Raw genomic sequence first — 141,771 nt, 5'->3', positions numbered from 1 at the left:
GGTGTCCTGGTGAAAAGCGATGGGTGTGTGCTGGCAGATGATTCTATTCAACCCGGTGGAAATGTTAGGAATTTCCTTTGGATGGTCTGTTCCTGGGTGGTGCCTGGGTGGTCTCAGTTCAGGGTCTATCTTGGAACCAGGTATTGCCTTAGGGTAGACTACTGAGACTCAGGCCTATATTGAGCTGGGTCTTACATTGCACACATTTAATCTCAACACTCAGGAGGTAGAGGCAGGTGGATCTCCGTGAGTTCGAGACCAGCATGATCTACAAAGGAAGTTGCAGGACAGTCAGAACTGCACAGAGAAACCCTGTCTTGAAAAACAAAAAACAAAAGAAGAGTACCACGCCAGGTTTTCTTTTTCTTTTCATCTTTTGCTTTGTTTTGTTTTGTTTTTCTATACAGGATTTCTCTGCGCAGCCCTAGCTGTCCTAGAACTTGCTTTGTAAACCAGGCTGGCCTTGAACTCACAGAGATCTGCCTGCCTCTGCTCCCACCTCCCCACAGTTTGCCGCCCCCCTCTCGTCTCACTACGTAGATCTGGCTGTCCTGGAACTAACTTGATATGTAGACCAGGCTGGTCTTTAACTCTTATGCCTCTGCCTCCTGAGATTAAAGCTGTCCCTCCGCTCACTCAGTGGTGGCACACACCTTTAATCCCAGCACTTGGGAAGCAAAGGCAGGCGGATCTCTTGTGAGTTTGAGGCTAGCCTGGTCTACAGAGTGAGTTCCAGGACAGGCTCCAAAGCTACACAGAGAAACCCTGTCTCTGAAAAAAAACAAACAACAACAGAAAAGATGTGCCCCACCCCAACAATCTTGAATTTTTGATCCTCCTGTCTCAACTTCTCACGTGCTGGGATTCCAGCTAGACACCGCCATACCCAGATTCCACAGCCGCTTCTTTAAAGACCACTATCAGGTGCTGATCACGCCACCTGTCGGTAGCCAGGGCTCTAAGCCTCTCAGGCCAGCCGTCCCATATTGACTTCCAGTGCTCACTTACTTAGAGGCTTCCGCTGTGTTGGATGAACTAAACGCTCTTTCCTCCCGGTGAAGCCCAGGCATAAAATTCACCGGTCCAGAAGCCAAGATCCTATTGCTTGATGCGTCCCTCTTCCGTTTGGCTTTGGCAAACTCTGCCCTTCCCCCCTGGCTCCTGGCTGGCTTCCCGCTTCTTTCATCTTCTCTTTTTGCATAGAATCTGGGTTCCTTTTCATTTGGCATCCCCAGCAGTATTCTATGACAGTCGTTTATTCCCCTCCATTATGAACAGTAACATAAGCTCTGGCAAAAAGAAGTGGAAAATTCAGCCAAGTGGGAAGATGAATGAGAAAAACAGCTCAGAGCCCCGTTACCTGAACTCCAGGGTGGCTAACTTTTCAGTGTCCGAGGAGACCATTCTAATGAGTCTTCAATACCGTTCTGTGCTTTCTTATTCTAAACAAAACAAAACAAAAAAGCCCCAAGCCCACAAAAAAAAAAAAAGGAAAAACAAAAACAACAAAAAAACCCCTCTTTAAATCTGAGCTGCAATCACCAGCATCTTGTGTGTTTTTCCACAAAACAGTTCTATTACAGAAACACTGTGTGTGTGCACAAACGCTAAGTCCACCAATGGTAAATCCACCTGTAGTTTCAGAACCAGCGTGAACAGGTGCAGGGATGCGGATGTTTCTAGAAGCAGCTTGTATAACACAGGAAGGTTCCCTTTTAGAGGCTTTGGAAAGAACGAGCTACAAGGACCCATTCACTAAAGCCCTTGCTGGCCTGAAACCCACTATGTAAACTAGACTGGCCTCCAGCTCAAAGAGGACCACCCAGCCATCCTTGGCTCTCTTAGGATTAAAGGCCCATACCACCACACTGACCTTTTAGACACTTCTAGAAACCAGGACAAACAAGGAATTTTGTAGATTGTTAACTTAATTTTTTCATTTCTGGTGTTTCCAAAGTTCCCTACTCCGGCCACTCTTTCTCTTCTTTAAAATATTTATTCATTCTTTCTTTCTTTCATTGCGTATTTGTCCATTCATGTGTTTGTGTGTATGATGTGGATGGGTGGGCACACGTGCCACGGTGTGCATGTAGGGAGGTCAGAGGGCAGTTGTAGAGCCAGGGTTTTTTTCCCCTTAATGCCACAAGTGTCCAAAGAATCAAATTCAGGGGTCCAGGCTTGTGAGGAAACACCTTTACTGGCTGAGCACCTCACTGGCCCTGGTGATCCTTGTTTGTTTGGTTTTGGGTTTGTTTGTTTGGTTGGTTATTTTGAGGCATGGCTTCTCTGTGTACCCCTGGCTGTCCTAGAACTCATTCTGGCATCAGATCTCATTATAGATGGTTGTGAGCCACCATTCGGTTGCTGGAAATTGAACGTGGGACCTCTGGGAGAACAGCCAGCACTCTTAACAGCTGAGCTGTCTCTACAGTCCCAATAAATAAATCTTTAAAAGAAAGAAAGAAGGGAGGAAGGAAGCAAAGAAAGAAAGAAGGAAAGAAAGAAAGAAAGAAAGAGAGGAAGAGAGAAAGAAAGGGAAAGGGAAAAAGAAAAAGAAATTCTTTATTAGACAGCCAGCAGCTATACTGGATGCTTGGGATCCCAGTGTAGACCCAAGCCTTTCTCGGGGTGAGCTTTTAAGCACAGAAACCATGTCCTGGGTTGTCATATTTCAGTTAACAAGAACAGTTAGTCAGAAGCAGAACCACAGGAGCCAAAAAGCAAGGTTAATACTTTTGAGATTTTACCAGAACTATGAAGTTGGATGGGTTAGGCCTTTGTTTCAGTTTTGGCAGGTGTTGGTGTCTATGTGCTGAGTTTTATGGCCTGAATGGTACTTCCACCATGGAGTCAGTTGTGCTTACTAAGGTCTGGGTCCTGTTACAGAGTGGTGTTCACTCTTCCTGTGTTCTTGTAAATGTTTCCTCAGAATCGGAGCTTATCAGAGAACAGCAAGAGAGTGAAACCACGTGCTCAACACAGATAAGGTAGTCCAGGAGTGGAGGAAAACAAAACTGTGAACATGTATCAATATGAGGGATTTCTTATTTTTATTTCTGTGTGGTGCTAAGACTGTAACTCGCAGCATCATTTAGGCAGATAAGTTCTCATTAGGTTACATATCCCAGCCAAGTCCGCCCCGCCTCAACACCTCCTTTCTGTTGACAGACTCACTCAGTAGCTGGCAATGAGATCACTGTGTACACTATGTAGCCCAGGCTGGCCTTGATCTCAGGGTGATTCTCCTGCCTCAGCCTCTCAAGTGCTGGAATTATAGGAGTATACCACCATGCCCAGCTGTGTCACAGTTCTAAGTGGCCAGGTTCAGGGAATGTTGTATACAATGAAAGTTTGTAAGACTTGGGAAGATATGGCTCACCGCCACGGTCAGCTCAGTGGAGAATTAAAGGTTATTGACTATATATATATATATATATATATATATATATATATATATATATATATCTACTGGATTCTTGGAGAAAAATAAATTGTAAGCCTGTTAATTAGAGTGCTAGCTTTTGTTTGTTTTACAAGACCGATTTTTCTGTGTAGCCCTGGCTGTCCTAGAACTTGCTCTGTAGACCAGACTGTACTTGACCTCAGAGATCCTCCTGCCTCTTCCTCCCCAGCGGTCACTGAAAACACTTGGTAAAGCGGTTCACCTCACACTTTTCATGTTATGTAGCATCAGAGTCACCTGAACAACAGGATGCTTTCTCTCTGGGCTTCCCTGTCTCCTCTGGGAAGCACACACCAATGACCAGCAACATTTTTACTTAGTTACTAAGTCCCGGGAGCTGAGATTTGGAATGGTGACCGCACTGCCCAAACAAGGGAGGCTGAGCACACAGGTTCAGATGCTAACTTGATTATTTTTCCTTCTGGTGACATTTAAGCCATATATTTTACAGTTTTTATTATGCTATTATTTTATGTGAATGAGTGTTTTGGCTGCATGTATGTTTCTGTACCACATGCATTCCTGGTGTCTGTGGAGGCCAAAAGAGGGCATGGGAACCCCTGGAACTGGAGTTAAAGATGGTTGTGAGCCACCATGTGGGTTCTGGGAATCAAACCTGGGTCTTTTGGAAAAGCAGTCAGTGTCCTTAACCACTGGGTCATCTCTTCAACCCCAAACATCTTTTGGGGGGTTGTTTCTAGACAGGATTTCTCTGGGCAATGGCTCTGGCAGTCCTGGAACTTGGTTTGTAAACCAGGTTGGCCTCAAACTCACAGAGATCCACCTGTCTCTGCCTCCTCCTGAGTGTGTATCACCACGACTGGCTGTCTCAAACTTTTATAGTGTGATGTTCTTAGTATAAATTTGAATAACAAAGCATAGCTCTGCGGAAGAAATGAGTATCTCTGAACGGTTCAGACTGCATTATCCATTGGGGTAACCCGTGCTTGTTAAACTCTTGACACGTGGCTCCTCCAAGCTGAGGTATGCTATGCACATTCAATCAATTTTGATTTTGGAGACTTAATACAAAATAATTTATATAAAGGGGATAGAAGAGATGGCTCAGCATGGATTGCTCTTGCAGAGGACCTGAGTTCGGTTCCCCACACCACATCAGGTGACTCACAACCGCCTGTAACTACAGTTCCCAGAGATCCTGTCTATGCCTCTGTCCTATGAGGGTACCTGCGTGCTCACACACACTACACATAGAGACAAGAAGGCTACTCTTGCAGAGGAAACAAGCTTGATCCCAGCCATCACAGAGCAGCAGCTCATAGCCATTCCTGACTCCAGTTCAGGGCATCCATGCCCTCTTCTGGTCTCATTGGGCACTGCATGCACATGGTACACAGACATGCATGTCGGCAAAACACCCATACACAGTTAGTAAAAAAAATTAAATCTCAAAAAACTAAAAAAAAAAAAAAAAACAACCTATAAACTTCCTCTAATTCCTTAGTGATAACATGGTACAAAAATTATATTCTAGATTTTTGTGAATTTATTTATTTGTGTGTATAGTTGTGTAGATAGTGCCTGTGTGTGTGTGTGTGTGTGTGTGTGCCTGCCACACACATGTACTGCCCAAGGAGGTCAGAAGACAGCACTGGATCTGCTGGAGCTGGAATGACAGGCAGTTAGAAGCTTCCAGACAAGAGTGGTAGGAACTGAACTCGGGTTCCCTGGGAAGAAGAGCAAGCAAGTGCTCTTAGCAACTGACCCATCCATCTCTCCTGCCCTGTGTATTTGAGTTGAATAGAATGTCTTGCTGGGTGTGGTGGTGCACACCTTTGATTCTAGCACTTGGGAGGCAAAGGCAGGTAGGTGGATTTTTGTGAGTTCCGGGCCAATCTGGTCTACAATAGTGAGTTCCGGGTCATCTAGGGCTACATAGTGAGACCATCTCTCTCTCTCTCTCTCTCTCTCTCTCTCTCTCTCTCTCTCTCTCTCTCTCACACACACACACACACACACACACACACACACACACACACCACACTATTTTAGTAACAATTAGTGTTAATTGTGAATTTGCCTTTGCTCTTTCAGTGTGTTACCGGTTCTCACAGAACTCAAACTGGCCTCTAACTTGCTGTGTAGTGAAAGATGACCTGGAATCCCCATCCTCCTGCCTCTACCTCCCAGATGCTGGGATTACAGGTGTGTGCTGCCAAGCCCAGCCTTTTTGTCCAGGTCTGTGTCCTTGTCCTTGTTTTGACGTAGGTGCTCAGTGAGTAGCCAAGGCTAGCCTACTGTGTGTCTTCTTACCTCATTCTGTCACTTGCTGGGACAGCAGACGTGTCTCGTCCCATACTGCCCTGATATAGGTAACTTAAAATCACAGGTGAGCCCTGCATGCATGCCGTTTCTCGGTCAGCAGCGCTGGAACAACATCCGGCATGTCGCAAACAGGTATACGTGTCCGTTCTTGTCACCTCACCGTTCCTGCCTAGGCCGGTGAAGACTTATCAGGTGGCAGTTTTCACCGGGCACACTTCTCACTCACCTTCGTCTCTAGCCTCTGATTTGGAGATGCCCCCCCCCGCCCCCGCATCTGTTTCCCCTTTAGCCTGGGTTTGGTCCTTCCTTTTAACTTCCTGTCCTCCCCTAGACTGCTCCAGAGGCACCCTCCGACCCCTCACTCCCCAACACCTACCCCCTCTCCCCTCCCCCGCTCCTCCCCCGTCCTCCCCATCCCCACCCCCCCCGCCGCCTCCAAAGCTCAGAATTTCCACAAAGGTGGGACTTTCTTGCTGTCTCACCACCTCACCCCAGCTGGCTCTGTCTGGTCCCAGGGGCTCTGAGCCACAAGCATTTTTTTTTCCGTTCAGACTGATCCCCTCCCCCCTCACCTGGACTTCATGATCAATTCAAAGACCCAATGTCTCTCCGTTTCCCCGCAGCCCTGCCCTTTTGAGGTCTGGCTTACGACAGAGAGGTGGAACGGTGTTGCAGGGGCTGTTGGCAGGCTGCCCTGCGGCTGCCCCCCAATGCCTTTCCCCTGACCGGCCCCCACCCCTGAGGCTGTGGGTCTACTCTCTGCCTGGCAGCTGGCAGAGAGGCGATCAGAGTCTCAGCTGTGACTGCCCCCTCATCGGTTTCTCGCGAGACCCATGTAGACACCAGATGGCAAGTTTGCAGTGCATTTAGCAGGGTGAGAACAGGTTTTGTTTGGGAAAATATCTCGATCAGCCAGTTGAGCTGAGAAGGGGAGGGTGCCAAGGACATGGCTGAGGAGAGCACGCGGGGAAGGAAGTAACTGTGCAAAGAACAGATTGCAAGACAGTGGTGAGAGACCCCAACAACAGGACAGGAGGAAAGCTAGAGAAAGGGGGAGATGCAGAACAAGAGAACAGAGAGCTCTGCGGGTGACTTGATTGGACGATTTTTACATTGATTTAATTTTGTCTGTATGTATGTTTGCATGCATGCATGTGTGTGTACATGAATGCTTGTGGAGTGTGGTGGTCAGAGGAAGTCAACTCTCTCCTAACGCAGGTTCTGTGGATGGAACTCGGGATGTTTGGCTTCCGTCCTCCTGGCTTCCTCCTTTTGTTAGGGGGTTGGGTCCTGGCCTCAAAGTTTCAGACTTCAAACTTGTTAGCTTCTTGCCATAGCCTCTTAACCCCTAGGATTACAACAGTGTACCACTGGACCGGGTCCTAACTTTTTTTTATTTATTTATTAATATTACTTTCTTTTTAGACGAGGTCTCACTTTGTAGTCTTGGCTGGCCTGAAACTTACTATGTAGCCCAGGCTGGCCTTGAATTCATAGAGTTTCACCTACCTCTACTTCCCAAGTAACGAGTTAAAAGTAAATGTCACTGTGCCCACTTTTTTTTTTTGAGATTTATTTTTATTTGACATCTATGGTTTTTTTTGAGATTTATTTTTATTTGACATGTCTGGGTGTTCCTGCCTGCACGTATGTCTATGCAGCATGTATGTGCAGTGCCTGAAGAGTCCAGAAGAGGGGAACTGATGTTACAGGCACTGGTGAGCCACCATGCTGATGTTGGGAACTGAACTTTGGTCCCTTGCTAGAACAAGTGCTTTTAACCACGGAGCTATGGCTCCAGCTCCCTGATCATTTTTTTTGTTGTATTACTGTGCTAAAACACATATAACAGGAAGGTATGGTGGCACTGCCTTTAATCCCTGAACTCCAGAGGCAGAGGCAGGTGGATCACTAGGAGTTCAAGGACAGCCTGGTCTACGTGGTGAATTCCACGTCAGCCAGAATTTATTTTGAGACCCTATCTCAAAATAAAATAAAATAACCCAGGCTTGGTTTCACATGCTTTCAATCCCATCACTCCAGAGACAGAAGGAGGTAGATCTCCGAGTTCAAGGCCAGCCTGGTCTACAGAGTGAGTTCCAGGACATCCAGGACTATGCAGAGAAACCCTGTCTTGAAAAATAAAATAAATACGGATGGAGAGACGGCTCAGTGTTCTAGTCCCAGCATCCACATGGTAGATCACAACCACCTGTCACTCCAGTTCCAGGGGATCTGATGCCCTCTTCTGACCTTCCCGGGCATCAAGCCCTTATGTGCACACACATGCCTGCATATGAAACATACATAAAATAAATTTAAAAAATTTAAATAGCCCTGTTGGGGTGGGTAGGGTAGGGTGCGTGGGTGATGGTGACTGCCTTTAATCCCAGCACTTGGAAAGCAAAGGCAGGTGGATCTCTGTGAGTTCAGCCTGGACTACAGAGAAAGTTCCAGAACAACCAGGGCTACACAGAGAAACCCAGTCTCAGAGAAACAAAAACAAAAACAAAACGAAACATACAATATACACTTTGCTATCTGAACCGTGACATTTTCGTACATACATATCCTTGCCCTCCGCTCATATTCTTCTCCCTCCTCCCATTGGTCCCCTTCCTCCCCACACTATTACCCTCTGCTTACATGTTATGTGCACACAGAGTTAACTCAAGACTCCACATAGGAGAGAAACATCTGTATTTGTTTATCTCTCCCCACCATATTGTATATTCCCTTTATATTCTCCCTTATATAGTACTCCTTCTACTTTCATCACACACGCACACGCACGCACACACAGTGCACATGAGAGATGAGAGAGAAAAAACAAAAAAATAAAAATAAAAGAGAGATGAGAGAAAAGATATTCCTTTAGGTTGGGTTTTTGTTTTTCTTTTTTTGTTTGTTGCTTTGGGGGGGGGTGGTAGGGTCTTACATATTCCAAGTTGGCCTTGAACTCAATATATAAGCAAGGCTGACTCTGAGCTTCTGAACCTCCTTCTGATTCCCAAGTGCTAGGATTGCAGGTGAGAACCATAGATGGTTGTTGTCTGTTTTCCCCTTAACATAGTGATATTCAGTTTTATCCATTTTCCTGCAAATGGCATAATTTCATTCGTTACAGCTGAATAAAACTCACACACATTGGGGTTACTTTGCTTCTGTGGCCTAAGCTTTCAGCCAAAGCGGTGTCTTGTCTAAAGAGAGGAAGTGACTGAGTTTAGGATGAGCTGGGAGCAGGGGAAGGCACTGAGAAACAGGTGGATGCTGGGAGGTCAGCCAGGATTCAGGCCAGGAGACAGGAAACCAGCTTCTCCACAGCCTGGAGACAGGACTCTGGGTCCCCATTACTCATGGGAGGAGATTCTTGCGGGATCATAAAACCCAGCCTGCAATCACACCGCCTGGGTCAGCACTTTGTCCCAACAGGCAGACCAATGTGAGGCCCGGGGCTAGGGGCAGGAATTGGTTGGCAGGCTGGGATTTTTGCAAGGACTTCTGTGTGGCAGCGGACAGCGGGCACACTGCCCCTCCCTGGGTAGACACTGCCACCTTCTGGCTCTTTGTCAACTCACAGCCCTCAACACTGGTTTTCCTACTGACCAGGATGCAAAAGACTTGCTAGCTGTGCTGGGAATTCCCAGCCTGCCCCCTCCTCTGTCCTCTTTCTTAGGCGGGTCCGTTGGGTTAGTTGTCGCTCGTTCTTTGGTTTAGAAGGGTGTTCCTCTCCCTCCGCTTCTACGGTTTATTTGCTCTCTCGCTTTCCTCCTCCAGCTGTGGGCAGATGTTTTGCTGCAGCCTAGCCCCCTAAGAACCCCTCTGGCCTGGCCACCCTATTTTGTCTTGCTTCCTCAACTCTGACTTGATAAAACACTGCCAGGGCCCTCCAGCAGGCGCCAGGGGAAGACCTAGCTTCACCTTCCTGTTGAAGAACAGGTGTTTACTTTGTGAAGATGTGTCTCTGCCTAAGGCGCCTTCTGATTGGTTTAACAAAGAGCTAAAGGGCCAATAGGTAGGCAGGAGACAATAGGGGTGGGAGAGAGAGAGAGAGAGAGAGAGAGAGAGAGAGAGAGAGAGAGAGAGAGAAACTGGGAGGAGGAATCTAGGTGAGCAATTTCACCATCAGACTGCAAGTTAGATGTGCTGTACTAAGGAGAGGTAACCGAGTCACGTGGCAGATCATAGATTAATAGAAACAGTTAATTAAGTTATAAGAGCCAGCTGGGGAAAAGCCAAGCTCTCATAGTTAATAATAACTCTCCGGGTCATTATTTGTGGGCTAAGTCCAAAGATAGTCCTATAAGAAAGCTTGCTATTCCTTCCTAGTCCCCAAAGCCAAACTGAGGAGGGTGCTTAAGTCATGTGGTGTCTTGCCTTCAACTCCAGGCTGGGTGCTGTGGCGAATACCCTGCCATTTCCGTGAAAGGGCTAAATGAGGCATAGGAAATTCCGTGTTTACATTGTTGAACAGGGGTTTACATTGTTGAGCCATTGGTGCAAGCGTGAGCTGGTTGGCTGGACCATGGATGAAGAACTCTTTTTATTAGAGTGTGCACTTCTATTGGGGAGGGGGAGGGGACACACATTCCTAGTGGGCAGGCAGGGGAAGGTCTAATTTGATGACACATTCCCCCAGGGTGGGCGCTAGTATGATATATGGTCCAGCTATAGGGTATGGGGGCAGGGGTACAGAGAGCATTTCTTTACCTCCTCTGGTCCTTGTGCGGCCTGCTAGAGTCTGAGCGTGTGTGAGTGTGGGGCACTGTCACACTTGTCTTGAGTTTGGGTTTGCTCGCCTTCACCCCTCTGAGTCCTGCCTGGGAGCTTACTCTTCCCACCCGGGACCCATCTCCTCTAGGAGAGAGTTGCTCAGATTATTCAGGCTGTGAGCTCTGGCCTTAAAGGGGCAGGCCTATAAATTTACAAAGAAATTTGTAGAGATACCATCTGGCCAAAATGTCTCCCAAGGGTAACATTTGTTACAGATCAAAACATGCGATCCAGGTTTCATGCTGTTCTCAAAATTCACACTTTGCTTACCAACTGCTCCGCTTTTAAATTATCCCCTCCCACAAGGGGGTGAGGTTGAGCTCTGACCCGCCAATCAGAGAGAGGAAAAAGACCTGTTTGCCTCAAGAATAAAAACCCAAGGGGATCCCAGTGGGTGCGCTTGCTTTGGTTGATTTGCAGCCATGCATCTGTCTCAGAGGTAAAGTGTCTTGCTTTGGATTGTGTGGTCATTTTCCTGCAATCCCAGGCCCATCTCTTCACAATATGATGGCTTCTGTCTGTGATCCCAACACTCTGGGTGATGGGGCAAGAGGACTGGAGTTAGTTCCAGACCAGCCTGGGCCACAAAGAGAGCTCCGGTCTCAGAAAACCCAACCCAATCCAACCCAACAACCAATCAACCAACCAACTAACACCAAGAAAAACCCAAGAAAGAGTGAGCTTGTCCAGGGAGGCTCTGCACTCCCATGAGGGTGGAGGGTTTGCTGGGGTGAGGCCGTGGCTTCCTGGGTACACAGGGCAGAATATGCCGTTCATCCTCCACCATCTTCCCTGACTTCCAGCTCTGCTGATCACTCCATGTTTTTTTTTTCTAGAAAGTTCCTTCCTCCCTCTACAGAATGGATTTATTAATTAGGCACCTCCGACAAGCCAGCTCCTCCTTTGTTTTTGTTCCTCATGCCACCTGCTGCTCCCTGTGGAGGTGGAAGATGCCATAGATGGGCTTTAAGAAGTTTGCGCTTGGAGAAGCTGAAAAGGGAGCCAGACACCCACTTACCGGGCATCAGTGTTGCTCACAGGGCTTTTCCTTAACTGGCACAGTGGTGTTGGTGAGGCCCCAAGACCAAGGCAACTCGTACAAAGAAAGCATTTAATTTGGGCCTTGCTTACAGTTCCAGAGGGTGAGTCTAAGATCGCTTGGCGGGAGGCAGACAGGCACGGGGCTGAAGCGGTAGCTGAGAATTTTACGTTCTGATCCACAGGCAGCAAGCAGAAAGACTGGCCCTGGGTGAACTTTTGAAACCTTGAAGCCCGCTCCCAGGGACAGACCTCCTCCAACAAGGGCACACCCACTCCACAAAGACCCACCCTCCTAATTCTTCTCAAATAGTTCCACTCCCTGGATTCAAATATATGTTTATGAGGGCCATTCTCGTTCAAACTAGCACCCACATGGTGACTCACAAACACCCATAACTTCTCTTGTCTCAGTCTCCTAAGTGCTGAGATTTGGGGGGGTGGGGAGGTGGGCAGTTTTCGAGTCAGGGTTTCTCTGTGTAGCACTGGCTGTCCTGGAACTCAATTTGTAGACCAGACTGGCACCAAACTCACAGAGGTCTGCCTGCCTCTCCCTCCCAAGTACTGGGATTAAAAGGATTAAAAGCATGTGCCATCACTGCCCAGCATATGCGCTTCTGATCTTGGACTTTCAAAGCTCTCTAGATCCAAGAAGTCCATCAGATAGAATCTGGCTTCAGTGTCCCCAGGTCTTTAGAGGGATGGCCAAGTGGAGTGTCATCAGAGCTCTCCTCTGCCCAATGACTGTCCTCGTGCCCAGTAGACTTAGAAGTACCCTTTGGGCTCACCCACCTTCTCCCACTCTCCTGCCCCATTTTATTCTCTTTCAGAATTCTGTATAAGCCAAGTACCATCCCAAACGCTCTTAAAACTGACAACCGTTTCTATTTGTGTGTGTGTGTGTCACATGAAGGATCCGCTGAAAAAAATTACAGGCAGGTTGTGAGGACCATGTGTGTGCTAGGGACCAAACTTGGGTCCTCTGCAAAAGCAGTAAGAACTTTTTTTTTTTTTCATGAGACAGGGTCTCTTCGTGTAACAGTCCTGGCACTACTTGGTAGACCAGGCTGACCTCAAACTCACTGAGATCCACCTGCCTCAGCCTTCCGAGTGCTGGGATTAAAAGCCTGCACCACCACTGCTAGGCTTGCAGTAAGTACTCTTAATGGCTGAACCGTCTCTCCAGCTTCATGGTTTCTGACTTTCAAATCTCCTGCCCACACTTCCTAATACTAAGATTACAGGAATGTGCTATACCTAGTTTTTTCTTTTTTTCTCTCTCTCTTTCTTTCTTTCTTTCTTTTTCTTCTTTTCCCTCCCTCCCTCCCTCCCTCCCTCCCTCCCTCCCTTCCTTCCTTCCTTCCTTTCTGAGACAGAGTTTCTTTGTGTAGCCCTTGCTGTCCGAGAACTAACTCTGTAGACCAGGCTGGCCTCAAACTCACAGAGATCCATCTGCCCCTGCCTCTACCTCCTGAGTGCTGGGATTAAAGGCATGCACCACCAATGCCCAGCACTTGGGCCACTACCACCTGGCCACTATACCCAACTTTAAGAGGCTTTAGGGATTGAACCCAGGGCCTCTTGCATACTAAGCCAGCATTCAACCAAGCAAGGCCTATCTCCAGTCCAAGTGTTCATAGTGACACCTTCCCTTCCCTGCTGTATCTCCACTTAGGGCATCTGTGCCTGAGCCAGACTCCCAGCTGCTCCAGAGGCTCCTATAGAAGAATCTACAGTTCAAGGCCAATCTGAGCCAAACTGAAAACCTGAAATGACATCTATTTATGACACAGCAGGTGTGTGGGGGCGAGAGGAGTACAGGAGTAGCTCTCTCCTTCGACCATGTGGGTCCTGGGGGTTTTACTCAGACGACCGTGCTTGGCACTCAGATGACTGTGCTGTTTCCTGCTGAGGCATCATTCCAACCCCAGCTGACATCTAGGGGAAGTTCCTTCCCCATGTGCAACCCATTCTCTAGGCTTCCACGATCTTAGAAACACCCCCTCCCCCCAGGTCAGCCATGGAAGCTTCAGGCCCCACAGAGTCCGTTTGCACTGGAGTGGGGAGCTTGCTGAGCTGAGTACATCCTGTGCCTGCCTCTGGCAAGAACAAACTCAGCATTCCTCCTGCCAGGGCATTTTCAAGCCTTGTCCCACCCCACCCCCATCCGCATGGGTCTGCATGCCAAGAGGCCTTGCCTGGGAGTCCTGGCACCTGTCCCGCTAGCTGGGCCTGGATTTTGGAGAGAGATGTTTAAACGCGATCAGCTGCTGTTCGCCGTTCTCTGGCTCTGCCTGACTAATATAGACATGACCCCACCTCCTTTGGAGGAGCTGGAGATAGAACCCAGCGCATCACGCGTGCTAGGCAAGCCGTCTGCCACTGAGCTATACACCCAACCTAAATACTGTGTTCTTAGTTACATTAAATTACACAGCAAAGAGTGAAAACCACTAAATCGTCTATAGAATCTGTATCCTTCCCAATCTGAGAGGCTAATAATCATTTCAGTCATCTATACCTTGTCTTTTAGGAGTCTGGGCAAATAACACAAAACTACCCCATTGCCTTGGCCTTGACAGACCTGACTAGTGGATCACAGAGCTCTTTCCCCATGGACACTCTTGCAGGCACTACTGCTAGGTCAGAGATGAAACCTATTTGCTTCCTAATAAAACTCAGATCGGAATTATTGTAGAGGAAAATCTGGGCCGGGCGGTGGTGGCGCACACCTTTAATCCCAGCACTCGGGAGGCAGAGGCAGGCGGATCTCTGTGAGTTCGAGACCAGCCTGGTCTACAAGAGCTAGTTCCAGGACAGGCTCCAAAGCCACAGAGAAACCCTGTCTCGAAAAACCAAAAAAAAAAAAAAAAAAAATCTGGCTTCAAGGCAAGGCTGGTGAGGTGGCTCAGCTGGTGAAGGTGTCTCTGGCCAAGCCTGAAGAAGAGTTTTGTTTCTGAGACGCACTTGGTGAAAGGAGAAAAACCAACTCCCAGATATTGCCCTCTGGATTTCACATGTGTGTTAACACATGTACACATGCACACATACAAATAACAAAGAGCTAATATCCTGGTGCTGGAGAGGTGGTTCAACCACTAAGAGCACTGGCTGCTCTTCCAGAGGACTCGGGTTTGATTCCCAGCACACATATGACGACAGCTCACAACTGTCTGTAACTTCAGTTCTAGGGGATCTGATGCCCTCTTCTGGTCTCCATGGGCACCAGGCAGGCACATGGTACACAGACACACATGCAGGTAAAACACCCATAAACATAAAAAAATAAAATATTCTGCACTCACTCACACACACACATACACATACACACCAAATAAACACAAACAAAAAAAAACTTTTAAAAATTTAAGAAAAGCTAGGCAGTGGTGGCGCACACCTTTAATCCCAGCACTCAGGAGGCAGAGGCAGGCGGTTGTCTGTGAGTTCGAAGCCAGCCTGGTCTAGAGAGCTAGTTCCAGGACAGCTAGGATTGTTACACAGAAAAGCCCTGTCTTGAAAAACCAAAACCAAAACCAAAAACAAAACAAAAAAATTTAAGAAAAAACTGGGTGGCACATGACTTTAATCCCAGCACTCAGGGGGCAGAAGCAGGTAGATCTCTGAGTTTGAGGCCAGCCTAACCTGGCATACAGAGGGAGTTCCAGGTCAGCCAGGACGACACAGAGAACCCTTCCTTGGGGGAAGGGGGATAAAAAAGAAATATAATAAAAAATTTAAGCCAGGCATAGTGTACACACCTTTGATCCCAGAGCTTCGGAGGCAGAGGAAGGGGGACCTCTGAGCATTCAAAACCAGTCTGGTCTACACAGTGAGCTCCAGGACAATCAGGGTTACATAGGGAGGCCCCATCTCTAGAACAAGAGCAACAACAACAAAAGTCAACAAAACAAACAAACAAAAAGGCAAATAGCTGTGTTGACTATAGGAGGCCAACTCCAAGGATTTCCCCACAATGAAGGACACACACACACACCCCAAACAAAAACCCCCAAAACAACAACAACAACAACAACAACACCACCATTGACCAGGATCAGGAAATCTTGAACTTTTTGTTGCCCAATAGCCAGCTTCCTCATTCTGCAAGTGAGGCCACTGAGCGCTGAAAGACTGCTGATGAGTGGGCTCTAGCGCTGCCAGCCAGTAGGGAAGAATGACCAGCAGAGAAACCTCCATGCTATTGCTGGGGCCCTGGGGAGCCGTCCCTAGAACCAGAAAAGGGAAAACGTCGCCCCCTGGTGGTCAAGACGGCAAGATCGCGAGAAAAACCTGCCTTTAAGATTGTAGGCATGAAGGCACTCAAGGAACCTGAAGAGGTGGAGGTGGGCTCTGATGCCTGGGGGAGTTGCCTCACTTCTCCTATGCCACGCCTTTCTCTGGGTATGAGCTGGTTGGTTAACATCTTGTCACAAGCTAGGGTCATCTGGGAAGAAGGAACATCAGGTGAGAAAATGCTTCCGTTTGATTGGCCTGTAGTCAAGTCTTCTGGGGGCATTTTTTTGATTACTGATTGGATGTGGGAGAGCCCAACGTATAGTGAGCCATGCTACACCTGTGCAGATGGCCCTGTTTGGTTTTTTTGTTTTGTTTTTTGTTTGGTTTGTTTGTTTGTTTTTCAAGACAGGGTTTCCCCGTGTATTTTTGGCTGTCCTGGAACTCACTCTGTAGAGCAGGCTGGCCTCGAACTCACAAAGATCTGCCTGCTTCTGCTTCCCTACTGTTGGGATTAAAGGTGTGCGCTGCCATTGCTGGGCTTGGCCCTGAGCTTTATAGCAAGCCGAGAGAGCCATGGAGAGCAAGCCAGTACGCAGTGTTTCTCCGTGGCCTCTGCTTTAGATCACACCTCCAGGTTCCTGCTCTGGCTTCCCTTCATGATGGACTATGGGCTGTAAGATGAAGTCAACCTTCCCCTTCTGGGTTGCAAAGGTTATGGTATTTGTCCTGTCTTCTGCTACTGGAGCCTTGCTGAGTGTTTAGTGGTAAACAGCCCATCAGGAGAGCCCACAGTCCTGTGGAAGCTGAGGCTGTCGGGAGGAGGAGACAGGAAAGAAACAAGATTACTGCGGCCGAGGGACACATTTTAGTTCCACAGAACATGAGTTAAAGTCTGGGGCATCATCTGGTGGTGGGCAAGGTAGCCCCGTCCTCCAGCTCACGTTTCTCAACTGGCTGGAATAAGAATAGTCTGCTCCAGAAGGTTTGTGTGAGGTCTGAGTAAGATCATTCTAGAACAAAGCCCTGGTTATTTGGTTTTTTTTAAATATTTACTTATTTATTATGTATACAATATTCTGTCTGTGTGTATGTCTGCAGGCCATAAGAGGCCACCAGACCTCATTACAGATGGTTGTGAGCCACCATATGGTTGCTGGGAATTGAACTCAGAACCTTTGGAAGAGCAGGCAACGCTCTTAACCACTGAGCCATCTCTCCAGCCCCAAGCCCTGGTTATTTGTACCTTTGCGGAGCCACAGTGAGATCAAGGGCTGGTTTGCAGCCAGGATCATCGGAAACTCACCAGGGAGGGTTGATGGGTGTTTCCTCACCAAGAATGCAGAGGTCCTGAGGCTGACGGAGAGCTGGAGCGGCCTTCTCCCAGCTGCTGCTCTCCTTGCCTTCTTGACGACCTTGGGAACACCTGACGAGGGGCCAAGTCTTCCGCGAGGCGACTCTGCCTCGCGCAGAGATCGCTGTTCTACGGTAGGGGGAGGTGCCTACAATGAGAATGCTAAATCCCTCTGGAGCCAGGAAAGAAAAAAAGGTCACCTTTCCTGCTGGGGGCGGGGGGGGGGGGGAGAGCAGCCACCCCCACCTGGGCCGAAGCGCGTGCAACCTGCCACTGGTGCTCTCCAGTTGTCATGGAGCTGACACTCCACACAATCACTGGCTCCTGAGAAGAGCCTCTGTAGTGGGAGCTGTGCCTGGAGGCTACTTGTGCGGGCACAGGACAGCCCGTCCGTCCAATCTCAAGAAGTCTGACTGTCCCCTGAGTAGTGGCTGCACATCTTTGATGCCAGCACCGGGGACGGAGAGGCCAGCCTGGTGTATAGTGAGTTCCAGGACAGCCAGGGATACATAATGCCATCCTGTCTCGTCTCAAAGCAAACAACAAAGAATTCTGGCTGCCCATCTTGAAGCACCTGTGCTGTGGCTGATGCTGGGTGACTGATTTTGACTTTCACGCTCACTGAGAGGTGTTGAGAGGGGATCAGAAGGGATCTTTGAAGGGTGAATGGGCCAAGCAGCATGTGCTTGTAATCTCACTCAGGAAGGTTTACCCAGGGAGACGTGAATTTGAAGACAGCCTGGACTACAAAAATGAGACCTTGTCTCGGAAGAAGCCAGGGAAGTGGAGAGTGGGGCTTGGAGGAGGATGGAGGGAGGGAGATGGACTAAGGAGGGTGGAGAGGAGGGCAAAGGACAGAAGAAGGGGGAGGAGTGAGAGGGAGGAGACAAACCTCCCTCATTTTCACAACTTTCTGTATTCTCCATCTGCCCCAGGTAGACCGGCCTTCAGGTCTTCCCACTCCAGTGTCCAAGTGAGCTGCCTCAAATGTTCAAATCCTACTGAGTTAGCTCTCATATATTTACCATGTGGTTGGGGTAATCTATTACCGTACCTGTTTTTTTTTTTAATAAATTTTTGTTTATGCTTGGCAGTGATGGCACACATCTTTATTTTTTTATAGTTTTGTTTTTACTATTTTTAAAAAATTTATTATGTATACAATGTTCTGTCTGTGTGTATGCCTACAAACCTAAAGAGAGCACCAGACCTCATTACAGATGGTTGTGAGCCACCATGTGGTTGCTGGGAATTGAACTCAGGACCCTTGGAAGAGTAGGCAATGCTCTTAATGGCTGAGCCATCTCTCCAGACCTACTGTACCTGTTTTATAGATGATAAAATGAGCGGCAGAGAAGGTAAGCAACTCTCTGCAGGATAATCATGTGGAGAGAGGCTGGACTCTTCTCTTAGCCATTAGTTTGTCGATGGAGAAGCATGTCCTAATCTGATTCTGACCCCAGGAAGCAGCTCTGCCGCTCTCCTTCCTGAAGTCAGTCCTGGCTTCAGCTTTCATCCAACACAGGGTGTTGATCTCAGCTGCATGCAATAAAATTATTGTAGTTTTTTACTGCATATCAGAAGAGGGCACCAGATCTCATTACAGATGGTTGTGAGTCACCATGTGGTTGCTGGGAACTAAACTCTGGAAGAGCAGTCAGTGCTTTTAACTGACAATTATCACATATACTCACTCATAGGTGGTTTTTAAACATAAAGCAAAGAAAGCCAGCCTACAAACCACAATCCCAGAGAACTTAGACAACAATGTGGACACTAAGAGAAATTTACATAGATATAATCTACATGGGAAGTAGAAAGTATAAAAAGACAAAATCTCCTGAGTAAATTGGGAGCATGGGGACCTTGGGGGAAGTTTGAGGGGGGAGGGGAGAGGCAGGGAGGAGAGCAGAGAAAAATGTAGAGCTCAATAAATATCAATTAAAAAAGGAATAAAAAAGAGCTAGTTCCAGGACAGGCTCCAAAGCTACAGTGAAACCCTGTCTCAAATAAATAAACAAAACAAAACCAATTAAATAAACAAAAAAGAGGGGAAAAAAAAAAGAAATCAGAAGAGGGCATCAGAGTCCCTGGAACTGGAATTATGTGTGTTGTGAGCCACCAGATGACTGCTGGGAATTGAATGTGGATCCTTTGCTAGAGCGAGAAGTGCTCTGAACCACTGAGCCATCTCTCCAGCCAGTAGGCTAGCCTTTGCTTTTTTCCGTTCTATTTATATTATTTAAAATTTTGTGTATATATGTGTGGGTTTGTTTCTTTTTTTTTTTTTTTTTTTTTTTGGTTTTTCGAGACAGGGTTTCTCTGTGGCTTTGGAGCCTGTCCTGGAACTAGCTCTGTAGACCAGGCTGGTCTCGAACTCACAGAGTATGTGTGGGTTTGTACATGCGACTGCAGGCACCCTTAGAGGCCAGGGAGACATTGCATCTCTTGGAGGAGCTGGAGTTACAGGTGTTTGTGAGGCTCCTGACAGAGGTGCTGGGAGCGGAACTCCTCCATAGGATCAGCAAGCGCTCTTAAACACTGAGCCCTTCCTCCAGTCCTAAGTACTCTCTTTTTTCCTTTAGTAACAAAGTATACGAGTGATAGCTTTTCTGGTTGCCTTGTGGAGTTTGAAACAGTATCCATGAGGATTTTTTTTCTTTTTCCTTTGCTGGGGATTGACCCCAATCGGGGCTTCATCCAGGCTAGAAAGCGCTACCATATGGAGGCTTCAAACTTGTTCTCTGTGTACATGTGCGACGGTGTACATGTGTATACATGCTCGTGTGTGTGTGTTTGTGGACATGCTGGAGTGCCTGTGTGTGTGTGTGTTTAACCTGATTCTGCTAGACTAACTGGCCAGCAGGACCCAGGGATCCCTTTCTTATTGCTTTCTCATCGGCACTGGGGTTAGAAGGAAACACTTCCAATTCCAGATTTTTTTACTCTTTTTGCTTTTTTTCTTTTCCTCTTTCTTTTCCTCTTTCTTTCTTCCTTCCTTCCTTCCTTCCTTCCTTTCTTTTTTCTTTCTTTGAGACAGGGTCTCTCTACATAGCCCTGTCCTCCTGGAACTCACTCTGTAGAACATGCTGGCCTCAAACTCATAGTGATCAGGCTGGAGAGATGGCTCAGCAGTTAAGAGCACTGCCTACTTTTCTAAAGGTCCTGAGTTCAATTCCTGACAAAACCATCTGTAATGAGACCTGGTGCTCCCTTTTGACCTGTAGGCATGCTATGTAAACAGTAAATAAATAAATCTTAAAAAAAAAAAACAAAAACCTCATAGTGCTCTGCATGCCTCTGCCTTCTGAATGCTGGGATTAAATGGGTATTCCACCGTGACTGGCTCGCTTCCTGGTTTTTTGTTTGTTTGTTTGTTTTTGTTTTTCGAGACAGGGTTTCTCTGTGGCTTTGGAGCCTGTCCTGGAACTAGCTCTGTAGACCAGGCTGGTCTCGAACTCACAGAGATCCGCCTGCCTCTGCCTCCCGAGTGCTGGGATTAAAGGCGTGAGCCACCATCGCCCAGCTTCTCTTTGACTCTTGCTAGCTGGATTTAGGAATGTTTAGGATTAATTTAAGCCACAGGACATTCATGAAATTCAATAGTATCTCCCAGAACTGTGTGGAAGCAGGAAGATCAGAAATTTGAGGCCTTAGCTCTAAAAAACACCCAAACAGCTATTTCACCCCATTATTGTCCATTTTACAAAGTTAGAACCAGACACTGGGAGTATAGCTCAGTTGACAGAGTGCTTGCCAAGCATGCTCGAGGTTCTGGGTTTGATTCCCCAGAGCTACATAAAGGAGCATGGTGATACACTAACATCCCAGCAGTGGAAGCAGGAAGATCAGTTCAAGGTCATCTTCAGTTACAAAGCCAGCCTGAGGATAGGCCAGCCTGGGATACCAGCAACTATCTTAAAACAGCAGTAATAATAATTGGCCTAACAGTTAAGAGTACTTGCTGCTCTTGCAGAGGATGGGGCTTTGGTTCCCAGAACCCACACATGGCAGCTCATAACCATCTGCAACTCTAGTTCTAGGGGATTTGATGATTGCTCCAGCCTACTCAGGTAGTGCACCTACACAGGGAAAGCACACACACACACACACGCAAACGCACGCATATACACATGCACACACTGAAAAATAAATCTTTTAATACATGGCAAAAGATCCAGGTGCTAGTGTATTTGCTCCCTGGTGAGGTCGTCTTCAATCTATGACCTTATACTAGAGAGGTCAACTGCCTCATGAGACTTCTTACGAGCTCACTAATCCCATTCATGACAAGTGGTCCTCATGATGTAATTATGTCCCAAAGACATCACCACCAGACGCCATCACCATGGGAATAATTGTGCAGCATCTGAATTGTGGGGACACGAGGATACAGGCCAAAGCATCCACCGAGCAGAAGTTGCATTGGGCTGCGGGAGGGGAAAGCAGCTCTTTGACTTGGTAAGAGTCAGCACGGACACAGACCACAGAGCTATCCAGCTGTTGTACCAGTTCATGGGAGAGCTTCTGCAGGAACCTGAGCTGCGGACTGACTGCTGGAGCTAGGCTTCAGGGAGAAGGTGCTGGAAACAGGCACAGGACAGACTGGGGAGATCACCATAAATAGCTCGCTTAGCCATCAACATTCGCCTTCTGTTTTCCACTTTCTAATAATGGCACTGCCATTCCTCAGCCTTCTAGGGGGAGGTCTGACTCACTACGACTCCTCTGCTGCCAGGCCTGTGTTCAGGCAGCTGCTGCACTAACCCGTACCATCCTGTCCTTTTTGGAAGTCTTCCAGGACCCATGTCAGGCTTCTTCCCAGGTGTGAGCCCCTGCTCTCAGCATATCTTTATCTCTGTTTTGGGAGCCTAGACTCTGCTTACAAGCATACCACGAAACACATGCTTGCAGTGGAGGCCGGATGAAGCGTGAGACACCCCCTCTGTCAGCCTGTGGTCTGGATGCCTCACATTCTTGGTGGCTATTCCAGCCACATACATGCTCCTCAGGGAAGCTCCTCCAGCAAAGGGGACTTTCTTCTTGCTGGCTGTCTCATTGTGCCATCAAAACTCCTCTTGGAAGTAGAATCTCCTGCCTCAGTGGAGGCGGGAGAATCAGGAGTTCAAGGTCATTTCCCAGTACAGAGAAAGTTTGAGATCAGCCTGGGCTACAGAGGACCTTATTTAAAAGTAACAACAAATAACAATAATAAAATGAAAGAAAGAAGGAAGTTTCTCTTGGGATTCTCCTCTTGTCCCTGGATCTGTGATAACTGCATCTATACACAGGAGCCTCTGAGATTCCTGTCTTCTATGTAGGGGAAGCAGGAAGCCCCTGGTGAGGATGGAGAGTAATGCCACCCTTCTGGCAGTGGCAGTGTGGGTGTTGACCTCCATAACTGCATCTGATTGGTCTGTTCTCCAACCTTGGAGGTGTGGATCCTGAGGTCCAGGGACCTGATATTACCAGGACGGCCTGGAAGCCAAAGTCAGCAACCTCCATAGTCTTTATCAGAATTTTAGGCCAGAGAATCGGGAACCCAGTAAAAAGGCTTTCAGGTAGGCTGGTGGCGGTGGTGCCTGCCTTTAATCCCATCAATTGGGAGGCAGAGGCAGGCAGATCTCTGTGAGTTCGAGGCCAGCCTGGTCTACAGAGCTAGTTCCAGGACAGGCTCCAAAACTATACAGAGAAACTCTGGAACAAGCTGTCCCAAACCAGGCCTTCCTTTGACCGAGGCCTCACGCTTTGGAACGACCTAAAGCAGCCTCTCCTTGGATATACTCTCTGTGTTGGATCCTAGAGCTGAGGCTGCCAGACTGAGACTCCAGGAGGGAAGCTTTGAAGTTAGCAGTTCAAGGTCAGTTTCCTGGCCCAGCTCCACCTGGCAATGCTGGTGAGATTTGGGAGCACAGGGCAGAAAGGCTGCTCTATTTGGTGTGATTAGGAAAGCTGGGGTGCGTCTGTTAGATTTTGAGATACAAAGCCCAGCCTTCAGTGAGCCTCAAGAAAATGAGTGGTGATGGATTTAGGTTGTTTCTGCCAGATTTCTTGTTTGTTTTTTCCATGCAAACAGGCAAATGGGAGCTGTTGGGTCAGGTGGTGGCTGGGCCTTTGTTTAGGCTATAGGAGATAGGGGCTCTCTTTTTCAGGACTGCCTAACTACTGGCATAGAACGTAATTAACTTGGGAAGGGGTTGTGCCATGAAGGGTGCCTGAACCTCAAACCTTTTACACACATAATGCCACACAAGTCTCCTGGCAGCTCTCTTAGGCCCGGGAAAACAGATTCTGGCCACGCTAATGGACTTCTGGGCTAGAAGTCTGGTCTAGTAAGGAACAAAAGCCGGATTTCAACCCTTTGCCCTTTGCTTTGTTTTTGTGACAGGGTCTCAGGTTAGCCCAAGCTGGCCTTGAACTCGTGAACAGAACTAAGGATCCTCTTGCCTCCACCGCACTCGGAATTTTAACTCTCGATCCAGGTTAGTCCACCCAACTGAACGATACCAGGAGGAGATCCTAGATGCCGTGATCTTGGCTCAAGAACGCCACACTTGTCAATCGGCTAGATGAAGGATCCTCGGTCGGGTTAATCAGCCAAACACGAAGGACGCAGGGGACTAAGGCGATCTGACCGCCACTGACATCCTGTTGGAAGCCGGGCGTCATGCAGCCCTGAGCCTCCACAACCCGAATGGGTCTCACTGGCTCCTACTGCTTCGGAGAGGGACTGAGGTGCCCAGAAAGCGCGGGCTCAGCGCTGGGGCGGCCCGGGCCCTGGAACAGGCCCAAGGGTGGCAGGCAGGCTCCTGCCCCGGCCCTGGACCCGCCTTCTCCCGGGTGAGACCCAATGGGGCGGCGGGCTCCGCAGCTCCGCCCCGGTTGGGTCCTGGCCACCCGGGCCAGCAGAGTCCCCGCCGCACAACCTGGTGCAGCGGCGCGCTCGGACCTCGCTTGTTCGGGATGGGCAGCTACCTGCGAACCGTGCACTCGCTCTGCAGAGCCCCAAGCTCGGCGCGGGCCTGGGCACCGGCCGCCCTGACTGTCCCCAACTGGCCGGAGCAGACACGGCGCCACTGTGAGTGCCGCAACAGGGGGGGCGGGTGCTCTTGCAGCGCTGCGACGTGGCGACGTCCCGGGAGGGGGACCCCGGAGCGCTACTAGCGACACGCCGGCCGCCGGGGAAAGGCGGTGTGCGGGTAGCGAAGGGCTGGGCGGTGGCCTCGTCCCAGGCTCCATCGCCTGGCGCGCCCAGGCTGTTGCAGGGGTTGGGGCGTAGGGAACAGTGGCAGCTGGTGGCCTGGGGCATGATCACTGGGCCCCTTCGGGGTTGGGGCTAACAAGGTATTCCGGGGGAGCGTTTCTGGGGGTGCCTGGACCCGGAATGGGGTATCCTGACTGCCCTGCGCCCTTGGAGGGGGACGAGCGACCCAGAGGGGCGGGAGCCGCCTGCTGTTGCTCTAGGCAGGGGAGGGTCACCTCGCGGTCCCGACTCAGACAAAGGCGAGGAGGAGAGGCCTCCATTTCCCCTTCGCTCCAATCCCCGCGCACTCTGGTTCCTCCTCCCCAGCAGGCCCACGTCAGCTATTTTTGGAACCTTTACTCGACAGCTGGAGGAATGTCCTTCTATTTTTCCCGCTTTTGTTTTCTGCCACTCCCCCACCCTTCGCTGCCCGAGGCTCAGTCTGGGCCCTCTCCTGGCCTTTTCTTGCTGTGCTAGCCTTGTGCTGCTTGTGAGTCGGTCCTGCTTGGTGTACAAGCTGTGGAGAGCAGGCCGTGCACGCACATTGTCATTTTCTGCGGTCAGTCGTTCCCACGAGGTCGGCATTGCTTGCCTTCAACTTCCTTCTTAAACGTGAAGGTGCACATCGAGGCAAAATAAGCAGGATTTAGCTAGAGTCTCCATTACCAACAGACTGCCCCGCCTGGCTTGTGGGCATCCTTTACACCCTAGCTACACAGCGCCCTGCTACAAGACACAGGGAACAATGTAGAGTGCTCGGTGGCCTTTTTTTGATGCCTGTTGCCACGGAAATTCTATCCTGACCTGGCCCAAAGCTGCTTGGGGTTGGCCAAGAGAATGAGGAAGAGGGGGGTGGGTCTGGCTATGGGGCTTGTCCTGGCTAAAGTGGTAATCTTTAACTGAGTGTGGGAGCAGCTGACCAGAGCTGGGGGCCAGGAGGAGGGAGAGGGTGGAGCCCCTGACCCTCCCCCTTTGCCAAGGAGAAAGGGACATTTCTGCTTTTGTGCTTCTAGAATCTCTGAGTCCTGAAACCCGGTCAAGTGTCTCAGGCCTCTAAGACGCCCGTATGGCAGCCCTGCAGCAAAATACCGTAGAAGTTAAAGGCATTCAGTGTTCTTTTTTCTTTTTCATCTTTTCCCTTTTTTTATGAGGTCTGCATTAATGGCAAAACAAACAAGCAAAAACTACCCTGAGAAACCACACTAACAAGAAAATAAGGTTCCTTTGGGATTCCAAATGTGGATTTACGTTTTAAAAAGCCATCAGTGGAAGGTACTTCCCAAAAGTCTCCAAGTGGGGTGGTGCTTAAATACAAAACAAAACAAAAAAATCATCCTGTGTTTTTGCTACCCCATAGTCCCACATGCATTTTTTTTCTATCTTGTATCCTCCAGCAGCTACTTGCTGGCAGCTCTGATAAGTTAGAACTTGGGAAGGCCCAGGAATCAGTCTTTCCATGGGACAAACACTCAGACGCCCTTTATTCTACTCCCAGCTAGAAACTATGTCATTTCACCTGAACCTTTAGGGTGAAGAAACTTCATCAATTCGTCACCTTAAATATGTGTGTGTATACACACACACACACACACACACATATATACATATACACACACATACACACACTGACCTGCCAGCCCTGCACACTTGGAGGGAACAAGCAATTCCAAGTGTCTAAGAACCCAGAATAAATTATTTAATAGCTAATCATCAATTTTTTTTAAAAAATTGTTATTTTTTTATATGTGTGTGAGAGACAGATTGTGTGTGTGTATGCGTGCATGCATGCATGCTACAGTACATGTATAGAGGTCAGAGGGTAACCCTGTGGAGCTGGCCTCTTCTGTCCACCTTCACCCACCATCTCACAGGCCTTTCAAGTTTTGCAGACCCAGGAGTCAGTTCCTATCTGTTTCACCCTGAGCCTTGTTTCAGGCACGTCAGACAAGTCCCCAGCTGCCCATCCCCAGCACAGCTTCCCCCAGAGTGGGTTTGGGTGTTTGTGTTTGACCCAGTAGGTTTTGAGGGGAAATGTTCTAGAACAGTGATCTAGAACAAGCCTAGAACTGTGGGCCGCTTTAGACCAGTGGTCTAGAACGAGTCTCAACCTGCGAGTCGCAGCCCTTTGGGGTCATATTACGATTTATTAACAGTAGCAAAATTACAGTTATGAAGTAGCAACAAAATAATTTTATGGTTGGGGGTCAGCACAGCATGAGGAACCGTATTGAAGGGTCGCAACATTAGGAAGGTTGAGAACTACTGGTCTAGAAAGACTTGGCTGCCCCCAAGTTTTCCAACTTTAGCTGGGCCCTCTTGGGCTTACTCTACCCTTCTACATTGGCAGGCTCCGGGGACAGCTGCTTGTGTGAAGCCAGGATCTCTGGCTTGCTTTAGAGTTTAGATTGTGGAAAATGTTTCAGGGCCCCACATATGGCTTGCAGCCTCCAGCTCTTCCTAAACTTTATTTTGAGCTAGTCTCACCAAATCATTCTGGCTGCCTTTAAAACTTGCGAACCTCCTGCCTCTACCTTCTGAGTAGGTAGGGTTATAAGCCTGTACCTTGACACTTGGGTGCAAGCCCTCCCCCAAGAGCTGAAGCCCCAACCCAGGGAGTCACAACCGCCAAACGAGCCTTCCATCACCGAGTCGCACCTCCAGCCCAGATTACTAGTACTCCTCTACTCTTTGAGCTGTGCTGGACAGGGTGCCTGTCACATGAGAGTGTTCCCTGCTCATGTGTGGCAATGGCCCTGGGCAGTGGGAAGGCAGGGGGACACATTCCTGAAAGCAGAAAGTGAACCCAGGCAGCCCTGATGTATGCGCGTCCTTCATTTATGCCTTTATCGTAATTCCTTTTGTGGGCCAGAAACCAAGCAAGATGGAAAGAATCAAGCTGGAAGTGGGAGTGGGGAAGAGTTCTGCCTTTGGACTTTAATTCTAACATGGAGGGGACAAGCACTTACGATAGTTAACTAGTAGGATGCATAGTAACGAGCTAAGGAGAAGGGTCCGAAAGATGCACAGGGGACAGAGGCACTGGCTGCCAGGCTGGTGACCTGAGTTTGATCCCCAGGACCCACGTGGGGGAAGGAGAGAATGACTCCCACGAGCTGCCTGGTTGTCCTCTGCCCTCCAAAGGTACACGGCAGAGCTGTGAGCGACTAGAGTAAACAGACATAATAGTGAAAGCTCAGTTAAGAAGGTGTGCGGTGTATGGGAAGGTTTGAATGGGGCAGACAGAAAAGACCCAATTAGGGGAAGCCTGAGCAGCGGAGGAAGCTGATAGATAGCGGAGAGGGAGGGAAGGACCTGAGGTGCCAAGGCTGCTTGCACTGTGTGATGAACAGGAGATGAAATGTGTGGCAGTGGAAAGCTATTTATTTGTTTGTTTGTTTATTTATTTATTTGTGGTCTTTTGAGACAGGGTTCTCAGTAGCTTTGGAGCCAATCCTGGAACTAGCTCTGTCGACCAGGCTGGCCTCAGGTGTGTGCCACCCCAACTCAGCTAAAAATAAATCTTAAAAAACAAAAAACAAGCCGGGCGGTGGTGGCGCACGTCTTTAATCCCAGCACTCGGGAGACAGAGGCAGGCAGGTCTCTGTGAGTTTGAGGCCAGCCTGGTCTACAAGAGCTAGTTCCAGGACAGGCACCAAAAACTACAGAGAAACCTTGTCTCGAAAATCCAAACAAACAAACAAACAAACAAAAAAAAGAAACAAAACACCCGATTGCAGTACACATTGTGAAATCCTGCAGAGCTTTCTCACTCAAAATAAAAACTCAAAATCCTCAAAAATGGCCTATGGGTGGAGACTGTGGCCCAGGTGGCAAGCACACATCTTCCAGTGCAAGATACTTATTTGATTGACAGCACCAAAAGAAGAGAGGAAGCTGGGGAGTGTGACTCAGGAGAGGACCTGTCTAGCACATCTGTAATCCCAGCGTTTAGGAGGGTGGAGGCAGAGGGGACCAGAAGTTCAAGATCATCCTCAGCGGCATAGAGGGTGCATAGCCCGGGAAACATGAGACCATATGCGTAAGACTCAAAACTGCCCTCTACCACGGTGCTGAGATAGGATTTCTAAAAGATGGGAACTATTAAAAGGTGACATTAGTGGTGGGGGAAATGATGGTGCAAGATGGAGTCTCAAGGCCATTTGTCCATGCTCCTATCCTACCAAGAACTGAAGACACAGTGGTCCCCACTTCTCCACAAGGGATCTATTCCAATGCCCACAATGGGTACCTGGAACTGCGGATAGTTCCAAACTCCACTTGCAATGTACTTTCCCCTGTACGTCCATACTATGATAAAGTTTACCTACAAATCAGGCAGAGTTAATGATTAAGAATAACTAATAAAATAGAGCAATCATAGTAATACACTCTAAGTTACATGAATGTGTTCCCTTAAAAAAAAAAAAAGAATCTTGTCGGGCAGGTGGATCTCTGTGAGTTTGAGGCCAGCCTGGTCTACAAAGCAAGTTCCAGGACTGGCTCCATAGCTACTAAGAAACCCTGTCTCAAAAAAAAAAAAATAATTTTTTGTAATTTAAGATTATTTGTGGGAGCCCACAGATGTGGATTCGTCTCACCTTAACCAAAGGTCAGAGAGCAGTCCTCTATTTTTTTTGGTTTTTCAAGACAGGGTTTCTCTGTGTAACAGTCCTAGCTGTCCTGGCACTAGCTCTTGTACACCAGGCTGGCCTCATGAATTTACTGAGATCCGCCTGCCTCTGCCTCCCGAGTGCTGGGATTAAAGGCGTGCGCCACTGCTAGGCCTATTCTCGCTCCTTTAAGGTTACGACAGGAGGTTTGACCCAAGGTGTGCCTGCTAACAGGATGTTTTGACCTAGGGTGTGGTTGGTGTGGTTACTTGATGCTTTGGGTATGGAGGTGATTACTTTGTTCCTTGTATCAGGTAGAGAAGCCTTCCCCTCCTTTTTGGATTGCGGTATACAAAGCCTGTGAGAAATAAACACAGGGCAAATCTCAGGACTCACTGGATGCCCTCCCGACTCTATCCTGTCTTTTCTTTTATATCTGTTTTTTTTTCCCTACCTGACATTCTTTTTTTTTTTTTTTTTTTTTTTCAAGACAGGGTTCCACTATAGCTTTGGAGCCTGTCTTGTCACTTGCTCTGTAGCCCAGTTTGGCCTCGAACTCACAGAGATCCACCTGCCTCTGCCTCCCAAGTTCTGGGATTAAAGGCACCCGACTTCTACATGCCATTTCTTAATCCTCACGCTTCTCTCCAAGAACGGACAAGTAACTGATGTTGTTGCCTGGATGCGGGATACGGCAATTATGTTTATTTGATGCTTACAAATGTTTGCCTGTATTTACACCATGTGCTTTATACATGTCTGGTGTCCATGGATGCCAAATGAGGAGTCAGATTCCCTGAAACTGGAGTTACAGATGGTCATGAGCACCATGTGGGTGCTGGGAATCAAACCTGGGTCCTCTGCAAGAGCACCAAGCGCTCTTAACTGTTGAGTCATCTCTCCAACCCCTAAATAATTTTATATATGTGTGTGTCTGTGTGTGTGGGGGGGGGCATGTATGTGCTGGTGCCTCTGAGGCCAGAAGAGGGCGTTGGTTCCCTGGAGCTCCATGTGAGCTAACAGGTATGGGTGCTGGAAATCAAGCTCAGATCCTAGCAGTACAGTGAGTGCTCTTAACTACAGCCCCATGGTTTGTTTGTTTATCTTTTGCAATGCTCACTGTGGAACCTAGGTCCTTGGGAGATTCAAGCCCCCTCACTTTGGAAGTTTTTGGAAAGCCTTGGGTATGGCTCCCTGTGTTTTAATGACACATCCCTTCCTCTCCCTCTTGACACGGGCATTTACGAGCTACGGTGTACATTGTGGAGGTCAGAGGTCAACCTTGGGTGTTGGCCCTCCGCTTTCACTTTTTGAGACAGCATCTCTTACAGTTCCCCACTGTGTGACAGGCACCTACTGAGTCCAGCTCTTTTATGTTGCTTATGGCATTTTGAACTTGGATTCTTAATCTCGTGTGGTAGGCACCCCCCCTGCCCCAGCCCATTTCTAGTGGTTTAGATGGTTTATTACCCTTGTCTCTTTGAGATGGACAGAGCATGGTTTGCTACAGAAAAAGTCTCAAATCCCCACCATCTGGGTGCAGGTCAGCCTGGAACAGGGAGGCCTCCCTCAGCCCGGCTCTTCTTGCTCCTAGTGAATGTCACTGGGTCACTGGGTCAGGGGTAACTCATTTCTTCAAGACAGGCTGTGATCTAAGACTGTGTGTATATGTAGGGGGGTATGGGCTTGAATTCTTACTATTTTTTTTTTTTTTTTTTTTTTGGTTTTTCGAGACAGGGTTTCTCTGTGGTTTTGGAGCCTGTCCTGGAACTAGCTCTTGTAGACCAGGCTGGTCTCGAACTCACAGAGATCCGCCTGCCTCTGCCTCCCGAGTGCTGGGATTAAAGGCGTGCACCACCACCGCCCGGCAATTCTTACTATTTTTATTTTGGTTAAAATATTAACCATGACAACTTTCCTTTTTAGAATCTTTTTTTACATTGATTGTGTGTGTGTGTGTGTGTGTGTGTGTGTGTGTGTGTGTGTGTGTACATGTCTGCCACAGCACCGGTATGTCAGAGGACAACTTGCAGGCATCCTTTCTGTCTACCAGGTAAAATTCAGGGATTGAACTTCGTGGTTAGGCAGGGCTATCTCTGACCCTCGAATATCTTTTATTTATTCTTTGGCAATTTTTTTTTTGTTTTTGTTTTTCAAGACAGGGTTTCTCTGCAGCTTTGGAGCGTGTCCTGGAACTCCCTTTTTAGATCAGGCTGGCCTCGAACTCACAGAGATCCTCCTGCTTCTGCCTCCCGAGTGCTGGGATTAAAGGCGTGCGCTACCACTGCCCGGCTCTTTGGCAATTTTTAAATATTATTTTAACAGTATATTAAAACTTATTCCTTGACAACTTCACACGTCTATACACTGTATCAGGACCATTTTTACCCCACATCCCCTCCCACCACCCACTCACTTCAGTAGTGGTCAGGGTTGTTACTATGTAGCCATTAGTCGCAAACATCTGCGGAACCTTTTCATCTTGCAAAACTGAAACACTGTATCTACGAAACAGTAACTTCCAATTTCCTTTTCCCTTGGCTACTGCCAACTATCCAGCTGCCTCTTCTCTATGCTTTAATGGTTCTCAACCTATGGGTCTCCACCCCTTTGACAAGCCTCTATCTCCAAAAATTTTTACATTATGATTCATAACAATAGCAAATTTACAGTTATGAAGTAGCAACGCAAACAATTTTATGACTGGGGGTCACCACAACACAAGGAACTGTATTAAAGTATTATAGCATTAGGAAGGTTGAGAACCACTGTCCTAGGCACCTGTGTAAGTAGAAACCTAAATATTTGTCTTTGTTTTTTGTCTTGTTTTGTTTGTTTTCTATTTTTCTTTTGAGGCAGGGTTTCTCTGTGTAACTGTCCTGGCTGTCCTGGAATGTTTTGTAGACCAGGCTGGCATCAGACACACAGAGATTCGCCTGCCTCTGGCTCCTGAGTGCTGGAACTAAAGGTGTGTGCCACCACTCTGGGCATAACTGTCCGTTTGTGTATATAGTGTCCTTAGGGCTTACCCATGTTGTGGCGTGTGATAGGATTTTTTTTCTTCTTTCTAAGTCTGACTACTATTTGTTGGATGTACAGATCATATTTTATTTGTTCACTCATTGCTTAGACACTACCATTTGGTTATTGTGAGTGGCACTGCAATGAACACGGGTGTGCAAACATCTTTTTCTGAACATAGGTGTGCAAGCATCTTTTTCCGAACATGGATGTGCCAATAAATATCTTTTTCTGAACATAGGTGTGCGAGCATCTTTTTCCGAACATGGGTGTGCAAGCAAAGACCCTGCTTTGAATTTGACCCTGACTTCTGTTCTCTTGGCTTGTTTGCTTGTTTATTTATTTATTTTGGCAGTACTGGTGATGGGACCTAGGGCTTTGGCAGGCTGTGCAGATACTGTCTTATTGAGCTGTATTCCTGAGCTCATCTCCAACTCCAGGCCATCCTCTTACCTCAGTCTCCTGAGGGCTGAGATCTCAGGATGACAGCATCACACCCGGTTCGGTCACCTGATCTTAACTAAAAGGCTAAGATGTCATCTCTCCTGGGTGGCTTGTTGGTTGAGATGTGGTCACTTGGAGCTCAGGCTGGCCTTGAATTCTATTTGTAGTCATGGATGACCTTGAATTTCTGATCCCGTAAGCCCCATTTATGCAGTCCTAAAGACTGAACTCTGTGAATACTAGGCAAGCACTCTACCAGCTGAGTCACGTTCCCAACCCTACTCGCATGACTTTTTCTAATGGTTTATTTTATTTTGAATGACGTGTATGTGTAAGAGTATTGAGCACATACTAATCCTTGTAGGAGGTTATGAGCTGCCTGACATGCGTACTGGGAACTAACCCCCATTCTCTGATTCTCTGGAAGAAAAGTCTGAGCCATCTCTCCAGTGCCTTCTGAATTAAACAAGAAAAATTTTATGTGTATGAGTGTTTTACCTGTGTGTATGTGTATGAGTGTTTTACCTGCGTGTATGTGTATGAGTGTTTTACCTGCGTGTATGTGTGCCATGTGTGTATCTGGTGCTCAGGGAGAGAGTTGTAAGCCACCACGTTGGTGACAATCAAACCTGGGGCCTTTTTAACAGCAGCCCAGCCATCTCTCTAGCCCCTCTCCTGATTTTTAAAAGCATTCGTCACCAATGGATAGTTTAGAAATACCACTACCTGAACCAGCCATGGTGGTATCAATGCCTGTAATCCCAATAAGCAGGAGAGAGAGGCAGCAAGATTTTGCATTTGAAGCCATCTTGGGATACAGAAAGAGTTAAAGATCCTGCTCCTGCTGGGCAGTGGTGGCGCACACCTTTAATTCCAGCACTTGGGAGGCAGAGGAGGCAGGAAGCAGATCTCAGTGAGTTCGGGGCCAGCCTAGTCTACAAAGCAAATTCCAGGGCAGGCAGGACTGTTACACAGAGAAACCCTGTCTCGACCGCCCCCCCCCCTCAGGAAAAAAAAGATCCTGCTCTCCCCAGATCAAAACCCAAACCAAACAACAACAAAAATTCACTAACTGGATGGGGCCTACTTAACAACGTGTGGGGGGCCTTGAGTTCAGTCCTTGGCACCACCAAATAAGAGGGGGAAAAGGAGCCAGGCGACAGTGGCACACACCTTTTTTGTTTATTTTATTTTGTTTTTTGAGACAGGCTTTCTCTGTAGCTTTGGGGCCTGTCCTGGAACTCGCTCTATAGAGATGGCTCAGTGGTTAAGAGCACTGATTGCTCTTCCAGAGGATCCTGGTTCAATTCCCAGTACCCACATGGCAGCTCCCTGCTGTCTAGAACTCCAGTTCTGGAAACTCAATACTCTCACATAGACATTCATGCAGGCAATGCACATAAAGTAAAAATAAATCTGGGCTGGAGAAATGGCTCAGCAGTTAGTTGGTGGCACGCACCTTTAATTGCATCACGTGGAAAGCAAAGGCAGGAGGATCTCTGAGTTCGAGGGCAGCCAGGGCTACAGGGAAACCCTGTCTTGAAAAACAAACAAACAATTCTAGAACGCTTTAAAAAAAAAAAGCCAAGAGGGGCTTGCTTACAGTTCCAGTGGCTTTGTCCATTATCATCGTGGCAGGGAGCATGCATGCATGCAGGCAGGCAGGCAGGTAGGCAAGGTGCAGAAGAGCTAACAGCTACATCCTGACAGTAGGCTGGGAAAGACAGATTGGGCCTGACATGGGCTTTTGAAACCTCAAAGCCCAACCTCAGTAGCTCATTTCCTTTAATAAGACCACACCTCCAAATCCTTTTCAAATAGTGCCAGTTCCTGATGACTAAGCATCCAAATATATGAGCCTATGGGCACCATTCTTAGTCAAACCACCCCAGGGGTGTAGTTCTGTGGACGAGTGTTTGGGGTAAATATGCAAGGCTCTGGGTTGTCTTTGGGATGGGGTGGGGTGGGATGGGGTGAACAAGACATCAGTTTCTAGGGCAAAGCAAAGGGGCCTACTTAGCTGGCTTGGAACAGGTCCCTACCCCTAGCTCCTCTGGGAAGCCTCAGCAACCTGGCGTCTGACAACAGTGCTGCTTGTTCTGTTACCTGTCCCCTCCCCCTCCCTCCCTGTGTGGCTTCACAGCTTAATATCGCAGTGTCTACGATGCTCACTCAGCACCGCGTTGCTATGTGAATAAGTAGGCCCTGTGTTCTCTAATTCCACAAACACGCCTATGTACACCAGGGTGTGATCCTGACTTTGACATGCCCCCCCCCCCCGCGCTGAGGGGCGTGGCACCTGCATTGACGCTGGCAAAAGGCTCTGTCCTCTGATGCTGAGGTTGAGATCCTATGGCTTATGACATAGTTTTGGATGTTTAAAAGTAATCTGACAATCTGTCTTTAAATGAACGCTCAGAAGAGGCTTCTAGAAGCTAAGTAAGTTGTGCCCAGCAGCCTGTCTCGGGCCCTTCTCACTTCAGCTTCAGACCAAAGTGAAAGAATTCTGTAGTTGTGGTTGTTATTTCCAAGGAGAGGGCCAATTCAAGTCTGTTCTTTTGGCTTCTTGGCATCTGACGCGCAAGGGCAGACTCCACTGAGCCAGAGACCTGGTTTCTATCTTGCCTGACAGCAACCACACTCCCTAGATCTCCTTTTTCTCCCTAAACAATCTCTAAGGTTTTCTCTCTCTTTATTCCTAGTACGTCTCTGGAAAGTGAACCACTTTGCTTTGCTCACTTTGTATGAGGTTTACATTCGAGGGTGTCATGAGTCATGGCTGGGGGGTGTTTGTAGGGCAGTGATATGGTTAAAGTAGGTTAGGCTTTTCTTTAGTTCCTTCTTTTTAGGCAATCTTTCAGGTATTCCAGGCTGGCCTCGAACTTACTATGCTGCTAAGGATGATGTTGAACTCACCCCTTCTGAGTGCTGGGATTACTGGCACTTGCTACCACATCCAATTTATGGGATGTTGGGGATTGAGCCCAAGACTTCTTCATACATGCTAGGCGAGCATTCTATCAGCTGAACTGCAGTCCCAGGCCAACTTTAAAAAATCTTTTTAAGGAGCTGAAGAGATGGGTCAGCAGTGTGGAGCACTTTCTGTTCATACAGAGGGCTCTGGTTTGGTTCTCAGAACCCACATGGCAACACACAGCCATCTGTAACTCCTGTTCTGTGCAATCTAATGCTCTTTTCTGACTTTCTCAGACACTGCATGCATGTGGTACACATACATACATACATGCAGGAAAAATACCCATACACATAAACAAGTAAATGTTTAAAAAATTAACATTTGTTTGTGTGTGCGTACGTGTGTAGGTCAGAGAGCAACAACTTGAATGTTTGGGTGCCAGATGAAGGTGTAAGTCACAAACAATCCCACACCAGTTTGGAATTATGATTAATAGAATGGCTATTTATTTAAAGGGAAAAAACTTACAGCTCACCGTCCCAGACAACAGCCCTCTGCTTGATCAGGAAAGGAGTCCAGTAGCAGGAAGGGAGCGGGGAAGCTAGAGAGCGAGCGCACGGCTACTGCTGCTTTTTAAAGCAAATGAGACCACGCCCAAGAGGGCTGGTATCTTAAAGTCTATTGGCTGAAGGAGCCGAAGGAGCTCCCGCAGCATTTAAGGTCATCTTTGGCTTACAGAGAGTTCAAGAGCCTGGCTCCCCTTGACCCTGTCTGCAAAACACCAACCAACCAACTGAACAAGATGGCTCTAGGGATATTAACCTTGACGTTGCATTGAAGGCTTGGACTGCTGTCAGGCACATACTGGGCTCTCTCTCTCTCTTTGTTTGCTTGTTTTCTCAAGACAGGGTTTCTCTGTGTAACCTTGTCTGTCCTGGAACTCACTCTGTAGACTAGGCTGGCCTCGAACACAAAATAAGATCTGCCTGCCTCTGCCTTCGGAGTGTCAAGCATGCACCATCACCGCCTGGCTTCATGCTGGGTTCTCACTGTGGTCTGTGTATGTCTGTGTAGGCTTCAGGCTTTTGAGAGTTCCCAGCTTGCAGATAGCAGTTTAGCCTAGTGCCTTCGAGAGCATCATATTTGAAGGACACACAGGGGACAGTGAAGAGCCGAGACTTGGAGAAGCGGAGAGTCTGTACAGCCTGAGGATTTGTGGGCAGGAACCCCAACTTGGTCTGGACCAGGTAGTCCCAGCTGCCTGTGGTTCTCTGTTGGTCTCTTCAGCTTCCAAGGGAAGAGGATCTGGCTGGCCAGGCTGGCCGGGCTGGCCCCAGCCCCTTAAGCTGGGTGTGATGGGTTTGCTCTATATGACCATCCTCCATGTGGGAATGCAGATCTTGAAAGCAGGAGAGGGAGCGGTTGTTGGACCATTGATGTCTTCAGAGGTGATGTGCTCTGTGCCCGTTTCTAGATGCTGACAAGAGGATCAAGGTGGAGAAGCCCGTGGTGGAGATGGACGGCGACGAGATGACCCGCATCATCTGGCAGTTCATCAAGGAGAAGGTACCACCCCTCCCTCGGTGGGTGGTGAGTAGGTGGTCAGTGCCCCAGGGTATCCCACGGTTCCCTGGTATATAACAGGCCTCTGTTTCCACTTTCTGCCCCGCCCTCCTCATGCTAACAATATTAGAAGCTGTTAGTTCTTGGTTGTCAGCCAGTGCCTGTCCTGATCACTCTGGGCCCCTCTCTGGTACTGAAATGTGTGAGCTTTTCAAATCCTGTTCCTCTTTCTTTCGAAAGCGTTTTATTACACTTGTTTGTTGGCGTGCATGAGGGTGCCATGGCGCTCACGTGGAGGCCAGAAACTTGTCAATCCCCTCCCACTGTGTGAGCCCCAGGGATCAGAGCGAACCCCAGGGATCAGACCCGAATTGTCAGGCTTGGCAGTAAGTGCCTTTACCCATGGAGTCTCTTGTCAGTCCCAAATCTGTTCTTATTTAAAAGAAAAAGGACTTAATTGGTGGCTGGCAAGGTGGTCCAGTATGTAGTGGGTAAAGGTGCTTGCTGACAAGCCTGATGATGTTTGGGTTTTTGCTTGCTTGTGTGTCAAAACAGGGCCTAACAGCCCTGGCTGTCCTGGAACTCGCTCTGTAGACCAGGCTGGTCTTGAACTCACAGAGATCCGCCTGCCTCTGCCTTCGTGAGTACTGGGTGAAGGCGTGCACCACCACCCGGTCCAAGCCTGATGATGGAAGGCTTAATCCCTGAGACCCACATGGAGAAAGAAAAGGACAAATTATTACAAGTTGTCTTTTGCTCTTTACACACTCACCATGGCACACTCGCGCCTCCACACATACCCACACAATAAATCAGTAAATATAATAAAAATTAATTTGCGTGTGTGCACAGAGGTCAGAAAGGGGTTTGGTGTCCGGTCACTCTCCACTTGTTCGCTGAGGCAGTCTCTCCCTGAACTAGGAGCTTGTGTTTTCTCTGCTAAGCCAGAAGCCAGCAAGCCCAGTGGTCCCCCCATCTCGCTCCCAGATCTGGGTTTACAAGCATGAACAAGACGCCCTTGGGTGCTGGAGTCCAAATTGTTCCTCATGATTTTGCAGCAAGTGCTCCTAACTACTAAGCCATCGCTCCAGCTTTTTTTTTGTAATTAATAAAGTTATTTTAGATTGGTTTATTTTATGTGTTTAGATGTTTTGTCTTCATGTATGTGTATGTACCACATGTGTACTTGATGCCCTCAAAGGTCAGAAGGTGTCAGACTCCCTGGAACTGGAGTTATGGGTGGTTTTGAGTTGTCATGTGGGTGATGGGAGCTAAACCCAGGTCTTTTCCAAGAGAAACAAGTGCTTTTAACCCCTGAGCCATCTCTCCAGCTCCCCTACCTCCTTTAATTTAATTTAATTTTTAATTAATCTCACTCTATATCCAATGCTGACCTCAGACTCACAGTGACCCTCTGCTTCAGACCCTTGAATTCAGGAATTACAAAGTCATGTGCTATCATACCTGGCTGTGAGTCTTTTTTTTTTTTTTAATATTTATCAGGGCTGGGGAGAGATAACATAGCTGTTGAGAGAAATTGTTGTTCTTGCAGAAGGCCCAGGTTCAATTCCCTGCCCCGACAGGCAGCTCACAATTGTCCATGACCATAACTCCAGTTCCAAGGGGTCCAATACCTTCTTTTGATCTTCATAGACACCAGGCATGCATATGGACAGGCATATATGCAAGAAAAACAGTTGTTCATGCACTGAACATGGTTGTGCAAGCTTTTAATCCCAGCACTCAGGAGGCAGAGGCAGGAAGATCTCTGTAAGTTCCTGGCCAGCCAGGACTATATAGCGAAACTCTGTCACAAAAACCAAACCAAACCAAACCAAATCAAACAAACAAACAAACAAACTTGTTTTTAATGATATGTAAGTGTGTGTGGGTATGCACAAATGAGTGCCAGTTCCCACGGTGGCCAGAGGTGGCAGATTCCCTGGAGCTGGGGTTACAGGTGGTTCCCTAATGTGGGTACTGGGAATTGAACTTGGGCCCTCTGCAGGAACAGGACACACTCTTTAACTGCTGAGCCATTCCTCCAGTCAGAGACAATGTTTTAACTGTGTAGCCCAGGCTGTCCCCAAATTCTCGATCTTTTCTCAGCCTCCCAGTGCTGGGATTTCAGGTATATGTCACAATGTCTGGCTGAAGCTGTCCCTTCCATGATCAGATCACTTGGAGGAGAAGGGGGACCCCACTGAATAGACTTGGGATTTCCCTGACTTGATGGGTCTCTAGAATAGCAGTAGACACTCACTCCTGGCTCCCTTCTGTGGAGCCCAGTGTGGCTTACCCCTCAGAGTCTTAGCCCCCTGCCATCTCCAGCTCTGCTGATGAATGGCTGACCCTAGCTCCCTCCTGCACCCTCTCTACCAGATTTCCCTCATCCTTCACTTGACCAGGTGACTTCTCTTGCCTTGGCACCCTGCCCAAGTTGGTCTTCTAGCCTGACACTTTGCTTGGGCTCTCTTTCCTAGCTTATCCTGCCTCATGTGGATGTCCAGCTCAAGTATTTTGACCTTGGGCTGCCAAACCGTGACCAGACCAATGACCAGGTCACCATTGACTCTGCGCTGGCCACCCAGAAGTACAGTGTGGCTGTCAAGTGTGCCACAATCACCCCTGATGAGGCTCGTGTGGAAGGTATGAGGTGTGGTGGGGGGTCACAGAGACTGGTAGGCTGGCAGGTTCCAGGATATCACACACAGATGGAAGCAGCTGCCTATGTCATTTCTTAGGGGATTGGGAGACGGAGCTTCCCTAGGGCTGATTTCATCACTTGGGGTCTGAGTTGGGGTGATGGGGGGCTGAGAGGTCAGTCCAGTCTTGCTGGGAGGGCCTGCCGGGCCTTTGAGGTCACTATGGTGCAGTTGGGGGAGGGTATCATGATGCTGCAGGGCTGGCTAGGGGCTAAAATTGCTTTCCTGGGGACTCTCAGCCTTTTCGTTCTTCTAAGTCTCCCCTCTCTTTCGCCATGTGGCTGCTTATCACCCCCACTTCTCGCAGCGTGACCTTTTCTCTTCCTTTCTCTACTTCCTTTCTTCTGGCAGCTGCTGAGATCCACAGCTTGCCTGTCTTGTTATTTTCCTCTTAAACGCCAAGAAAATTGTCCTTAAGCTTCAAAAACAACAACAGAAGAATATGGTTTAGGACTTTTCCTCCCTCATTTCTGCAGCATGAGGAAGCTGGGAACAAGCATTCCAGATGGTCTTCAGAGCTGGGAGTGTAGCTCAGGGATGGAGAAATTCCCTGGCATGCATAAGGCCCTGAGTTCGATTCCCAGCACTGCAAAACAATAATAAAGGGGAACTCAAGAGACATCAGCAGTCTGTAGACCACCTGCTTATTACACATATCACACATGGGAGTGAGTTTTAGTCCTCAGCTTTTCCTTGATGCTCCTGAATCCTGGAATTAAATACACACACACACACACACACGAGGCTGGGCAGTGGTGGCACACAACTTTAATCCCAGCACTTGGGAGACAGAAGCAGGCGGATCTCTGTGAGTTCAAGGCCAGCCTGGTCTACAAGAGCTAGTTCCAGGACAGCCCCAAAGCTACAGAGAAGCCCTGTCTTGAAAAACCAAAATAAATAAATAAATGACTAAATAAATAAAATAATTTTTTTAAAAAAATGAGTAAAGCACAGAGGCCCTTTTGCACGCTAGGCAGGCACTGCACCTCCAGCCTAGTGCTGGGGTTTACCACTCATTCTTTAAAGGACAAGGTCTTAGTGTCTCGGGCAGGATGGGGTGGAGGGAAGCTGCCCTTTCTCTTCGATGAGTAACCTCTGTGTGGACCTGGTAAAATGGCAGCCAGGTGCTTTACAGACAGTTTATTTAATGACAAGCCAGCGTGCTTGGTATTTTATCAGGGACCCCATTTCACAGCTCAGGCTAAGGCGGCGTTACCACCCTCCCAGTCAAAGCTGGTAGACTCCCAAGGCCATGTTTATACTCTAGACCACTGGTTCTCAACCTTCCCAATGCTGCGACCCTTTACTACAGTTCCTCATGTTGTGGTGACCCCCAGCCAGAGAATTATTTTCATTGCTACTGTTAGGAATCATAATGTAAATATCTGTGTTTTCTATGGTCTTAGGTGACCCCACAGGGGTCGAGACTCACAGGTTGAGAAGCCCTGCTCTAGACTCTTCTACCTTCTCCAGGATGACACCTGGACCCCCTGTCTGGCTGTGTTTTGGCTTGGGGTACATTCTGATGGCTCTGTGGTGGGTCTATCTTATCCCTATCCTTACAGAGTTCAAGCTGAAGAAAATGTGGAAAAGTCCTAATGGAACCATCAGGAACATCCTTGGGGGAACCGTCTTCAGAGAGCCGATCATCTGCAAAAACATCCCCCGCCTCGTCCCTGGCTGGACCAAGCCCATCACCATAGGCAGGCACGCCCATGGCGACCAGGTAGGCCGGGCTTGGAGACAAAGTCTGTTGACTCACGCGCCCCAAAGGAAGCCCTGGCTTGAACTACCTGTCCTCTGCAGTACAAGGCCACAGACTTTGTGGTCGATCGAGCTGGCACGTTCAAGATGGTCTTCACCCCAAAGGACGGCAGCGCGCCCAAGGAGTGGGAGGTGTACAACTTCCCCGCCGGCGGCGTGGGCATGGGCATGTACAACACCGACGAGGTAAGGCTGGCCAGGGCCTCCTCGCCCGCTCCTCTCTACCTCTGCCTATTTTGTAGCTTTCTTTACTTCTGTTGGTCAGGAAGAGATGGAAGAGAACACTTGTTCAGAAAAGAGCGCCTCCTTGCGCAGGCCAGGATTGGGTCACATGACCACCTTTGAGCCAATCACTAAAGAGCAGGGAGGAAGGGCTCTAATTGGCTAAACTGGAGACACTAGTCAAATCTAGTGGTCGGTCTAGGCAGCGTTACCGGGCCTGCCCCCACCCAGGCCTGCAGCGACGTTAAGGTCTAAGAAGAATGTGATAACTGTACGAAGCGAAGGTGGTGGGATCTGCTCCCAAAAGTCTGGAGGGAGAAGATGGGCCAGTCAAAACAACAGGGTCTCGCTCCATGGTGGCAAGGGTTGAGGAATCTTACGGAGGTGATGCTGGTCCTGGGACCATGGCAAGCCTGGCAGTCTCAGGCTGGGGGCCATGCTCTGCCCACTCTCCCCACAGTCCATTTCGGGCTTTGCGCACAGCTGCTTCCAGTACGCTCTCCAGAAGAAGTGGCCGCTCTATTTGAGCACCAAGAACACCATCCTGAAGGCCTATGACGGGCGTTTCAAGGACATCTTCCAGGAGATCTTTGACAAGTAACAGCCTCTGCCGCTTTCTGAGGGCACCGCAGCCTCCCAGCTCCCCTGCGCCATCCCTACTCCACCTGGGGAGGTTGCGCTCCCGGCGCGCTTGGTTCAGCTTTAGCTTTGAGGTGCAGGGAGGGGTCCTTAAGCTGCCGACCTCCTGTCCTCTCCCCGAAACAAGCCCTTTTGCCCCCAGGCACTATAAGACTGACTTTGACAAGAATAAGATATGGTACGAGCATCGGCTCATCGATGACATGGTGGCCCAGGTGCTCAAGTCTTCAGGTGGCTTTGTGTGGGCCTGCAAGAACTATGATGGCGATGTACAGTCTGACATCTTGGCTCAAGGTATGCTGGGACGGCTTACCCCCAAAGCGGGCAGCTATTGGTATTCCATGACTGGAATGATTTGTTTCCTTTAATTAAAAGATTTCAATATGATTGTAAGCACAGGGTTAAGTGAAAGAGTGGGGAGAAAGTAAGATTCACCCAAGAGGATGGGTGTGGACTCCTTAGAGTCATCTGGAGGTGTGTGTGTGTGTGCGCGCGCGCACTCGCGAGTGCACGCGTGTGTGTTCCCATGTGGAGCCAGAAGTTGATATTAGCTGTCTTTTATTGGCTTCCCCCTTATTATTATTTTTTTTATCTATCTGTCTGTCTGTCTATATTTGGTTTTTTTAAGACAGGGTTTCTCTGTAGCTTTGGAGCTTGTCCTGGAACTTGCTCTGTAGACCAGGCTGGCCTTGAACTCACAGAGATCTGCCTGTCTCTGCCTCCTGAGTGCTGGGATTAAGATGTACGCCACCACTGCCGCCTGACTGATATGTATATATATATTTTTTCAAAGATTTATTATTCATGTATTTTATGTCATGTATTTAATGTTTATGAGTACTCTGTCTTTATACATACCAGAAGAAGGAATCTGATCCCATTACAGATGGCTGTGAACCACCATATAGTTGCTGGGAATTGAACTCAGGACCTCTGGAGGAGCAGTCAAGTATTCTTAACTGTTGAGCCATCTCGCCAGTCTCAATATATATTTTTTTTAATTACATTTCTGAGATCAGGCATGGTGGCATGATAAACAGAGGCAATTGGATCTCTGTGAGTTCGAGGACATAGTGAGTTTTAGGATAGTCAGAGCTACGTAACAGACCCTGTCTTGAAGTCTCTATGTACCATTGTCTGTCTGTCTGTATGGCAGTACTGTGAACGACAGCCCCAGGCCTCTACACGTGCATGTGCACACGCTGCAGCGTACGTGTAGGGGTCAGAGGACACCTTGCAGGAGTTGGTTCTGTCCTTCCACCATGTGGGTCCCACCGAGCCTGACCCCGGGCTTGACCTCACGTTGACCTCAGGCTTGGTGGCAAGAACCTTTACCAGTCGAGCTGTCTGGCCTTCCCTCTACCTTATTGTGTGAGACGGGTTTTTCCAGTGAGCCTGAATCTAGACAAGGCAGTCTGTGCGTCTAGGGGTTCTGCCTGTCTCTGTCCCTGCGACTGGTGTGTCACAAGGCTGCTCTGATAGAAAGGGGAGTGCAGGAGGCTGAGTACAGGGCTCCACACTTGTTGTGTTTTGTTTGCTTGTTTTGGTTTTTCAAGACAGGGTTTCCGTGTGTAACAGTCCTAGCTGTCCTGGAACTAGGTTTTGTAGACCACACAGAGATCTGCCTGCCTCTGCCTGCCTCTGCCTCCCTAGTGCTGGGATTAAAGGCATGCGCCACCACCACCCGGTTGGTGGTCCACACTTTTAGTCACAGCACTGACGTGGGCAGATTGCTGAGAACCTGAGCCCAACTTGGGTTCCACAGTAAATTCCAGGCTAAACCAATATCAAAATAAAATAAGACAGAAAAGGGGCTCTTGCGATGGCTCACTGGGTAAAAGCGCTTGTCACCAAGCTTAACAACTTGAGTTTGATCCCTGGAATTGAACGGTGGAGAAGGCAGACTCCTGTAGGTTGCCCTCTGACCTCTAGACTGGCACACGTGTGCTGTCCCCTACACAAAATAAAACCAAATAAACCTAAAGACAAAATCTGAGCAGAACCTTTGGTGTATGGAAGTTGCGTACTTTTTCTCCCTGGAGCCCTCCCATTCCCTGTGGGTCTGGGGGGAGTTTTTTGATTGCCCAGAGTCCTCGACAACAGAGGCATTCCAGCTGGAATCTGGATCTGGGGACATTTTGGAACTACGTTGCAAAGTTTGAAAGTGGCCAAACAGCAGCAGAAACCGTGATGGTTGCAAAACAGCTGCTGGCTGCTCGTTTCTGCTGGAAGTGGCCTTCTGTGAGAGTGACAGCCCCAGGCTGTGGGGTCTGGGAAGGGCGCACACAGACCTATGTTAGCCCATTGGTGAGAGCTGCCTGTGAGCTCTCACTGTCAGCTACAGTGGGCTGGAGTCAGAAGATGAGCAGGCTCCATCTAAGATGAAGGGTTCTGAGCTGACGCACGTCTTGAGGAGACATCTGCCCACCCCTAGGCTTTGGCTCCCTCGGCCTGATGACGTCTGTGCTCGTCTGCCCTGATGGGAAGACAATTGAGGCTGAGGCTGCTCATGGGACGGTCACTCGCCATTACCGAGAGCACCAGAAGGTAAGAGTGTGCATCTCAAGGTCCGATGCCCACTGGCCCTGGTGGCTGGGACGATGAGCCTAATCTGTCAGTCTAAAGGTGGATAGCTGTATCTATCTGGGACTCAGCTGTTGACCCCGTGGCCTGTCCCCAGGGCCGACCCACCAGTACCAACCCTATCGCCAGCATCTTTGCCTGGACAAGGGGTCTAGAGCATCGAGGGAAGCTGGATGGGAACCCGGATCTCATCAGGTGAGCACGCGGGGAGAACCTGAGTTGGTCCAGCCCCACGGTTTGGCCCCGCCTGTCTGGGGCCTCACCGCCACATCCCCTGCAGGTTCGCGCAGACGCTGGAGAAGGTGTGTGTGGAGACTGTAGAGAGTGGAGCCATGACCAAGGACCTGGCTGGCTGCATCCATGGCCTCAGCAAGTGTGTGCTTTGGGATACAGGGTCTGAGACCTCAGAGCAGGTGGGAGGAACCCAGGGGACCCCACTTAGAATCCCTCTCGTGAGTCAGTTTAGTGCCTCGGGTCTGGGGCAGGATAAGCCTCCCTAGACCAGGCCTGAGTTGGTTCCCATCGGCAGTTGCTCAGTTTCTTTGATCTCTCAAACTGTCCCTCAGCTTCTCTTGTAAGAAAGACCCTGTCAGTGGCTTGCCACTCTTTGGGCCTGGGCCTGGTGGCAGGATAGCCATTCTGATACCTGAGGTCTGAAGTGCCTTGGAAGGGCTTGACTGATGGCCTTCAGGAGGCCTGAGTCGCCCCTGATGTTCTCTTGGCAGTGTGAAGCTGAATGAACACTTCCTGAACACCACGGACTTCCTGGACACCATTAAGGGCAACCTGGACCGAGCTCTGGGCAAGCAGTAGGGGCAGCTACTGCACAGCTGCAGTGGGCACTCCATACATGGTAGAGGGTGAGCCTCACAACCTCTCTCTCTGGTGGTCTTTCTAGGGGACATTTTCTTTTTCTATGATGGAGATGTTTTTTAAAGTATGTGAGCGTTTTTCTCCCTCACAGCGGACACGAGGCAGGAACGGTGTGCCTTACCTCAGCCAGTCAGTGTGTTTTGCATACTGTAATTTATATTGCGCTGAATCACATGGTGCCATATTTAGCTACTAAAAAGCTCTTCGCCAAATTGTCTTGCTGTGTTTGTCCCTGAGTGGGAGGAAGCAGCTGGCAGGATGCCCCAGGGACAGGGTTGGGGTGCCTCCAGCTGTTAATAGGTCAGCTAGGAGGCCGCCTTTCAGAAGAGGCAGCCTGTGGGCCTCATGCATTCTACAGAAACCGCCTGAGTTACTAGACTTTTGGGGTAAGGTCCTGGGTGCTTCACAAAACTGTCCGTGGTGTCTCAGTCTCCTCTCTAAGCAGGAGGCAGCTGGGGCTGGGGCCTAGGGGCAAAGGCTCACACAGAATTGCCAAGCAGGATCCCTTCTAGCTAGCTCTCTCCATCTAGGGATTATCACTTGATATTCTGAATATTTATTATTAACATAGGCACCTCTTATACGTGTAGACCAAGCAAGCATCCCCCCCACCGCATCCCCAGACCTAATCTTCTATTTGAGACAGGGTCTCACTGTGTAGCTCTGGCTTGTTTGGAACTCACTATATAGATCAGGCTGGTCTTGAACTCCCAACAGTCTACCTGCCTCTGCTTCCTGAGGGCTGGGATTAAAGGCTTAGTTTTTTTTTTCTGTTACACTCTTAAAAACAGATCCTCCCAGGCCCTTCTTTGTATGGCTGCCCAGGCTTTCCGAGGTCTTCCCGAGGTTTGTGTATATGGGGTCCCCTGATCTCAGCCTCAGGTTCATCCGCACCACTTTGGCACAACTATAAAAGGGGGAAAAGCTGCTCCAAAGCCATATGCACACTCAGTGGCAAGTATGTCCTCATGCAGTGATTTCTTTCTCTCTTTTTTTCTCTCTTTCTTTCTTTCTTTCGATAATATAGTTAGTTCTCTGTGTCCAGAGTTTTTTTTTTTTTTTTTTTTAAGCAGTGCTGGGAATTGAGTTTGGCCAGGCCAGCATTTTATTACTAAGATCACTAAGCTGAGCCAGGTGGTGGTGGTGTACCCCTCACCCCTTTAATCCCAGCACTCGGGATACAGAGGCAGGTAGATCTCTATGAGTTCGAGACCACCCTGGTCTACAAGAGCTAGTTCCAGGACAGGCCCCAAAGCTACAGTGAAACCCTGTCTGGAAAAACAAAAACAAAACAAAAAAGACCACTAAGTTGTATTCTCAGCTGCCTCTTTTTTTTTTTTTAATTGGTCTTATGCATCCTAGACTAGCCTCAAATTTCTTACATGACCTTGAACTTCTTAGCCTCCACCTCTTGAATGCTGGGTCATGCCACAAAACTCTGCTGTGCTGGGAATCCAGGGCCAGCAGAAGCTCTACCAGCCAAGCCTCCTTCACAGCTCTAGCCACGGGCTTTAAAACCCTTTTATTATTTTATGTATATGGACATTTTTCCCTGCACGTTTGTCTGTGTGCCATGTGCACGCAGGACACTGGATCCCCTGGAACTGGAGTTAGAGACACTTGTGAGCTGCCATGTGGGTGCTGGGAATTGAACCTGGATCCTCTGGAAGAGCAGCAAGTACTCTTAACTGATTACCCATTTCTCCAGCCCCTAGCCACAAGTTTTATGTTTGCAGATGCAACCAACCCCAGAGTGGGGATATTTGGGGGGAATAAACCCCCCAAAACCAGCTATGTCAGTGCATGCCTGCAATCCCAGAACTTGTTGAAAGATCACCATGAATTTGAAGAGCCTGTCTCAGAAATCAAAAGCAAAACAAAAACTCTGAACAGGTCAGGTGCGCACACATACTTATAATCTTGGTTTGGGAAACTGAGGCAGGAAGACAGTTGCATTTTTAGGCCAGCCAGGGATAGACAGTGAGACCCTGTCTCAAAGCCTCTCAATACTGTAACAACAGCAATGGAAAAGAAGCCAGGTGTGGGGGTACACATCTGTAATCACAGCTCTCCATGGGTAGATTTGGGGTACAGAGACCTTGTCTCAAACAAAACCCTCAATAACCCCATCCTTGGGGCTTGGAGCGTGTCCCAAGTGCATGGCAGGTCAGGTGGCTGGGACAGTCCTGCACTTCCAGAGAGGGAGCTGTCTGGTATGTGCCTGGGGAGCCTTGCTGGGACCTTTGTGGGGAGTAGGGCCACCAAGAGCAGCGGGAAGGCTGGGCGGTGGTGCTGCACGCCTTTGATCCCAGCACTTGGGAGGCAGAGGCAGGCGGATCTCTGTGAGTTCGAGGCCAGCCTGGTCTAGAAGAGCTAGTGCCAGGACAGGAACCAAAAGCTACAGAGAAACCCTGTCTCGAAAATTAAAAAAAAAAAAAAAAAAAAGAGCAGTGGGAAGAAGCACGTACAGTCGCCTCGCTAAAGAATATCCATTTATTTATAATTATTGCTAAGTAAACTTCTCTTTTAAACAGGAACATAAACACAGTAGGGTTCTGCACAAGTGTTGTCTAAACAGTTGGTTTGTGTACACGTCAATAAGTCAGAGTGGAATCCGACCAGGGCTTGAGCTACCCTTTCCAGAAGGCCGGGAGAGGTGAGGCCGGAGCCTTGCCAGGACCGCCCCCAGCTCCAACTGTGCACTGTGTAGTACCTTCCTCTCTGCATGGCCCAGGCACAAGGCGTAGGGCCGGGGGTTTTCTGAGCATGGTACCCCTCAGAGGGTTGTGCCAATGGCGGGCTGGGAGGCAATGAGAGACCCCACCCAGGCCAGACTTCTCCCTTCCGTTTCCAAGACCAAGGCCACCGCACTGGCAGGAGGAGGAGGTACAGGGTGCTTTTTGGTACCAGGGGAGAAAGTCATTGTGGGAAGAGGTAGTTTGCAGGGGTGATGCCTTCTGCTCAGCAGGAGAAATGTCTTGTACAGTGATGCCGAATCACTGACACCTGAGGGTCATCATGGCGGGCACCTGGGAGGCTGGGGAGCCTTGGGAAACTACACGTGGGCCAGTGTGTCCACCTTGCCCCCGGTTTGGAACAGTTACCCTGAGGCCTGGCTTGGTGTCTCACTTAGGGACATAGGCTTGGGGGCAGTCGCACTTGAGATCAGCACCTTCCACCCCAGCTGGGTCCCCCTCTTGGTTTTTCAGCCAAAGCTGGTGGCTTCATCTGTGCCTTTTCGGGGTTGGCCTTGCCTGCTCCTCCCCTGAGGGGCCTTGGGATTTATGGGCAGGGTTAGGGTGCTCTGGAGTTTCTGAATGTGTTTGTCACTACCTGGAAGGTAGAGGGGAGGAGAGTGGGCAGGTGAGAGGGGGCAGCTGGCCGCATGGAGTCAGAGACCTTGGTTCCCTGGATGGCTGGAGAGGGCCTGGTAGGCTCTCTGACTCCTTCCCTCCTGCTTTAGCCATCTGAGGCCACCACAGCTAGTGACACACCTCCTAGGGCCGGGGCATGGGTCACACAGATCATGGGTCCCTCCTGGGCCCAAGTACACCATGCCTGGCTGCTTTAGGGAAGCTGGGAGTGCACAGCACACAGGAAAGCTTCGGCTTGCCTCTCCATTGCTCCATCAAAGATGACAGACAAGAGAGTTGGAAAATTACCTTTAAAATATCCTCACTTGCCCAAAACTGAATCCTCCCCTCCCCCTGTCTATGGTTTTCAATTTCCTTTTTAGATATGCCCTTCCCTAGGAGCCTGCTGAGCCTCAACTCACCCACTCCTTACAATACCTGCTCGCTCATAAAAACAAAAACAAAAACCGTTCTAGTCCTCCTCTTGGTCCCAGGGATGTCACCCTGCCCTTCCCCTTGGCTCAGCCTGTCCTTGTTAATGTATGCCAGACACAAGACGCATCCTGATTTTGTTTGGTGAGGACAGAACTGGATGAAGTTCACCGAAATGCACACTGGGGATGTTCTTCCCAACAACAGGGCTGAGGATGAGGACACTCTGCCGGCTGGCTGGGAGGGGGCTCTGGAGGCTGGGCTCCCCGGCTCTCCTACAGGCAGGGCCAGGGCTAGGGCCGCATGCATGTCTGGATGGAGCAAGGGGAGGCCCAGGAGGTAGAAGGCAGAGTGCCCTGCCTGGCTGTTGAGTGACAGGGGAAGGGAAGAGGTTCTTGGGTCTGAGCAGGATTGGGGTGGGCAGTGCTGACCAATGGAGGAGCTCAGATGTCCTTAAAGGCCAGAGTCGGTGTAGAAGAGAGAGGAGACCTGGCTCAAGCATTCTCTTCCTCAGGCACCCCCATGGGCCTGAGGCAGCTTGGAGAAGACACCTAAGTCTGCGCCCCATGCATGTAAGAGACCTAGACCTCACTAGCATTTCCCCTACCCACCCACAGCAGCAGGCCAAGGAGAACCACAGCTGGGCCTCCTGGTTACCTTTCCCTCACCGGGATGCCTAGGTCTGCACCCAGCTCCCTGCAAGGACAGTAGTACAGTCTCCATTTGGTCTAAAGGTCCCTAGTGGTGCAAATGACTGGGGGTGGGGGTGGGGGGGCGGGCGGCGGGCAGTAGCTTGGTTCTGGGCTGCAGAGGTGCAGGCCTCAGTCCGTGGGTCTCACCCTGTGCCCTCCCCACCCACTCAGCGGGCCTGCTATAGCACATTGTAGTAGGCCATTTCTTTCATGGCCTGCTCAGTGAGGGCGCTGGCCTCCGTGCCGTTGTCCACATTGCTGTAGGTGTAGGCGTTTTCCTCGAAGTCCTCCATCTCCTGGTGGCTGTCAAGTTCAGAGGGGTCGGGGCCTGCCAGCTCCATCATGGGGTCTACAAGAGAGGGGCACAGTTAGGCCTAAACACTGGCCATCCCCAGTGTCCTTCGGGAAGGGGGGGGACCTTAAAGTCCAGCCATGTTTTCTCAGTCTTCTCATTCAGATGCATGTATGGACCCTACCACTGGGTGTGAGGGCCTCAGGCAGAACAGATCCTTGGTTTGGCCTTGACTTCTGGCTTATATTCCCTCACCCCTGCTGGGTCACTAAGCCTTCCTGGGTCATTCTCCAGGATGTCTGTCACTGGTCCCCTTCCTATGTGACTCATTTAGTGCTCACTGCCTAGTGCTTCCCAGATTTCATTTCATAGTGTCAGCCTGCAGCCTCGGTTTGTAGGTCAAAAGGTTGATCAGCATCCCAAGGTCATCCTGTGACCTTGCAAAGCTCTACTTCAGGGTGCCGTTTCTCCACGGTTAGTGTACCAAGCCTGCCCCACGCTGGGCCTGGGTTCTCAGCCAAGGTAGGTTGTCAAAGCACCTCTGGAGACAGAAGACTGCCTGAGAGGTCCCTTGTAATTCTGTCAAATTGAAATAATCTTACTATAAAGCTTGCTGTGGCAGCAAAGCCAGAGCTCCTCCTGAGGGGATATGGATTGGTATGAACTGGTAGCCCTGAGAGACGGCTGGCAGGGACTGAGGCTCATGGGCTAAGTGCATTCTGCCCGGACACAGACCCAGCCCAAGGTTTAACCTGATAGGTCCAAGATGGGCTTCCTAACCTTGACATTACTTCCATCCGGGATCCTTCGCCACCTGTCCCATAGGATGTCATAGTACCCTATATTCTATCTATCAGATGCCAGGCGCATTTTGCCAGTTATGACAGCCAAATGTCACTCGGGGGAATCAAACTCACCCCACATCTGCCAGTGAGTGGCTCGGAACTGGCATGTAACCTAAATATGACCACTGGGTCAGAAGGAAATGGCGTATGGGCAAGTCATTGGCTGTAGGAAAGGGAAACCGCTTTCATTCTTTTCCTGGATGTGCCGGGAAGCTCAGTGTTCTGGTGGCTTCTGGGGGTCATCTTGAGTCCAGGAGAAAATGTTGGGGCTGTGGGGTCTCACAGAGGTAGCCTAACCCTGATGTCATTGTCGAGGGGTTGATCTACCCACTTTTAAAGATGTCCTCTCTGCCCTTTTATATAAAGCCCTGGCTATCCTGGAATGTACTACGTGACCAGGTTGGCCTTAATTCAAATGACTGCCTATTTCTGCCTCCCTGATGCTTGGGATTAAAGATGTTCTCCACCATGTACAGCTTTCTTTCTTTCTTTTGACTAAATCTCATGGAGCCCAGACAGTCCTCAAACTCATTATATGGTCAAGGGTGATCTTGAACTTCTGGTTCTCCAGAATGCTGAGACCAGAATGGTACACCTGGCAAATGGGTTGCTGGGATCAAACCCAGGGCCTTGTGCCTGCTAAGCAAGCACTCTACCAGCTGAGCTACCTCCAACTCCTTCAAACTGTGGAGTTGCTGCGTGGAACACACAGAACCCTCCTGACCTTGTAAACGAGGTTAAGTGTCCCAGCAAGCCGAGCCTAGGTGGTTTTCCCTCCAAAGCCTACAACCATATATCATCATATTCTGCCACTGGCTATTGAACAAGCCAAGCGTCCATGACCCCGCTTTATCGCCATTATGTCCAGCCGGTCTTGAACTCAGTATACAGTTGAGAATTGTGCTGAACTCCCAGTCTGTGTCCCTGTGCTGGGATTACTGGTGTATGCCAGCCTCATCAGGGCATGCGCACTGGCCCTCCTCCCTAAATCACAACCAAGTCTGTGAGGCGGTTCACTTAGAAAGAAGCTAACTATTCCAGCTTCAGAGCAGAGCTGTGTGGGTATCCAGCCGACGGCCAGGACCCATGGCCACTTCACTCATCTGTACAGTCAGGGAGGGACCAATGCTAAGCATTCCTGGAAGTGAGGAACGAGATTTGACGGCTCCGGTCATTTGCAAAAGGCAAGGTTGGTTTGGTCTCTGCTGGGGAGTAGCCACAAGGGAAGTCCACTGTAGTAGAGCTCTCAAAATAATGCACAGGGAACAATCCAAAGTGCTTCAAAATCCAGACCCCAGCTGGGCACCTCTGGAGTCCAGACTCAGCCATCTTCCAATGTGCTCAATGTTTATTTTAACGCTATTCTCCCAGAGGCCCCAAGTTTGACTGCCAGCACCCACACGGTGGCTCACAGCTGTTAACTCCAGTTCCATCAGATCTGACGGCCTCTAGGCAAGCACGTGGTACACAGACACACATGGAATCAGAACACCCAGACACATAAAATTAAACGTTAAAGGAAATCCTCAAGTCGCTCCCATGGGCAGCCAACGAGACACCATCCTGTAAGGGCTGTATCAAAGGCATTCAAAGGGGGTCTATTGGAGATGCAATCCCCTCGCCCCATCCAAGACACTGCTGGAAGCCCAGCCATTTAAGCCAGTTTTGGGGAGATTCTGAGGAGGTATATTAAACAAGGAACAGAGCCTTTGGTAATGGAGAGTCTGGGGCAGGGTGAAGCTGGCATGTCCACTCCAGACCATGAGTATCACGGACTATAGTCAGCATCCAGTGCAGGCTATAGGGTTCCTCACCTACCAACACAGCCTTGGAGAAACTACCGGAAAACTACCTTCAACAAGCCAGTGTCGCCTGCTTTGTCAGGAACTCCAGGCCATTTACGGGCCAGATGCTCCAAACCAAAGTCACTAGTCATTCGTAATGAATTGGGAATGGGGCTGGAGAGATGGCTCAGAGGTTAGGAGCACTGCCTGTTCTTCCGAAGGTCCTGAGTTCAATTCCCAGCAACCACATGGTGGCTCACACCATCTGTAATAAGATCTGGTGCAGAATACAGTATATATAATAAATAAATAAATCTTTTAAAAAAATGAATTGGGAATGGCTAGTCAACTCCTCTGGCATTGGCAAGACACTGCCTGGAGAGACCTCCTTGGGAGGAGCCTCTGGGATGCACCTTCAGCTGCCTCCTCCCCACAATGGAGCTGGAGACCAACGGTCAGCTCTGCTGTGACTGGACAGAAGTGGGGGTGTCTCCTAACGCCTTGAGATCTCTACCAGTTGCCAAGATACAGGATTCTCTGGAAACTGATTTTCCTTTTGGTTTTCAGTTTCTTTTTGAGAGACCAAGGTCTTATATTATGTGATCTGGCTTGACCTCAAACTGGTAATCCTCCTGCCTCAGTCAGTATCCCAAGTGCTTACACTACAGGTATGTGCAACTGCACCTAGCCTCTCTGGAAATCCTTTCAATTATTACTGTTATTAAGTGATGCAGGGGCTCACTGTGTAGCCCCATGCTGGCCTTGAACGACAGTCTTCCTGCCTCAGTTTCCTGAGTGCTAGAATTGTGTGTACCACACCACACCCAGCCCTCTTAGACCTTGGCTTCTATTTTAATTCTTTTTCTTACATTACTTATTTCTTTTATGTTTCCCTCTGGTAAAGGTCAACGGCAGGGCTACCTGTCCCTCTCCTGAGTATGTGGCTCTCACTCTTTCCAGCAGGCACCGTGGCTGGTTGATTGCTCTAACCTCTCTGAATGTCTGAATTCCCATGTGCACTGGGAGGTGTGACCTCAGTTTCCCCCTTTGTCCCTTCCCCATCCGTTTATTTGGAATCATCATAGTGTCTCGTGATAGCAATGGGAGAGACAGCTCACCCATGGCTCTTGTGGGTTGTCATCGAGTTGCCTGCTCTCTGCCCTGCGGTTTCTGTTAGAGGAGTGATAGATAGCAGAGCCAGCCTCCCTCTGAGGGTCACATGAGTTACACAGCACTCAACATGCGTAAGTTATGCTTTTTATTATTGTTTTAGTGAGCCCATGGAAGTCCTTGGAAGACGACATAAATACCCCATTATTGCCACGACGGCTCCCCAGGCTCTCCCTCTCTCCAGACCTGAGCCCACCTCAGTGAAGTCTCGGCCTTGGCCAGCCTCCCTACGCCCCTAACCGGACAGGAGACTCCTGAGTGCGCCATGCCGCTGTCACTCCTGTTCTGTCCACTGCGCACAGCCCACCCACCTTGGCTGTCCAGGCTGATGTCCATGACGCCGTGCTTGACCTTCATGTGCCGGCTCAGGTTTCCCTTGAGGTTGAACTTGCTGGAGCAGTAGGGGCACTTGAATGGCTTGCTGCCTGCGTGCAGGTGCATATGGCCCAGCAGGTTGTACATGCGGTTGAAGGACTTCCCACACACCTGTAATGGGGGAAGGTGGCAGAGGGTTGCGGGGAGCCTGCCATCCTGGCCAATCTCCTCCCACTTCCTGAGCACACACACACACACACACAGCGCGCTGTCCTTCCCTGTGTGACCAGAGGGAGGCAAAGGACCGCTGCTCCTTGCATCTCCTGCCTGCCCTGCGCTGGAGGTAGGAACTGCAGCTCACCTCACCGCACCCTTCATGCCCTCTGATCCCCACCTGCCCTCCTACACCCCTCCGAGCCCGGGCAAGCACCCGCCGTGGGGACAGTCCCGTACCTTGCACTTGAATGGCTTCACGGGCGAGTGCACAATCATGTGGGTCTTGAGCGTCTGCTTCTGCACGAAGGTCTTGAAGCAGATGTGGCACTGGTAGGGCCGGACGCTGGTGTGGATCAGCATGTGGCGCTTCATGTTGGCCTGCAGGGTGAACTCTCGGCCACACACCTCACACTTGAACTCCTTCACGCCCTGGGGAGGCAGAGGCACCGCTGGGGAATTCCTTTTCACCAAAAAAGCATGTGTGTGTACGTATGTGTCTGTCTGTCTGTCTGTTCTGTGTATGTACGTGTGTATGTGTGTACCACTTTCAGAACTTGGTGGGTCTCTTTTTCCACCAAGTGGGTTCTGAGCAGCGGGCTCTGTTATCAAGCTGGGGGCAAGCACCTCTACCTGCTGAGCTATTCTGCTAGCCAGCTCTGGGGTATGGCAGGGCTGTTGTTCCAGGATGCCTTCCAGCACAAAGCAGACATAGTGTGTCTTCCCATCCCTGCCTGCCAGGTAGGTATGTAAGCAGGTCAGCTGTACCAGTGTGCAGAGATATAAGGGGGTCTGCCTACCCACCCACCCATCCATCCGTCCATCTGTTTGTTCACCTCTCAGTTCATTCATCCAGCACCACAGACCTGTGGTCAGCAGGGCAATGCCTTTGTCCGAACAACTTTCATTACACCAAGGATGTGCAGCCGGGCGGTGGTGGCGCACGCCTTTAATCCAGCACTCGGGAAGGCAGAGGCAGGTGGATCTCTGTGAGTTTGAGGCCAGCCTGGTCTACAGAGCTCCTTCCAGAACAGGCTCCAAAGCTACAGAGAAACCCTGTCTGCAGAGGGGTGGAGGGGGAGGGATGTGTTTGTTTATCTTCAGTTACATCTCTTGGGGGACAAACCCTTTGGAAACAAGATTGAAGCTGTGTTTCTGGGGACAGAGCTCAGCGGAGGAGTCTTCCTAGCATGTGCAAGGTGTCCTAGGTTTGAGCCACTGAGGCTGAAGCAGAGGCAGGAGGAGCCAGTGTGAGGCAAGTCAGGACTATGCAGTGAGAACCTGTCTATAAAATAACAAAAAGTTGGTAGGAGTAGGGAGAAGCGAACAAGAAAAAGCTGCCAGTCCTGGTGGCACAGGCCTGCTAATCCCCAGATACTCAGGGGAGATCAAGACAGCAGAGTGGGAGGCCCAGAGGTAGGCTAGGCAAATTCCAGGCCAACAGAGACAATTTATCAGGAAGAGCCAGGGGGGGTGTGGTGGGGCTGGAGAGATGGCTCAGTGGTTAAGAGCACTTGCTGCTCTTCCAGAGGTCCTGAGCTCTGTTCCCAGAACCCATGTGGTGGCTCACAACCTTGTCACTCCAGTTCCAGTTCTGTCACCCTTTCTGGCTTCCGTGTAATGTGGTATACATACATACAATACATACATGCAAGCAAAAACACCCCTACATGGAAAAGTCAATATGTAAGTAAACATAAAAAAATATAAAAGTATTTATATCTATAAATATATTATATATAAAAATAAATAAAAGTAAATATATAAAAGGGCACAGAAGCAGACAGATCTCTAAGTGTGAGACCAGCCAGGGATACACAGCGAGACTCTGCTGTGTTTGGGGCGGGGCTGGGAGTATATCCTTAGTAGCAGTGCACTCATCTACCAAAGATTATGTCCTCGGTTAATCACCAACACATGGGAGAAAAAGGAAAAAAGAAAGAAAGAAAACCTTTGTGCACCCCAAGGAAAAATGGCTAAAGCTCAGCTCTGCATAAAACTCTTGAGTAGCGAAAGCTCCCTGCTCTTCCCAGCACCCTTGAAGGTGTGTTTTCCCAGCGCTCCCTGGAGATGAGAGCCACCCGGAGCTGCTCCCCAGCGGAGCGGAGAGCCTGAAGCCCCACCCTAAAGAGGCTCATCCAGTGGGGTCTGGGATGGCCCAGGAGTTTTTAGTTGCATTAGTTCCCCACCCCAGGTGATTCCTATCATGGAGACACTGGCTCCAGAGAAAACTTCTGGTCTGAGCTGTTGCAGGCCTCTATAGCCCGGAGCTGACGCTCACTCAGCACAGGGCTGTGTGCACAGGGGACACTGGTAGAGCAGGAAGAGAACTTCACTGGGACAGAGGCATGTCGACAGTCACAGCGGCTGTCCCAACTATCTAACAGAAAACTTCGCTATTATGTGTTTTCGGGCATATATATATATATATGCTGGGGACTGAACCCAGGGTATTTATGATACTTTAGCAGAGCCAGGTGCTCTTGCTCGAGATGTACGCCCTCGTTATCCTGTGACAGTGGTAGGCCACATGGCCACCAGGGGGCCCCATTCAAGAGTTACAAGCACAGACGTGTGGAGTGGGGTGGAGAGATGGACAAATTAAGACACTGACACAGATAGTTCCAGCTTTCGTCACAACCCTTTATCTCTCGGCACATCGGTAGGTAAGGGTTGAAGTCTCTGAGCAGAGGAGAAAGATGGCAGATACACGGCGCACACATCATCCTTCACGCCCACCCTCGCAGACATTAATAATCAATTAGAGTCTTGCTGATGAGCCCGGACTCAGTGTCAGAACCCTTAACATTATAATAATATTATATCAGCAGCTGCTACTACAAACTGCGGTCAAGCCTCTGCAGTGGAGCCTACCAATGCTCCCCCTGCCCTAGCAGAAAAAGTTCTGGGGGATGGAGAAGTTCAGGCTCCACATCTGCCACCACAGGTCACCGTACAGAGGAAGGGCTACTCCCAGCTTTGAAAGGTTAAGTTGGCTGGAGTTTGAAGGAAACCGTGGGCCAGCCAAGTGCCAGCACGGGATGGTTAGGCCTAAGAGATTCCATTCTACCTTCCAGGGTGTAATGTGGGGGAGGTGGTGATGGCTGAGAGGCATGGGGAAGAAAACCGGTGACCTGGCACCAGGAAGAACTAGAAAGTCATATATATTTTGCTTTCTCCTAAAGGGAAGTCGAAGGTTTTGTTAGACGTTTGTGATAACAAGAACTCCAAGCTACCCTCTGCATTTCTGGTCGTGGCATTCACCAGCCTGTACTCAGTCCTGGGAAACAGGGAGGGACCCTTGAGCCCTGCAGGAGTTCCACAAGCACTTCACACCAAAATCTTTTACGTTCCTCTTCTCTGCGGTGTGTGTGTGTGTGTGTGTGTGTGTGTGTGTGTGTGTGTGTGTGTGTGTAACGTGCAATTGCCCAGGTGCAAGCACAGGTGTCCTCCTCCAATTGCTCCTCCGCCTGATTCTTTGACCTCACTGAACTCACCATTTTTTTCACTATGCCAGCTGGCTGAGCCGAGGGCACCCACCCGTTTTCTCTCTTCACTGGTGGGACGATGCACACTGCCACACCTAGCTTTTATGGGTGTGCTGGCAACCTGAACACAGCAAGAGGATCGACAGGGGCCGGCAAGCACTTTACCCACTGAACCAACTCCCCAGGCCTTAAGAACATTTTAAAGATTAGTTTTTCTCAAAAACTCAGTTTAATTATGTTTCCAATAGTCTACTAAGATAAACCTCTAAGTATGAAATTAAGTAAAGTCTGGGCTGGAGAGGTGGCTCGGTAGTTAAGGAGCACCCAGGTTAGATTTCAAGCACCCTATGGCAGCTCACCACCACCTGTAACTCCAGGCCCAGGAGATCTGATGCCCTCTTCCGGCCTCCACGGGCATCAGGCATACGCTGTGGTTCAAAGACCTACATGTAGGCAAAACACTCAACAGATAAAATAAATATAAGTACACCTAAAAAAAAGTTTACCTGTGTAAATCTCATCCGGGACCTTGGGGTGCCAGAGAGGGCGGGACGGGTGGAACAGCGGAGGCTGGTGGGGCCTTACCTTGTGGGTGAGGGAGTGCTGCTTGAGGTGATGGATCTGGCTGAACTCCATGCCGCATTCCGTGCACACGAAGGGCCGCACGTTCTGGTGCTTGAGCATGTGGTTCTGTAGCTGGCTGCGGTAGTGGAAGGACTTGTCACACTCGAGGCACTGGTAGAGGGTAGGGCCCTGGTGGGAGGCCAGGTGGCGCTTGAGTTGGGTCAGGGTGGAGAAGTCTAAGCCGCACTCGACACAGACGTGGCAGCGGCCACTCTCGTGCTTCACCTCGTGAGCCTTAAGCTCGCTGGGGTAGGCGAAGCCGCGGCCGCAGAAGTGACAGCTGTAGGGCTTGACCTCAGAGTGCAGCAGCATGTGGCGTTTGAGGTGGCTGGTCTGAGTGAAAGCCTTGTGGCACACCTGGCACTTGTGGGGCCGCGTGCCCTGGTGCGTCAGCAGGTGCGTCTGCAGGTGGCTGGGTTGCTTGAAGAGCTTGCTGCAGTGCGGACACGAGTGTGGCTTGATGCCGTTGTGGCCCAGGATGTGCGTCACCAGATTGTACTTGGACGTGTAGGACTTCTCGCACATGCGGCACTGCCAGCGTTTCTGGCGGTCGCCCGCTTCCACCAGGTAAGAGTCATCAATCTGCACGTTGATGTCCAGCCGGTCCAGCTGTGCCTTCTTGTGCCGCTCCGCCGTGGAGCCTGCCGGGTCGGCCTCAAACTCACTGGACTCCTGCCACACGAAGCCCTGCTCTGGTTTGACGAGTTCTGGCGATGTCATGGGGGGAGGGTCAGGATTGCTCAGCGGGGCCAGGTGGGGCGGCTCAAAACCACATTCGGTGGGCAAAGTCTCTGGTCCAGGTAGTGCCATGCTGGGCTCGGGGAAGCCGTCCCGGGTTGGGTTGGGGAAAGGAGGATCGAAGGGGGCCATGTCCAACTCTGGCCTTGGAGTTCGAGGCAAGTGCCGGAGCGTCCGGGGCTTGCGGCTGAAGGCGCTGAGGTCGATCATCTTGACGGCACTGCTCTGCACCAGGGCCTCGCAGCCACCACCGGCCACCTCGGCAGGAGCCTCTGCAGGGCTTGGGTCCTTGTCGTCACCAGGCACAGATACCTCATACACTTCCTGTTCGTCTTCCTCTTCCGCTTTCTCAAACTTGACCTTGGGTACCAGCCGCACAGGGGGCCGCGTCTTCCTCCGAGTGTGCTTCTCAAAGGCTGCCTCTACCTCCAGCACCTCCTCTTCCGGGGGCTCTTCCAGGGCTCGCCCATTACAGGCCAGCTGATAGATGTCGGGCCCTGGTGGTCCCGGCTCCCCGACGGCTGTCCCAGACAGTTCTGGCCCTAGGTCTGGATAGAAGGCCTCAGCACTTATGGTGGCTCCAAAGAGCTCATTCTCTGAGACCAGGCCCAGCACGGCAGCCTGAGCCAAGGACAGCACCACCACAGCATCCGTCTGTGTCCCTGAGTCCATGAAGCCCTCCATCCTGTGGCGGCCGGCTAGGAGGGCATTTCTGTGGGAAGAAAAGAGCATGTTAATACTGCGAGATCCGTGCTGAGGGGGCAACAGACTCAGGACAAGGGCCCAGCTAATTTGGGGTGTGTGTGGCTCTGATGTTATGTGACCCCTGCCTTGAGAATGGGATATGCGTGTAATTGCAGGGAGCAAGGACAACCTCTGTTTGTCCAGCCATCCCCTCCATCTCCCTACGAGGGCTTGGGTAAGCCCCACCTCCTGAGTCTTTCCATCTGTAAAACAGGGAGGAGTTGGAGTTGGCCTCAAACTCATTATCCTCTTGCCTCAGCCTCCCAAGTAGGAGGATGACAAATGTGTCTCCACACTCGGCTGTTCAGCGTTTCATCAACCCCCCCTTCTGTGTGGTGTATGCATGTGCATGCACGTGTGTGCTGTGGGTGCGTGTCATGTGTGCGTCTGCATGAAGCCCAATGATGCCAGGGGTTTATCAATTAATGGGTCTACCTGGCCAGCAAACCCAAGGGATTCCCCTGACTCTGCCTTCCAGCTTGGGGGTTACAGGTATGTGCTGCCACACTTAGATTCTTGGAATCCCCCCCCCCCACACACACACCCGAGACAGGGTTTTTCTGTGTAGCTTTGGAGCCTGTCCTGGAACTCACTCTGTAGACCAGGCTGGCCTCGAACTCAGAGATCTGACTGCCTCTCCCTCCCGAGTGCTGGGCACACCTGGAGTTTTTAATTGGGAGCTGGGGTTTGTGCAGCAAGCACTTTGACCACAGAGCCATTCCCCAGCCCGTGTTCAACAGTTCTTAAGCTATGTCTTATAGGTTCTTCACGGGGCCCTCAGAAATCTGTTCCAAAATGCACAACTATGACTGTACTTCCTCTGAGACAGGATCTCAGTGTGTAGCTGAGGCTAGCCTGGAATCTGCTATCTGAGGCTAGCCTGGAATCTGCTATCTGAGAGCCTGAGCCTCCCGAGGGCTGAAATTATAGACGTGTGTCTCCAAGCCTGGTGATTTATGAATGAAGTTGAACAGCTTTTTAATTTTCTTTTTTTGCAGAGCTGGGGATTGGACCCGGGGCTCTGAGCATGCTAAGCAAGCACTCTTCTACTGTGCCATAGCCCCAGCCCTTCTGTTTTAAAAATTAATTACTCTATTATTTTAAGAACTGATTAAAAAAAAAAACCCTACCTACTCAAAATATAATGTGCCACATACTAAAACACATCAAGAGTCCCATGGCTGTGCTGCGGCTGGGGTAATTGATTCTGCACAGACCCTGGGATGTACTGAGGTGTTAAACAATTGTTGCCATTAGCGATGGCATGGCTGCACGAACGAGGAACACACACACACACACACACACACACGTATTCAAAACAATACGGCAGATAAAAATAGATTAGGCTCCAAATAAGGGCTACTGCCGGTCAGCCCTAACGCTAAACAGTCTATCATAGGAGCCATTGTTTTTCTTAATTAACTAAATGCCATATGCACAGATATCTAAACACACTGATAAAGATAGCTTTAGGTGGCACGGGAGTTGCGCGTCAGATCCGATGGCGACCGCTTGTGAGACCACTGTCTGACTTGACTGTTAAAGCTGGATCCCAGGTTCATATCACGTTCTGTAATCTAACAGATTCTCATAAATAATAAGCACTGTACCCCTGTCCAGCTGTGAAACCAGCAAAGGCATCCTCCTTCCTCTGGCTCCACGAGTACCATGAACCCCACCTTTGCACAAAGGGACCCCTGCTCTGGTGCCCCTTCCCAGCAGGGCTTGCATGCTCCGCCGCCAGTCTCCTGGCCCCATCTGCTGGCTCTCAGGCCCATGCTGGCTTCTCCGGGTTTGTGCTATGGGTGCCTCCTCCCGGGATTCAGATGCTCCTGTTGCCTTGCCCTGGCCCTGTTCTTGACACGCTCCAGAAGAGGGGTGACAGTAGTGGGGTGACAGGGCTAGGCACAGGGCTGGTGGGCAGTCCTTCCTCAGGAAATCAGTCCAGGCCTGGTGCTGCCCTGCCCCCCAGCACTCAATGGAGCTTCCTCTTCCTGAGGCTGCTAAAAATACCCCAGACAGGAATCCGGCCTCCTTGCAACAGACACGAAAGCTCAGAGCAGGGCTTTGGTGGAAGGGGTCAGCTGGACTCCTGTGGGGGCTTCGGGGTCCATGTGGAACTCTCCAGAGGGTAAACTCAGCTCTGGACACCCTCTACTCCAAGCCCGGCTGCATTTGACTAGGGATTTCCCACATCAGCCACTTCTAATGGATTACAGAAGGTCACTTCTGTGCCTCAGTTTCCCCATCTAGAACACTGGGAATGAAAACACACAAGAAAGGCGCAGGTTCCCAAAGAACATAATGCAGGACCAGGATCTTAGTTAATTACAAAGCCCTAAGGAAGAGTGTTGAACAACAGCTTTATTGTCCTCGATCCCCAGTAAGAAGACGGTCGTGGGGCTGAAAAAAAACTTTCCATCCCTGGGCCCCAAATTCAGCAAAGCTTTGGTTAGGAACAGTGAACTCGTGAGAAAGAACACTGCTACATCCCAGCTGGGTGGCAGGCCTCGTGGTAGAGAGAAGAAGGTGAACAAGACAGGGGCTCTGTCTGCATGGAGCCTGCAGGTGTCCTCCTGTGTTCATCACAGTCCAATGGCCACTACCACTGCTGACTTTCCTGAATATGCTGAGATGTCGCTGCCCGCCATACCGGCTCATTGCAGACACGGCACCGGGCGGGAGCCCGAGCGTGTGTGATGGCTTTGAGCAAACACTACACTCAGCAAACTTTCTAGACTTTCCCAGAGGCAGAACCCTTGGGGAGGAGGGACTGGTCATCTATGGCAAAGTTGTGCTTGGAACCCAGCACTGGAAGCCGGGTGTGCTGGCACAGGCCTGGAATATGCCAGCACCCAGAAGGTAAGCTAGGGCTGGCCATTCAAAATCATCCTCAGCTACAGACTGAGTTTTGAGCAAGTGAGAGTAACGACAACCATGAAGAACTTGGGCTGAGTACTGAGCCCTGGGTCTGCTACCCCCTAATTGTGTCCCAAATCTCAGTTCCTTCATCTCACTCATACAGAGGGTTTCTGACTTTAAAGAGACACAAGATGAGATAGTGTGGCTTTCCTCAGAAGCCCAGTTGTCACCCACACCCCTGCGACCTCAAGAGAATGGTGCACAGGGCCTACTTCCCATGTAGACAAAAGAGTGACCACCGACTACAGGCCCACCCTGCCCGAGGGAGCAGGAGCGTGGGTCTGGTTCCCTATTGTGAGAGAAATCATCCAGTTAACCATCCGAACTGGGGTCCCCTCCAACAAGGAGACACCCCTAATGTCAAACATACAAGATGTAAGCTAAGCCTGTCCCAGGTCGCCCGGCCTCTTCCTCTTCCTCCTCCAGACACACTGTTTTCACTGGAGCCCGTTCTGGCTATCAAGGGGGGCTTGCCCAGAGTTGGTGCTCTTGGAGGGCCAAGGTTAGGGGCTTAAAAATTGTCATTCCGTCCTGGCAGGAGACTTTCTACACCCTATCATCACTGGGGACTCCAGGCCCCATTTAAACCTACAGCAACCCGACTCCACAGGCCAGGGAATGGTGCCTGCGCCACAGTGACAGGCGTTCTAGGAGCTGAGCAGGGCTGGGTGGCACCAGGCATCTCTAGCACCCAGGGGATTCCAATTCCAAGGCTGCCAAATCTGGAGGTCACATCATAACCGAGTGCGGGAGCTGCCCCCAGCCAACTGAGGCCCGAGACCTGGTGGCGAGGGCTCGGCTCTATGTTCTCTGTGGTCTGGTCTCCTGGTACAGCCATGTACATGCATGAGTGTGCAGAAGGCGCTCTCCTGAGGTAGAGGTGGAGAGAAAGAGATGCTAAGTGGCTTGCTGCTCTGCCTGTGGGTCTTATGGGCAGAGATAAGTGGAGGGGAGGTGGCCTCCAGCCCAGGATCCCTTTCATCCACTTAGATCAGTCTTTTGGTTTAGCTGTCCCCAAGTCCCCTGGCTCCTTCTCATAGGCTACAGCCCTTCTATTTGATGCCTTGACCTAAACTGCTCAAGGCAGAAGAACCTACACCACTTGTGGCACAGGGATGCTGCAGGCCCCCGGGGCCCCATGGCTCCTCTCTTCTCCAGGCAAAGCCTTCCTTTATCACTTGTGCTGGGGACTCAACCAAAGCTCCTGACAAGGTCCAAGAGAAGAGAGCGTGGAGGGCCCTGTGCTCTTCCAAATCCTGGGGCTAATGATGGGGGGGGGGGGCGCACGGCCGGACACAGCCATTAGTGCAGGCACCTCTGCTAAACCCCTCCCACTTCCCAGCCTGTCTTCCCTCTCCCCAGGGTGTGAAGAAAGTAAATGTTAAAGGCGCGATAAAGAGTGGCTGTAATGCAGGGAGTGGGCTAAGGGAAAAAAAGAGGGGGAGGGGAGAAAAAAAGGCAGTGAGGAGAGAAGGGCGCAGAAGAGGAGTGAGAAGGGGGAGGGAGGGAAAGAGAAAGAGGCTGTGGAGGACAAGAAACAAAGGCGGGAGGGGGAGGGGATCCACAGTGACACAGAAGCTCAGGGCTGCCCTATTTCCCAGGACTCGGGGCACCTCTGGGGCAGAGGGTCAGGCCTGATCCTGGGAAGGAGCAAGTCTCCCTTTGAGACCCAGCAGCAGGCTTCCCCACCTCAAAGAGGGCCCTGGGCTTCTCACTGTTACTCCCAAAAGTGTTTAATCTCTGTTCTGTGGCTCTAGGGAAGATTGATAGAAGCCCAGGGACCACAGGCCAGTCAGCTGACACCGTGGAGTCTCAGTGTTCCTATCTATAAAACGGGTGCAAAGGCCTACTTGGAATCTCATATCTAAAGCCCACATCCCACCTGCCTGCCACACAGGGTCCCCTCATTACACAGGGCCCTGGCCTTGGCAGCCCCTATCCTCAATAGGACCCCCCCCCATATCCCAGCTGAAGGATAAGGAGGCTTGGCTGGGTGGGTGGGGGTGGCACACACTTTCAATGACAGAACTCCGAAGGCAGAGGCAAGTGGATCTGAGTTCGAGGCCAGCCTGGTTTACAGAGCGAGTTCCACGACAGCCAGAGCTCAGAGCTACAGAGAGAAAGAATGTCTGGGGTTGGGGGCCGGAAGAGGTGGTGGGCAGAGGGGAAAGGGTCTAATTTGGGATTGGCAGGTTAAGAGTCAATTTGAAGGAAGGAGGGACAGAACCTGTGACAAGATATTCCTTGCCTCTCACCACCCTGGGAATTTTGAAAGTCAACAAAAGGAAGCGAGTGTGGTGGCTTTTTTAATCCCAGTATTTGGGACTCGGAGGCAAGAGGATCTCTGTGAGTTGGAGGCCAGCCTGCTCTACAGAGTGAGTTCCAAAATAAAATAAAACAACAACAACAATAAAACCAACCAAAAAAAGTCGGGCGTTCTGCAGGACTCTTGTGCCCACTAACTGCAACTGACTTAATCTGGCGATTATTTCCCGAGGGCTCAAGAGGACCCACTCCTCAGTGCAGCCTGGGCAGTAACCAGGACGGGTATCCAGAGGCCCAATTGGCCCTCGGGCCCTTCTTCTCAGTCTTCACTGAATTAACACACATTTACCAAGCACTTCCCAAGTGCTGCCAGGGTATACAGCAGGGAGCAAAATAAAGCTCATGCCAACAGGTGGAGCCTGAGATCTGTGAGTGGCAGGAAGTGCAGCCTCACGGGGAAGGGACAGGCTCTGGGGGGGGGGGGGGGACAAGAGAGAGGAGGTCTCAGTGAGAGTTTGTCACTCAGACCTTCAGACTGTGGTCCCAAGCTTCTCTTTCTGGCCCTGCTATCTAAGCCTAGGCCCTGAGGGGTGGAGAGGTAGGCTTTAAGTGTAGCCTGAAAGGGAGGAGCTGAAGAAACACGCATGGAATTCACAGGGTAGCAAAACCTCCCTCTTGGCGGCTTCCCTGTTGCCTTCAGGGTAGACTTGCAAAGAGCACTTCTCAGAGAAGAAGAGGAAGCAAAAGCCCGAAGCTTGCTTGTGCAAACCTTTGGTTCCTTGCTACAGTCTATTCCGTTAGCCATGGACATCAGCCACAGCATCAAGGGGCCCAGGGGAAGTGTAGCTGGATTCTCTCTTCCTCGGCTTCCCCTTTTCTCTGAGACCAACTCCATGAGCTAGCTACTACATAGGAGCTGGGCCACGATCCACAGACCACACAAAGGTCTAATATATGTCAGCCCCTGCTCTGTTTGGACAATCTGTTACCCAGATGGTCTTGAACTTGTGAGCTCAAGAGATCATCCTACTTCAGCCTCTCGGCTCAGACCTCCCCTCTCAACCCCCCAGAATCTTACACTGTAGCCCAGGCTAGCTTCAGCTCACGACACTCCTCACTCGGCCCCCCAGGCACAGGGTTACAGGTGTGCACCATAACACCAGGCCCTCCGCACCTTCTTTTCTAAACAAGGACACTGAGGTCACAAATGGAGCCACGGCAGGAGAAAGACAAGGCTGGGCTACAGGTCTCCAGCCTGGGTCCAGGCCTGTGGTCCGGAGGCCAAGTCCCCAGGACCCCTGGAAGCCACAGGCTCTCTCTCAATCTTCTATCAGCACTCACGCCCACTGAAGAGACACATCTCTTTGCTGTACTGCAAAGGATGAACACGCATTTCACCATAGCCTCTGATGGAAACCCTTTCCTCCAACCGTTTTGCCCAGATCTTCACTGCAGGGCTAGAACTCTGGGGTCCCCCCAGCCCATGTTGCCATCTTACAGAGGTGGGAAGCAAAGCCCTAAGACCCCTGTGCCATACTCGCGGACTCCCGCCTCAGCGTTCTGGGCAGGGCACTGCCTGCTAACACGCGAAGGGCTGTAAGAGCTGAATATAGGGAGGGAGGGGCCCCAAACAAGAGACACGGATCAGGCAGGGCAGGACGCCGAGCCCGATGGATCGAGAGCCCACATTCACTTCGCATTGTGCTGGTGATCAAAGGACCCGTGAACCTGCCTGGCTTATCTGGGCCCGTGTGGCCACTTCACTACGCTGCTTTCATTTTCCATCACAGACCCTGCCTGCCAGAGACTCTGCACAAGAATCCCCCGTGCCAGGAATGCTCTTCCTCGTTCTGCAGCCTTCCACTCCTAGAGTCACACCTGCAGGCAATCTTCCCCGTTCCACCCCACCTGCTGAGGCCCCACCCTCTAAGTTCTCAAGCAAGTTCAAGTTTAAATCCTTTTCTAAATACTTTTCCTTGCCAGGTGTGGCGGTGCACACCTGCCATTCTGGCACCTGGGAGTTCAAGGACAGTCCCTGGGTTCCTTGTGAACTCCAGGTTCGCAGGGCTACACACCAAAATCATGTCTCAAAAAAACAAACAAACAAAACCCCCGCAACACTCCTTTTCCCTTCTTGGGCCCTATCATAATTTTTAAGGGCTTGTTAATGATCTAATTATTATTAGGACAATAACTGGCTTCCTATCTGTCACCCCAGTTAGGGGACACTGCCCCAGGGAGACACCTTGCCCATTCGCTCACCCCAGCAGAGCCCGGTGAGCATAGACTCAAGGAGAAATAGGTTGTTTAGGAGCAAAGCTTGGCAAGCTGCCATGTGGAAAGCCCGGACTGGCCTCCCTTTCCCTGAGTGGCAGGACCAGTTCCTCTCCCCATGGGGAAGGACAGCAGGCCTCCTGTTTCTGGAAGGCTCCTTGTCTTCCTTCTAATTCCGGAAGTAAAAAGCACACGTGTTCTCACCAACGAGGATGCTATCTGTGCCAGACCCCCCAAATCTCCAGCTAAACCGAACAGGGAAAGCAAACAACACTCTGGTTCACAAGTTCAGGGGGCAAAGATAAGAATCACAAATGAGCAAGCAGACAGGAGCACTCATTGGGTTTAAACCTTGCCAGGCCCTTCCATGAGCACCCCTGAGAAGTCCTCTAGGAGTAGGGGACATTTCCACCTTGCAGGTCCAGAAACTAAGGCAGTCCCTGCGGGCAGGGTGAAGCAGGCTCCCCAGGGTCTCTCTACCCAGATCTGGACAGGATCGGCTTTCAGAGTCATTTTTTCCCTCCTTTGCTAACCTACCTGGTCCAAAGGACCTCTCACGGCTTCCCTTCCAGTCACCTAGCCTCCTGTCAGCCCCTCCTCTGCAGAGTCCTCTGCCTTCTCCATCCTGTCTTCCTCTCCCTCCATTCCTCCCCTCTTCCGTTTCCATGGCAACCCCGTCCTCCGCTCTGCCACTCGGTCTGGTCTTGCCTTCCCATCTCCCCTCTTTCTCTCCTCTTTCATGTCCCTCACCATCAGTGTAGAGTCCAGCTGTCCCCCATGTCCTCCCCTGCTGCCCCTTCTGTTCCCTTTCACTCTCCTTTTATCTCCTCCAACGGCCTCTCGTCATCTCAGAGTGACATTTATTTATCTCTTGCTTAAAAATAAAAAGGAAGGAAAAGAGAAAACAGAAACCCTAGTCGATTTGGCCTGGCCCTTCCAGTTTAGTTCCAGCCTCCCTTCCCATGAGCCAAAGGGTCAAAGCCCCTGGGCTGCCAGGAGGAAGGAAAACCTCCCTAAGGAACGGAGCCTCTGCCTGCTAGAGAGTGTTCTCTCTTTGCTGTATAGTTGGGGGTGGGGCCTGCTGGGAGAGTGCCCCTAGAGTAGCCTGAGGTACCCTCAGGATAGAGCAAGGATCAGACAGGCCCAGAATCTCCCACGACACTACTACACAAGGTAGGAATTCGCTGTCCTCAGGGAAACCCAACCCAACAGCCTGAGGCTCCTCTCCCAGGCCCACCTGGCCTTAAGAACTGGTGCAGGCCTTTAATCCCAGCCCTTGGGTGGCAGAGGCAGGCGGGACAGCCAGGGATACACAGAGAAACCTTATCTTACTGATTCTCAATGGAGCCAGCGCTCGTCCATACAAACAGGTGGTAGAAATCACCAATTCTTCAAGATGTACTTTTTCAGGGATGGGGGTGTGGCCTAGTAGCAGAGCACTTGTCTGGTGTGCAGGACTCCTAGGGCTCCCTCTCCTTGGGGGGTGGGGTGGGATGGAGGGTTTCCTCCCAGAGTCCTTCCAGCTCCCACAGACTGAGCTCCTAGTAGGGGTTAGGCAGGGAGATGGACAGACAGACAAACTGAGAGGAGGGACTGCTGTTTGTCTATGCGCTTCCTTTATAGACCCCACTTCTCCCTGCGCTCCCAGACACTGTAGTCCTGAGCCCAGCCTCCTCTAGGCCAAGACACTGCTGTGCTTAATCTGAACTGATCAGAAACAAAGGTCCAGGAACGGATTTACCACAGAAAGGAGAGCAAGCCGATTATGCCGGTGGCCTGGAAGCTCAAATCAACACAGGATGGGAGAAGTGGTATCAAGTCCCCTGGTGACGTGGAGTGAGATGAAGGAGCCCAAGGGCCATGAGAGACCTCGGCAGTAGCTGAGTAACATTGCATGACAAGGAGCTGGCTGAGATCCTTCAGTCTTGAGTCCTGGGCTCCCAGGGCCCAGAGAGTGCTAGGGGAGTTCTGGGAGGAGCCAGGAAGGCCAGGGCCTCCCTCTGCAAATGAGCAGGAGAGGTGTCTGTCTTCTCCAGCTTTGCCATCTTGAGCTGTGCATTCTCCGCAGGTGGCTCAAGTTCCGGGGCGGGGGGGGGGCGGGGCGGGGCTGTAAGTCAGGTATTTACCTTCTGAGGTCATGGGTGTAGAGAATGGCACCTTGGTAACAAGACCCCTTCCATAAGCTGGGTATGATGGTGCGTGCCTGTCATCCTGGCACTTAGGAAGTTTGAGCTAGAGGACTGTTGCAACCTTAAGGCTAGCCTGGGCTACAAAATAAATTCCAGGCCAGCCATGGTTCTGTAACAAGAACTTGTCAAAAAAGGAGAAGGAGAAAGAGAAGAAGGAGGAGAAGAGGAAGAAGGAGGAGGAGGAGGAAGAAGAAGAAAATGAAAGAAAGAGTCAGGACAGGAAAAGAAGAGAAAACGAGGAGTTCCCAGAGGAAGAAATGAGGCAGAGAGGAGCTGAGTGGCCTGGCCCAGGCCCTGAGGTGACGTGGCAGCTGGGTCTAACCTCATGCCTTGCTTTCATGAAAGCAGTGGGGGAAACACTGCAATCTGCAGCTACGGCTTGTATGCAGAGAGGAATGGGAGCCATTGCTATCATAATTACCGCCAATGCTGTTACCTATTCCAAGGGACAGGTAGGTGCTGGCAGGTCACAAAGATCTTCAATATCAGGGACCTCACAGTTTGTTAGAGACAAGATTAATAAGTCACAAACCAGAAAAGGCAAATCAGACAGGAAATGAGTATTGGGGGGTGCCCCAACAGGACATAGTAACGTTTCCCCCACCCCCATTTAAGGGATTGGGAATGTTCTTCCATGTAAGCCAGCACTGTGAAAGACAACAGAATTGACCTGAGCATTAGACTGACGTCTGCCCCTTCCTGCCACGCTGGCTTGTGTGGGCCTCGTCACCTGACCTATCCATGGGATGATTTCTTCTTACTAGGTGGTCGGGAGGTGGAACAGAAGCCCACTGGACGAATGCAACCGATGTGGGACGCACTCCAGGAAGGTGGGTGGTGATGGGTATTCAGGAAGCTGCCACTCAGACAGACGCAGCAGGGCACAGGGTAGAGGAAGGAAGGGACCGAGTACAGAGTAGAGCAGCAGACAGAAGTGCTGAGGTTGGAGGGCAGGCGAGGAGGAGTGTGGCCTGGCCCTGAGCCCTCCCCTTTCTCACAGCCGTCAATGACTCATCCCGGGGCCTCCATCCCCGCACAGCCCGTGACAGTGCCGCCTCTCCCAGCCGAGCCGGCACTGGTATCAGCATTTATTTTGCAATCACCCCCACACCCAAGTCAGGTCTGGGTTTACGCCAGGAGAAGCGTGATTTGGGTCTCCAGGGGGCGGGATCGCTGGAGTAGACAAGGGCAGAAGCCAGATACACACACTAGCCACACAGGGAACCAAGGGCACTCACTTCCATACAGGGAGATGAGGGGAAGTCTGTGCAAGAAGTGGAGGGCCCCAAGTCCATGCGTGCTGCCCAACCCCACAGTCTGCAGAGGGACACGCATATATGTGAGCAATGAAGGAGAAGGAGGAGGCTGGGGTCGCGGCACTGTCTTTAGGGCATGCGCACTGCAGGCTGCTGGGTCTGTAGGTACCAGACGCTAACAGAGGAAAGGGCTAAGACAGCCTGGCTGCTGCCAGCTGCAGAAAGGTAAGCAGGGAACTTGGAAGAGCCGGAAAGTCAGAAGCAGGCAAGCCCCAGGAGATAGCCTTAAGGGTAGGTCTCTGGAGGAAGGCAGGTTGATGGATGTGGGTGGGAGATGCCCAGAGAGGAAACGCGGTTCTTCTATCTGAATTACAAAGGATGGCACACGGGAGTTTGTGAGGGAGAGCAGGGTGGTGGCTCTTCCTGTGTGTCCAGATGCTGACTTTGAGATGCAAGGGTGTGGCCTAAATGCCCAAATGACTTTTACAGTCAGTGATCTTTTGATCTTAAGCCAAGTGAATGCCTGGCCTTCCCTGGAGGTGGGAGGGTTCCCTCCTGGCTCTCCCTGCTGTGGGGTCTGAGGGCTAAGTTAGCTCAGCTTCCGGTACTCGGAAAGAGGGCAGCTTTCCTGGGGAAGTAGCTCAGTCTATAAAGTACTCGCTGTGCAAGCATGAAGCCCGAGCTTGGAACCTGTCACCCCAGTGCTGAGGAGGTGGAGCCAGAAAGGTCCCTGGGGTTTGATGGCCACCTAGTCTAGCCAAACGGGCACAGGCAAACTCTAGGTTCAATGAGAGACCTTGTCTCAAAAAAGAAAAAAAAATTAGAAGAAACAAAAGGGTAAAGAGCAACTGAAGGCATGCGCGCGCGCGCGCGCGCACACACACACACACACACACACAGCCACAAAGGCAGGTGGAGTAAGGAATGAGCCTATCCATTCACCTGGCACAGCGCTGCACAGTTTGCAAAGTCCCTTCCAGCCTGACACCATTGCATTCTCCCTACCAGGGGCTGCACTGGCCTGGCATGGACTGTGCACACATTGCTCTTGTTCTTGCGGCGAAGTGCCAGCACTAGTGGTAGCAGACTGGCTGGCTGCCCTGAGAAGTAGTGCCAGCCCGCGCGCTCTAAATGCATTATTTCACTTAATCCTGACGAGGCCGTGGGGAAGCAGAGACACAGAAAGGTTCACAACAGTTTTCAAGTATGGCTTCTCAGAGTTGGGCGTCCCAGGCGGCTGATTTCAGGGATGTGGGCAGCTATTAGGAGGCTGTACAGCCATTTGTAGAGTTGACTCTTTGTATCATAGTATTTTCACAGGAGGGCTCGAGGAACAATGAGTTGAAAATATTCAGAGGGCTGGCGAGATGGCTCAGCCGGTAGAGGTGCCTGTCAATAAGCCTAAGGACCTGAGTTCAATCCCTAGGGCCTACCTGGGATTGAACACAGATTTCTGCAAGTTGGCCTCTGATCTACAAACACATACGCACTCACAAAATAATAAACAAATAATAAAAATTGGCTTTATCTGCCTCCCCGAGGCTTAGGGAACACTGCAGAATGTAAAAGTTAGGAGTAGTGCGGTGAAGCCGTCATCTGGACATGACATGGCCTTCGTGTTCATGAAGTCACTGCAGCGCGGTCATACGCACAAAGGTCAAGCTGACAGGACCAGCCAGCATCCCAAAGCAGGCAGCACCAATTCAACTGAGTGTGTTACAAAACAAACAGAATCCAACAAAAGGACATGAAGGTGTGGGGGGGGGGGCGTGTTAGGGGATGTCCTGGGAAGTTAGGGATAAACATGATCAGGATGCATGTGCATACGAAATTGTAAAGAAAGATATTTTTTTAAGTTTGCTTTATTTAAAAAAAATGGTCTTAAAGGTTTGGAGGAAGCTGGGCATGGGGTCTCACACCCAAAAGGTTGGTGCAGGATTGCCACTAATATGCCGCCAGCCTGGGCTACGGAGAACCTCCCTGTCTTAGAAAAGCAGAAAGCAAGTGTGGTGGTACACCTCTGTGATCCTAGCACTCTGGAAGTGGAAGCAGGAGGATCCCTGTGAGTTTGGTCTAGCCAGGGCTACACAGGGAGAACCCGTCTTCAAACAAACAAGACCCCACAACCAAGCCAAACAACAAAACGAATCTCCTCAGCTACATACTGACTGAGTACATTGTTAGTACAATGTATCTGCAGCCCTGAAGAGGAAGAGGAGGAGACAATCAGGGCGAACGATGCCATTTCTGCTGTCACATGTGTGCCGTGCACGTAGGCCTGGATGGTTGCATCTGTGCTGCACACACGCAGGCTCCTTCCTTCGCCGTTATCCCCTAAACAGCACAGCACACCAGCGACTCACGCAGCACTGACATTGTGGTAGGTATTATTATAAGTCATTTAGAGACGCTTTAAGTCAGACAGAGGATGTGTGGGCTGTGTGCAACACTACGTCATTTATATAATCCCCAGGAGATGGGGGCACGACTGTAAAAGTCATTTGAAAAGCAGGCTGGAGCCAGGTGTGATAGGCCACCCGCACTTGCAGTCCAAGCACTCGGAGAGTGACGGCAGAAGGATATGGAGTTCAAGGCTAGCTTGGACTACAGACTCAGCTCTAGGACAGCCTGGACTACTTAGTTGAACTGTCTTAAAATTGATAAGACAGACAGACAGACAGACAGACAGACAGGCGACAGATAAGACCAGAGAGCCTGCTGTGAAGCACTGAGCCCTGGCTTGGAGTGGAGTCTAGAGTTTCTGACTCCTTCAGCAGGTGCAGCAGGAGTGCCTACTTGACGACCAAGGCGAACAAACCCCAATGGCCCGTGAGTGTTTGCAATTATTGACTTTGGTGATTCCATGGCCACATAGCCAGTTCCTGGAGGAGCTGTCTCCTTGGTGCCAGGTCTTAAAGAGGCAGGGAGAGCGAGATGGCTCAGTTAAAAACACTTGCAGTCTCAGCCTCAAGGCGGGATTTGATCCCCACATCCCAAGACAGAGAGAACTGACTCCCCAAAATTGTCCTCTGGTCTCCAACCCCCCCCACGCCCGCCCACCATGAAAGAGGTATTTATTGCCTTATAGGTGCCCTGCTGCAGCGTTTGGAAATGTTTTTGCCCAAACCGGAATAACCTGAAGGCCACCCACACCTGTCCCGGCAGGTGGGATTTGCCAGGTGTTGTCCCAAGAAGCAGGTAGCACCAGGAAGCAGTGGCAGCCCTACTTAGTCCCTGGCAGCAAAGCCCACAGGCAGGACTCCACTGGGGGAAGGGGTCACCCTGGCCACATTTGTCTCTACCAAGTCCTTGAGGCACAAACCTGAGTACCCGTAAGGAACAGACTCAGAGCCTACACAGTAGGTGCCTCAGTAACCCTCTCCAGTGCCACCCTCCTCCTAGTGAAGCTCTGTCTCCCAGGAACTTCTGCCTTCTCCCTCTGCTACCCTCTGCCTTCCTTGCCTCTGCTCTAGTTCTCTGCTGGGGGGGAAATGGTTGGTTCCCTGACTCAAGGCCTGAGGGATGGGCCCTACCTCATGGGACACTGTCATTCACCCAACTGGTCGTGGTCAGTATCCAGGATCCTGTGTTTACTTTTGCTAATGAAAATTTCAATTCACACGCCAACAAACCCAGAAGGAACACATGGGTTGTCTCTGGGAGGTTCTGGTAGCTGGGTCCCACAGGCTTGGAGGTAGGTGTGTCACATCCCAGCCAAGCCCTCCTCTCTTGTCACCTTGACTACAGCAGCCCAAGCCTCCCTCCTCCCAAGAGCTCCTCTTTCCGGCAAGCTGGCTGTCCTAAGTCCCCCACTGGCCACATGCACAGGATCCAGGACAGGTAGCATCCTCAGGATGGATAGGCAGACAGAGGTCCTCCCTCCTCCATGAAGAAACCAGTTCGGGTCAGCAGGGTAGGTTCCATCTGCAGAAAGTTGGCCCCTGTATCTGCCAACTGCTTTCCCCTGTCTCCTCCAGACCCTGTGTCCAGATTCCCTCTGGTACCACAGCAGGCCACAGCCCAAGCAAAGCCCACTCCCCTTCTCTCCTCCACATGACCATGACCAGGGGTTGTCCACGGCCTCCTGCACTGGGCTCTGTGACCTCTACCCTCCTTCTGGAAGGTCACTACCGTCTGTCAGCAGACTTTGCCGCTCTGCTGCCCCATCCCTCGGCCTTTTGCCTCCTGCATCCAAGGTCCCCTGGCTCAAGCCTTGCCTCTGTCCCACTGGGCGGCTTCAGGGAAGCCAGCTCTGCAGCTTCCACACTGACCTCTCTGCTAAGGTCACCGAGCCCCCACCCCAGGCCTGCTACTGTTCTAGGTGTCGATTGCTCCTGTCCTTGAAGCCAGACACACCATTTTCAGCTTTCTAGACTCAAAACTTTTAAAGTCACTTTGGAGTGGCTGAGATTAGCCATACGTGGATGGCACAACATTCTTTCTCTTTTGATTTCATTAGGACAAAGATGGCTGTCCCACCCTTCCCCAAGTCACCAGAGTAGCAGGTGACTCCCAGAGTTAGCTGGGACCTGAGAGAATACAGAGATATGACTGACACTACCTAGGGAAATCAAGCAGCGAGGTGGTGGCTTAGTAGGGTTTTGTGGGTTCTATAGGGTCTAGCCAGGGGGCTAACAAGAACACTGCATGGAGAGGAAACCTAGATTTGCAACAGTCCTGAGACAGGGAACTGAAACCTGAACATACCTGGAGAAGAGCCAGGGCCACTTTGGCTACAGCAACGGTGCCCCTGCATCTGGTCCCATGTGGACCCTGTAGGCATGGAGTCAGTACTCTGCAGATAACGCCATAGCTCTCAGGAAACAGGCCTACACAGAGAGAGCACCCTCTCCCCCAGCCCAAGTCTAGCTAATGTGGGGCCAGCTGCTTCTGCAGGTGATGTGTCACCGTGGTAGGGAGATCACTAGACAGTTGTCATGCACTCGTGGCTTGACCTTCTTGGGTTCAGCCCAAGTGAAGGTCTCCATGTCTCCACTAAGGCCCCCCCTGGGCCAGGAAGACTAAAAGCAGGCTCTAGTCAAGTTTGAGGGATCTGTATTCACCTCTGACCTCGGTCTCAGGGCCATACTGGACTTCCCTGACTGGAGGACTTGGGGTTCCTTATCTGTGACAACAGGTGCGTCTTGTCTAATGGGGGGGACCTTTCCGAATTCCCTGCCCTCTCCGAGAGGGGCTGGCACATACCTGCGTCCGCAGAAGGAGGTCTGTGCACACAGTGCAACGGAGGGAAAAAGCCCTTACCAGCCACTTCTCCAACTTCTCCCGCCCCTTGGAAACAGAAGCGCTATTCAAAAGGGAAAAAGAAGACTTGAAAGGAGAGAGAGAGAGAGAGAGAGAGAGAGAGAGAGAGAGAGAGGCAGAAGAAAAGAAATGGGGAATTGAATAGAAGAAAAGGGAGGAAAAAGGAGTGAGAAGAGAAGAGAGCGATCCCCGGGGAGGTGGGGAGCGCTGAGAATGAAAGGCAAGAGCCAAGGGAAGGCGAGCAGAGACAAAGGGGAGGGGGGGAGAGAAAGACACAAGCTTTAAAGAAAGAATGTTCCAGCGTGAATGCAGCGTGCAGGAGAGAGAGGAGCGCTTGAAAAAGAGCAGCCCGAAGCGGTGACCCCTCATTCACATGAGGTGCCAATCACGGGGACAATGCCAACCCTTTCTTCTTTTCTCCTTCCCTCCTTCCTGGGGGTGGAGAGGCCGAGAGCTGCAAGTTAATTTCTCCAAGTGCAAGAACACATTCCATCCCACGGGGGAAAGAAGAGCGCTGTAAAGGCTCCCCCAAACTCACAGCATACCCCAAATGCTCCCTCAGGCCCAGCAGCCATCAGTGCTAGTGCGGGGTTGGTCGGGCCTGCCCTGCCCTCAGCCTGGGCCCTGGCTGCAGTCACCATAGCATTCTGGGTGAGTGGGGGGGCGGGGAGTGAGATGCCCTCCTGGGCAGCCCTGCTGGGTATCTGTGAGCACTGTCCCAGGGTACAGGGGTACACAGGAGGAGGGCCTGGGGGTCCTGTCTACCTGCACCAGCTGTCAGGTGGCACAGCGAGGTGCCCTGAACAGGGTAACTGTGTGGAAATGACTGAGAAACAGTCCTGGTCCCCAGCTGATCAGGCTGGGCCTTGGTCCAGGAGACTGAGAGGGTGGGGCGGGTGGTTCTCGACACTGGACACCAACCGTTGGGTTGGCGTCTTTCGGACGGAGGAGGCCCTGTGGGCAGAGGCTTGCTTCTTCATACACCATGAGAGAGCTACACTTTGCTGAGTCATCCAAGGCCCAAGACCCTTAGAAAGAATAGAGAACACCCTGCCGGGTGGGCGAACAGTATGTAAGTCCCAGTTACTTGGAAGGCTGAGGCAGAAGCTTTGCTTTATTTAGCACAGGAACTCAAGGCCAGTCTGGGCAACACAGCCAGAACCCATTCTTGGTAGAAGGGAGGAAGCCTGGCTGCCCTGGGCTTGGACTGGAACCTCCCTCTTTTCCTGCAGCTGGCCACTGTCATACACTGGGCAGTGCCTGGGCTGATGTCCAGCACCAGAATGAGACAATGTTCACACAATGGTGACCAAATGGCTCCCCAACTGTCCTCAGAGATGGCAGGTGAGTGTCCCTGGCTCCCCTTCTTCATCTTGTCTTGTCTCCCTCCTCCTATCTTCCAGGATCCAATGAGTCATAAACCTGGAACGGGGGTCACCTTTACACAATGGCTGTTTTCCCTTCTGATCATGCTAATGCTGGGTATTGAAAAGTGCTGGGAGTGGAGAGGCGGCAGGAGCAAACTGACTGGCTTATTGATTGATTGACTGATTGAGCAAGGCTCGCTCTCTCTACTGAGCACTATGTGCAGACGCCAATGGTGTGGGGGTGGAATGAAACCAGACCAGGGAAAGAAACCCTTTCTGGACCATCATCCAGGCTCACGGGGCGGAAACTTGATGGAGTCACAGCCTGAGCTCTGTCTTGTACTTTGATATGATATGCAAATGCTGGCATATAACTGATGAGAGCCTACAGTGTGCTAGCCAGCGCCCATACACTCCTGGGGTGACAGTGAGCAAGAAGAGGCAACAAATGAGAAAGCTGCCAGTTATACTACAGTGAAGTTGGGCGAGACCGAGAGCAAGGAAGGGTGGGCCCCCAGGAAAGGCACTAGGAGAGCACAGAATCGTTTTATTAAACAGCAAGTTAAACAGCAAAGCAAGCTGTATTTTCATTTATAGGATGAATCCCAGCACTTCAGAAGTAGAGAAAGGAGGACTGACATGTCAAGGCCATCCTTGGCTAACACAATGAGTTCAGGCTAGCCTGGGCTACAAGCGAGACCCTGTCTCAAAAAAACCAAACGAAAACAGAACTGGGGAGATGGCCCAGTGGGTAAGAGTACTTACTGGCTGTGCCAGCATGAGGACCTGACTTAAAACCTCAGAACCTACACAGGAAGCTGGGGCTGGTAACCTGTACCCGTGACCCAGTGCTGGGGCGAGGGGGACGGAGAAAAGATCACTGGAGCCTGCTGGCTGCCAAGCTTGATGCAGGCTCAAGGAGTAACGCTGCCGGGAAAACAAGGTGGACAGCGGCGAAGAGGGACACCTGATGGTCTCTGGCCTACGCAATTGCATGAGCACACACACACACACACACACACACACACACACACGCACGCACGCACCACATGCATACACACAATAAATAATTAAAAACCAACACCAAAGCTCCCGTTTGTTTTGAGAAGGTTCTAAGGAATCTTGCTGACACGCCACACCAGCACCAGTGCCCGGGAATGAAAACACCATTGCTGAGGTGACAGAGAAAACATCACACAGATGGTTCCCGACCTCTTGGTGTTCTGGGAGAAATCTGAGACAGGGACAGAAAAAAGTCACTTGGTGAGACCTGCAGAGACTATAATTAACACTCTTTACCATGGTTTTATTTTATTTTTTTTCATGAATGGGCGATTTGCACCATACGTGAAAAATAATAAAATAATTGTCAAAAGTGCCCTCAGAGAACAGGAGGGCATCAGACCCCCTGGAACTGGAGCTACAGACAGGTGTGTGACATGCCATGTGGGTGCTGGGAACCGAACTAGGGTCCTCTGAGGGCACAGCCAGCGCTTTCGGCCCCAGAGCGGTCTCTGCAGTCCCTTAATCCCTTTTTGAAAGAATCGATGAACTCCAGCACAGCTTGGTACTCAGTTCAGCAGTGAGCAGTATTGACCCACAAGTGATACAGCAGAGAGAAGGAAAACGTGATGGGACGTTATGGGGAGACCTCATCTCCAAGACGATGGGGCAGAAGTCCAGAGGAGGAGCTGCAGGCTGGGGGGGGGGGAGCTGCAGGCGGGGGGGGGAGCTGCAGGCGGGGGGGGGGGAGCTGCAGGCGGGGGGGAGCTGCAGGCGGGGGGGGGAGAGCTGCAGGCGGGGGGGGGGAGCTGCAGGCTGGGGTGAAGGGGAGCTGCAGGCGGGGGAGGGGAGCTGCAGGCGGGGGGGGGGAGCTGCAGGCGGGGGGGGGAGCTGCAGGCTGGGGTGAAGGGGAGCTGCAGGCGGGGGAGGGGAGCTGCAGGCGGGGGGGGGGAGCTGCAGGCGGGGGGGGGGGGGAGCTGCAGGCTGGGGTGAAGGGGAGCTGCAGGCGGGGGAGGGGAGCTGCAGGCGGGGGGGGGGAGCTGCAGGCGGGGGGAGGGGAGCTGCAGGCGGGGGGGGAGCTGCAGGCGGGGGGGGGGAGCTGCAGGCTGGGGTGAAGGGGAGCTGCAGGCGGGGGGGGGGGCTGCAGGCGGGGGGGGGAGCTGCAGGCGGGGGGGGGGAGTGCAGGCGGGGGGGGGGGAGCTGCAGGCTGGGGTGAAGGGGAGCTGCAGGCAGGGGGGGGGGCAACAGGAAGGCATCTGACACAGCTTGGTTCTTCCTAAGCCCACAGGGTTGATGTAAACAAAGGCCAGTGCAGTGCTTTGATTAAAACAAGCCTGAAGTCGGGCATCGTGGTGCACACCTTTAATTCACAGCACTCAGGAGACAGGGGCAGGCAGATCTCTGCAAGTTCGAGGCTGGCATGGTATACAGAGTGAGTTCCAGAACATTCAGGGCTACACAGAGAAACCCTGTCTGGAAAAAAACAACCAAACAAAAAACCTGGGATGTGATGGTGCAAACGTGTAATCTCGGCACTTGGAAAGTAGAGCAGGTGGCGGCAGCCTGGGCTACACGAGACCCTGTCCAAGGAGGGATAAAAGAAAGGAAGGAAGGAAAGAAGGAAAAGAAGCAGAGGAAAAGACTTGTAAAGGGGTTACTTTTGAATCAAATCAAGATCACTCTTAACTCCTTGGTGATATGGGATTTTCCTCTGTGTGCTATGATTTTTATTAATGAATAAAGAAACTGCTTTGGACCTGCAGCAGGTCAGAACTTAGCTAGGGGGCGCTGGGGAGAATAAACTGAATGCTGGGAGAAAGAAGGTGGAGTCAGAGAGATGCATGGAGCCAACAGGAGATAGACGCAGGTAAGCCACAGCCACATGGTGATACACAGATTAATAAAAATGGGTTAAATTTAATATGTAAGAGTTAGCCAGTAAGAAGCTAGAGCTAATGGGCCAAGAAGTGGTTTAATTAATATAGTTTCTGTGTGATTATTTTCAGGTCTAAGCTGCCAGGTGGCCAGGAAGCAAGTGGTCACTCCCTCCAACACCTTAGGATATCCGGAGAAGCAAAAGGGACTGCCCATGCCTCTAAGAAAGGCCGGACCTCAGAGGCTCCTGTCTCAGGAAAAACAAGATGAGCCTGAAGGAAGCAGCTGGGGGAAAGCCTACAGTGTAGGCATGCGCTCTTAGAGATCCGAGCACAGGGATGTCAGCCTGGAAGGAAGAGGCAAGACCAGAGACCACGAGACCAGATCCTCAGGAATGCTGGGAGGACAACATTGCAGACCTCACAATGACACCTGCAGAAGATTAGCTGTCACACGTGTATGCTCGAGGTCCGGGATTCCTCACAAGCCCCAGAAAGAGCTTGTCTTCTCATCATGGCCGTAGTGCCCAAGAGGCCGTGGTTCACTGGGCCTCACGCTTGCACACAGGTCCACGCCAGCCATGGTGCTAGGACCACAGTAGTCCGTCTTTAAAGTCTGAAGTATACTTAGTGCCATGTTCCCCACACCCTGAAGTTCTGACAAAGGAGTAGAGAAAGGCCAGGAGACACAGCCTGGGCCGGGAACCTTTGGACTCTGCTCTCACAGGTGTGGCTAATCTCACTTCCTGGATCTCAGCTTATGCAAGGTGCAGGGTAGAAGTTGGAGAAAGGCATGGAAGGGGTGCGACAGCTGATGGACGAGGCGAGAGGAGAGTAAAAAATGACTGAATGGCCTGACGAGGCCATTCAGGGTAGGGACCCCAGCACCTGGGTTCAGTCAGGAAAGCTCAAAACCATGGCTAGATTGCATTAGATTACATTCCGTAATCTTAGGCTCAGGGCTGGACTTGGGTGACTCTATCCAGTCCCCAGATGCCCCTGCAGCTTGTGCCATAGGGCTGAGCCTTAGTCCACGGCTGCCTCATAGCCTGGATATGGACACAGCTTCAACCTCTCAGACTCTTATCCATGAATTGAAGACAGCACACGGCCAGCCATCCAGGTTTGCTGTGGATCCACCAAGATAACCTTTACAGTCAGCTGAGGCCAGTTATAAATAAGTTACTAAAGCCAGAGGGAAGATCTCATGACTCGCGGGAGGCAAGAACAAAGGCCACGCCCCCAACCATAGATGCCCTGCCCCTTACGATTTTCCTGGATACACTGAAGAGATGTTCGGGGACATTCTGGGACGGTAAACAACTCGAAGGTATTCAATCTGGCAAATTCAGAGCCCGTTCTATAACACAGCTGGTTTGCATAGACCCTTCAAAGCCAATGTCACACATACACACCCCACACACAGAGCAGGGGGCCTGTTCTGAATTAAAAGCCAAAGAAAGAAAACCAGATGGAACGCGCAGACAGGAAACAGGCATGAATTTTCGGAGGACAACTGGGAAAACTCAAATTGGGGGACATCATGGACTAAGGTATCACTGAGGAACCGCGATTTCTAATTACGATCATGATACCAAGTAGGGAACCCTGGCTCCTACTTGGGGGTGAAGCCTCACACAATCCAGTTTCAAATGACTCAGGAGAACCACACGACAGGGATCAAGGGACAGCGAATGTGCCGGATCCATGAGGGTGCTTCCCTCGTCAGTCAAGTTTGGCAATTTCAAAATAAAACCTTCCGAGTAATCAGACCCCGTGGGCAAGCTGCGACCTGCCCCTTGGGTCTGCAGGACCAGGCTCTAGTTTCTTCTCCCGTCTGCCCACTGCGGAGAGCAAACAGGGTTAAGCAGACCAGTGTTCCCCATCTGCACGGCGGGTATCAAAACACGCTACATAGCCTAAACAGTGGGGTGGATAGGCAGGGGCACTCAGACCTGCCAGGGCACCAGCTGTCCAGGGCCCGCCCAGCCCAGCTGCTGCAGGCAAAGGGGAAGTCACAATGCCGGCACAGCTTGGTAGCTCTGGTGCTCAGCTCAGTATGTAGACGCCGGCCAGCTAGGCTTGCTGGGGTGATCCCAAGCCCTTAGCGGCTTCCTCCCTGGGGGTGCCACCTGGTCTCTCACGGCCCATCTCTCACGGCATGGACACCGAGTTCCTCTTTCCGTACTGTTTTGGACCCTTTGCCCTGTGGGAAACTGGGCACTTCAAGGGTAGTATCTCGGGTGAGAGTATATCCCCAGCCTAACAGTGCAGCTCAGCCTTCATTCCCCTCCAGGCGGGTGGTGGCAAGTCTCAAGCTCCTTCCAGCGGTGGTAGTCCGTGGTGATCAGGCCCCAGCCTTCCCCTTCAGAACAGGAATCCTGTCCTCTCACTCTCTAGGGAACTCTACCCTGCTCGGAGCTCTCCCATCTCCCAGTGCCCCTGGACAAAGCAGTCTGCACCACCCCAATGCACTGGGGCCATGGATAAGTTCCGAGGCAACTGGGCCACCTTCCCCATGCCTCACTAGGGGGATTTCCAGTGAACCCAAGAGAATACACGCAAGTGCCTAGGTTGGGCCTACCCCAGACCCCTGGGAACTTTGAAATACCCTTCAAATAACTACAAGAAAAGTCGAGACCCCTGACTCCTGTCCCAAGGGTCCAGGCCTGTCATCCTGAGCCAGGCTACTGACTTACCCAGTGCCCTCTCCCCTCCTGCCACTCAAGTCTCCCATGCCTTCAGCCTGCCCCTTACCCTCACTTTGCTTATGCTGTGGCCTCCCTATCTCCTCCTCCCCAGATGCCAGTGTTCTTCAAGGCATGGGGGAAGTGTCTTTTCAGGAACACAAGCCACCTCTCCAAGAGGGAAGCCTGTTGTGTGGAACTGGAGACAAGAGCTGGAGGGAGACAGGGACACTTAAGAAGCCAGCACCAGTGAGGTCATGCTGAGGGCCTGGATACCATCCTCAGCGAAGAGTTTAGGCAAAAGTCACATACGCTTACACACACATATTTAAACCTTCAGTGCTAGGGATGGGGCCTTGTATATCCTAGGCAAGCATCCAACACAGCTACAACCACAGCCTTGCCGTGAACGTGTGTTCTTGTGAGTTTTGTTTTTGAGAGAATCTCACATAAACCCTGACTCACTTCCAACTTGTGGCAACCCTCCTGTGTCCACCTCCCAAGTGATGGCATTATAGGTCTGCACCACCACGCCTGTTCTGAAGATTTTTCTGGTTGCTGCGTGAAAACCCAAGGGGAGACCAGGGCGGTACCCCAGCTCCCTACCCCAGCTCCTCTCCTCAGTTTTTCGCTGTGCCCTGCTCAGTCCCCAGCTGCACAGCCTGCAAGGAAGCAGTGAACGAGAATGCAAGCCAGGTTGGTTCTGTCACCAGGGCTCACAGGGTGTCACCAGGGAATGGAAGAGGCTTTCTTTCCACTGTGGCCAGTAGGGTTGACAGCATAATGTGGGGAGGACAGAGGGCTAACAATGAGAATTCATCCCGGGCTCCCAGTGGGCAGAGACCATCTGGCCAGAGCCAGAGGCCACTGAAGGGACGCCCCTTGGTGAGGAAGACATTACTCCAGCCACTTCAGAGAGGCTCTGGAAACCCAAGGAGCCTGGTGTCACTGAAAAGAACATTAAAATCCAGATGAATGGCTGGGAAATGTGACACATCAATCCAGTCAAGGGCTTCCCCTAGATAAAGTAATGGAAAGAGGAAGAAGAAATGGAGGAGGTGGGTGGGCAGGCGAGGGGGAGGAAGGGAAGCAGAGGCCAGGAGAGGAAGCTGCGAGAGGAGGGAGGAAGGTCTCAAACTCTGTGAGCTCACAGAGAAAGGTGGAAAAGAGACAGAGAAAAGAGGAAGGAGAAGTTGGAGTTCGTTCCCTTTTGAAATGCAAGTTTCAGGGCTGGAGAGAGGGCTCAGTGGTTAAGACTGCTCTTCCAAAGGACCCAGGTTCAATTCCCAGTACCCACATGGCAGCTCACAACTGTCTGTAATTCCAGGGGACCTGACACCCATGGCAGAACACCAATGCAGAGAGAGAGAGAGAGAGAGAGAGAGAGAGAGAGAGAGAGAGAGAGAGAGAGAGGAACAAAGCTATTCATGGGGAGGTCAACCTCTCCTACCAAAGCGAGGCCCATCTGGGTGGCCATGCCTCTGGCTGTCTGTGCCACCATCTGGGCTCTACACTCGGAAGGACTTGTTCCTGGTCTCATGTTCGGCAAGACTCTCCTACTCATTTTCAAACATAGGGTGTTTGGTGTGTTTGGTCACCTGGCCCTGAAAATTATGGAGCCAGACCTGGCTGACCTTTCCAGAGGACACTGTTGCCAGCAGCAGGGCAGGAGGAGGGTGGCTGTGGGTGGGTCTGGGCCGCTGCTAGGTGTTTGCTATCCAAACACTAGTCCCCATGCTGTTGACTCAGCCACCGGGTATTAAAAAACACAAGGCTTCACCCCCAAGCTGAGGATCCAGGCCTGGCTGAGTTGCAGGCACTAGACCCTACTGGCAGGTTCACACTAAGTGTCCCTGAACACGGGAAGCACACAGACAGCACCTGTTTCGAAGAGCTCACATGACCCAAATCTCTTACCAGGGGACGATTTGGCAGAGACCTAAAGTCTCCCCCAGGTGTGGCAAAGAAAACACCTGCAAGTAAAACCGGGCGCAGCCGGAGCCCAGGTGAGCAAAACAAAGCCAGGCTTAGGAGGCCTGCCAGGGTGTCACGGGCCCAAGGTGGCCGGGGCCTAGGTAAGACTCCTAGACAGGGCGTGGAGAGGCTAGGGAGGAAGCCAGGCGTAGAGGGGCCTAGTGATCAGGCTCCCTGACTGCTAGGGAGGGTCCTCCAGGAACTGAGTTAATCATCCGGAAACTGCCTGCTGCTTCCTGACAATCCCGGTTGCCACCAACGCCACAACCACCCCACCACCGGGAACACAGACAAGAACTTGGAAGCAGGACGGTGCAGGCAACTTCCTGCAATCCAGTTTCCTGATAACTTACAAACACAAGGCATTCTCCCTCTGTGGAATCCCAAACCTCGTTCATGGACCGCTCCATAAATATTTCACACAAGAACCCTTCATGAGTGACAGCCATTCTCATTCTAAACTCCAAGGAGCTGGGGAAAGACCCAAGGTCACACGGCAGGACTCTAAAGGCCACTTCTGGCTTTCTCGCTCCACCCACGGGTCACCTCTGTGTACAAAGAGTTCAAAGAGGGACCAGGCAGGCAGGGACCAGGCAGAAGTGCTCAATGGAGAGGCCTGGGAGCCAGTCCCTGCTGCGTGCGGGGCTGCTGGGAGGGCAGGTGGCAGGAGGGCAGGCTGCTCCCTCCCTCGCAGCTCTCCGACCACTCTCCACTTCTTCCGCCTAACTGCACATGCGCGTGTGCCACTGATTCTCAGGCTCTCTGCGGTAAAGGGTTAGTTCTGTTTATCTCTGCAGACACTGATGGGCAGCCCTTGGTCCTGAGGCTTGTCACATCAAGTGCTAAGGATGGGACCCAAGACTTCCTGCAAGCTAGACAAACAATCTACTAACTGAAACCAGACTTTTTCCTGCACACATGTCTGCACCACGTATGTGTCTAGTGCCTGCGGAGGCCAGAAGAGGGCGTCAGATCCCCCCGAAACTGGAGTTACCGTGGTAAACTGCCATCTGGGTGCTAGGAATCTTCCAGATCCTCTGGAAGAGCAGGAAGTGTTTTAACCACTGAGCCATCTCTCCAGCTCCATTTCCTAATATTTCAAACACACATATTTATCAGTCCTGGTTGGGAGGTGTTTAATTTTCCAAAGTCATCTTTTTGCTCTCCTTCCTCATAAAAACAGAAAATAATAGCTAATCCTAGCACTCACTGGAGGCAAGCAGGCAAAAGCAGGCATATCTCAAGGTCAGCCTGGTCTATCTATCAAGTTCCTGGTCAGCAAAGGCTACATAGTCAGACACTGTTTTGAAAACCCAAAAGAAAGATAAATATATTTAATTTAATTTCCTTAAATATTCTTGGAAGTTCTATCTAACTATATGTGGCCTGCTGAGCTCGCAGAGGTTTGAGGTAGAAGTTCACCTCTGGGCTCCGTGCAAAGTTAAAGCATGTAGTTAGCCAGCTTCAGAGTCCCACTGGGCTTTCTCCAGATGCTAACCAGGCGATTGCAGGTCCCACCTGGGCAGAAAAGGCAGCCCTAAGAGCTCGTGGGTGGCCATAGCAACTGTGGCGCTCGCTAGCGACTCACTGGCAAGTTTCAGGGTGGTCCAGCGGACCTGGGGCTAGGCCAGGCAATGGAATTTCTATAGCCACTCTTACCTCCAACGGGAATGATAAACACTGTGGCCATGGAAGACGCCCCACAGTGCCTGAGAACCAAGAGTGATGGGACAGCCAGGAGCTTTGCAGACCCAAAGCAAAAGGAAGTCAATGAAACCAAGCAGGTTTATTCTGCTGGGCCAAGTACCGGTCCAACCCCGGTGTTGAAAGGCAAGAGCTCGGTATCCAGAAGCTTTCTGGGTGTCCTCAGGTGGGAGTCACTTACGCTATCTGGTTTTCTGATCTCCTCCAAGATCGGATGGAGGAATTGCTTCTCGGGAACTGTTTTAACACAGGTTCTGGATTAGCATGTGTATGTTGGGGGGGCGGTTCCCAAGTGATGCTGTACCCTCGGTCCCCCTGCATCCTCGGTCCCCCTGCATCCTCATCTCTAGAGCTCTGCTCTGCTCTCATGGTTTTCCTGTTCTTCATTATTCAGTCCAATCCAAGTGTTGTATTCGATCCATGACCATCATTCTAACTTTGAAAAAAGCCATCCCTACCAACTGTCAGGGCCACACCTCATGAGCAGAGTCTAAGCCATCAGTTTAAAGGATGTTAGCTTTTGTTGGTATTCTTTTGTTATGTAACAATCCACTCAGCAATTTTATTTACCGGAGCCACTATGTAACTGGTCTAGCTTAGAATTCACAGAGAAGGCCGGGCGGTGGTGGCGCACACCTTTAATCCCAGCACTCGGGAGGCAGAGGCAGGCGGATCTCTGTGACTTCGAGACCAGCCTGGTCTACAGAGCTAGTTCCAGGACAGGCTCCAAAGCCACAGAGAAACCCTGTCTCGAAAAAAACCAAAAAAAAGAAAAGAAAAAAAAAAAAAGAATTCACAGAGAACCATCTGCCTTTGCCTCTTGAGTGCTGGGCTTATGGGTGCTCAACACCACGTTTGATTCACTCAGCAATTTTAAAAACATTTTTTTTACATGTGTGAGTGTCTTGCCTCCATGTATGCATGTATGTCTGTGTACTGTGTGCCTACAGAAGTCAGAAGAGGGCACTGGACCCCCGGAACTGGAGTTACTGGTGATTGTGAGTGTTGGGAACTGAACCCAAGTTCCCTGGAAGAGCAGCCAATGCTCTTAACTGCTCAGCTCCTACTCCACAATTTCGACAAACTTAAAAGGACGCTCTCTGTGGCTTTAAACCTAGAGGAGTGCTCTCCTGTCCTATGGGTGGTGTGACCTTCCTTCCTTCCTTCCTTCCTTCCTTCCTTCCTTCCTTCCTTCCTTCCTTCCTTCCTTCCTTCCTTCCTTCCTTCCTTCCGGAAAGCAGGCCTCCCATTCCTCACCACTGGGCCTGCTCTTGCCTGGCTCCCTTCGGCTCTGCTAATGTCACAGGGGCTGCGTGCAGCGTGTTGAGCTAGAGCATGGCACAGAGGAAGCGTCCACTGCTGCCAGCTGCTCTGCAGACAAGGGAGCTACGGTGGAGAAGGACTGTGATCTGTGGAACATTCCTAGGAACACCAAGACTTAAGCCAAACACCTCTTCCTTGTCTGTTAGCATCAAAATGGAGTTGCTAATCTTTATAGCTGTGAAGATTAATTTACGAGAACAGCTGTAAAGGTGTGTAGCCCAGTCTCTACTCAGCACTCAATAATGGCTTTGTGGAACCACTGCTATCAAGGTGCTCTGTTCTTTTTTTTTTTTTTAAATTTTGCTTTTTGTTTTTTCTTTGAGGCAGGGTCTCAGGTAACTGAGGCTGACCTTGAGCCTCCTCAGAGTAAGGGTGCAAACTGCAACACCCAGCCCTCGAGTTTACAAGTCTAAGAAGAAGCTGGACGGTGGTCGCACACGCCTTTAATCCCCGGCCTGATCTACAAAGCAGCTTCCAGGACTGCCAGGGCTCTTACCCAGAGAAAAACTGTCTTGAAAAACCAAACTAAAACAAACCAAACCAAAACTCCAAGAAGAATGCAGAATCTAGTGCCTCTGAGCTGGAGTTTGAGCTCCTATACAGATAGGGTAATGCCAGGCCAGCCTTCCTGCCTTCTGCCCCACCCCCACCTTAACAGCATCGATGATCAATCCCAGGCTCTCCTGAATGCTACCCTGGAGCCACACCCCGCCTTTACTGAATAACTAGAATGGTGCCCACACCTGGCTAGCCCTTTTAGGTTGTGCCAGGAGAGCTGACCCTGTACCACACCCCAGGCAAGAGCTTGCTCGGAGAGCCCAGCTGAGGAAGCTCTCTGCAGACGTGTTCCTGGGCCAAGCCCTTCTTGAGAAGTTTCCCAATGGGCACCCGTCCAACACTCACATTAATTACATCCACAATATGCCAGGCGCATGCGGCTGGACACTGGAAGATAAAACAGCAGCGTGGAACAGAAAAGAGCCTCCCCCACCATGACCACACAGAACTGTGACGTGGGCGTGGGTGGCTTTCCCTACACAAACCAATCACATTACAGAGTTTGGAAGGAAACTCCATCCATATTCCTTGGCACCCTAACCTGCCCCTCGTGTTCTTTCCTCCTGAATGTGTTTTCCATGACTCGGATAGAGGTTTGTGCCATCCATTGCCCTGGTTATTTTCCCATAAGTGGAAGCCCCATTACGCTCAGATTCATTCATTCAGGTTCAACAGCTAAGGACTGTTCACCACGGGCCTGCCCGCCTCACTCCAACTGCTTCCAACTTGTCCAGCCGCCCAAGTGACCACTGTCGTGCACTTGGGAAAGGAAAGATGAAGAGGAAAAGGGATATGTTATATAATTTGATGGGGTCAGGCAGGCCCAGGTTGAAAAACCACAGTGAGTGAAATTAAGCAAGTTACTTAATCTCTCTGATTCTCAATTTTGGCCAAATGGGCATAATGTCCTGGTGATGGTTGTTGTAATCGGCAACTTGACACAATGGAGTACCCCAAAGACGTGAGACTTGATGAGGGACTGTCTAGACTAGGTTGGTCTGTAGCTGTGTCTGGGAGGGGTTTTATTAGTTGGGGTAGCTGAGGTGGGAAGGCCACCAGAGTATGGGCTTACACTCATGGTTGGCCCTGGACTGGATGGGAAGGCCACAGAAAGCTCAGAGTGCATGCGTGCATTAACTCTCGCACTGCTTTCTGCCACAAGCCCTTCCTGGTGGAGCACACCCTTAATCTCACTCAGCACTCCAGAGGCAGAGGCAGGCAGCTCTCTGGGAGTTGGAGGCCAGCCTGGTTCATGCATCTCCAGGTCCGCCTCTAAGTGGGCAGATGGAGTCAACATGGCAAACACGAGCATCTGTCCTATCGGGACCATGGGGTGTGGATGTTTACAGTACACATATTTCAACTTTTCAAAACACTTGAAAATTTTTCCTAAGAAAAACCCTGGTAGGAGGGAGTCTTCTAGGGATGAGGATACAGCTTGGTGGTATAGCTGCTTGCCTGGCATGCAGGAGGCTGTGGGTTTGAGTCCCAGCACTACAAAACAACTAAACAAGTCCTTCCCTCCCAAAATCAAAACAAAACCCCTCATACCCTTTCTAACTTGAAATAAAAATAGCACAATACTTTAACTAAAAGCATGCATTGTAGGGCTAGGGAGATGGTCCCGTGGATAAAAGTGTTTGCCAAGAGAGCATGAAGACCTGAGTTTGGATCCCTAGAAACGACACTAAAGCCAGGTGGGGTAGCATACACCTGAAACAGCAGCGCTCCTATGGTGGGTGGAGGAGACAGTTCCTGGAAGCTGCCTGGCATAGGCAGACACAAGAGACTGTCTCAGACAAGATGGGAGGCAAAGACCAATACTGAAGATCCTCTAACCCCACGGTGCAGACACACATGGCAAATGTGTATGTGCACACGTGTGAGCACGCTTGAACGCATGCATGCAAGCAGGCACAGCCACACCAGGTAAACAAGCTCACTGTATTCGTTAACTTACTCAACAACTATTGACTCAGTGTAGTGTCTGCCACATACTGAGCTGACTGGGTCCCTGTGTGCATCGAAACGGCCACTTGGCGATTTCTTTGCACCAGGTACTCATTTGCTAGTGGGGTCTATTCATATTGCTTTCAAGTTTGTCTTCATTTTATTAAACCTTTTGCTAAACTGGGCGGTGGTGGCGCACACCTTTAATCCCAGCACTCGGGAGGCAGAGACAGGAGGATCCCTGTGAGTTCAAGGCCAGCTTGGTCTGTCTACAAAGCTTGTTCCAGAACAGCCAGGGCTACACAAAGAAACTGTTTCAAAAAACCAAAAACTTTTGTTTGTTCGTTTGCTTATTTCTTACTTACTCAGTTAGGGTTTGGCTCTGTAACCCAAAATGGCCTCAGATTTATGGCTATCCTCCTGCTTCAACTTCCTGAGAGGCTGGGGTTATAGGCTTTGGCCACCAAGTCTGACAAACCTTAATTTACAGTACAAGACAAATCTAAGCTGTGAGTGGAGGCAGACTCCATAATGGTAACAACGTAGAGGAGAAGACAGAAGGATCTCAGACTGGCCTGCTTCATCTGTCACAAAACATAAAACCAATAACTAAACAAAAACAAAACAAAACAAAAAACTGATGTCATCGACAACAAAACTGCCTATCTATGTAGGCTCTTGGGTAAAGTATCAATCTATTTATGGTAAGTATTTATGATAAAATCTTTTCCTCATTGTTTTTACAGTCTGCAAACAAATGTTTTTTCAGAGCCAAATCTGTTTGTTTTGGGTTTTGTGGCTTGGGGGGGGGGATGGACCCCAGGGCCCCCTGCAGCTAGACAGGAGCACTCCCACTGAGTCACACCCCCAGGCCCTGACCTTTTATTTTTCTTCTGAACTTTAAAATTCAACCCCCAGCCTTAGCTGTGCCATCCATTAAGATGGGTTTACTGTTAATTTCACTACTTCTTTATGTTATTTGCTTCGGGATTACCAAACTGACGGAATTCATGCCCGGCGTTCCTGCTGCGGTTGGCTGATTTCAACACCTGTGACTGTTGCTGGTCACTTGTAACGCTAACAGCTTAACAGGTACTCTGAAGCATGCTAAGAAGGCACCCACACTTCTGTTCCTCTTTTGGCATATTGATTGGGTAGAAATGTAATCGAGTCTCCCCCAGCACATATCCGAGTTAATACGGTCTTGCTGCTTTAACTCATTAGCATACCAGCGTTACTGTATCAAGCTTTCCTAATACCGACTCTCCTTCCTTCTTGCCCCACTGGGTTGTGGTGAATGCCTTGCTTAATATTATTGAATTCGACTTTTTACCGAGCATTTTCCTTCTTGAATCGGGTCTCTTTTATTTCGCTCTGGAAAATGAACCAGCGACTTCTCAAGCTTTTGCTAAAGCCACAGAACAGCGTAACACTATCAGCACCATCAAATTTGAAAATAACCAGCAAAAGCATCGGGAATGGTGTCTCGGGTGGAGGAGGAGGCAGCGCTCTGATAAGAATCACGATATTTTTCCTCCATTAGCAGCATATACATTTTCAGAGGAGCCAGCATTTAATTGGGATTTTTCAAATATAAGCCTATCGCCATGCATAAATTTTCCATTTAAAAATCTCTAGATCTATTGAAATGCCCCCCCCTTCCTGGTCCTAGTATTGTTTTCTTTTTTCCTTTCCTTCTCAAATAAATCTGCCAGGTTAGGCTACTTTGTTTAAACACAGAATCGGCTCTAGGACGTTAGTTTCAGTGTTGCTGTTTTGTTTGTTAATTTCAGTGTTTCTGCTTTTATCTTTTGCTGATTTTTCCTCCCACTTCCCTGGGGGATGTTTTGATACACCCACCCCTCCAAGATCTCAAGCTGAACGCTTCATTTACTCTGCCTTTTCTTTCTCTTTTTCATAATAAAGGCATTGATGCTGAGCCTAGAACCGACTGTCCCCCGTGGGTTTGGTTATGTAGCCCTCTGGTTTCAATGCTTTTTCTAGGCATTTGTCACTATCTTCATGTCTTCCCTGATCCAGGAACACCTCAGAAGCAGGTTTTACAATCCTGTTGAGTGGCTGGGTTTGGGCTGCAGAGCGTTTGAATCTGCAGTGTTTTGGCTGGGTTTGCAGCATGGTGATCAAAGACCCCCTGGTCTGGCACTGTTTCTGTTTTGGGTAGAATGTGAGTTCTTGCAGTTGGTTAAGGGAGCTGACAGCGTGTCTGCCGAGCATATGCTCACTCGCAAAGCCCAAGTGCTTGGAAACTTTTCGCTTGCCATAATGTTATGTCAAAAGTAAAAGAGGAGGAAGCAAAGTTTGATAGGCCCGTGGCCATGTTCAAGGGCAGTGTGTGGCCGCTATGAGGACCGCAAGAGGTTCATAATTTCTCGCTTAGGAGATCGTGAACAATTTTTAGTGCTAACGTTTTCACGTGTATCAGATTCCCTTCAGAACCATGGGGCTGACTAGCATGGTTCCCTCCCTTTTCTCCACTCTGCTGATAAAACCGGGTTTCGCAACCCTCCTCCCCCGTCACGGTCAAAGAAGCCACCAGAAATAACTGGATTTGGACACAACACCTGAGGATGGCGGCCTGTGAAGGACCTACCAGGTTGCTCTGATTCCGGCAAAGGAAATGAATGGATGCTCGTGTTGGACAGCCAGCTAGCTTCCTCTGCCCTTTTCTAATGACAACAGTTCTGGAGAGAGAGTGGCCAAAAACCCTAGGGAGGTCTACAGCTAGCTCTAAAACTGTTCCCAGAAGGAGGAGGAGTATATGGCAGGCACAACAGGGGAGAAAGAGGTCCCTGGCTGTTCCTGGAGCACTCATCATTTTACAGTGAATGAACCACCCAGCTCCAGTCCCGCCAGTCACCTGGGCTCCGGCCTTACCACCCTTCCTCCAGTTTCCTGGAGTCCTTCTCCACTGAGATCAACCTCCTGTCCCTACCCAGCATTCTCCTTGCCCTGAGTTCTGTGTTGAGGCCAAGAGGTCTAAGAGGATGGGGACAGGAGTAACCAGTTGTCTCAATCATTGTCTAAGTCTCTCCACCCCAGCGTAGTGGTCAGACCCCACCCAATGTGGCGGACAGTCTAGGTTCATGGAGTCAGAAGAATTGTCAGGGAATTCTGGACTCCTGGCCCTTTTCTGTAGGACTGGGATTAAGACTAAGATGGTCAACCAAATACAGCAAGGTGTCAGTCATGATGGAGGTGGAAGGAGAGGCAGACTCCTGGAAGTTGCCAAGCTGTCCTCAACCTCCAGTTCTCATGCTTGCTCTCTCTGTCACACACACACACACACACACACACACACACACACAGCAAACAAACAAATCTAGCCCAGCATCTAACATACAACGAGTGTGCAAACTGGCTCCCCTCCTCCCTTTGCTGGGGAAGCCCAGCTCAGCTTATGCCACGTTTCAACAGCTCTTGCTACATTCACAAATGCAGAATCAGGTATGTATGCAGAACACGCCACAGTGGAAGCATTTTAGTTTGGGTAATTTCTCAACGAGCTTTAAGAAACACAGCCAAGTACAGAGGACGTACTTTTGTAAATTATCTGCGAACATCGAGAGGGAGTTCTAGGAGAAAACAATAAAGAATTCAAGCCAAAGTACCATATGCATTCCCATGAGGGGTCCTCAGCTCTTGGGCCAACATTCCCAAGGGGACTTCCACACGCAGGCAGATATGGCCAAGTGCCTGGTCACGGTCACGCCAGGGTGAGCTCCCATACTGTTTCTTTGCTCAGAACCCACTGGTGACCATGACAAGACTCCAGAGGATAGCTGAGCTTTTGACACGTCCAAGTTTGCCCAACCTGTATTTCCATCTCCATCCTCTACCTCCCATTCACACCCAGCCACGGCCATCTCCTCAGACGCCCTGGGCTTGTGCTTTGCAGAGCTCTCTTTGCCTGCTAGACACCATCCCTACCAACCCATGACACCCCTCCCCCACCCCTAGGACAGTCAAAGAGCAGATTTTGATTTCCAGGCTGGGGAAGACACTCAGTGTGAGAGCTTCCAGCACAAGAGCCGCCCCGCAGTCTGCTGCTAACACTGCAAACACAACCAGCCAGGCGTGGGGGCTCTGGTCTGTAACCCCAGCACCTGGGAGGCTGATGCAGGATGGTCTCCACAAGTCCAAAGCCAGACTGGGCTACAAGGCAACACAAAATAGGGAACAACAAAAAGCCACACCAGAAAACAAAATAACAACAAAACCGCTAGGGAAAGGTTCCCCGGTGTTTCACTGGGGGAGCCTTCCCCTAGCAAAAACCCACAGTGGGTTCCGCAAGCTGTGTATAAATCCAATACCCAGCATCACTTACTTGTACATCACAGAGTTGGGCCCATGGGAGGCACATGATAAAAATCTGCTGATTAAGTGAAGAAATGGAGATGAGAAGGGAGAATTTTAAGAGGTCAGAGGTCAGAAGATTCAGGGCAGCACACAGACCCCTGATCCACAGCAAACAACGACAGCACTGAGCACAGATACAGATGCAGAGTTGCCTGTGCCCTGTCCCCAGGGAGGCTGGGGGATGCCGGTGAGCCAAGACTGAAAAGCACACCTGTTTAGATCCTGAGCTCTGGGGCTCATCTGTGGGTGCTCTCCTGCCCTCTGAGCTCAGGTCTACAGGGTCTTTTGAATCAGGGCCTGCCTGCGTAAAAGCAGCCCGTGTTTCTGTGTAACAGTCTCCGTCTACCAAGGACACAGCAGGTGACGAATGACCAAAGCTGAGAGGGAGCCAAGTTAGAAGTTAGCTCACACCGGCTCCATCTCAAGCTACCCACAGCAGAGACCCTCACCCCTGGACCCATGGCTCCCCGCAGCGCTAAGGGGGGGCAGAACACCCCTCAAAGGACACCCAAGAGGCCTACCATTAAGAGTAGTCAGTCCGTTTCCCCAAATGAAGCTGGCTAAAGAGCAAAGTGACAAGCTCCATCTGAATCTAAGGTTGCAGAAGGGAATCTATCAGGCTCTGTCACCCATGGGGGAGGGACACAGTCTGGGATGGGGGGGGGGATGCTGCACTAGGAAGAAAGGGAGGGCAGAGCAGATAAGGGATCTCATCCACCAGCAAGATAACAGGGAAAGAGTGACAAAGGAGCTGGGAGCCGGGCTGGTGCTTGGAGAGAAAGGAAGAGCATATTAAAATTTAAACAAAGCCCACCCCAGGGGAAGCATCCAGGCTCCCTCTCCCAACCTGCACCTCTCATTTCTAGCTAGAGTCATCAGGTTCATAGAAACTCAAACGACGCTTCTCTCGGGGGTGGGCTTGTGCGCTTTTTTTTTTTTGTTGTTACCCATTTGGGCAGCAGCAGCTGGCATGTTGGGTCTCTTGGGGGAAGGCAGTTTGGGCCTCCTCAAGCCTGTGGCCTTCCCAGGCAAGCTTGAGAGAAGACAGCAGGCTGGGCTGGGCCTCAGCTGGGTTCAGAGGTTGAGGAGTATTCTGATGTGTGGACATAGTCAAACACAGGCCTCAATGTCAGCATGAGTAGAAAAAAAGCTAAGGAGAGAAGGCCCCAAGAGCCCCCACCAACTACCATGTGGCACACGGGGAGGGAAAAAAGGAAGACCCAGGCAGGACAAGGAACAGGAAGGCCCAATTTAGCCCACACGAATGCTACTTCCTCAAGAAAGTCCGTCTAACTTCCCTCTGTTCCTTTACCAGATGAGGATCGAAGGCTTAGGGTGTGGGAGGCTCAGGTCTGGACAGGAGCCTGCACAGGATATCAGAAGCTCCCTCCACCCAAGGCCCAGCAGGGCCAGCCTCAGCATTTTCCCACAGTGGTCTCTAGATTTTGGACAGGATGTTTGTTTTAGGGCTATCTTCCTACCAAAGAGACAGGCCTCAGTTCCCTGATAGGCTCCCTTCTGCCCTAAGCCCTAGAAGGTTTCCCAGGGAACCACAGCCTGAGTGTTGCCTGAGGTTAGAAGGGTAAGACAGGACCTCTGAACCCAGACCTGGAGCTCAAGGTGCTAAACAGAGGCACCAAGATAAACTTTTCTTTCCCAGGCCAATGAGGCTAGCATCTCCCAGGCTTCTTGCTAGCTATGTATGTGGGAAAGACTGGGAAAGAGAACTTATAATCCCCCAAAGCTAAAACCAAACAAACAGACGGTGTTAAAACAAAAGATGGTGTCCAGTGAAAAGAAACAAAATGCTATGGGTATTTCTGCAAGGCAATGTCGCTGCCTAACTATGTCCTTAGGGGAGAACAGAGGCTGTCCTAGTGAGGGTTTGTCTGGCTGTGAAGAGACACCATGACCAAGGCAATTTCCTAAAAGGGAAAGCATTTCATTCATACGGTGGCTTACAGTTTAGATGTTTGGCCCGTGATCATCATGGCGGCGAGCACGGCAGCGAAGCAGACAGACACGGTGCTGGCTACAACTTGATCAGAAGGCAACAGGAAGTGAACTGACACACTGGGTGGTGTCCTGGGCAGTGTCTTGAGCATAGGAGACCTCAAAGCCCGCCCCCACAGTGATACCTCCAACAAGGCCACACCCACTCCAACAAAGCCACACCTCCTAATAGTTAGGGGTCATTTTCTCTCAAACCACCACAGAGGCTAATGCTTATAATCTCTGTACTTGGGAAGCTGTGGCAGGAGGTTTGCCAAGAGTTTGAGGCCAGCCTGGGCTAGAGAGTTCCAGACTAGCCTGGTCTACAGGGTGAGACCCTGTCTCCAAAATCCAAAACAATGACAACAAAAACCAGAACACAACTTAACTGCAAAGACTGCATTAAATAAATCCCAGTCCTGGGGCTGGAGGATGCCTTGCTTGGTAAACTTGCTGTGTGGTCATAAAACTAGAGTTTGAGCCACACCATTAATCCCAGCATTTGGGAGGCAGAAGCAGGCAGTTCTCTATGAGTTCAAGGCCAGCCTAGTCTACAAAGAGAGTTCCAGGACAACCATGATTATCACACAGAGAAACCCTATCTTGACTAGAGTTTGACTCCCACTACTCAAGCAGCTGCAACTACCCCAGTACTGCGCAGACAGAGGCAAGGGGATCCCCAAGGCTTGGCCAATCAAAGCAAATTGGTGAGCTCCAGGCAGACAGCAATTGAGGAAGACACCCAATGCCAACCTTTGATTAAAAAGGCCATCCACTGGCTCAAAAGAATGCTATAAATTCTTTACAGTGGCCAGGCGGTGGTGGCGCACGCCTTTAATCCCAGCACTCGGGTGGCAGAGGCAGGCGGATCTCTGTGAGTTCGAGGTCAGCCTGGTCTACAAGAGCTAGTTTCAGGACAGGAACCAAAAGCTACGAAGAAACCCTGTCTCGAAAAAATCCAAAAAACAAATTTAAAAAAAAAATTCTTTACAGTGATCTGAAGGAGGCTGTTTAACCCAAAGAGAATTTTAATTAAAAAACTAATTTAACATTGTTAATTAAGTAACAAGATGGTACAAACAATACAATCTCATACACTGAAAGGGTTTACATAGACTCTTTTTTTTATAGCTATTTATTTATTATGTATACAATATTCTGTCTGTGTGTATGCCTGCAGGCCAGAAGAGGGCACCAGACCTCATTACAGATGGTTGTGAGCCACCATGTGATTGCTGGGAATTGAACTCAGGACCTTCGGAAGAGCAGGCAATGCTCTTAACCGCTGAGCCATCTCTCCAGCCCACATAGACTCTCCTTTTAAAATACTAATAACTATAGATTTTTTCACCATTTATAATCCTAATTTTCCTGCAACAAATCTCTTTGTAATAAGGAAAAAGTCATGCTGGGTGGTGGTGGTGCACGCCTTTAATCCCAGTACACAGAAGCAGGGGCAGGTGAATCTCTTGAGTTCGAGGCCAGACAGCCAGGGCTACACAGAGAAGCCTTGTCTCGAAAAAAACAAAAAAGAGGTCAATCATAGGTAATTTTCATATGATCTCTGTGTGTTATTCTCTCTGTCATGCATACATGTGTTCTTGGGGTGTGTGCACTGGACCATGTGCACACAAATGCACTTGTGTGTGCTCTCCTCCTCATTTTCTTTCCAGACAGATGTCTCACTGACGCTGCAGCTCACCAGACAGACTGGCTCTGCCTGTTCCCACTTCCCAGAGCTGAGCTTACAGACCTGACTGGCCTTTTACACGGCTGCTGTTGGGCCTCTATGTTGGTGAAGCAAGCAAGCAAGCGCTTTCCCAACTGAAATGTCTCCCCAATCCCCTTTTTGTTAATTTTGAGACAGGGTCTCAGGCTATAGTTTCACACGAGCTTGGTACAGACCGGCCTCGAACTCTTGGTAACCCCGTGATCTTCCTAGCTCAGTCTCTATCAGAATTACGAGTATGTACCACCATGCATGGCTACTGTTATTCTGAGAGAAAGGGGCATGGGCAATGCTAGCTCCAAGATCCAAACTTTTCACTCACCAAACACATGAAGGAGTTGGATTTAAAAAAAAAAAAGTTGACAGAAACTTTTTTTTATTGGTCAAGGTTTCTCTGTATAACAGCCCTGACTGTCCTGAAACTCACTTTGTAGATCTCGAACCCACAGAGATCAGCCTACCCCTACCTCCCTGGGATTAAAGGCGTGCGCCACCACCACCCAAGGAAACACCCAGTCCAGGGTCACACACAACGAGGTTTCCGAATTCTGAGGACATAGCCTCTCTGTGCAGGTCCTCTCCGTGTGGGGGGATGAGGAGCTGAGGGGGGAGAAAGCGAAGCCCCTTTATCTTGGCTCTTCTTTGAAGAAGGGCAGTGGCCACCACAGTGGACAGTAAATTCAGAAGAGAGGGGAAATAGCCAGTCTCCAGCTGGGTTTACCTGCAATCTAACAACTCAGGAGACCGAGGCAGAAAGACTGCTCGGTATTAGAGGCTAGCCCAGGCAACACAGCAATAGTCTATCCTGCATGGGGATGCACATGTATGTGTGTGCGCGTGTGTGCGCATGTGGATTCTAGAAGTGGTGGCTCATACCCATAATCCTAGCATTTGAGAGGCACAGGTAAGAGGATCAGGAATTTATGGCCAGCCTGGGCTACTCTGCTGATTTAAGACTAGCTTGGCCTACTACATGAGACCTCATCTCAAAAAGGCTAGGGGCAGATTCTGTGCTGAGATTTGGAGGTGAGAATTTTCACAATCTAGTTTTTTAAAAAAGTCTCCAAAGTCGGGGTCAGCAGCGAAATTCCCATGAGCTCTCTAAGAGAATCAGAACCCAGCCCACACTACGGGGAGGTTTCCCCAGATACGGATGGAGCCGAAGAAAATGGACAGAGCATTTAGAACACCACGTTAGTTAGACGTGGTCCTCATTCAAACTGGTGTCCTGGAGCCCAAGGGAGCACAACTCCACTTGGCACAGACTTAATTATTCACGTACCAGGAAAACCTCGGGAGCAAGGGAGGCGGCTGGATGCCTCCAGGCCTTGTTATGATCAAAAGCCTATCTTAAGTATCAAAACGCATCTCTCTGGGGAACATTTATTGGGCAGCCCCTCTTCACTCACCCATGCAACTCCATCACCGGGCAGGAAACTCACATGGAGATGGGATGGCACCGAGATGGCACCGAGACCCAGGGACATGGCAAAGGCGGGCTGTCGGGATGTGTCCCTGGTGGAACTGCCAAGTGACAGGGTACTGCGCCCATCAGCTCACACACACAAGAACTTCCTAGCCCTGAGACCACCACCTAAAAGGACCCTGCCTTTGTGAAGAAACAGGAACTCTAACTTAGAAATAAACACATCACACACCACGCCAGCTGGTACAGGATGGTTCCGTATCTCTTACAGCCATCCAACTCTTCCTGAAGCTGTAGCCTGTAAATTAGTCTTGTATTATACACATACACGGCTAACGCCTCCAGCGTTGTCTCTACACAGCATTTCTCCTCAGCACAGGGACAGCAGTCAATACCCCGGCTTTGGAAAACAATGCAGATATTTCTGAGACCAAAAATAAAGACAAAAAATACATAACTTTTCTCCCCTTTAATTAAAGGCATACCACCCAATTTACACCTGTGTTCTGAAAAATACATTTTAAAAATTATTCTGCTGGAATCTTCTAAAGGACTAAGTGCTTTCGGCTCTGAAAACTTCTTGACCATAAGACAAAGTAAAGGCATCAGTTTCAGAGAGCAGAGAGTGATCTCTCTGGGCATCAGGCAGTGGCCGGCGCCTACCTAAGGCCAGTTCACAGGCAGTAATAAAAGCTCCCTTGAAATAATGCTGAAGTTCAGACGTTCTGATGAAAGCTGGCCCCTTCAAAGACAGGACTGCAGAGTCCATCTCTAATCTCCACCATTGTGTCTGATGCAGCGGGCAGGGCTTGCCTTCGCCACCTATTGCCCAAGCTTTGCCCTGGAGACACAGCAGAGATTTACACACATTCAACTGGGTCTAGCCAAGTAGATGGAGGAAGACAGACTCTTGACCAATGAAGTATCAATTCAAAAGAAGAGAGCTTGGAGCTGGGCAGTGTGGTACACATCTTTAAAACCAGCTGTCAAAATTTTATAATTTTATAATCTGCTGAGGCCTTATGCACACCAGGTCAGCAATGTAACCCAGTCCCTATATTATGGAAGCTCACTCTTTTTTTCTTCTTTCTTTCGTTTGTTTTTCTTTTCTTTTTTATAAATTTATTTATTATGTATATAGTGTTCTGGGCACCAGATCTCATTATAGATGGTTGTGAGTCACCATGTGGTTGCTGGGAATTGAACTCAGGACCTCCGGAACAGCAGTCAGTTCTCTTAACCTTTGAGCCATCTTCCCAGCCCTTTGTTTGTCTTTCAAGGTAGAATTTCACTGTGTATTCCTGGCTATCCTAAACTCAGAGTTCGGCCCGCCTCTGCATCCCGAGTGCTGGGGTTAAAGGCATGCGCCACCACTGGCCCGTTTCCCTCTCTTCCAGTTCACGTCCAGCTACCTCTAGGTCATGCTCTTTCAGCAGCCCTCTCATCTCTCCATAACAGCTGTGAGGCAAGAGTTGACATCTGGTGTTGTAGCAACACTCATAAACTGCACTGAACCGGTATCTCAGAATACCTTAGAAAGTGTCTTTCAGCCGGGCGGTGGTGGCGCACGCCTGTAATCCCAGCACTAGGGAGGCAGAGGCAGGCGGATCTCTGTGAGTTCGAGACCAGCCTGGTCTACAAGAGCTAGTTCCAGGACAGGCTCCAAAACCACAGAGAAACCTTGTCTCGAAAAAAAAAAAAAAAAACAAAAACAAAAAAAAAAAAGAAAGTGTCTTTCAGAGACTGGCCAGAAAGAGCAAGCGGACTCGCCCGCAATCACAGGACAGGTGGCCTTACAACATTCTTATTATTATTCAAGAAGAGTAACATCGATTTTATCATAAATTCTGCTCAATCAATAGGTATCTATTAAGCAATGACTCTTCCCAACAGTGAGCCAGGCACTGGTCAGTGATCCAGAAAGAAGGAACAGGAACATGGCTCCAAGCTTTCAGAAAGCTGAGTCTGAGTGTGGGGGTCTGAGCAGGCCGTCCATTCCTGTTTTAAGGTCCTAACAAACCCTCAGCGCAGCAGCACGAAATCCACTCCTTCATACTTTTATAGGGAAGCGCAAAAGCGTAGTTTTCCACTCTGCTCTCTCCATCCCTGGGGCAATCAGGGAGGACCTAACTGGGCCAGCAACTTCTACATCAATATTGAAAGGATCAGGTGTGCTGGCACATGCTTTCAGTCCCAGGCAGAGGCAGGAGGATTTCTGTGAGTTTATGGCCAGCCTGGTCTACAAAGTGAGCTCCAGGAAGTTATACAGTGAGACCCTGTCTAAAAAAACAAACACATGCGGAACACCGCCTGTAAGTACCAAGAGCAAACAACGGTCAAGCTCGTATTCTATACCCAGTGAAACTAATTCTTAAATATAATAAAATAAAATTTTTAGCCATTTAGAAACTGAAATTTTCTGATTGAAAAACCATCGCCATAAAATGTTATAATCCTAGAAAGAGCTGAGATGAAGGGGAAAACCTGCATAAACCAGATGCTGAAGACGAGGAAAAAGACAGCCAAGACAGCGATAAGCACACATAGCATCTAAAACAGCATCCGGGTGACGAGATGGCTCAGCAGCTATGCGACGCCAAGTCTAACAACCTGAACCAGAGTTCACTCATCAGCTCTCGCAGGGTAAAACAGAACCGACTCTCCTAAGTTGTCCCTCGAGTTCTAATGAATGAGCGAGTGCTTGAGTGTGCACACACGCGTACACACACTCGTAAAAAAGTTTTTTTAGCAGCACTTGTTTTAGTTGGGGCTTCTATAGCTGAGACACCATGACCACAGCAACTCTTACAAGGAAAACACTGAATCGAGGGGGCTCGCTTACAGTTCGGAGGTTCAGTCCATTAAAATCATGGCAGCGTGCAGGCAGACGTGGTGCTGGCTACATCAGAAGGCAACAGGAAATGGTCTGTGACAGTGGGCGGTGTCTTGAGCATAGGAAATCTCAAAACCCACCCTCACAGTGACACACTTCCTCCAACGAGGCCACACCTACTCCAACGAAGCCACACCTCCTAAAAGTACCTAACAGTGAGTTTATGGGGGACAGTTACATCCAAATTACCACAGCAACTAATTTATTTGTGGAATTAAAGAAAGAAAAGAAGGTGGGAATGGTGTTGTATGCCTTTGATCTCAGCACTCAAGAGGCAGAGGCTGGCATAGCCGTGAATGAGGTCAGCCTGGTCTACACAACAAGCTGCATAGCGAGAGCCCCTCTCCAAAAGACCAGGTGGTGATGGCGCACGCCTTTAATCCCAGCACTCTGGAGGCAGAAGCAGGCGGATCTCTGAGTTTGAGACCAGCGTGGTCTACAGAGCGAATTGTAGGACAGTCAGGGCCACACAGAGAAACCCTATCTTGAAAAACAAAACAAGACAAAAAGAGGAGGGAGAGAGGAAAGAAAGGACAGAAGAAAAGAAAAAAGAAAAGAAAAGCAGCTAAATTACTGTGACAAATGAGTGCTAGCGGGGACAACAGTGGCTGCATTGTTTGGGGGGGAAAGGTAGGGCGTGGTTATGCACACCTTTAATCCCAGCCAGGTGAGTTTGAGTCTAGCCTGATTTACATACTGAATTCCAAGGAGTCTCAAAATATGAACAAACAAAAGACAGACACCAAGTATCTCTAAATCTTTTGCAGTCTGTAGATGTAAAAAGAAAAAAGGAAAACAGGCTGGGCAGTGGTGGCGCACGCCTTTAATCCCAGCATTCGGGAGGCAGCGGCAGGCGGATCTCTGTGAGTTCGAGGCCAGCCTGGTCTACAGAGCTAGTTCCAGGACAGATAGGGTTACATAGAGAAACCCTGCCTGGAAAGCCTCCCCCCCCCCCCAAAAAAAAAAGGAAGAAAAGAAAGGCGACAGCAGACTGGCCTGTCCACAAATGTAGACAGAAACCTGGAACCCAGGATAAGGAAGCCTACTCCTACTGAGGCAATCGGGGGTGAGGGTTAGGGGGTGGGGGCAGCACATGATGGAAGGGCAGGGGCAGCTGCCTAGGGAAGCAGGCACAGGTTTCCAGCTTGGGCAGGGGTGAACAGGCCCACATCAAGTAGGGGTACAGAGGGAGGACGAGCAAAGGCATTTTCCACAAGCCTCCTTGAGGTCTAAAGCTAATAGAGTCACAACGACAGAACAAAGCACTTGTCAGATGCGACCGTTTGTAGGTCCGGGGTCCAGCATCAGAATCAAAGTGAGATTAACCAACCACACCACTGCCTTCCAAAGGGCACCTACAGTTCTCAAGAGAGCAGCTCGGACGTGGTCAGTACTGGGAAGACTGGTGTGACTGACAGGTAACACCAGTGGTCAAGTTTGCCTCTGTGTTTTCCCAGGCATGCAGAACTGCCTTCACAACCAGGAAGCCACAACCATGCCATCACCGTCCTGCTGTAGATGGGAGGGTGTCCAGGGTGGCACGCAGTCATACAACCTCCCCCACCCCCAGACGAACCACACACAAGGGAGCTGTCACCAGAGTTAGTGTCTCACCCGTGCTTTCCGTAGCTGTCCTTCCAGCCTCGTTCTGACTCTGTCGTTCCTAGCCAGGGGTACAGAGGGAAGACAGTCAGGCCACGATCTCTTCTGCTTAGTTCTGACTGCTCAGAAAACCCTTACGTTCCCCCACAGTTCTCTGCGAACTCCCAGAAATAAACACATAATAGAGCATATATATTTAATACCAGAAACTCGTACAATGGCGGGTGTGAAAGACGGAACCAAAGCCCTCTTAGAGGGCAGCTTACTCCTGATAGTGATTTGACCTCGTTTGCAAACACACGCATATATGTTATAAAGGGAAAAATCATACGAATGAAAATTCAGATAGCTCAGGAAAGAGTAAAAGAGAAGGCAAAGCCTCTATTGCGGGGTGGGGTGGAGGGGGACAAGGCAGTGGGGGTGGGGGAGGGTCGGGCCTGGGAGCACCACGCGTTAATCAGGAGGTAATAAAAGCAGTTATTTCACCTTATGATGCTGCTGACATGCATTTGGCCCAGCTTCGGTTTTAACACCCTTTAATCTGTTCCGTTTGGGGATCTACCCCAATTTCCTCTTACAGCCCCCTCCCCTAATTCAAGGGTGCAACTCTTCAAAGGCTCGGCTAGGGCAATGTTTAGTCTTCAAGGCTGCCGGCATCTCGCTTGCTAATTCTTTGCTTTGCAAATTAGAGGAACTTGGACCCAGTGGCGAAGTGGGATTTCAGGGGCAGTCTGGGAACCTGGCCCCAGCCACTCTCTGTTTCCTTAGGAAAATTCTTCCTGTCACACACGTGAACAATCAGGAAACACTTACTACGGGGGAGGGCGCCTCGCTACTACCACAGGATCTCACCCCCAGCCCACCTGTGTCCGAGGATGCTCGCTACATGTGTCTGGCTGTGTCTAGTGCTTGCTACATGTGACTTCAGCAAAGTTATTCTATTTAAAGGAGCTAATTTAAATATTGAAACAGAGCTCCCTACAGTAGCACACGCCCGCAATTCCAGCACAGGAAGTATAGGAAGGGGGATTCGGAGTTCAAGGCCAGCTTCAGTTCCACACAGCGTGCTGGAGGGCAGCCTAGGCTACAGGACTGTCTCAATCTCCACCCCCCACCAGAAGGAAAAAAATAAGGAATTAAGCTAATTGACGGTATATAAAGTACTTAGAATTGTGCCCAGGACATAGTAAGTACTGTTGAACCAAAGATCTGGGTGATAGCTAGTCACAGTCTGCCCTGGCTATGGAGCAAGGTAAGTTTAAGCCTTATCTCAAAAAGAGAGGGTCAGCAAGATGGCTCAAAGAGTAAGGGTACTGACCATCACATCTAACAACCCAGGTTCAATCCCCAGGACCCACATGGTGGTAGGAGAGTGGATGCCCACAAATTGTTCTCACAGCCACGTGCACATACACCCCTCCCCCACACAATCATTTTATTAAAATGAAAGTGAAAAAGGGGAAAAAAAGAAAAAGGGCTACAGCTGTAGCCAGTGGTGACATTTTTCTCTGGCTTTGCACGCAAGAGACCCTGGGTTCTATCACCAGCAGCTCAGCTTAGACCAGTGGTTCTCAACCGTCCTAACGCTGCGACCTTTTAATACAGTTCCTTGTGTCATGGTGACCCCCAACATAAAGTTACTCCATTGCTACTTCATAACTGTAACTTTGCTACCATTCTGAATGGTAATGTAAACATCTAAAACGTGACCTCTGGGAAGGGACAAGACCCACAGGCTGAGATCCACTGCGTCAGAGTCAAGGGCTCCTCTGATGCTAATGAGTAGTCTTCTTCCTACTCCACACCACAAACAAAACCTGCATGGCTCCAGTAAAAACCCCATCCCAACTGCAGGAAATAAAGGACTGTCTAGTCCTCCCTGAAGTCACTTCAGGGAGCCAGGGACTAAGTTCCCACCCATGAATGACTGAGCAGGTTCCCCCCTCCCCCTCCTTGAACTTCCACTTCTGGCAGAAACCTTACCTCTCTCTTCCCTAAAGCCCTTTGACCTCGTCAGTTTTCCTTACTTAGGCTCTGTCTCCCTGAGTACAGTCCGCGCCACAAAACTCCAATACCCCTTACAACTTCCTGATCCTGATCTGTGTCATAAAAGCTCTAAGGGTACTGAGTGCTTTACTAAAGTGAAAGGGGAGACCCCAGGGGTGAAGGCTGCAGGGCACAGCGGTGGAGGCGGCAGTGGCGCTGACCCTGGCCCTCAACAGGCTTGCAAACAGCACAAAGCTACAAAACTAAAGGTCAGAGCCGCCAGAAGGGCCCTGGGAAATTGCCTAATTCCCTGCTACTTGGCAGAGCCGGTGTTCCAGGTCACACCGCTCCTTGCCTGCAAAACTAATAACCTTCCAGTTCGGGTCTTGTGTCCACCTGTGCCACCTCTGGAGTGCTCTTGTTAAAATGCAGGTTCAGCAAACCTGCCCAGGGGCCCAGGAGCCTGCATTTCTGCCAGGCTCCCAGATAATGCAGATGGTGCTGGTACATCAACCACATAGGACAGCAAGATTCATGTCCAAGTGAACAGACCCAGCCAGGCCTGGTGAGGTGCCTGGAATCCTAACACTGGGGAGGCAGGGGCAGGAGGGTGGCTGTGAACTTAAGGCAAGCAGGGTTTGGTGGCACGTGCCTGCAATCCCAGCACTTGGGAGCTGCTAGAGGAGGACCGGGTGTTCAAGGCCAGTCTCTCAGCTACAAAGCAATTGAGGCCAGCCTTAGTTACTAAAAACAACCAAACAAACAGAAACCCATCAAGAGGGGAGAGGAGCTGTCAGCAGGATAGCTTCGCAGGCTAAGGCACCTGCTGTCAAGCCCCACGACCTAAGTTCAATTCCCCAGAATCCATATGATGGAAAGACAAAATTGTCCTCTGACTCCACACAAGGTGCCATGGCATTCTTGTGCTCAAACACATACATAGTGAAGAAATAAAATGTTTGGGGGATGGAGAGACGGCTCAGCGGTTAAGAGCAAAGGCTGCTCTTCCAGAGGACCCAAGTTCAATTCCCAGCATCCACATGGCGGTTCACAACCATCTATAACTGCAGTTCCAGGGGATCCAACACAACACCCTAATGCAGACACGAATGCAGACAAAACAGCAATGCACATAAAATTAAATAAAATCTTTAATAAAAAGAAACAAAATGTTAATAAAGGTTTTTCAGTCAGACGGGTACCAGCTGTCTAAACCTGTGCATTATTACCCAGAGTGCCTTTCTCTTCTTTACTGTTTCTATTCCCAAAGAAAGAAAAGACAACAATGTATACCACCCTGGTTAAAACCCTCCTTCCCAGTCAGGAGGCTGTTTCAAATGCCCTTTCTTCAGGGACCGTCCCTTCGCTCCTCCCTCCCTAATTATTGCCTCCTATGCCTCTGAACTTTTTCCTTTGAAGCATTTATAACAACTGTAATTAAAGAGTATTTGTGTAATTATTCGTTTAATGTCTGTCTCCCAGACAGACTGCGAGCTCCAGGAGGACGGGTCAGCATAGTGCCTAGAACACCATAGACTGCCCAGACACAGGCAGCTGCGCTGATCTGAACCACGCTGGGCTAGCAGACTGGCCTGTATATGTGGGACATCTGGAGACCCCAAATGTCCAATAGTGACCTTTCTTGTGTGTGTGTGTGTGTTCCTATATGCGGGTGCATTTGTGTGGGGGGGTGCACATATTCATGTCTACAGGCATCCACTTGGTTTTGAGATATGGTCTCCTAGATTAGTTAGGGTGCCTACCCAGTAAGCCCCAGAAACCCTCCTGTCTCCACCTCGCCAATTCTAGAGTTACAAGTGTGTACCATGGATTTCATGTGGGTGCTGACCCTCTAACTCTGGTCCTCCTGTTTGCAAGGCAAACACTTTCCTGCCTGAGCCATTTGCCCAGCGCTCAACAGTACAGTCCTAAGCTTTAAAATTCCCACCAGTGTAAACATACTCCAATCAGGTAGGGGTGTAGCTCAGTGGTTCTGCACATGTGCAAAACCCTAGATTCAATTCAGGCATCACCTGTGTTCATACGTGTGCGCATGCATCCTAAATTCTTGTCAGGTACAAAAATAGTCCTGATCTGGGACTGCTACTGGGGAGTAACCAGCGCCTGGAAAGCAAGCACACCCTTTCAGCCCTCACCGGCCGAGCCATCCTCAGGCAGTGTGAGGACCCCTCCCTCTCTGGGGCAGACTGACAATGCTTTTATCCGCTTCTCTTCCACTGTCCTTTCAGAAGAACCCAAAAGCTGAAGACCCAGTTCCTTTGTACAAGTAGAGAGGCCTGGCCACATTGTTACTGCAGGGAAGCAAAGTCAGAAGCCACTCTGCCTGGTTCAGACTAGCTAGCTCTGAGGCCCCAGACAAGTGCCTTGACTCCTCTGGGCTGTTTCCCAGGCTACCAAGCGAGAGCACAGCCATGTGTTTGCCAGCACCTGACAAGGACTATGGGAGATGATATATATACTTTAGCATAATCCTGGCCCGGAACACCTGACTGTGTTATTCTCCCAGTGTCTTGAGTCCAATTCAAAACCTCTCTATTGTTTTGCAGAAGTCTCCACCCTGTGGCTCCACCCATTCAGGATCCACTCTTCCCAGCCCCCTCCTGCCTTACCTGTCTGGAGCTTGTTTGAGACAATGAATCACAGCACAACTCTGCAGTTCCCATCAATCACCTCCCTGTCCCTGCCTCTGTGTGTCATTTCTGGGCTACTCCTGGGAGGGAAATGCTTTTCCTAATGCCCAGTACATCATTCAACAAGTATTTATGAAAGGCCAACTGTATATTAGTCTTACATGGGCTTAGCAATGGGCAGAGCAAATAAGCAATAAATAAATCAATAATAAATAGATTGGCAAGGGAAAATCCATACAAAGCCAAGCTCTCTGCCCCACTAAACAGACATTCTAGCAGATCTAAACCCTGAATGGGGGAGATCAGCTAGCTGGGGCCCTTGCTTCTGTCCCCATTCTTCCCCTCTAGCCAACCCTAAATAAACCACGCACAAGCACAAAGTATGAAGAAAGTATTCCAGATCAAAACCCAGTAATTTAGGGACATCCTGATGACTAAACTTCCACCCCGCTGAACTGCTAGGGCTTTAAAGAGGTTGGTGTTAAAATAGCAAGCTCCCCTGATAACTGCCCTGGCCTGCCCAGTCCCCCAGAGCAGCAAGGACGGCATACCTAGAAAATAAGGCCATGTTACCCTGGCCTGCACAGGCACTACAAGCCCCTGGTTGGCGCCATGTCTTCATAGTCATGTTCTTTGAAGGATGTGCGGCTGGGAAGCTGTAGCAGCAGTCAAGGTAGAGGCCTTGTGGGAAGTGCTGGGAACAAAACCCCGGGGGCTCCCCGCTATTGACTGTTAGGTCAATGGGTGCTCTTCCTGTCTTGGATGTTTTTAAGCAGTCTCTAAGATTTTCTAGTTTTGAAGTCAAAGCAATGGTTCGACCATCTTTACCAGAGACCTAGCATAGGTGGGATCCTTCCCTTCTGCAAACTGGGTGAGCTTGCATGGGGCCAAGCCCTGGTAAGGCGTGAGGGACCTGTGGGTGACTGCGGCAAAGGAGGAACCTGCACCACCAGTGTGTGGGGAGTGGTGGGCCCCCTCACCTGTTTCCTCTGAGATGCAAAGATGCCTCCTTTTAGATTTCTACTATTCTGTGGTTCCAACCTGCCTAAGGCTGTGACCCTTTAATGCAGTGTCTTATGCTGTGGTGACCCCCAACCATAAAATTATTTCATTGTTACTTCATAATTGTAATTTGACCACTGTTAAGAATCAGGCAAGGCCGGGCGGTGGTGGCGCACGCCTTTAATCCCAGCACTCGGGAGGCAGAGGCAGGCGGATCTCTGTGACTTCGAGACCAGCCTGGTCTACAGAGCTAGTTCCAGGACAGGCTCCAAAGCTACAGAGAAACCCTGTCTCAAAAAAAAAAAAAAACAAAAAAAACAAAAAAAAAAGAATCAGGCAGGGCAGTGGTGGCACACGTCTTTAATCCCAGCACTCAGGAGGCAGAGGCAGGCAGATCTTCATGAGTTCAATACCAGCCTGGTCTACAAAAGCTAGTTCCTTCCAGGATAGCTAGGGCTATTTCACAGAGAAACACTGTCTCAAAAAAAAAAAAAAAAAAGAATTCTAATATAGGCCAGGCATGGGTGGCACATGCCTTTAATCCCAGCACTCAGTGGGCAAACAAGATGTCTGTGAGTTCGTGGCCGGCCTAGTCTACACAGTTAGCTCCAGGGCAGCTAGGACTGTTACACTGAGAAAACTCTGTCTCGAAAAACCAATAGATAAAAATAAAAAAGAATCATAATGTAAAATATCTGATATGCAAACCCCAAAGGGGTTAGTTACCCACAGGTAACTAATACCCTTCTAGAAACAAGCCATGCCAGAGCCAGGCAGGACGGCAAGGCCTATAGCCTCAGCACTCGGGAGAGACAGGAAGATCACCAGTTCAAGGCCAGTCTGGACTAGGTAATGAGACTCAGTCTCAAAAGAAAAGGAAATAGTCGTTAGCTGGTTCCCAAGATCAGCCTTGCTAGAGAGGTTTCTAGGCCACAAGGCAAACCAGAAGCTATGCAAACTCTCTGATGATCCCCATTACTCTTTCCTCCAACCCAAAAGATATTCCAGACCTTGTCTGTCTCCTTGTCTCTAGGTAGAGATCCTAAAATAAAATGCCTCGTTGTGACAGAAGAGTACAAAATAAATACCTCATACACCATGGGCCCAAGGGTCAGCTCAGAACAGCTTGAAGAAGACATGCTAGGCAACCAAGAAGTCAGTCGTCCCCGTGAAACTCACAGAAAAACTCTTGGCACATGGTCGTGCAAGAAACCAGACCAGACTAGAGGAACAAGATAGGATCCACCTGTCCATTTCCCCCTACCCCAAGCTCTATCCAGTGCCCTCAGGCAGCAAAGCCAGCTCCACAAGGTGGCTGGAGCTAGGAGCCGTCAATTCAAGGTAGTGCTCCAAGAAGAGCAGGTGCCTGGCACGGGGTTAGGGTGTGGGATGAGAGGGGAGCAGACCAAACCACCGAGCCAAGCTCTCAAAGGTAAGTTTGCTTTGAAACAAGTGATAAAGCGATGGTCACACGACCTCTCAAAATAAAAACCAGACAGGCCCACCAGCTTTGATAACAATACACTTTCTTAAATCTAAAGACGGTGAAGGACCGGACCTTTCCCCCCTTTCCCACACCAGCTCCCTGAACCTTTGAAGAGCCCTAGTAAGGTGATACAAGCCCTCCCCCGCCCCCTGTTCCCACACACCAGCTCTTCTCTTTGGCAGACATGAACTTTGACTGCTTTTACTTACACACGCACAAAAGGCAAGGCTGAGAGGGCAGCGTCAAAGCTGGCTGGATGACCCCCAACAGCACAAAGTCCTCCTCCCACCTGTGGGGGAGTTTTGTGAGCTTCCGAGGTACCCACAGGGACTAGTTACGGCTTCAGGTGGACAGTGGCGGACAGTTTCCATTGTAAACGGAAAGAAAGACGCCCAGGGTGCCCTTCGAAGATAGGGCACTGGGCCCGCGGGTCAAGTGTCCCCTCACTGGCAGGCTGGCCGCTAAGACCGTAGAGGAACTCCGCAGTGTCCGGGTGAAAACACACCCAGGCTACTGCATGGCCTGGCCGGAACCATCTCGCAGGGCGTAGAGATACATTAATGACCGTTTTGGATTAGTTAAAGGCCACACAAGCACCTCCCTGGCCTCTTAAATCTTCCCAAACTACAGTTTAGACTGGAGGGAAGCAGTTGCAGGGACCATAAAAGTCATCTTAAAAGGCAAGTTAAAAAAAAGAGAGAGAGAGAGAGAAAAAAGAAAAGAAAACCAACAACCCCGCTACGCACGAGTTAGCAAGTCCGCAGCTCGGGGTGGGGGTAACACCGAGGCCGGTTCAGTGGGGTCTAGGAGTCGGGGAAGGAAGACCACCGAATTCGGGGGGCTCCTCGATCTGACGCCGACGATCACGCCCCACAGCTCCGTCCAATTAGGAAAATGACCGCGAGGAGAGGGAGAGGGGGCGGCGAGGAAGGGAGGACGAGCCACGGGAGGCTCTAGACCAGCCATGGGGATCTGCCCACCCTTTCCCTGCACCGGGCGAGCGCCTTCAACAGGTCCGAGCAGGGGCTACCGAGGGGGACCTGAGGCCCGCGCGGCACCCGACTGGAGACCCCCGTTGACCTCGAGGGGCGCCGGGCACCCCAGCAGCGCGCTGCGCCCTCGCCACCCCACTGGCTCGGCCGCGCGGCCACCCCACCCGCTCCCGGAGTAAAAAGTTTGTGGGCAGCCGCAGGGGCGGGGCGGCGAGGGGTGAAACTTTGAGTCCCGGGCCGGGTGCGGGGGGGAGCGTCCCCGAGCGCCGCGACACCCACGTGCGGGCCGGAGACCGCCGGCGCCTCCCCGGCCTCCCGCGCCGCCGCCGCGCTTTCCTTTCATTTTGCCTCTCTCTGCCTCTGCTTCTCTCTCTCTCTCTCTCTCTCTCTCTCTCTCTCTCTCTCTCTCTCTCTCTCTCTCTCTCTCTTCCCCTTCGCGCGCTCTCCTCCCTCTCTCCCTCTCTCTCCTTCCCTTCCCCCCTCTCGCTCCCCCCCAGACGCCATCTCTCCCTCTTTCCCCAGCTCTCCCTCTCTCGCTCCAGCTCTCCGGCATGAGGGAATGTGGAAGTGAAAGGAAAAGACGACATGTTTGCAGCGCGGCTGCGGGCCTGCGCGCCGCCGTCCCCGGGGAGAGGCGGGGGGCGGGTCGACCGCGGCCGCAGCGACCCACCCCCGCGCCCCCAGCCACCCCGCCGCGGGCCGCCGGGGGGTTGGCGGGGCCATGGGCCGCGCGGGACACTCACCCTGGGTCCGGGCGCGGCTCCTGGCGCTGGGTGCCCTCGGCTGGCCGGGCCGGGCGGGCCGGGGGCTCCTGCTGCCCACCGCCCGGGTTGCTGCTGCGCGCCGCCTCCACGCGCGCCCGCCCTGCTCTGCCACCCTCCCTCCGGCTCCTCTCTTTCTCTCTCCCCCTCTCTCTCTCTCTCTCCCTCCTGCTCTCTCTCGCGCTCGCTCGCTCGCTCGCGCTCTCTCCCTCCCTGGAAGAAGGGAATGAGGCAGGGCTGACGTGAAGGGATGCTAAACAGCTCCTCCTAAGCCAGCTCGCAGAGGAAGAGAGACAGAAAAGCAGCCCTTTTATCTCTCTTTTGTTTTCTCACTTCCTTCCACCCCCCCAGCACCCCCCTCTTGTCGGCCCAAGTTTTCTTTTTCTCTTTCTACCGCAGAGAGGATTTTTCTTCTTTTCTTTCGGTGCAACTCTGCTACTCGAATTGCAAGCCTGGAGGCTTCTGTTTTTTTTTCTTCCCCTTTCCTCTTTTCTTCCTCCTTCCTCCTTTCTTATTTCTCTAAAAGGGTTTTGTTTGCTGTGGGAGTTTCGTTTGAAAATCGAGTCACGCCTTTTTCCTTCTTTTCTTTCTCCCTCTCCCTCTTTTTTTCCCTCCTCTCAGCAGAAAAGGGGAACAAAGATTAACAAGCGGGGGAGAGGGAGCGTCAGAACCTCGAATGGAAATGGGGGGCTGTCCCTGCCAGGCACAAAGGGGGCCCGAGAGAACAGCCCCCCCCAGGAAGCCTGGGGTGTCCTATCCCAAAGAAGAGCCTCTGGGATGGGAGTCCGGGGGAGTCCCTAGGAGCCCCGTCCTTCCGAAATACGGGTAGGGGCTCTGAGTCCGCCCCCTCCCCAGCCAGGGGTGAAAGCTGGGGGCGGGGGGGGTTGCTCTTCATTTAATATATTTTTTAAGTGGGCAGATGGGCTTGAAGCAAACGTAGCCGCAGAGCCCTGAACAGTAAAGCGCCTTTAAACAGCTGTTCAGAGCCCTGGACGGTCAGACTCGAGGGAACGGCTCCGGCTGCGATCGCTGGGACCCGGGTGGGAAGGGGTTCAGAGGAGTTCAGCCCCTCGCGGCCTCCCCAAGTCCATGGCCTGGGTTCGGTCCCGGGGTGCACGGCTGGGGGCGCCGAGGCGTGGTCGTTAGCTGAGGTCTGGGCCCTTGTGGCTCCCAGCGGGGCCCGGGGTTCAGTGTAGCCTGGCCTCCTCCCAGCTCTGGGACAGGCCGGACACCCCGCCTCCAACCTCCCGGACACCCGCCACTCAGCTGCGCCGCTCGACTCCGACGCAGGGCGGGTACCGAGCCCGCGGACAGAGCCGGGCAGTGTCGCCACCAAGGGTCAATTATTCATGGGGCGCCTGGGCGTGCTCCCAAAACCAGCTCTGTCCTCGGCTTCTCCGGAGGAGTGGAGACAACACGGGGGAAAAGTTCCCAGAGCAAAGTTGGCCACATTTCTTATTTTCCCAAGTAAGTATTGAGCACCTGCTGGATGCCTGGCCCTTGGACTGGGGCTGCAGCTGGGCGAGAAACTTGAGGTCTCGGCGGGCCCAGACAAAGCGAGGGAAGCTGCGGCTCCGGACCAGGTCACCGAGCCGAAGAGAAGCCTGGATCCTCTCCCCTCCCTGCGCTCTTCCTTTCCCTTCCCTCCTTCCTCCGGGCTGCATCTCCTTGGCTCCACCCCTTCTCATCAATTCCTCCCACACTTCCCTGCTCTCCCTGGCTTTTCACTGGAGGGTCCCTTCTCCCAGCTAGGAGCAGACGCTGAGCCCCATTGTCTCTCCCCCCCATGACTGCAGCCTCCTAGGGATAGGACCAGCCACTCCTTCCCCTCCCCCCAGCCCAAAGGCCTGGGCCTTTGCTGACCGGAGCCCCAAGGCCACTGCCCCTCGCCCCACCCTACACCAGCTCACGGAGCTGTGAGCAATGACTCCAGTCACTCAGAACATGATTTATTTCTGGCAAGGAGTGAGAAAACAGAAGCCAGAGAGTTGGTTCAGCAAGAACGACCCCATGATTTCAGGCTCAGCACATTGGGGCCTCTCTCCTGACCCCAGCGACTTCCCAGTACACCCTTGTATTGGGGAATGCCAGACGCCACAGTTCTGTCATTACCTGACCCTTTTCAGAATACCCAAGCCATAGCCTCCAAAAAAGAGACAAAGTCATCTCTAAGAGTCGCGTATTCGTTCATTCAACTACATCTGCTATGTACCTGCTTAGTGCCAACCCCTCAGCCTGGTCCTAAAGACTTAACCACCAGCCATTCGGGCTCCTTGTTCTCTGTCTTTGCAAACTGGTAGAGGAGCAAAAGAGAGCTGGGCCTCAGAGCCAGGCATCATGGTGCATGCTTGTAATCCCAGCACTTGGGAAACTGAGGCAGGAGGATTGTCAGGAGTTTAAGGCCAGCACAGGCTACGTTCTAAATACCGGGATAGCCAGGACCATTAGAGCAAGACCTTGTGACAACAAAACTAAAAAGGGAGAGGCACAGTTGTTGTACATGATTATAATCTCAGAGTCTAGAAGGTCAGAAGTTTAAGGCTGGTTACATGAGACCCCTTCTCAAAAAAACAAAAAAAAGCTTGGGGTGGGGGTGGGAACAACAGACAATTTGAGTGCAGTGTGAGGGAACAACTTAGAGGACAGGGTGGTCTGTGGGGCTTCCTGAAGGTCACATCTAGATAAGTAGGGCTGTGCCAGTCAAAAGCACAGGAGGGAGCCCGGTGTGGTGGCACCAGGCCTTTAATCCCAGCACTTGGGTGGCAGAGGCAGGCAGACCCTGTCTCAAAACCACCACCACCACAATAACAAAAAAAAGTGGGAGGGAACAATTTGCCTGCAGAACACACACACACAAAAAAGACATTCTAAATTCTAGTAACTGTTGAGTTCTAGCAGCCAGGCCTGGTGATAATGCTTTAATCCCAGCACTGGGGACACAGAGGAAGAAGCAGGTGGATCTCTGTGACTTTGAGGCAGCCTGGTCTACATAATGAGTTACAAGCCAGGCACTATTATATAGAGGGAAAAAAAAAGAGAAGAATTCAAGCACTTGCAGCACCATAGAGTACATGTTGGGGAATGAGGATGGTTGTGGGTGCAGTGGAGGACGGGGTTAGTGTCAGGGACTATAGAGTACAGGTTGGGGAATGAGGATGGTTGTGGGTGCAGTGGAGGACGGGATTAGTGTCAGGGACTATAGAGTACATGTTGGGGAGTGAGGATGGTTGTGGGTGCAGTGGAGGACGGGATTAGTGTCAGGGACTATAGAGTACATGTTGGGGAGTGAGGATGGTTGTGGGTGCAGTGGAGGACGGGATTAGTGTCAGGGACTATAGAGTACATGTTGGGGAATGAGGATGGTTGTGGGTGCAGTGGAGGACGGGATTAGTGTCAGGGACTATAGAGTACATGTTGGGGAGTGAGGATGGTTGTGGGTGCAGTGGAGGACGGGATTGGTGTCAGGGACTATAGAGTACATGTTGGGGAGTGAGGATGGTTGTGGGTGCAGTGGAGGACGGGGTTAGTGTCAGGGACTATAGAGTACATGTTGGGGAATGAGGATGGTTGTGGGTGCAGTGGAGGACGGGATTAGTGTCAGGGAAATGTTCAAAGTCTATTCCATTTTACTTGCCAGCTTCCTCAACTTACATGATTAATATACTCAGTAAATAATGTAACCCCAGTTCCCTGCCTTGTAAAAATGGAGGTAACTGAAGTCAGGCATGACGACTGTACAGACCTTTAACCACCTGTAACCCCGACACTCTGAGACGGAATCAGGTGGATCTTGTGAGTTTGAGGCCAGCCTGGATGGCACAGAAAGTTCCTGTTTAAAAAGAGAGAAAATCAAAAATAAGTAACTAGCTGTACGTTCTAGCTTCTTGGGAGATTGAGGTAGAAGAATCAAAATTTGAAGGCCAGCCTGGGCAACATATGGAGACCATGTCTCAAAATAAAATATAAGAAAGAGGGCCGGGAATATAGCTCAGTGGTAGAGCGCTATATCTAGAATATGTGGGGTCTGAGTTGTATTCCCAGAGCTACCAACATAAAAATCTAAGGTCAAGGCCAGCTTGGGCTATACATAGTGAGACCTTGTTTCAAAATATTGAAGAGAGGCTATAAAAGTCGGGGGGGGGGGCTAGACCTGTTAGTGTCTTATAGTTCAAGTGCCCAGACTTACGCGACATAGACCTGTGGCTGAGTCAACCACTGATCTTCTCATATATAAGAAAGGGAAGCAGGGCTGGATATATGGCTCAGTGGTTAAGAGCGCTGACTGCTCTTCCAGAGGATGCAGGTTCAATTCCCAGCACCCACATGGCAGCTCACAACCATCTGAAACTCCAGTTTTAGGGGACCCAACATCCAAGTAAAAAACCACCAACACACATAAAATAAATTAAAAAAAAATAAGATAGGGAAGCAAATACCTGCTTCCCAGTGTGCAGTGAAACTTAAAAGAGCACACACCTTTTGTGCGACTTGGTGCATATGCACCTGCAATATATGGCAGCTTTTACTCACCTTTGCTATGAAATGAAGGTGTGTCGGGGAGGTGTCCTTGCAACCTGGAAATGAGAAGCTGGGTTGAAAATCAGAGTGACTCACAGGCCAAGAGCCAGCTGCTGCAGAAATGTTTCTTCAAAGATGCCTTGTCCCAGTGGGTGGCTGGCAGGGGAACACCCACATTTGATCAAGAGGGCCAGGATGTCATCTCGGGAGCATGACCGGAACTAACTGCGCACAAAGGCCCAGCCTGATCCTTGGAGTTCTAGCCTGCCTGAGGAACCAGTAGGAATCAGAGGAAGATGGGGTCCTGGGAAACCAGCTAAGGTTCCTAGGAGCAGGGCACAAACTGACGGCGATTCACACCGGGTGGGAAGGGGTTGTTGAGTTCTCCAGAGTCCAGTCAAACCTCTGTAAGACTCCTAGCCCTCTGCAAGGGCTCTCCAGGTACACTGCAGATGAACATCACAGAGACAGGATGCCCTGTGGATCCAAGGATCCAGGAGACACCAGTGTTCCACGCCTTCCACTGTGGATGCTGTGCACTCCTGTGTTGTAGCTTATTTTACCGCAGTATTGGGAACACAGGGCTTCCTGCATGCCAAGTACACATCTCCAGACTGACTCTTCCCTCTTGCCTACATGCCCCTCTCTCCCCCCGAATCTGGGTCTCATAGAGCCCAAGCTGGTTTCAAACTTGCTGACCTGACCTTGTATCCCAAGTAGGATTCCAGGTGTGCCCAACCCCACGCCTGACTTTTTCTTTCTCTTCTCATAGCACAGATACATTGTGACAAAACTGGAAATCACCTGGGAACAGCTGGAAACATTATATATTAGTGTATAGTTGTGGGCATTCCACTTCCTCATATTTACATGTAGAGGCATATAATAAAACTACATAAAATAAGCCAGTAAACACCTTTGATCCCAGCACTTGGGAGGCAGAGGCCAGCCTGGTCTACAGTGCGAGTTCCAGGACAGGCTCCAAAGCTACGCAGAGATACCCTGTCTCAGAAAACCAAGTAAGTAAAGAAGTTAAAATAATAAATAGATAAATTATTGTTAAATGACTATATTTATATGCCTGGGATGGTGGCTCAGCCATTAAGAGGGCTCCCTGCTCTTGTAGAGCACCTATGTTTGATTCCCAGCACCCACATCTGGCAGCTCACAATCACCTGCAACCCCAGCTCCAGGAGAGCCAATGCCCTCTTCTGGTTTCTGAGAACACTCACATGCAGGTGACATACACATGAACATTAAAAATAAAGTTTCTGGAAGTAGTAGCACCTGCCTTTAATCCCTCTGAATTCAAGGCCAGCTCTCTGTCTACGGAACACAGAGTTCCAAGCTGGCTAGAGCTACACAGAGAAGCCCAGTCTTGGGGAAAAAAAAAAGAAGTTAAGAACTATAGAGGAAGGCAATTGACATCAGCATGGACACACACAGAGCACACATGCATAGACTATATACACATTTAAATAAATATAATTACAATACAATAAATAAATGGGATTGAAAAGTAAATTTAACAAAACCGCATCACATAACTGAGTTGTAATCAGTTTGATCAAGTAATATGTCACAAATACCTATTCCTGCCTGTTAACACCCACAGTATTGTTCATAACAAATTACACTATTCCATAGTATATATGTATACAAATTGTTAGATGGTGGGATGTATGCAGTTTTCAGTGTTATGAAACTGCTAGGATAAGCATTCCTTTTTTATTGTTTGTATTTTCAAAGGCTACAGATACCCTTTATTTTATTTTAGCGTTGATTATTTATTTTGTTGGGATGTGTGCATGCACTCCACCATACAGGTCCCATGGATGGAACGCCAGCCATCAGGCTTGGCTTCGGTTTCCTTTAGCTGCTGAGGCATTTCTTCAGCTCTTGGCTGTCTTGGGCTGGCCTTGAACTCACTAGTAACCCAGGCTGGCCTGGAACTCTCAAGATCCTCCTGCCTCTACTGGAATGATGCCTGGCTAGAGGGACATTCTTGTACAACATTCTTGTGCCAGGCTTCGATGGGGCTTTACCATAACTAAGCCAGAATTTACAGCTAAGGCTGGGATTTCTGTGCCTGGCCTGGTTTATCTCTTTTCATAGGAGCCAGTGTCCCTCAGGAATTTCTCTGTCTGTCTTCCTCTCAGACAAGGTCTCCTGTAACCCAGGCTAGCCTCACACTTGCTGTGTATAGCTAAGGGTAACCTTGAAATCCAGTCCACAGCCTCCCACGTCCTTCCCCCATCACAATCAGTGCTGTCCTTCCTCCTCACACTCCCCTGAAAGAACCAGTCTGGGCAGATGCCCCACCTTCTACTCTAACATCGTATTAACTAATTAATGCCATTTCCTGGTTTGGCTGCGACGAAATGGAACGAAATCAGGTAGCTAGCAACAGAAAACACAGGATGCTGTATCTTGCAAATTGCAAAGGCTCTTTGGATGTCAGTAGAACCCAGGGAGAGCTCAGGCTCAAGACATTACCATTTAGTCAGATAGCCAAGCCGAAGAGATCTTCCACATTGACACTAGAGAGCCATCAGCTGTTTCTATGGCAGGTGACACGCAGCTCTCTTCCAGTGATTCAGAAGCCCCAAAGTCATCCTGAGCTAAAGTTGAAAGTAGGTGGGTTTGTATGTGTGTGTGTGTGTGTTTGGTTTGGGCTTTTGTTTTTTTTTTTTTTTTTGTTTTTGTTTTTTGTTTTTTGTTTTTTGTTTTTCAAGACAGGGTTTCTCTGTGGCTTTGGAGCCTGTCCTGGAACTAGCTCTGTAGACCAGGCTGGTCTCGAACTCACAGAGATCCGCCTGCCTCTGCCTCCCGAGTGCTGGGATTAAAGGCGTGCGCCACCATCGCCCGGCTGGGTTTTTGTTTTTTTACTTATCTTTTGTTTTTTTTTTTTTCTGCGACAAGTTTTCTCTGTAGCTTTGGTGCCTGTCCTGGAACTAGCTCTTGTAGACCAGGCTGGCCTTAAACTCACAGAGACCCACCTGCCTCTGCCTCCCAAGTGCTGGGATTAAAGGTGTGTGCCAACTGCCAAGGTAGGTGTGTTCTAAGGTGATAGTGGCACACACACTTTTAATCCCAGCACTTGGGAGGCAGAGGCAGATGGACCTCTTAGTTTGAGGTCAGCCTGATCTACAGAGCTAGTTCCAAGTGAGCCAGAGCTACACAAACAGAAAGACTAGTGTCTTTTACTGTATTAGCCAATCGAATATTTTAGGGGATATGTAATATCTGCGGATTTGTCATGTCTAATATTCATAATATTCGATCTTTATTTATTTCTTTTTTTTTTTGATGTATTTTGTTTTTTGAGACAGTTTCTCTGTTGTAGCCTTGACTGTCCTGAACCTCATTCTGTAGACCAGGTTAGCCTTGAACTCAGAGGTGCACCTGCTTCTGTCTCCTGAGTGCTGGGATTAACCACCTCACATGACTTGATATTTAATTTTTATTATCAGACCTCCCAACTGGTATCCAGCCAAGGAAAGAAAGAGGACCCCAGGGATCACACAGATGCTGCACAAAGCACAGGTCCGTGCTGTGCTCCTGACCAGATGTGCGGCCTAAAACATCAGGAGAAAAGCCAAGTGTGAAGTGCACACCTGTAATCCCAGGCCCTTACGAGAAGGAGGCTGGAGATTAAGTTCAAGGTTACCCTTAGCTAGTGTGGTGAGTTTGGGGCTAGCCTTGGCTAAAAGTGGCTGTTTCCCCTCTCCCCTCCCCCAAACAAAAGAAAACTAACAAAATGGGCTGTGGTGGTGTGGTGCATGTCTGCAATCCCTACTCAGGAGGTAGAGACAGGGGACTCAGAAGTTTGAGGCCACCACCCTCAAGCACATAGCGAATTTAAAGCTAGCTAGCCTGAGCTAATGTCACACCCCACCCCCCACCCCCAGAAAAAAAAAAGAGGAAGAAAAATCTACCACAGAAAAGTTTCATAACAGCTCTAAACAGGCAATAGTCAGCTTCCTTAAACAAATGAATAATAAATAAGTAAGAACAAATTATGATGGGAAGGCAAGTTGATGCAAAGCCTGGACAATAACAGTGGTTCTGAGCTCTTGCAGATCTTCCAGAGGACCTGGGTTCGATTCCCTGTACCCACATGTAAGTCTGTAATGGCAGTCACGGGGGATCCACTGTAAAATATGGTACAGACATATATGCAACAAAACACTATATATATATGGTAATAAAAATAAGTCTTTAAGAGTATATTTTATCCCAGCACTCAGGAAACAGAGGCAGATGGATCTCTGTGAGTTCGTGGCCAGCCTGATTTACAAGAGCTAGTTTCCAGGATAGGCTCCAAAGCTACAGACAAATCCTGTCTCAAAAAACAAGCAAACAAACATTTAAATACATTTAAAAATATTTAAATATTTTTTTATTTTAAAAAGGGAAATTTAATAGCTTCTACCTCCTGGTTTTCTTTTTGTTTTGTTTTGTTTGAGACAGGGTTTCTCTGTGTAGCCCTGGCTGTTCTGGAACTTGCTCTGTAGAACAGGCCAGCCTTGAACTCACAGAGATCTGACTGCCTCTACCTCCCAATTGCTGAAATTAAAGGCATGTGCTACCACAGCCCAGCCCAACCTGTGTGTGTGTGTGTTTAAGTATAGTTCTATTTTTATTTTATTTTTTGCAACACTGGAATTGAACCCTAGGAGTTTGCCCATGCTAGGCAAGAACCCTACCACTGGGTTAGATCGTCCACCCTCTTTTTGCTTTAAAAACATTTATTTTTTGTGTGTGTGACTGTATGTCTGTGAACAGACGTGTGCAGTGCCAGAAGACACCAGGTCCCCCACATCAGAGTTAGAAGTCGCTGTACACTCCCATGTGGGCGCTGGGAATAGAACCTGAATCCTCTGTGAGAACTATGAGCACTTTTAACCACTGAACCATCTCAGCTGTTGCTTTTCATTGTTAAATTTTTTTTGTTTTTTCCTATTCACTCCCATTCCCCTACCAACCAGGCCCCGCCCTGCTTAGCTTTGAGATCAGAGAAAAGAGGATACATTGAAGGAGATATGGCTAGAGTCTTGTGCTAGCCTCTGAATTGATACTTTATTTTTGATTTATCTATTTTATCCCAGAGCTACCTTGGAGAATCCTCAGTAACTGGTTCATAACAATAATTTCCAGTTGTAGCATTTTGGGAACAGGGAATGTGGTTCAGACGACATCTTCATTTTCAAATTTATTGGGATCTTTCCCTGCGGTGGAAAAGAAGATCTTTGTTTAAAACTCTTTTTCAGCACCGGGAAAATTGTCTGGGTAACTTAAGGGTGGGAGCCAACAGCCCAGCTATCTAGAGGAAGTGGAAAGAAGAGAGAAACGGGAACGGGAAGTTTCCAAGAGGAACTGGTCCTGATAGCCAAGGGCCAGAAGCCAGAAGCCAGAAGCCAGAAGCCAGAAGCCAGAAGCCGCTGCTCTCCACCTGATGCCCCCTGGGAGGTGGGATTCTAGCCCGTGGAGGTCAAGGAGGTCAAATTAGCTGCTTCCCAAGTCCCCCCTCCCCCATCCTGCCCCACAAGCTCTTTTCATAAGTAAAGCAAGGGGTTTTTTTTTGTTTTGTTTTATTGGTTTGTTAATTTTGTGTGGACAGTCTAGGAGATTCTGTGTCAAAGGCACAAATAAACCCCAGAACAACAAAAACAGATTCCAGTTCTCTTTAGCTTCAGCTGGCCTTGACTTGCTGTGTGTGTACCCAGGCCTGAACTTAAACTCAAAGTAATCCTCCTGCCTACCACCTAGCTTGTTTTATTCGTGAGAATAGGTGTGAAACCTCGCCTCTCAGGCTGGGGGTGCGTGTGGCTCAAGGACTGGTGAGGTGAGGTATTAGACTCAATCTCCTGTATCATAAATAAAATAAATAATAGATTACAAAGACATGGGTTATGGTGTCCCATACTTGAGACCTGATCTACAGAGCTAATGCCAGGGTAGGCTCCAAAGCGAGAGAAACCCTGTTTCAAAAAACAAAAAAGAGCCAGGCGGTGGTGGCGCACGCCTTTAATCCCAGCACTCGGGAGGCAGAGGCAGGCGGATCTCTGTGAGTTCGAGACCAGCCTGGTCTACAAGAGCTAGTTCCAGGACAGGCTCCAAAACCACAGAGAAACCCTGTCTCGAAAAACCAAAAAAAAAAAAAGAAAGAAAGAAAGAAAGAAAGAAAGAAAGAAAAAATAATAGCTTAGTAGTAGAAAATGTGATTACAAAAAAGAGAGTTTATATCTCAAGAATCTGCAGGTCAGGCCTGGTGACATTTGCCTTTAATTCCAGCATGCTCTGGAGGGAGAGACGCTGGTGGATTTGAGGTTAGCTGGGCCTACATAGGAAGGTCCAAGGAGGGCTACGTAGTGAGACCTGGTCTCAAAACAAACAGAACCAATACAGCATAGAAAGAACAACCACTGGGGGCAGAGGCAGAAGCAGGAGGATCTTGGCAACTTCAAGGGCAGCCAGAGCTGCGTAGTGAAACTGTCTTAAAGAATTAAAAACTGCCAACAAGCCAGGCGGTGGTGGCACACACCTTTAATCCCAGCACTCGGGAGGCAGAGGCAGAGGCAGGAGGATCTCTGTGAGTTTGAAGGCAGCCAGATCTACACACCAAGTTCCAGGACTGAGAAACCCTGTCTCGAAAAAATAGAAACCCTGTCTCAAAAAAATAAAAACCCTGCAAACAAAACACTAAAGATTCACACCAATAAATCCTCGCCTTTGTAAACGCATTCTAGAGATCCGAAATCAGGTTCTCATTCTTACTCCATCTTCTCTTGGGTTCTCTCTCTCTCTGGTAGAATTTCACCCTGTCGCCCAAGCTGGCCTAGAACTCACAGCGATACTCCTGCCTCAGCCTCCTAATTGCTGGGATTATAGGTGCGTGTGTTCTTCAGACTGTTTACTGAACAGTTTAGGGGAAATTCAGGAGAATAATCCTACAACTGTTTCTCAGGTTTACTGTGACGCTCAAGGACAAGGACTGTTTCCTGAGCCTGTGTGAAGGTGGCACTGCATATAGGACAGGTTGTGGACTCACAGACCGAGGGACAAACTGGACAGGCTAAGGAGGACGGCTTGCTGGGATCTTCCCGTGGCCCTGCTTGAAGTCTGCCCACGGGATGGTTACCTCCCAGGCCCCTCTCCAGGAACTCTCTGCCAGCCGGCCTTCTCCTCCCCCATCCTCCTCTTTCCCACCCCACAACCTCTTTATCTCTCTTCACAAAAAGCTCCATTCTTTTTTTGCACAATACACTTCCACAATAGATACTCTATTCCACCCAGAGTTTAAATCAGCAACCAAGAGGCTGGTTCCTCTTCCCACCCAGTTCTCCAGATATTTCTAAAGGAAGAGAAGCAATCGCCTTGCGCAACACAACCTCCAGTTGCCTGGTTTCTCCAACAAACTGGAAGCTCCCTGAAGGCTCCCTGTGGGGCCTTCGCCTCTGACTAGAGAATGCAAAACAAACTTATGCCTTGTTTTCTAAATGTCCAAGCAATTGTTTCAGAATATTGTGATTATTCTGGCCATGAAAACAAAACCAGGATAACCAGGAAAGTGCAGGAGGGGACAGAAGACATGCTTGTGAATCACCTGGGCTGAACATGTAGCACACGCATGTGCAAACTCACCAAGCTTTACACATGGATTATGGGAAGCCTCCATGCCAGTTTGATATGTTTTAGCACGGGGCAGTGGTGGTGCACGCCTTTAATCCCAGCTCTCAGGAGGCAGAGACAGGCAGATCTCTGAGTTCGAGGCCAACCTGGTCTCCAAGAGCTAGTTCCAGGACAGGCTCCAAAGCTACAGAGAAACCCTGTCTCAAAAAAAAAAAAAAAAATGGAGCTGGAGAGATGGCTCAGAGGTTAAGAGCACTGACTGCTCTTCCAGAGGTCCTGAGTTCAATTCCCAGCAACCACATGGTGGCTCACAGCCATCTATAATGAGATCTGGCGCCCTCTTCTGGCATTCAAGCATACATGGAAGGAATGTTGTATACATAATAAATAAATAAATCTTAAAAAAAAAAAAAGATATGTTTTAGCAAAGCTAGGGGGGTAGGAAAGGAGAAATATGGCTTGTTCACAGGAGAGAAAAATGTAAACTCATTAAAAAACTTGACAAATTCTCTATAACACTAGAAAATAGAAAAGGACTTGAGAAATGGTTCCACAGTTAAGACCGCTACCTGTTCTTGCAGAGGGATCTGGAAGATCTAAATTCAGAGGATACCTGCATTCATGTACAAACACACACAATTACAATAAAATAAATTTTTTTAAAATAACACCTATAAGCCACACAAACAGAAATGACTGACAACTTTTTTTTGTTTGTTTGTTTTGTTTTTCGAGATAGGGTTTCTCTGTGGCTTTTGGAGCCTGTCCTGGAACTAGTGCTGTAGACCAGGCTGGTCTCGAACTCACAGAGATCCGCCTACCTCTGCCTCCCGAGTGCTGGGATTAAAGGCGTGTGCCACCATCGCCCGGCTGACTGAGAACTTTTTTAAACATATATTTATTTATTTACCTTGGGTATATGTGTGTGGGCACGGGTGTGGTGGGGGTGTAAGGACATAACAATTCTCTCCTTCCACAGTGTGGATTCTGGGGTGAAACACAGGCTTGGCAACAAGAGTTCTTACAAACTGAGCCACGGGGCCAGGGAGATGGGGAAAACATGTGTGGTGGTTTGGGTGAGAATGGCCCCCATAGGCTCAGATATTTGAATATTTGGTTCTTAGCTGGTGAACTGTTCAGTTAGAATTAAGATCAGGCTGGCCTTGAACTCACAGAGAGCCGACTACTGCCTGTCTCCAGAGTACTTGGTGGCAATAACTTTTTAATGTACATTTTCTTCCAGGTATCTAATATGTCTTTTTCTGGATAAGATACATGTGTACGCAACATGTTAGAAAAATTCAATTCTGATTCATGTGCAATTTGCTCTTTTACTCAGAGTGTTACTAACGTTCCCCACTCTTAAATATTTTCTGACAAGTTGCCTGTTAGGAGGTGTGACTCAATGATAGAGGATTTGCCTAGCATGCCAAATGGTGGGATATTAGTTTCTTTCCTTCCTTTAGTTTCATTTTTTGATTTTTCCATTTTTGCCAATGTACATACCACTTTGATAAACATTCTCTCAGATTTCTAGAACTTGCAGGACCTGGGGCTGCAGGCCTATTATCCTAACTATTAGGGAGACTGAGCAGGAACGAAGAGAGGCTGGGATATAGAGGGAGTTCAAGGACCTCTTGGGTCACTTAGCATGACACTGTCTCAGGATTTAAAGGCAAGGGGCTGGAGAACTAACTATGGTTAAGAGTGTCTGTTCTAGCCGGGCGGTGGTGGCGCACACCTTTAATCCCAGCACTCGGGAGGCAGAGGCAGGCGGATCTGTGTGAGTTTGAGACCAGCCTGGTCTACAAGAGCTAGTTCCAGGACTGGCTTCAAAATTACTGAGAAATTCTGTCTCGAAAAGACAACAAAACAAAGACCTGAAAAAAAAAATATATATATACCCTAAAATTATATATGTCTTGTGTATTTATGTTTGCGGGGGTCTGGAGAGATGACTCAGCACTTAATAACAGTTTTCCTTTTCTTCTTTTCTGAGACAGTGTTTTGCTGTGTAGCCCTCGCTGTCCTGGAATTTGCTCTGTAGATCAGGCTGACCTCAAATTCACAGAGATCCACCTGCCTCCGCCTCCCGAGTGCTGGAATTAAAGGCGTGCGCCACCACCACCTGACTCTAATAACAGTTTTTAACAGTTAATAACAGAGCCTCTTGCAGGGGGGCTGGGATCAGTTCTCAGTGTCCACAGGGTAGCTAAGAACACATGGCTTCAATTCTTGGGAATCCAGTGCCCTCTGCTGGCATTCCTCTGGAACTACACGCATGCAGTGAATAGACACATATGCAGGCTGAACATCCATAATATAAATAAACACATCTTTAAAAACTATTTTTGTGAATCCCAGCACTCGGGAGGCAGAGGCAGGCGGATCTCTGTGAGTTCGAGACCAGCCTGGTCTACAAGAGCTAGTTCCAGGACAGGCTCCAAAACCACAGAGAAACCCTGTCTCGAAAAAAAAAAAAAACCAAAAAAAACCCCAAAAAACTATTTTTGTGGACAGTGAGAAGACTCAGTGGATAAAGGCCCTTGCCACGAAAACCTAGAACCTGAACTTGATCCTAAAGACTTATATAAAAGCAGAATGAGAAAACTGATCCCACCAAGTTGTCCTTTGGCCCACCACACACACCACACAGACTCGTGCGCGCGCGCGCACACACACACACACACATACACAAACACACACACACACTTTATTATTATTTGTTTCAAATAAAAATGACTTGCTTGGCGGTGGCGCACGCCTTTAATCCCAGCACCTGGGAGGTAGAGGCACATGGATCTCTAGTTTTAGGCCAACCTGGTCTACAGAGTGACTTCCAGGACAGCTAGGGCTGCACAGAGAAACCCTGCATCAAAAAATAAAAATAAAATGACTCGGCAGTTAAGTGCTCTTGCTCTTCCACACGGTGGCTAGCAACCGTCTTTAAGTACATTTCCAGAGGCTCCAGCGCCCTCTTCTGGCCTTCATGGTACTGCATGCATATGGTGCATAGACATATACGCATGCAAAACACCCATACATACATAAAATAATACTTTTTTGTTTTGTTTTGGTTTTTTTTTGGTTTTTCGAGACAGGGTTTCTCTGTAGCTTTGGAGCCTGTCCTGGAACTAGCTCTTGTAGACCAGGCTGGTCTCGAACTCACAGAGATCCACCTGCCTCTGCCTCCCAAGTGCTGGGATTAAAGGCGTGCGCCACCACCGCCCGGCAATAATACTTTTTTTTTTTAAAGAGTAAAAACTAGGGGCTGGAGAAATGGCTCAGATGTTAAGAGCACTGGATGCTCTTTCAGAGGTCCGGTACATATACCATGTACACATATGTAAAGCACACACAAAGTTGGGCATGCTGAAACACCTGCAATCCCAGCCCTGGAGAGATTAAGGTAGGCAGAGTTTCAGAAGATCAAGGTTATTTTAGGGTATATAGAGAGTTCAAGGCCAACCTGAGCTAGCTGGGAGCCTGCTAAAAATTAAATGGTTTAGCCTGATGGTGGTGGTGCAGGCCTTTAATCCCAGGAGGTAGAGACAGGTGGATCTCTGTGAGTTCGAAGCCAGCCTGGTCTACAGAACAAGTTCAGGACAGTCTCCAAAGCTACAGAGAAACTCTGTCTTGAAAAACAAACAAAAAAAAATTAAATGAGTTAATGAACAGTAGTTTCTCACATTTTGCATGTGAGAAACCCAGGTTTGATCTCCAAAACCTACCGCTCCACAAAAAAGTTAGCTCCAGACTTGACAGTGACATGAATATTAACTTAATAGGTAATGGAGGCACCAGGACAGGGGACAGAAGTGTTGTATTTGAATCATTTGGGGATGCCGGGCACACTGACATATACCTGTCTACTACTCAGGAGGCGGAGAGAAACAGGTCCTTCGAGCTCACAGGTTCATGCCAGCCTGGGCACTAGAGAACCCCATTTCCAAAGGAAATGAAGTATCCCAGCCTGGCCTTGAAGATGCTATGTAGTTGGGAACGACTTTGAACTTCCGATCCTCCTGCCTCTACCTCCCCGGTGCTGGGATAACAATACCACCACATCTGATTTACTCAGCACCCAGGAATCCTGAGGCTTTCTTTATTCTTGTTAGATAATCTGCCATCTGATTTCCTTACATAGAACCCTTCCCCTTGCAGACAGAGTCTCAACATGTGGCCCTGACTCCTCAGTCAGGGCAATCCCTCTGCCTTGACCTCCTGAGTGCTGGGTAATCTCAAGCGTCTGCTCCCATCCACGCCTTGCTTCCATCACCATACCAACTAAAACAAAACAAAATAAAACACGTGCACACAACAACAACAACAAGACTGAGCTTACTGGCTGGTAAGTTATGGGAACATTTAGCCTCTCGCATGGTACAGTAAGTAAATTCCATCCACACTACCTAATCATAAGGAAGATCAAACTGTGGGCAATGTTGTAAGTCAAAGAAAACAGGCACGTGCAGGCACCAGGTGAAGCAATGGAGTTTTGAATCAAAGGGAAAGAGAATATTACTGGTAAATTTTAGTGCACCACGCCCTTTTGTGCTCTATGCGCCACCATACAGTTCGTGAACCGAGCCAGGGGCTGGAGATTGAAACACACAAAGACTCATAGAGACACAAATCATCCTTGATGCCAGAATGCCCCCTTTATTGTGTTCAGGGGCAGCTTATATAGGGATTCTTAACTGATAGCCACGCTCCAGCCAAACCCACCAGAAACCACTCTCCTGCCATCAGGAACTCCTGAGGGCCTCGTGCTCAGAGCAGCTGCAGGCTGTCTCAGAACAGAGAAAAACAAGTTGTTTACAAGAAATTCAGGATCTGGGGGTTCACAACTCCCAACAGTAAATCAGTCAAGTTCAAAAGCATGAAGAAAATAAATTGCCTTCAATACATATTTTTTTGCGTGTGTTGCATTCATGGTTGTGTGTGTGTGCCTGTGTTTGATATCCAAAGATGTCAGAAGAGAGGACTGGATCCTCTGGAACCGGAGTTGTGGTTATGAGCCACCTGATGTGGGTGCTAGGCATCAAACTTGGTTCTTCTACAGGAGCAGCAAGCACTCTTAACTGCTGAGCCATCTCTCTGGCCTCATCCAACATATATTATTAAATCAAGAAAGCGTGAGCCGGGTATGGTGTACTCTGGAGGCTGCGGCAGGAGAGTTCAAGGTTGCCTTGGGGCTTCTTGAGGTCTGTCTAAAAGGAAAAGAAAGGAACACAAAAAGAAAGATAGTATTCTCATAAAAATTACAAATAATTTGGGCACGAGGGCACATACCTATAATCCTAGCACTAAGATGCTGGAGACAGAAGGGTCAGAGAAGGGTCAGGAGTTTAAGACCAGTCTTGGCTACGTGATAGCCTATCTCAAAATTCTAAAAAGAGGGAGGAGGAGAGCCGGGCGGTGGTGGCGCATGCCTTTAATCCCAGCACTTGGGAGGCAGAGGCCAGCCTGGTCTACAAGAGCTAGTTCCAGGACAGGAACCAAAAGCTGCGGAGAAATCCCGTCTCGAAAATAAAAAAATAAAAAAATTAAAAAAAGGGGGAGGAGGAGGAAGAGAGATGAGGAAGTAGAAGAATAAAAGGAGGAGGTGGGGGAGGTTATCTGGGTGTGGTAATGCGCGACTCTAACCTCAGCACTTGGCAGGTATAGACAGGAAGACCAGGACTTGCAAGTCAGCCCCAACTACATATGAATTTGAGGCTACCCTGAGCTGCATGAACCCCTTTCTTAAGAGCCCAAAAAGAAGCTGGGTAGTAGTGGCACAGGCCTTTAATCCCAGCATTGGGGAGGCAGAGGCAGGTGGATCTCTGAGTTAAAGGCCAGCTTGGTCTACAGGACAGGTTCTAAAGCTACACAGAGAAACCCTGTCTGGGGGAGAGGGAGCCCCAAAGGGAAAGAAAATGACAAGTCAAGCAGAAAGGCAGGCTATTTTAAATATTTCTACATCTATTTTTTATTAGATGATTAGATGCAGGGTACAGATATAGATATGGATTTTTTTTACTGTACAATCTCAACGATAATCAAAAGATACTACAAGACAGGTTACTCAAGAGAAAATTGCAGAAAACAAAAATCCTGAAAATGTCTGCACTCACTCTGGGCCATTTAGGTCAATCCAAAAGTGTGAGTGGCCACAAGGGCAAAAGAATTCTCTCCTTCCATCTCCTGTCTGGACCCTACAACCCACCTGACCCGGGAGATGGTCCCAGCAGGTGGGAGGGAGTCGCTTGCTCAAATCCTCCTAAGTAGAGAAGCCACCATTGCCATCTGATTAGCCACCCCCCCAGCACCGCCCCACTGTGGTTAGTTGTCCCCTCCCCTTTACGTCCCTGGCCTTTCTGTAACGGGGGTGCACTGGGGAGCTGCAGGCAAAACTGAGGCTTCATTGCCCAGCATCCCCACACAGGTGTCCCTTCCAGGAAGAGATTGACTTGAGCAAAGAAGAAATGAAGGGACTAGTGGAATTCATTCATTCATTCATACATTCATCTCATGCATCTCAAACTGGGCTCATAGTCATTACTTAGCCTTCTTGATTGGCCATAAACTGGGGATCACCAACCTCCAGAGTGCTGGGTATATAGGTGTGTGCCGCAGAGCGTGGCTGACAGATGGGGCTTTTAAAAATAACATTTTGTGTGTGCGTGCATGTGTGTGTGTGCGCAGACACCAGGGCACACAGGCAGCACAGGCTGTGAGACAACCCTTCAGGAGTCCATCCTCTCTTTCCACCTTGTGGGTCCCAGGGATGTAAGTGAGGTTGTCAGGCTTGGCAGCAAACCCCTCTCCCTGCTGAGCTGCCTTGCCGGCCTGACAGGGTAAAGTGCTGGCAGTGCCCTGAAACCCCTGGACACTGGTGCCTTCTCTTAGGCTGCACAGATGCCCACTGTTCGCTCACACTGAACGAGCCAACTACAGAAGGCTTGGCTCTCAGTTTCCAGACCCCAGATCCACCTACTATCTACTCGGTGGTAATCATGGAACTTCTCTGAATTACATTGCTCTTTCTAAAGGTCTGTTAAGAACATGGTCCCTCGGCCGGGCAGTGGTGGCACACACCTTTAATCCCAGCACTTGGGAGGCAGAGGCAGACCAGCCTGGTGTACAAGAGCTAGTTCCAGGACAGGTTCCAAAGCTACAAAGAAACCCTGTCTTGAAAAACAAAAAACAAAAAAAAAAAAAAAAAAGAAAGAAAGAAAGAAAGAAAGAAAGAAAGAAAGAAGAACATGGCCCCTCAAGGGCTGCTAGAGTTAGGGCTTAGGTACCCCACAGGGCTTGCTACTGAATAGGAGCTGGCATTCTCCAGTGGCTGCTCTCAGCAGTGGCTAAGTGCTCATGGGATTTGAATTGTGTGGCTCATGGCTGCTGGCCTACTCCACCTGTACTCTCCTGATGAGTCACTTGGGTAACATAGAGGTTCCCATGTTCTGCCGGCTTCCTCACCAAGCACCAAGCCTGCTTCTCATTGGGCTTCACCCAACAGTACCAATGTCCATTGGGAACCAACTGAAAACCTGGCACTCCCTCTCTTCCACCTCCATGTTCTTAAGCATCCAAGTGTCTCCCCTTGAACTGTAGCCCAAGGAATGCTCATCCTGCTTTCGGCCACGTCCAGCCGGCATCATCTCCCTCCCCTCTAACAGACTGGAATGACTTTGGGTATGCGCTCTGAACTTCTCAGACCACTGTCTTTCTTTATTTTCGATGGTTTCAAGTAGTCCAGGCTGGCCTCGAACTTCTGAGCCTTCTGTCCCCATCACCCAAGTGTTGGGATTACAGGTGTGGTGCTGGGGACTGCGCACGCTGGGCAAACATTCTACCAACTGAGCCCTAGTCCTGTGCTCTTGAGAACCTTCTCTCAGGACTCAGTGGGGACAGTGCCTGTTTTGCAAGCAAGCGGCTCTGCTTTGGATCCCCAGAGCCCATACCCATGCAATCACTGGGCAAGGTAGTGCTGGTCCATAACTCCACGACTGGGGGTTGGGGTCAGGGTAGATTTCCAGGGCTGCCCAACACCGACAGCTCCAGCGAGAGACACACATATACACATGCACACGAATAAACATATTCTTTTACATCACTTCTTGGTCTCTTGGCTAAGAGCAAGTGTAAAATAACCTTTCTAGATTAAAGTCACCCTCCTCCCACTTTTTTTTTAAAGCTCTGGACAATCATCCAGGTCTTTTTATCTTTCTTTTTTGGCGTTTCTTCCTTCCTTCCTTCCTTCCTTCCTTCCTTCCTTCCTTCCTTCCTTCCTTCCTTCCTTTCTTTCTTTCTTTCTTTCTTTCTTTCTTTCTTTCTTTCTGAGACGGGGTTTCTCTGTGGTTTTGGAGCCTGTCCTGGAACTAGCTCTTGTAGACCAGGCTGGTCTTGAACTCATAGAGATCCACCTGCCTCTGCCTCGCGAGTGCTGGGATTAAAGGCGTGGGCCACCACCACTGCCTGAACAGAACATTCAGTATTGAAAGTGTTCTTGGGAGGCTGAAGCAGAAGGATCAAGATTTGGGGCCAGACTGAGCTAGCCATAAACACACAAATCCAAACCTTAACAGCCCCATCTTTCTAAAAGGACCGAGGGAGGAGGTACTGAGAAGCAGAGGTGCAAGAATTTGGGTGTCTTTTCTAGCAGGAGAGCGGTAGAGCTCTATTTCCTCAGGCAGACACAGTCCATTCCCCGGAAGACCAAGCCCTACACATCCTCCCAATTTATGATTTACGAAGTTCTCCTTGACCTCTGCCCCCTCCTGCTGCCTCTTAAACCACTCTTGGCTCAGGAGCAGTGGGACAGCCTCCTGCTCTCTTCGCCCTTCCACGGAGCCCATTTGCGAGTCACGTGACAGGAGTCAGGGTAGGGCTGCAAGGTCGCATCTTCTCTGTGCACCCATAAAGGGAAGCTCTGAGGTGTGTTCTGGATTCATCTCTATCTAGAGGAAGCAAAACCACAACGTAGGACGGGGAATTCTGCATCACAGGGAGCCCCGTCGTCAAACTCTGAGACCTTGGAAACGCTCCGAAGGAAGCCCCCTCCAGGTCCCCACCGGAGCCTCCATCTGCCAGCCCACGCTCATTAATTAAGCCTTCTTTCTCTCCAGCGCCGGCACTCCAAACAAACACAGACAGGCTTTCCCAACGTGTCATCCGGCCTTGGACGTTTTGATTTCTATTTTTCACTGCAAATATCCAGTATCTTCATTACATTAATAATAAATAGTTCCTCAGGCTAGCCTGGGATATTTACAATGAACCCCCCTACACACACACACACACACACACACACACACACACACACAGATAAAAATGTACTGACTTCCAAACAGATTAAAAAATGAACTTTTGAGCATACCCCTACTGGAAGCCCTTTGCCACTTTGCTTTTAAATGGAATTCTGTTTATCTAACTTCTTCACCCTTTCTTTGTTTCTTCCTCCCTTCCTTATTCCCCTTATTCTCACCTTTATTCTTTCACACCCCATGTCCCATCTATCCTGCTGCTTTGGGCACGTGTGTGGTGCAGGGAGGAGGGCGAGAGAGAATTGGCAAGGCCTCATGTCTGCTAGGCGAGTGATCTGCACTGACCTACATCCCTAACCTTCTTTTCACTCTTTGTTTTGAGATAAGAGCTTGATAAATTGACCAGACTAGACTGGAGCTCACTCTGTTCAGGAAGGCCTTTAACTTGTGATCCTCCTGCCTCAAGCTCTTAGGTAGCCTGAGTTATAGCCTGCATCAGCCAAGGCTGGCTGATCCTGCTTCTTTTTTTAAATTTTTTTTTTGTTTTTTGAGACAAGTTTGTCTGTGCAGCTTTGGTGCCTGTCCTGGAACTCGCTCTTGTAGACCAGGCTGGCCTCGAACTCAGAGATCTGCCTGACTCTGCCTCTCCTTTTCTTTTTTCTCTTTTCCTTCTTTTTTTTTCTCTTTCTCTCTCCCTCTTACTTTTTTGAGACAGGATCTCAGGTAGCCCAGACTGGATCTCAGGTAGCCCTGACTGGATCTCAGGTAGCCCAGACTGGTCCCAAACCTTGTAGATGGCCTTTATCCTCCACCTTCCAAGAGCTGGGATCACGTGTGCCTGCTAACAAAGCTGGCTGACATCACATTTTCCTGGTCCACACTGAGCCACCTAGAGCCACGGAAACTCAGTTAACTTTTTGGAAACACAAGCTCCTGAAGGGCTCGATTAGGCTTGAGCTTGGCTCCCCCATTTCCTCTGCCTAGCTGAAGCTGTTAATTTACCTTTCTAAAGCTGACCACCAAGGTCTAGTCCCTTATTTGGCCACTTCCTCCTTCTGAGGCTGACCACCAAAGTCCAGCTATCCAAGTACTGAAGACCAGCAATCCAAAGCCCCCTTTTGGCTACCCCAATTAACATGCCAATCAAACTAAACAACTTCTAGTACAGGGCTTCCCCTTTCCCTTTGTAAACTGCCATTTGCCTCTGAGCCACCTCTGTTCCCCTCTATATCCAAAGTCAGTCTTTGTCCCGCAAGGACAAATGTCCCTTCTCCCATCCCCTGTTCCCTTTCCCTTCTTCCTCTTCTATCTCCTGTCTAGAGTTTCTTATTCCCTGCCTTTGTTCCACTGGTGCAACTAAATCTCCTCTGTGCTGAGAACTTGATCTTGGCGTGTCCTGGGCCGACCTTCTTTCGGTTCTCTTTTCCAGAGAGGAGATGACACTTGAGTAGTATAAGATACCCCTCCAGTCTCACAGGTTGACTACTTGGTCCCTAACTTGTGACACTATTTTAGGAGGTGCCAGAAACCCGAAGAGGAGGACCCAAGCTGGAGGAAATGAGTCGTTCCTTTGGAGGGTGTGTCCTGACCCCTTCCCTGTCCCTGCTTCCTGTCAATCACGAGGTAAGTGAGCAGCTCTCCTACCACACACTCATGCCGTAATGGATCTCTGCCCAAGCCTTCACGGATGGAACCCTCTGAATCTGTGAGCCCAAACAAGCCACACCTCCTCGGAGTTGCCACATCCCGTGCTTTGTTCCCAGTGATGAAATAGTACCTAATACAGCAGCCATCTTGCTTTGGGAGAGAAGATGAAGCCCAGGAGCAGGATGGTAGAATTGGGAAGAGGGAACCTGGAGCTTCCTTGACCTCTTGATCAAGCTGCACCTGACGATGGGCCGGCTACTGGGATTTCTCTTCTGTCAATCAATGCATGTTTCTGTTTTAACTAATTTGGGTTGGATATTCTGTTGCTTGCAATCCAAAGATCCCTCCCTGGTGTTCTGTCTCTAATGTCCGCATACGCTTACACGAAGGAGTCCCCCAGCCAACTCAAGGGTCCCCAATATTGATTTTATGCTGTTTCCTCTTCTCTTTGCTCAAGAGAAAAGAACTGTTTTGAAAGAGTCTGAGCTCCAGTCTCCTCTGTGCTTCCAAATAGGCTTGTCACATATGTTCCTAGGGTTCTAGCAGATACTCTGGCTGCCAAATGGTTTCCATCCTGAATCCCAGGCAGCTCTTCAGCAGGGAAACAAAGCCGTCCTCAGGCAGAACCATGGAGTCTGGGAAGCCAGCTTAAGCACATCAGGTCCGTAAATTCCACTCTGCCTCCAGAAGCAGAGATGTCAAGGAACAGTGAGCCTGGCTGGCAAGGTAGGGTCAAGGGGCTGGACCCAGGAATCAGGCAGATCTGGGCCCCATATTCCTGATCCTCACTGGCTGTGATGGCAAACCCCTAGATCTCCTGAACCTCAGTTTTCTCCTCTGTCAAATGAGGGGGAGCAGGACCTGTCTCATAAAGTACTTTGTGGGGACTGAATGACTTAGGGTTCCCATTGTTGTGATAAAACAACTTGACCAAAAGTAATGTGGGAAGAAAAGGGTTTATTTCAGCTTACATCTTGTAGACCATTGTCCAAGGAAGTCAGGACAGCAACCTGGAGGCAGGAGTGGAAACAGAGGCCATAGAGGAAGGTTGCTTACTGGTTTGCTCTTTGTGGCTTGCTCAGTCTGCTTTCTTACAGCACCCAGGGCCACCAGTCCAGGTTAGGCTTCCAGCACTCATGAAGTGTCTCACAACTACCTATAACTCCAGTTTCTGACACCCTTTTCTGGTGTCCTTGGGCTCTGTACACACTTGGCACACTTACATACTTACAGGCAAAATACACATGCATTAAGAAAAGGTGGCACACACCTTTAATCCCAGCACTTGGGAGGCAGAGGCAGGCGGATCTCTGTGAGTTCGAGGCCAGCCTGGTCTACAAGAGCTAGTTCTGGGACAGACACAAAGCTACAGAGAAACCTTGTCTCAAAAAACCAAAACAAAGTTATACGTGGCTACATCAGAGCTGTCAGGTTGAGGGGGGAAGGATTGTTGGGGGGCTTTGTAGTCTTGCTTCCTGCCAAACTAGCTCCAGGTTCATTGAGAGTCTCTATCATAAGAGAAATAGTGCAGACCACCTGATGGCCTCTTCTGGCTTCTGTACATATTCACAGGTGAAAGCAAACTACCACACATGTACAAACACCACACAGAGAGAGACTCACATTGACACACCACACAGAGAGAGACTCACATTGACACAGACATATGCAGATAAACACACACACATACACACAGATATACAGGCACAGACAGACAGACAAACAGAATACACAGACAGACACACAGATAGCCACACACACACACACACACACACACACACACACACACACACACACATTGTGGTGATGGTTTGAGTGACAATGGCCCCTATGCTCATATGTTTAAATGCTTGGTCCCCTGGTGGGACTGTGTGGGAAGGATTAGGAGGTGTGGTCTTGTTGGAGGAGGCGTGTCAATATGGGAGTGGGCTTTGATGTTCAAAGCCTCATGCTGTCTGGAGCTAGCACTCTCTGCCTGCTGCTCATGACTTAAGATGTGAGCTCTCAGCTATTCCTGCTTCATTCCTTTGCCTTGCCACCATGAACTCTGGTCCTTGGGAACTCTAAGCCTGATGTGGGAGTCCCCTCTGTGTGCTGTGATTACCATTAATGAATAAAGAAACTGCCTTGGCCTGTGGATAGGGCAGAACTTAGGTAGGCGGAGAAGACAGAACTGAATTCTGGGAGGAAGAAGGCAGAGTCAGAGAGACACCATGGAGCTGCCAGAGTCAGACATGCTGAATCTTTGCCAGTAAGCTATTGCCATGTGGTGATACACAGATTAATAGAAATGTGTTAAATTAATATAAGTGTTAGCCAATAAGAAGCTAGAGCTAATGGGCCAAGCTGTGCTTTAAACAATACAGTTTCTGTGTGGTTATTTCGGGTCTAAACTAGCTGGGCGGCTGGGAACCAAACAAATGGCTGCCCCACCTCCAACATAAGCCCAACTAAACACTTTCCGTTATAAGTTGCCTTCATCATGGCTCTTTATTATAGCTATAGAAAATGAACTAATGCAATGGGTGTGATGGTACACGCCTTTAATCCCAGCACTCAGGAGGCAGAGGCAGGCAGATCTGAGTACAAGGCCAGCCTGGTCTACAAAGATTACACAGAGAAACTCTGTCTTAAAACAAAACAAACAGAAATCAAAAAAATTATCTAATACATCCACACAAACAAACATTCACACAGATAAAATGAATAGCCTTCCCTTTAAGTGGAAATGACTGGAAAATTTAGCCAGGAAGCAATCACTCATGCAGTGCAGGAAGCCACGAGCACCTTCGGAACCTTTGATCTGTCAAATGGGCAGGTGGAAATCCACCTCTGAGACTTGTGTGTAGTGTGATGAACTCACAGAGGCATCTGCCTGTGCCTTGCTGGGAGCACAGTGACTGTGGAGATCACCTCTCATATCACCCTGGGCTGGCTATGCAAGGGGCAGTCCACGGTTAGGTTAGCAGGAGGGAGGATGCTCTTATCTTTATGTGGACAAAGTTAGCGTGCTACTTAGCTGGGGATTTTCCTCGTGGGCAGGGAAGAGGAAGAAGAAACAGAAAAGAGGAAGACAGGATCATGGGAAAACAGCGGTGCTTTGGAGGAAGAACCACACAGAGCCACCTCGTCTTGAGGACTGCGAGCACAGACTGCTGTTCTCTGGGGGCATGGGATCCAATCAAAAATCTCCGGCATTGGTTTGAGAAGAGCTAGGTTCGAGTCAGCGCCTCTTAGGGCCCCAGAAACTCCCTTTAATTCCAGCCAAGACATTTTCCTAATTATTTTGCATTACCACAACAAAACACTGAAGGCTGGGTGCTTTCTGGGGAAAGGTTTGCCGGGTACGGTGGTGCATCCCTGCAGTCCCAGCAACTCGGGAGGACAGAGAGCAGGGTTGCTGTAAGTTTCTGGCCAGTCTGGTTTATGAAGAGCATTCCAGGCATGTAGTGAGACTGTCAGCACATGACGGATGGTACCAGCGATAAACATCATCATGGCAGAAGCGCTGATGGGAGGGAGAGATTGCACGGCCTAACTAGAAGCCAGAGCAGGCAGTGAGGGCTTGGGCTAGCTCCTCTTCCTCCTAACAGGGTCTAACAGGAGCCCCTGCCTGGCCTGGAACTTGCTATGTAGACCAGGCTGGCCTTGTACTCACAGGGATGTGCCTCCTCTGCCACTTGAGTGCTGGAATTAAAGGTATGTGCCACCATCTTTGGCTAGTTCTTTATAAACAAAATGAAACATATTCCTTTTTTTTTTCCTTTTGGTTTTTCGAGACAGGGTTTCTCTGTGTAGCTTTGGAGCCTGTCCTGGCACTAGCTCTTTTTTTTTTTCTTTCCGAGACAGGGTTTCTCTGTAGCTTTGGTGCCTGTCCCAGAACTAGCTCTTGTAGACCAGGCTGGCCTCGAACTCACAGAGATCCCCCTGCCTCTGCCTCCCGAGTGCTGGGATTAAAGGCGTGTGCCACCACTGCTGGCCCAGCCTGTCTTATTCTTAATTAACTAATTAATTAATTTGTGTGTGTGTGTGTGTGTGTGTGTGTGTGTGTGTGTGAACACTCGAGCATGCATGCGCTCATGGGTATCTATCTACATGTCATAACATACACAGAAGTCAGAGGCCAACTTTTGGAAGTGGGTTCTCTTCAGTTGGTTCCTCCATCTTGTTTCTGAGGCATGGTCCTCTTTGTTTCAGTGTGAGTTCTTGTCTCCCCATCTACCTTAGGAGTGTTGTGATTACAGATGTATGCCAATACTCCCAGCTTAAAAACAAGATAAAAAAAGCCCACAGGTTCCCGGGACTGAACTCAAGGAGTCAGGCTTATGCTTTAACCATTGATCCATCTCTCTGGCCCCAGAAATTCCAATCTCGAAGGAGCTGACTCATTCTCAAGAGAGACCCGACCCCATCCTGGAGCCCCGCATTCCTCAGTGCACGTGGGTGGAGCCCCTGTGACCATCTATTTGGCCTCACCCCCCTGAACTCTGGCTACACTGAGAGTAAGCTTCCCGCATAGAAACCACTGGAGGACAACCCCATGAAACTGACAGGGGCCTTCTTACTTGTGTGAACTGGGACAAGTGCCAGCTCCTCTGAGCTCCAAGCACTTTCGTGAAATGCAGCCATATTAGCACATCTCTTTTGAAAAATTATTTCTTTAACTTTCTGAGATTAATATATCTTCTGTTCAAACTCTCCCATATTTCTCGTCTGAACACTCATCTCTTTTTATCAATCGGATTTGGAGTCTGAATGAAATGGGCACTTCAAATGCTGCTTAGACGTTCTT

General features: G+C 49.9%; 2 protein-coding genes across 10 annotated transcripts; one reads left to right on the top strand and one right to left on the bottom strand.

Moving 5' to 3' along the window:
• Positions 1–24,021: 24,021 nt before the first annotated feature.
• Idh2 (isocitrate dehydrogenase (NADP(+)) 2) lies at positions 24,022–45,943 on the top strand. Its single transcript, XM_075952537.1, has 11 exons — positions 24,022–24,225; positions 36,857–36,948; positions 39,429–39,594; positions 41,216–41,376; positions 41,457–41,600; positions 42,097–42,233; positions 42,418–42,569; positions 44,710–44,822; positions 44,956–45,053; positions 45,139–45,231; positions 45,584–45,943. Exons 1-11 carry the CDS (start codon positions 24,111–24,113, stop codon positions 45,669–45,671), a joined length of 1,359 nt encoding a protein of 452 aa, XP_075808652.1. The 5' UTR covers positions 24,022–24,110; the 3' UTR covers positions 45,672–45,943.
• Positions 45,944–48,204: 2,261 nt separating this feature from the next.
• On the bottom strand, positions 48,205–115,580 carry Znf710 (zinc finger protein 710). 9 transcript variants are annotated; one of them, XM_075952532.1, is made up of 6 exons: positions 113,908–115,356; positions 105,060–105,108; positions 58,901–60,389; positions 55,068–55,259; positions 54,611–54,785; positions 48,205–50,557 (listed from the first exon to the last, which is right to left on the bottom strand). In XM_075952532.1, exons 3-6 carry the CDS (start codon positions 60,359–60,361, stop codon positions 50,388–50,390), a joined length of 1,998 nt encoding a protein of 665 aa, XP_075808647.1. In that variant the 5' UTR covers positions 60,362–60,389; positions 105,060–105,108; positions 113,908–115,356; the 3' UTR covers positions 48,205–50,387. The 9 variants fall into 9 exon arrangements, with proteins under 9 accessions (XP_075808647.1, XP_075808642.1, XP_075808648.1 ...); XM_075952527.1 differs by lacking the exon at positions 113,908–115,356 and adding an exon at positions 112,919–113,321; XM_075952533.1 differs by lacking the exon at positions 113,908–115,356 and adding an exon at positions 110,236–110,966.
• Between the last annotated feature and the right edge of the window lie 26,191 nt (positions 115,581–141,771).

This window comes from Microtus pennsylvanicus, chromosome 18 (assembly GCF_037038515.1).
Source record: "Microtus pennsylvanicus isolate mMicPen1 chromosome 18, mMicPen1.hap1, whole genome shotgun sequence".
Lineage (NCBI taxonomy): Eukaryota > Metazoa > Chordata > Mammalia > Rodentia > Cricetidae > Microtus > Microtus pennsylvanicus.
Note: the sequence above shows the minus strand (reverse complement) of the source record. Positions and strands in the feature narration are given on the sequence as shown.

Bases quoted from the DNA above. Each gene is read 5' to 3' on its own strand.
- Idh2 (XM_075952537.1), top strand. From the start codon at position 24,111: ATGGGCAGCTACCTGCGAACCGTGCACTCGCTCTGCAGAGCCCCAAGC. The intron at 44,823-44,955 runs GTAAGAGTGTGC...GCCTGTCCCCAG, and splicing joins ATTACCGAGAGCACCAGAAG to GGCCGACCCACCAGTACCAA. The intron at 45,232-45,583 runs GTGTGTGCTTTG...TTCTCTTGGCAG, and splicing joins TGCATCCATGGCCTCAGCAA to TGTGAAGCTGAATGAACACT.
- Znf710 (XM_075952527.1), bottom strand. From the start codon at position 113,138: ATGGCTGGTCTAGAGCCTCCCGTGGCTCGTCCTCCCTTCCTCGCCGCC. The intron at 105,109-112,918 runs GTGCGTAGCGGG...ACCCCTGGCTAG, and splicing joins AGCTGCGGACTTGCTAACTC to GAACGACAGAGTCAGAACGA. The intron at 54,786-55,067 runs GTACGGGACTGT...CCCCCATTACAG, and splicing joins TGAAGCCATTCAAGTGCAAG to GTGTGTGGGAAGTCCTTCAA.